This window comes from Marmota monax, unplaced genomic scaffold, assembly GCF_021218885.2.
Source record: "Marmota monax isolate L192 unplaced genomic scaffold, Marmota_monax_Labrador192_F-V1.1 WCK01_AAM20220418_F8-fsc00057, whole genome shotgun sequence".
Taxonomy (NCBI): Eukaryota; Metazoa; Chordata; class Mammalia; order Rodentia; family Sciuridae; genus Marmota; species Marmota monax.
In genome coordinates this window covers 10,716,512-10,860,690 of record NW_026693933.1, presented here as the reverse complement: position 1 = coordinate 10,860,690, position 144,179 = coordinate 10,716,512, and the positions used below count along the sequence as shown (strand labels likewise).

At 38.4% G+C, this 144,179-nt stretch overlaps 3 protein-coding genes and 1 pseudogene across 6 annotated transcripts; 3 read left to right on the top strand and 1 right to left on the bottom strand.

The window, feature by feature from the left end:
• Positions 1-20,091: 20,091 nt before the first annotated feature.
• On the bottom strand, positions 20,092-23,401 carry LOC124106044 (smad nuclear-interacting protein 1-like; annotated as a pseudogene).
• Positions 23,402-80,043: 56,642 nt separating this feature from the next.
• Positions 80,044-83,865, top strand: Npvf (neuropeptide VF precursor). The gene is made up of 3 exons (XM_046463595.2): positions 80,044-80,376; positions 81,826-82,232; positions 83,664-83,865. The coding sequence occupies exons 1-3, from the start codon at positions 80,239-80,241 to the stop codon at positions 83,713-83,715; spliced, it is 597 nt and encodes a 198-aa protein (XP_046319551.1). The 5' UTR covers positions 80,044-80,238; the 3' UTR covers positions 83,716-83,865.
• Positions 83,866-101,515: 17,650 nt separating this feature from the next.
• On the top strand, positions 101,516-136,102 carry Spmip4 (sperm microtubule inner protein 4). 2 transcript variants are annotated; one of them, XM_046463594.2, is made up of 10 exons: positions 101,516-101,980; positions 102,590-102,747; positions 109,677-109,853; positions 114,024-114,095; positions 116,173-116,202; positions 121,702-121,883; positions 124,889-124,938; positions 129,030-129,204; positions 129,484-129,575; positions 133,167-136,102. In XM_046463594.2, the coding sequence occupies exons 2-10, from the start codon at positions 102,614-102,616 to the stop codon at positions 133,989-133,991; spliced, it is 1,737 nt and encodes a 578-aa protein (XP_046319550.1). In that variant the 5' UTR covers positions 101,516-101,980; positions 102,590-102,613; the 3' UTR covers positions 133,992-136,102. The 2 variants fall into 2 exon arrangements, with proteins under 2 accessions (XP_046319550.1, XP_046319548.1); XM_046463592.2 differs by having other exon boundaries at positions 124,850-124,938.
• A 103-nt stretch (positions 136,103-136,205) lies between these two features.
• On the top strand, positions 136,206-138,411 carry LOC124106055 (cytochrome c, somatic). Of its 3 annotated transcripts, none has more exons than XM_046463597.2 (3): positions 136,206-136,353; positions 137,418-137,594; positions 137,693-138,411. In XM_046463597.2, the coding sequence occupies exons 2-3, from the start codon at positions 137,426-137,428 to the stop codon at positions 137,839-137,841; spliced, it is 318 nt and encodes a 105-aa protein (XP_046319553.1). In that variant the 5' UTR covers positions 136,206-136,353; positions 137,418-137,425; the 3' UTR covers positions 137,842-138,411. The 3 variants fall into 3 exon arrangements, with proteins under 3 accessions (XP_046319553.1, XP_046319554.1, XP_058441342.1); XM_046463598.2 differs by having other exon boundaries at positions 136,246-136,382; XM_058585359.1 differs by lacking the exon at positions 136,206-136,353 and adding an exon at positions 136,482-136,830.
• Positions 138,412-144,179: the final 5,768 nt, after the last annotated feature.

Below are 144,179 nucleotides of genomic sequence, written 5' to 3'. Positions count from 1 at the left end.
AAGTAAAGGATCCGTCAACTCTCAAATTCAGAGAGCAGCCTGGTTGGGACATTGGTCTCTGGCCATCACCCAAATACCACTAGGAGCCAGGAAACTCTGAGAAAAGGGTCCCATTGAGATTTGTATTAGAACCATAAAATGGGCTGGCAGGGTGTCTAAGTGATTGTCCATTGCCATTTCACAGCCAAACACAAGCACTTGGGAATTTAAACCTGTTATTCCTCACCCTTGGCAGGAGAACAAGGTGAACAAGAAGATGAAGGTGCTGACAGCTTTGTCTTTAGACAAATGCCAGAGCAAAATCAAAGTCAGGAAAAGAATCAAATGTATGTGAGTAATGTGACATTCCCACATCCTTCAGGCTGGTGACAGACGCTTCTCTTGAGAGGCCTGTTCCTTCCAGCATGCTGCCAAGATGAGCCTGGTCATGTGATCCCCTTCTGCAGGGCAGCTGTGCAAAAAAAGCATCACCTTTCCTAGGATTCTCATGCATTTTGACTGATGCTTATAGAGTAGTTAGAGAGTTGGCTAAACAAATCTTGGAAATGTCAGACTTCAATAAACTCCCATGTTCAATGGCTCAATTTTAGCTCAATATTTAGGCAGGAAGGAAAGCAGATGAACAAAGAAAGTCCTTGGTTTTGTATTGACATGTGCAAGTTTGATCACCATGGAAGGACCCACTACCAGATCACCCATCAATATAGGTCACAACAGAATTCTGTAGAACGTGTAACTATAAAGCAATGAAACTTGAACATAGTAGGCATGTTATAGCTTAGTGTATGAGAACTGTTGTCCTTCAAGATCACCATGAAAATGGGTCACTTATTCTAATACTGCACTGGATAAAAACAAAGGGATCATTTATGAAACAATATATTGCATTACAATAATGGAAAGTACAAATGCTGCCGTTATCAGATGTGCAACCTTGGAAAACATACTTGACCTTGGCAGTTTTCCATATCTTCACTGGCAAGATGTGGATGTTACTTTTGCCTGTATGAAATATGCCTGCATCTTTAATATCTAGGAAGTATTCCATGAATAGTGACTAATAGTTATCATTAATAATAATGCACAGGGAATCAGCCATTTAAAAGCTATGGAACCTCTTAAAGTTGAGGCAATTGCCTTAGTCTCGCTGCTCATTTAAAAAGTAAACCATAGCATTCAATAGGATTACTAGATAAATGAACATGAAGTATCTAGTGTTGTCCCAAGTATACATTTGGTACTCAATTACAGATTCTTTATAGCAATGATGTTACTTTGTTCTGGCTTTTTTTCCATCTCTAAACTATTAAATTCACTTTCATCCAGAAACCATGTATTTAAAACCCTATTATAATCAGTTTAAGACTTAAAATGAAACTCAAGTCCTAGTACAGATTAAGCTTGTAATTAGAAAGTAATGTTTGTATTGCATTTATGATGCAAGTTAAATCTTAGTAAAATGTTAGAAGAAACTGAATTATAATCCTGAGGGCCTAAAAACTATAGACTTCTTTTATTTATGATGAGGGTATAAAAGGAAAAAAGTTACCTTTCAGTTAGAAAGCAGGATGACCAGGAATTCGAGAGAATAAATTTGTCTTAATTAAAAGTCTGAATAAGAGTCTACTTGTGGCTAGAACAAGGATCAAAAGATATCTGGAGATCATCTTCAAAAGCTTTTAACACCAAGCTGGTATGCGATTTCAAGATTTAGTGTCTTCTACACTCCAGAATGTTTTAAGTCTAAGTTCAATTGATATTTACAGGAATAAACAGGTATCTACAGCCATTATGAGAATGAAGACTAACAAAGTCCATAGATTTACTAATCAGTGATAAATACTTCTAATTATCATGAAAGGTTTAATACATTTTTGTACTACTTAAAGTTAGTATAAGTGTTTTCTGTTAATTCTTCATTAAGAAAACTGGATAATTTGGCCACTAAAAGTTAAGTGAGAGCACATGAGAGGAAAGAGCCTTTTTGTTTTGTTTATAAATTCAAACACGTGACTTGGTGGTCAATGTAGGAAGGAGCACCATTGGGGGAATTATTCACATACCTCATCCTACCACCCCACCCAGAGATCCTGGCCACGTATCTGGGAGGCAGGGTGTGTAGGTTAAGAAAAACCACACAGGTGATTCTGATATATTCCTCTTCCCACCAGAGACATGCCAATTTTTAAAAAAAATTACCTGCCAAGTATTTCGTACATTTCCAAAGAATCAACATGTTCGTTGTTGTAGCAGACTATTATTCCAGGAAAGGCTGCAGAGATGCAATTGAGATGATGGTAATTGACTTATTCAACTGAACGTTGTCATTCTCTTGGTGGAAAAATGTTTTTAAGCAGAAGCACCTGCAAAGCACATGTTTGACCAAGAAGTTGGTCATTTGAACAAATACATGAGCAAGCTAAGACTAAATTTATAGCAAGCATCTCATTAGGAGAATGCTGTACGTTTCCCCCACTCCTTTCCTCAATGTTTATAGTCTCCAGGATACCAGAGCCCATTTTCAGAGTGTATTTTCAGGCCAAAAGCAGCAAACTTTTGAATTGCAATAGTTGATGAAACATTGAGATAGTTGATAGAGTATTAAGATCTACTAGCAGTTTTTCATGCAAAAGCCTTTCAGTTCTTTCATTTGCTCTATTATGCCAGTTTCTTGCTCTCTTCATTGCCTCAAGCTGTCTGCTCATTTCTGCATTGAAATATTTCTTCTGGGTGCCTGTGTGCCTGGTTTGGGAAATGTCGATACTTTGAGCTGTTGGATTTTGTAATAGTGAATTAAAATGAAATGTAATATAAAATCATTTACTTCTCAGGGTATGTAATTTTCTAACTAGGAAGGTTTGAGAGAGGGTGGTAAGTCTTATGGGAAATCAGAATTCTATCTTTGATTAAAGGTGGCTCATGCCTGTAATCCCAATGGCTTAGGAGTTGAGGCAGAAGAATTGCAGGTTCAAGGTCAGCCTCAGCAACTCAGTAAGACTATCTCCAAGACATAAAAACCTGAGGATGTTGCTCAGTGGTTGAGCACCCCTGGTTCAATTACTGGCACAAAAACTAAAGTTTGTCCAAATAGTTATAGTCCACAACTGACAGTCGATTCAGTGCCCCAGTATTCTTCTGATACACAAACCTGTTTGCTCTTTTGAGTCCATGTTTCCACTTTAGCCTATTAAAAAGAGTAAAGACTTTCCAAGGAAAAAAACAGAACCACTTTGGAAGATTACTGTGCTGAAGAATGTCCCAATTTTAACTTGATACCTAATGAGAAGCTTTGCTCAACATTTTAATAACACTTTGACCACTGGCTTCAGAAGAGTTAAATTGGCAGTTATCTATGGAATAGCAAAAACTGGTTGAACAGGTAAACTTCTAGCCATGGTTAGCACCTCATCATTCATTCCTTAAAGCTCAATGAGATTAAGTGTGGTTCTAATTGTTATAAAAATTACTTTAACAAGATTTATAGAAAAAATTCAGTATTGGTAAACTCCGATTGTCTGATGGCTAAAAACTATCAACCAAATGTTCAACCCTGCAGAAAGTTGTAGTTTCCCATTCTTAAAGCAAAATTCAGATAGGTAACAAACATGATGCGCAGAAGATCAAGCTTCGAAGACATTGCAGGAACATAGAACAATGTCATGCCCATGGATTTTTGATGTTAATGGTTTCCTCAAGTCTTCCACAGTCTGCATGAAATATGCTTCACACGTATACCAAGTTTTAAAAAACCATTTGCTGTTTGTAGCAAAGGTGCTAAAATTCTTGCTGGAACTTACGTTATCAGACTGGAGTTATAAATACAAATATTCTGAGTTCAGATAGTCCTATCACCAAGATGTCTCCATTGGAAATACAACTAAACCTAAAAGTCAGCTTGGACAAATGAAGAGTTAACTTTTTCTGTAATCCTTTTACATTTGCAAAGCCAGTCACAAAACATTCATACTTAAAGCAGTAACACCTAGTCTGCACAATATACCTTTGAGCATAAGCAGATGTCCAGGGCCATGATTCCAGTGTGCAGAGCACTGGACTCGGCTCTGGTCCTCTTGACCACACAACACAGCGGCAAACTCCTGAGAATCCTTAATAGCACAGACCTCCCCTTCAACTCCTTTGATTCTTCAATGTGATTGCACCTGTAATGCCCGTTCCTCCTGAGGATGCAGTGGTAAGAGAAAATTGTCAAAAGCTTTCCAAGTATTCACTATAAAGGATAGTAGAAGGTGTCAAAATGTTTTTACTTTGTTGGAACATCTTCTAATTATAGACTGTACATTTCTAACCTCACCTTTTTAAATTATCTTTAATTTTTACCCCACCCATCATGCAAAGGATTAGGAACTGGCAAGAAAAAAAAAAAAGTCTTCCAGAATGCTTGTCTAGGTCACACCAGGGGAATCCAATACAAATAGGTCTATGTAAATATGAGTCTTTGTTCTTGCCCTTATGTTTTCTCTGAACCAATAAAAGGTAGTGGAAATGGGTACCTAAAATTATTCAAGTATGATATTCAATAACTGCTAAAGAAAAGTGAGGACAGATTCCATGTGCTCCAGTAACAGCTTCCATGACCACTGCTCATGGAATGTTCCAAAGGCTTATGATTGCAAGAATGAGAAATTGATGCCATTGGTTCTGAAGGGAAGATGGACCTATACAGACTGTCGTTGTTATTACCCCTTTGCCCAACTTTTGCTTTAGCAAATAGCAGCATAAGGGAACCCAAGAGATAATGAACAGTTATATGATCTGATACTGCATCAAAAGATGCTTTAAAGATCTTTGATAATTTGAGCACAAGATGAAGACTACCCTCATAAACTAAACTTCCCTTTGACATTTCTATTATCACTAATTTTCATTAATGTACAGTAGATCTTGCTAAGCAATAAAAGCACCCAGGTTACAAGTTTAGTTTTATGCAACACTCCATATGGTAGATTCATAGTAAATTTCTACTGGGAATACAATCATAAACCACTATTTTCTGCTATAAAAAACCATTAAGGCACAGACATGCACAAACAAGGTAATCTGTAATAAATTTGGAAATGTTAAAATACAAGTGTAAATGTATTCAGCCCCATTGCAATGCATGTAATTTCCACAGCTTTATTAGAAATCTTGCCTTAGCAGTGGTTTGGCAATAGGTTGTAAATATAGTAGGAATGAGTCAGCATGCAAATCCCTTCTGCAAGAAAAAAAAATTGAAAATCTTTATAGCTCAAAGCCGTTTATTATTTTGCAGAAATAGTAATGCAAGTTTGTGTTTGGGACCTGCCGAGAGAATTCTCAAGACGGCTTGTTTATAGAAGAGCAATGGAATAAGACAATCTCCCCAAATTAAAATGTATAGTGAATGATTTTTGTAAGGTCATAGAAACAGTATTTCCCAAATAGTTATTTGACTGATGGACTTCTCTCTGCATATATTGAGCACATCTTATGCAACCCAATGTATTCCATTGGAAAAACAAACAGCATTAGCCTGGCAAGTCTTAATCCTGGAGGCATAAAGGAAATGAGATGGAGGTCCCAAAGGTAAAGAATGAGGACTAAGAACGGAAGTGCCAAGAACTACTGCAGAAGTAGTGGCATGAAGAGGTGTGGCAAAGAAGGCGGCCCCCTAGATCTGAAAAGCCTGAGGCCCACACTGGGGTTCTGAAGGTTTTTTCAGAAGGTCTTAAGTGTGGAAGGAAACTCAAAGGACAGAGGGAGCCAGAACATGGCTAGATTTGTGATTCAAGACCTATGGCCACCTTCGGAGACCAGTTTCTAGACCTGCTGGGAAACAAAAGTCAGCCTGCATGGAGCTAGGTAGTGAGTGGATAGATTACAGACATGCAACTTAACACTGATCTGCTTTTTCAGTGTTAATTGGCGAACTTTCTAACCAGCAAAAGAGACAAGTCCAAAGACACAAGATAGAGAAGGTATTCCCGATAGGATGAAGTTCAGGCAGGCTGCGCCCGGAGTAGGTGATCTCAAAGACACGGGTGGAGGCATTAGCTTTGCCCAAGAATGGAGTGTACTTAAGCAAAAATAAAGGCCAGGGTTAGTAAGGAGAAAATCTGCAGAACAGTTAAATTGGAAGTAAAGCCTGATCTTCAATGACTTCAGAAAACCAAGAAGCAAACAGCTTCTATTTTTCAAATGTCTGAACTCACTTTAAAAAAATGTATTCTAATTTCTTTGTGAACAAATATAGGACTTCCATGTATGTTATGAAGGAGCCAAAGAGTATACAAGATCCCAAACCACCTAGATACATGTGCATAACCTATGGCACACATGTACCCACCCGTGTACACTCACAGAACAAGCCCGTTCCAAAACTAGGTGGTTTTGTTGATTACACTGCTTAATACACACTGACAATTTTTCCCAAGTTTCTTTTCCTTTAGAGATTCGCTCTATAAAACTTCTGCCCATCTCAAGCAGATGTATGGGTCACACCCTTCATTATGTACTTAATGGAGTAGGAGTACCTGTCTGGTAACCAGAGTCAGGAAAGAGCCTATTTAGCTTCAAAAAAAAAAAAAAAAAAAAAAACCACACCCAACCATGAAAGGTCAAGTATTAAGTGATTGAAAAAGACAGGTAAAAGATTTCTCCAAGTGAAAGAATTCCTGTACCTTATCTGCTTACATGAAAAAAACTGACTGAAAATGGGCCAGGATGAGGATATTGTTTCATGATTTGGCAAGATATTATAATAGATGTGTTTTATTATATAAGGAAAATTCTTTTATATTAAGGGGAAGTTGGAGAGGAACATAATGTTATGAGAATACAAAAAGCTCCTTTAAATAAAAAAAAAAAAAACAGAAGGAAATAAGGCATTGAGATGGGTGGGCATAGAAAATTTATGGAAAGCAGAAGCCAAGAGTGTGAGCAAGAAGGTAGCCAGAACTTGGAGCTATTTTAAGAGTGAAAACCATGTGAAAAATGTCAAGTATAAGATTATTCTTATTTGACATTTTTATACAGCAGCAACTTATAAAAACATCAAACACTGACATAATCCTTCCTGTAGCATTTTAACACATCATTATATTGTTAACAATGTCAAATGTCTATAGCCATTCATGTGACTTTTTAATAGATGACATTTTTATGATTAGTTTTTAGGATAATCTGCATTCTCACATTTTTATGTTCAGCTATGGTCTTAAAATGTCAAGAGTGGGCAATAGCTATATCTACTATTCTTGGAGTCTTAGAGATCTTGAGAATATCAATATAAAATAAACCTTAATCTGATGGCTTATTTCCCTAACTTTTCTCCTTTTAGATATTAAAAAGCAGGAATTAGGTAAAGATGAGACTCTAGGTGAAAGCCAGAATAAGCCAGAAATTAAACCTGCTTTGGCCAGCATGAAAGGCATGTCACCCAGGGTCATGTTCCAATATGTAGTTTGTTAGTGTCATCCCTAATTGAGCAGGAGGGTCACAAAGTATCATTTTACTTTCAGGGACTAAGTTGTATCAAATGTACAGCCAAATTTCTCTGGTTATTCCTCTTAACTGTAGAGGACAAAGCAATTGAAGAATGTATCAAAGATCAGGCAGCCAGTCAGCTAGAGAAGGGAAATCAGAACTCAACTGACTAAAGAGTCTAATGTAGGAATTGGCAGACTTTTAGGAAGTGTCAAACTGTCAATGTTTTAGGTTTATAGACCATATCCTGACTTCAACAACGATGCTGCAAGTACAACATTCAGCATCAGTTGCATGTAATGGGTATGGCTGCATTCCTGTAAAACTTTATGAAGTACTAGACTGGGTTGATCACTAGAAGTGGGAAAACTATAGCTCATGGGACAAACCTAAACAAGCCGTCAAAGATGGCAGGTCAAACCTGAATACTAGTTTTATTCTTGATTCCATAACAGTGAGATCTTACCAGATGCTAAGTACCAGTCTAGACACTTTACACAAAATTCATTATTCATTCCGTAACTGCCATCATTATCTTCATATTACAGATGAGACTCAAGCTCAGAGAAGTTATATGGATTGCAGGTTACTTACTACCTGCTGTTCATTGCATGAGACAGACATAGAACACTAAACATACTTAGTCCTAAAAAGGCATAGAGTAATCTGTACCAATTTAGATTTAGATCTAATGAGATATCACTCCTAGAGATATACATCTTGAGTTGGTCCTTACAAACCTGTTCTGAGCAAACTCCTTCAAACCCGCTGTTATGTTTTAGATGCGGTTTCCCCCAAAAGCTCACGAGACAATGCAAGAAGGTTTGGAGAAAGAAAGTGCCTGGGTTATAGCTTTAGCCTCAATGAATTAATCCTTGATGGGATTAACTGAGGTGGTAGGGTGTGGCTGGAGATGGGAATTTGGGTGTGGTTTTTAAGTATATGTTTATATCTGGCCAATGGAGTTTCTCTGCTTCTTGATCACCATGATATTAACTGCTACCCTGTGTCACACACACTGCCATGATGTTCAGCCTCATCAAGCCCCAAGAAATAGGGCTAGACTTCTATGGACTAAGATCTCTGAAACCCTGAGCCCTCAAGCTTTCTCCAGTTGTGTTGGTCAGGTCCTTTTGTCACAGCGGCCAAAAAGCTAACACCCCCACCAACAGCACAATGGAGAACATGACCTTCTACATAATGGATTCTCCAGCCAGAGGATGCCCAGGCCCTTACATGCTCTCAGCAAACACCGGAAAAGGGCCTTTCACTTTTGGGCAGCAAGACGACATGTTTTAATGAGTTTAACATGAAAAACTGGGAAAGAATCTACCCTGGTACAGCTACCTACGGAAGTTCTCGCACCCACATTCCTCGTCACTCCACAGCTCCATGAAGAATGAACGAAAAACCTAACAGATGACTCAGATGTTCCTAGCAACTGTATGCTTGCATACACCACATGGAGCTCTCCGCATCCTCTGAAATCAAGAGTGATTTTTATCTTCATTTAATAAAGTAATGAGTCATTAAGATTTAGCAAATTGCCTAAGGGCATATCCTGAGGAGAGATTCAATCTTACTCAGCCTCAGGTTCTTTTCTGTTCCAAAAGGCTGCCTTTTAAACCATCACTTTGGTCACTGGAAGTTTCAAGAAGCCACAAAAATGGCACATTACACAGTTTTGCTCATCTTAAGTGATGACATGGGCACCCGAATACCAATTGACTGATAAATTTCAGGCAGACTATAGTAATGGAGGGAGCTGAGGGTGTCTTGGTAAGATTGAGCCCCAGGCATCAGAACTGACGGGACCCACCGTCAACCCTTTCTTCCTAGAAGTATACTCTAGAGACCTCGACTGCTTGTGTACAAGTCACATCCAAGTTGATGCTTGATTTGGGGGAGTCATCCATGGGGGCGGGGGGGGTCGGTCATCCACGGGGGGGGGGGGGTCCACACAGGCTCCTGTATCACTTCCCATCCCAGCACATCTCACTCTGCTACCTTCCCCAGCCACTCGCCTCACCCCAAACCCAAGGCAGAGAATGCAAAATGCCAATGCGAGATCTAAGTTTTATCAATTTAGTTCTTTCAAACATTGAGAGAAACCACTGGTTTAAACAAAGTTTAAAGGGACAAAACCTGTCACGATTTGTAAAATGTAAACTGAACACTCCTTTCTCCTTAAGGAGATGTGGGTACAACTTACATGCACACAGGCACCACTTTTTCTAGTTTCCTCGAAAAAAGTGTCTAGTTTATATGTAGGGCCTACAAATGACAGCCATGCTAGACAAGGATGCAGATGAGTGGTTGATATTCCAAAATTTTTGTCCCGATTTCCCCATCAGAATTAGCCACTCTAAATCAACCAGACATGAATCTGACGTTGAAACCAATAGGTCACGTTTGCAAATTCATCAGAAACAGAAGTGGATTCTTCTATTTGCTCCAAGTCCAAAAACCACCCTTCTACTGCTCTGACCACTATTTGCAGCTTTCCCTTAAAATATCCCATTGTCTTTGTAGACGAGAATTTTCCATCTGAGCAGGCATATAAACAATGGCCATTTTTCCTTTCCTTCCAGCAAGACCCAGAAAACTAGAACTAGCACTATTTATATCAAAGGAAACCTGAAAACTTATACCTAGAATTGGATAAGACTACTATGGAATCGCGTGTAGATAGTCAACCGATATTTTAAGTAGAGATGAAAGTCCCCCATTCTCTTAATAGCAAAGATCTCATTTCCTACTAGAACATAGATTTCAATCTCAATCCTATGAACTTTGACCTCTACTAACAGGAAGTCCAGGTTTTAGCCTTTCTGCTAGCGTAATAAGATTTCAGGTTGAATTCAATGTTCGGAAAGCTCAGACTGCAGAATTAGAGGGAAAAAAGTCACCTTAAAAGCACTAGGTGATTCTGAGCCTGGGGTTTTCCCTCCCCGTAGAACTCAGGCTTGGGTACATACACCATTTCTCTCAAGTATGCTCACTGCTGACCTGCCATCCCCAGGACACATTCGAGCCTCTTTTCTAGTAGAGATGGGTTTATAATCACAAGTTTTAGAGCTGAAGGAACTTCAGATCATCTCATTCATACATCTCGTTTGTGAAGCCTTCAAGGTCATACCTTGTGGACAAGCCACCCATGTCTTCTGATTGCAGTTCCCTTCCCCTCCTCCTTGTTGCTTTGGCAGCTAAGCCATCTGTATGCTCACAAGGCCTCCCTTATGACCTTGGCACTCACTTGCCAAGTGTTCCCATCCTCAGCAGTCTTTTGGCAAGTGTGCACCAAGGTCATCCAGGAGGCCTCCAAATTTGTTACACCAAGATAATCCATCACAGGATTGTTGTGAAAACAAAGAGGTAGTGGAGACAAAAGCAGTTATATTGAAGTCTACAGCGATTTACAAATGTTCCTTATTATCAGAGGTTCCATTTCTTCCTGAGAACTTCAAATATCAATTCCCAAAGCTACAGTTGAGTGCTGACCACATAGAATCTTGAAGTCTATCCCTCTGGCAACAGGCCTTGTACCCTCAAACATAAAGGCCAAGTATAGCCTTTGAAAAAAAGAAACACTGAAAGTTCACAGAAGTTTCTAAACAAATCATCTTAAAAAAAGGTTGGGAAAGGGTCTCAAGCCCTCTGCACAAGGCAGTGACGTAGTTATAATGATCCGCCTTGTTTTGGCCCAAGACACAACAGCTGAAGGGGATGCTGGCCTCTCCTGGGGCTTTGCCATCTGGAGACCTTCTCAGGTGGACAAGACCCTGGAAACCTGCTTCATCAGGCAAGGGAGAACATCTTAAAGGGACTTTAAGCCCCAAAGTACCCAGAGAGAACGCTTTAGGAAGCTTTTCTTACTGTTAGGGATTAAGAATTTCACTAGGATTTATTTTAAGATAATTCTGTCCTTCAAGAATAAAGTTGCACTTTCACGTTTTCCATTTACCCTCTGAGCTGACTTCCTGAAAGGGCCCCCCAGTCTCTGCATGGCCTCCTTGAAGGGACCCTTGCCTTTTCACATCCCTGATACTTCTGCAAGTTGGGAGAGCACAGCTTCCCAGTTTGAAGAAAGTGTTTAGCTAAACTTGTCCACGAAGGCAACAAGCCCTATCCCATTAGATTTTTTAAGAGGCCCTGTCACCACAGTCAAGGCATTGGGTACCACCAGCCATGGTGGAGAAAGACATGCGAATTCCACCAGCCAGGGAAGAAGATAGCGGTGATGGAGGCTGCTGGGTGCTATGTTACTGTCAGGTGGTTTAAAAGTGGGCTCCGAGTTTGAATCCGTTTCACTGCTTATTAGCTGTGTGACCTTAAACCAACTGTTTAACCTAAGCCCGAGTTTCCTAGCCTATAAACTGGGAATATAGTGTCTACATTACATAGTCAAGAATAAGAATGAATGTGCAACTTTAGAACATACAATAATGCTGCTGTTACACTTTTGGTATTAGTTTCCTGTGGCTGCTATAACAAGTTACCATGGGTGGATGGCTGAAAGCAACAGAAACTTATTCTGTAATGATTCTGGAGGACAGAAGTCAAAAAATTTGAGGTTGTTATCAGGGTTAGTTCTCACCAACGGGTTCCAAGGGCAAACCCATTCCATACCTCTTCTAGCTTCCGATGGTTGCCAGCAGGCCTTGGTGTTCCTTGGCTTGTAGCTGTATCTCTGACCTTTGCCTAGGTTTTCATCTGACCTTCACCTCTGCCGTCTCCTCCCCTTTTCTTATGGCATATATCTTTGGATTTAGGGTCCACCCTAGACTAATATGCATTTCTCTCAAGATCTGTGTCTACAAAGGTCATTTTTATAAATGCCACATTCTTAGGCTCCAGGAGGACATGCTTTGTGTGGGCCATGATTTGACTCAGTAAGCCCTGTCCTTAAAGAAGAAAAAGGTTAGGATACAGAAGTCTCAAGCCTATTTTCCTGTATAAGATAGAATATGGGTACATTCTTTCCCGTTTAGAGGCCTATCTAATCAGACTAAGGCTGTGATAAAAAGGTGGCCTTCATCGTGTGGCCCACTGGCTTGCAAACAGATCCAGGTGTCAAGAGGTGGAAACTAAAAGGGCTTCAGATAAAAACAGGAGATGGTCCAGGTAGCCCAGCTTCCTTGAAGAAACAGACCTGAGAAGCAATGTTCCTGTCCAAGGTGCATGCATGTGAAGTCCCCCCACTTCCCGTAGAGCCAGGCACCCGGACCAGGGCTCTCCCCTCTACCTCATCGACTCTCCTTCCCATCACCCTTTCACAGGCCCCAACAGTCATGAGATGAACTCCAGATCTTGTAAGTCCATAAGTAAGATATCCCGTTTCACACTTTCCCTATGCCCCCGAATTTAAAAGGGATTTAGGATGCATTACCAAAATATGGCACCTTTGCATTTGAGATAACCACAAACAGGAGGGTTCTCTGACCATCTCCCACCCTTCTCCTGTGATGGGGACTATAAAAGCTAGAATTTTCTAGACTTCCCCTGAAGTAGGTCACAGAGCCTCATGAGAGGTACCCACCCCTATACCCAGAGGAAAGGCATGTCCTTATCTTTGAAGGCACAGGGACATAGCAAGGCCTGTTTTGTTCAGGGTATTTTAAGTTCTCCCGACATCCAGTGTCACAAGATCATACCCTCTACATATCTGCTGAGTTCAAAGTTAGAATATACAAGTTTCCGTGTTTCTTTGGGTATTTCTAGTGACTTCTGTGTCAACTTATGTTAGATAAAGCATAAGAACTTAAGTTTTTAATCCTCTACAGTTTCTGGCAAACAGCTGAGACATCCCACTCCAGAGCCTACAGATGAGATTCTGGAACTACTATCAAAAAGCTGGCAAAGAATTCTTACCCAGGACTGCCGCAGTCTGGCTGGGCACAAATGCCGCAGTCTGGCTGGGCACACAATCACGAGCCACCACACAGCTTGTAGATTCAAACAGCAACTCTTTATTCCCGAACTCACACCAGCCGTCTACAATCACGTTCTGGGGAAATCCACGTTCTCTTCCCAAATCCTCCTTCTCTCCCAAATTCACCTCCACTGGGCTTCTGTCTCCCAAAATATACTGTCTGAATCCCGTGAGAACTCAAGGGGAACTCAGGCAGCAGGATACGCCCTATTCCCAGCAGGAATAATCTTAAACCTTAAACCTGGAACCTAAACTGGGAACGCCCTAAACACGATTATCTTAAAACCGGGAACACCCTAATCTGCCTTGGTCCTTGAGCAAGGTCACTTAACATTCAATGTCACTGCAACATGTCAGCAACATGGGGTACGCTGGCAAGGAAATTGTCATACCTACTTGGCTAATGGCTCCCAGCACAGGACCACTCTACAGATCTGCAGTGTCCCGTCAAGAGATAAAGGTATGGACTTCCCCTTGACAGTTCCTTTCCAAATTCTGAGGAGATTGTTAGGATTGTGAAGTCATGTAAACATGGCTTAGGGTATCCATTAGTTATTGATTCTTTTCCTCTTGGGGATAGCTACTACTTTTCTCACGAGAACCTGGCTTGAATTTCTACCTGTCAGTTTTGCAAATCTATGGCATTTTGGCTATTTACATCTTAATTTTATGAACCAAAGTTAGAAAAGCCAGGATGCCAATCTATTTGCTTTTCTATATTTTGGGGTTGTTATAGTTTGGATCTGGAATGTCCCCCTTAGGCTCGTATGTGGAAGGCCTGGTCCCCAATGTATTAACGTCCAGAAGCAGGACTTTTAGGAAGTGATTGGATCATGAGGGCTCTAACCTCAGTGTATTCATGGTTTGAATGGACTCTTGGGAGGTGATAGACACTGTAGGAGTTGGGACCTAGTTGAAGGGGGCAGGTACTTGAAGGCATACCCTTGGGACTATCTTGTCCCTGGCCCCTTCCTCTTTCTGCTTCTGGCTACCATGAGGTAAACCCCTTCGTTCAGTCACACCCTCCCCACCGTAATGTTCTGCCTCACCACAGGCCCATAGGGATGGGGTCAAATGAACTGAAACCTAAACCATGAGCCCAAGTCTCTCGTTTTTCCTCAGGAGTTTTGTTAATATGTTTTAGTTGTAAATGGACAATACCTTTATTTTTATGTATTGTGCTGAGATTCGAATCTAGTCCTTCACATGTGCCAGGCAAACACTACCACTGAGCCACAACCTCAGCCTTTCAAGTATTGAGAGTGACAAAGTTGACTGGTATGTGGACACAGAAATTTGGAAAATGCTTTCCGTACTTTAAGAGCAATAAGATCTTATAACTTCACCTCAATCTTTGGTCATACAGTCTTCTATTCTGAAGATTCATCTGAAATGTTTGGAATCCAAATACTCTTTTCTTGTTCTTTATAGTTGTAAATCCTAGAGATCAAGTTCCTAGGCTAAAGTCGTGGTACAGAACAGTGACAATGTTATCAAGGATAAGTTGAATTCAAAATTCTTTCGATTTGCCCAAAGTTTCAACTTGAGGAAGAAAGTCTAAAAGGGCAGAAGGAAACTTGTCAAAAACCGAGAATTCTGAATTTTGTTTATACTACTTCACTCCGTTTTGAATTAAGGATTTCCCCCCCAAACGAGAAAATTCTTTATAGCTCTTTACAACTTTCAAACTACTTTCAATATCAAGTCCCTTTTCTTCGAGAAACTAAGTCAGATTTTATCAGGCAATCTCACCATATGAATCCCAGTGTTGACAGCCTAGGAGAGGTAGTTGCTGGTCTCCAACCGTTACAAATGTTACCAGGAACATCAGCATCACAGGGAGCTTACTCAAAATGCAGAATTGCAGCTCTTGGCCCTATAGGAAACAATTTGATTAGGATCCTCAAGGAATTCATATGCACAGTTTAAGAGGTACTTCTGCCAGCAAAAAGGGTAACTTTATAAAATGGTTAGTCAAATGCTAATGCATACTTGATTTAGTTCTACCAACATTGCAAGTTGAGCTAAAATCTGACAAAATAGATGCTAAGCTATGTAAGCCAAATTCAAGTACCAGAAGAAATTTTCCAGGCCCCAAAAACCCCGAAGGAACTCAGCATGTGTGCTAATGCAGTAGAGTCCCTAATATGTTCCAGACTAAGGTATAGGCCCTCACAGCAAGGGACAACAATCAATACCCATGGGGGGGGGGGAGAGAAACAATCAGATGAGACCTTGGATCCAGGTGAGTGCAGAACTTGAACTCCCACATAAACCCTGCCTTCCCCCCCCCCCTTATACAAAAGACAGTTCAAGGAAGAATTCAAGAAGTCAGATCTAGGGAGTCCCAGGGCTTACTATGTGCCAGATACAGTCTCCAAGTAAAAACTGTTTCATAGTAATTGGTTTAAGACTCCAACATCTATGAATTCATACTGGACAAGTGAAGCCTCTGGGACACTGAAGCTGTAGCAAATAAGACCTCCCACAAACCAGAGCACACATGACATGCTAACCCAAGAATCCCAATTGAGAATGAGTCCAAGCAAAATTTAAAACCATGTGGGAATTATAAGGTCACATTATCAGGCAACACTAGTAAGTTAATATGCCTCAAAATATGTAGAACAATTTGAAAGACTGGTTTTATTGACTTCAAAGCAATTTACTAGCCAGGTAATATAATTTTCCCAGCCTAAGAAGACTGAGACTAAGGGGTAACTTACACATAAGTTTGGAGGGTTCCGAAGTTCTAGTTGGGTCCGAAGACTTAAAAATCCATTCCCACTGCCTTTAAAATTTTTTGTTCTAGTTTGTTATGTAATATGAACTGTAGTGCATTCTGTCATATGTAGAGCATGATTTCATATTTCTGCTTCTATACAAAGAATATTCACAATATTTGTGTCTTCATATGTGTACTTGGTGGAATGAGATGGCCATCACTACCCTATCTTTTTTTACCCCCTTGTCCCCAACCCCCTCGCCGTATCTAGAGTTCATCTACTCCTCCCATGCTTCCCCTCCCAACTCCATTATGAATCAGTATCCTCGTCAGAAAACACTTGGCATTTGTTTTTTTGGAATTGGCTTGCTTCAATCAGCATTATCTTCTCCAATTCCAACCATTTACCTGCAAACGCTGTGATTTTATTCTCTTACTGCTGAGTAATGTTCCATTGTGTATATATACACAAGTTTCCCTATCCATTCATCTACGAAGGGTATCTGGATTGTTCCACAGGTTAGCTATTGTGAACTGGGGTATGCTGTTTTTAAGTCCTTTGAGTATACACCGAGAAGCAGGATAGCTGGGTCCAATAGTGCTTCCATTCCCGAGTTTTCTGAGGAAGTCTCCATACTGCTTTCCAGAGTAGTTACACCAATTTGCATTTTTGTTCTAGTATTTAGAGGAAACGTTTAATTTTTTGCCATTTAGAATGTTGGCCTGGGGCTTAGCATAGATAGGAACAATTAACATTGTAAGAACTGTTCTCTAGTTTTAGTGTTTTGCACATTTTGTCAAATGCTTTTTCTGCATCTATTGATGGACCTAAAGAATCACATGGTCATATTGATGAATTATGTTTCCTTATGTTGAACCAGTCTTGCATCCCTGGGATGAACCCACTTGGATCATGGTGCACTTAATATATTTTGTATTTGATTTGCCAGAGTTGAGAATTTTTGCCATCTACATTCATTAGAGATATTGGTCTGAAGTTCTCTTTGATGCATCTTCATCTGTTTTTGGAATCAGGGTAATATTGGCCTCAAAAAAAGCACTTCCAAACTCATTCCATTTCATGAAATGATCTGAGTATTGGTACTAGTTCTTTAAAGATCTTGTAGAACTCTTCTATGTATCCATCTGGTCCCAGGCTTTTTCTCGGTTGATAAAGACACCAACAGAAGCCTATTTCATTGCTTTAGATCTGTTTAACTTGTATATACCCATCCTGATTCGGTTTGGGCTAATCATGACTAGAAGTTTGCCAATGCCTTTGATATTTTCTGTTTTATTGGAGTACACGTTTTCAGATAACTGGAAATTATCACAATAGACACTACAGAAATACAGAAGTTATTTCCTTTTTCATTGTGTATGTTAATAATTTGAGTTCTCTCCCCTCTTCATTAGCATGACTAAGGGTCTGTCAATTTTTTAAAGAACAAACTTTGTTTCAATTTCATTGATTTCAGTTCTGATCAGTTTCCCGTCTTCTGCTTTTGGTGTTCCCGCCCCCCCCCATTAAGTCGCCACCACTGACCTAACAGTATGGAATGTCCTTTTTAATCCCTTTTGATTAACTTTGGCTTGAAGTCTACTTTGATATGAGGATGGAACCCCTAAAAACAAGTGTTTGCCATTAAGACACTGGACACAATATACAAAAATGGTGAATTATTATCTACAATATAGTCAGAAGATTTGTAAGAGGGTTTACAGTTTCTGGAGGTGGACAAAAAACCAGGGGTAAGAAGAACGATATGCCGAGGAGGTAAGTGGTGAGGATAAAGTTGTCATCTTAGGAAGTGTGAAATAGAAATCTAAACAGAAGACTAGTAGAAGGGAGAGAAGTAATTTGGGGTAGACAAGTAGAAGATAGTGGAGTACATAAGACATTGAGAATAAGTAGAAATTGATGGGATTAAAGAAAAATACACACAGCACAGCTGTAATGTATTCAGATGTCCCAGTCCTCAAAAAATCCTAGTTCATGCAAACTACTTTGTTTCACATACATTGGGGATGGAAGGGTGGGAGAACAGAAGGAGAGGGGAAAAATCTTGAACAGGATTGTTTTGGTTAGAAATCGTATCTTTCCCGTTTCCCTTCTCATCCAATAGGTGGGGTCATCTGTTAACCATCACCGTGAGGGCAGAGATACCGGTTAACTAGGGTGTTACTATGCTGCATTAGCAGCTACTGGGGAGGGAAGGAGAGGTAGAAACTGAGTACCTGGCCAGCTGGAGTTCCAAAACTGAGTTGCTCCCCACTGAAGATGGTGAAGGTGGCCCAAGATGGAGGCACCTGCTTTCAGAAGTGGACTGTCAGGTCACATGGGGGGAGCCCAGCCATGGTGTTAGAGGTCAAATTCAGAGACAAGCTTGTGCAGTGTGTGGCTATTAGCCAACTTCAAAGCCCATGTGAAGTTCTCAGGTGCAGGCGGGCTGGCTACTGCACGTGGGGGACTATCCACTGCCGCAAGTCCCAAGATGGCAGCAGCCAGGGGAGCTCCACTGGAGTGGCCAGAGTTCCTGCATGTGGGAAGCTGCCGGCTGTCCTGCATGGGAGTGGCATTGGCGATTTCTGCTTGGGTGCTGATGGTGCCCGCCAGGGTACCCAATAGTTCTGCGTAGGTGAGTGGTTGAGAGACCTACTGATGCCGAGGCCTGGAGTCCTGGATGGGCATGATGGCCATGATTCCCACGTGGGAGCAAGAATACTGCTCACAAAGAAGTGGTATAATCACAACTTAAGTTCCAGGTCATGGAGAGACACCAAATGCTGCCTCCCTCAGGCCCGCCATCTTGAATCTCACCCCACTGCTTTTTCTACATTACATTATCTCTGCTTTTAATAAATATGACTCTTATCCAATAATTGGTTCAAGCTCTTTGGGGGAGGGGGAGAGCTATGTTTACAAGTTTGTTTTTTTGAGTCCCCAAAATACATAAACAAAAATCTTTTCAGATGCCAGGAGGCCTGTGTACATCATGTAGTATTACATTTACGTCACAAAACACTGTCTTATGAAAGTCATACACATGTTAAAGAGCTGTGTACTATGTATACACAAGTTAAGGAGACTTTTCCTACTTACATAGTCCTCTGGTAGAAAATCTGGAAACTGGACAGTCTCCTTGATTTCCAGCCTTGGATGTAGATACAACCTTTGAACAATTTTTTAAGGATGAAATGTGTTACACAGTATCCTTTAGACATTCATGTTAGACATGTTAGAATAAAGAATCCTACCATGTTAGCAGTGTTATTCAAAGATGAAGTTTTGAATCTTTATTCAAATGTTGACAGGATGATCAAAAAATTCACACATGTTCTGAAGAGAAAGTATTTCTCTTAACAGATCCACAATGCATTTCAGCCTCTTATGATATTAAATCATCATCCATCGGTAGTAGCCATGATCTTCCTGTGCAGTCATGAACTTAAACAGATGCTTTATGGCACCCATTTAAGTCACTAATGAGGTCATGTGGTAAATCCCCCCCCCTTTCCTTCCCCCAAAAAAGCCAAGTGCAAAAAAAATCAACTTCTATGACAAGATCAACCAGGTCAAAGTTTTGGAGGTCGTTTTGGTAACCAAAGCTTAAGGTTCTGTTTAGGGGTTTGCCCCAAGACCAACTCTGGTCCACAAAGCTTAAGTAAAAACTACAAAGAGAACAAGCCATGATTCATCTTCAAATAAGAATTTCCAAGGCAGCAGTTCTGAAAGCAACTAAGGCCAAAATGCTACGAAACACTTGTAATTGGTGACTCTTCTGAAAACAAATGCCAAATACAGGGCTGATGTGCCACAGGAAAGCGTTTCAAAACCTTAGTGTTCTTAAACTAAAATAAGCTGGTCAGCAACACAGGAAAGACTTAAGGCAACAGAGATCACCACAGTGCTCTTTGAGGCAAGTCTTCCAAGGAGGAAGAATGTCAGTGGTTTCAGTTCTTACGTTTGTTAGCTGTCAGATACTACTTCCTCCTCATTGTCATCCTCCTCTTCCTTTCTGTCTAGTTCAGAGGTATCTGATGACTCATGAAGCAAGACGTACTCTCTGCTGCTGAATCCAAACTTAAGCACATCCTTTCTTTCAGTTCACAGTATCTGCGGCTCAATACACTTGTTCAAGAAGGTTCCATTGCCTGAGCCAAGGTCAGTGGTGTAGGGCTTCACCCTTCATGCAATTGTGTGATCAGCAATGTGTGTATTCCACAAGCTGATATTGTTAAGACTGCATGCTGCTTTGAACAAGGATGATCTGCAGTGCTGCAGTGTTGACCCAAAAGGTTAAGTGCTTTGTCGATGTACATGACTGAAATACCATAGTTTTTAAGGATGTGGAGATGCCATCATTTTGGGGGGATATGAGCTTCTGGGGACTCACTATTTAATGACTACACCCGGGAAGGTGTTGGTGTCCAAGAAGTGCACCAGGAAGTTTGAAGCTTAGTTTTTTCTTAGCAGGCACCTATTTTTATTGCCACCAGGTGGAGGAATCGCCTCCTGAGCCTCATTAGCACTGCCACCGACTTCATTCTTCTGGCAATGCCCTGGTGCCTGGCATTATAAAACCCAGCTCTTCCTCAGCCTGCAGGTTTGGGCTGCCCACTCCAAGCCTTCTCATCAGAACTTCTCCTTTGGCAGGAATGACCCCGGTGTCTGTCTCATCACCGTTCCCAGCTCTAGCCGTGTTCCTGTTCTAGTTGTTCACGGTGATTCACTTCCCTGCTCCCTCTTCACCTCCTTCATTCCGAGTTTGGTTGAGTAAGAGGAGTTCCGTTGACGTCTTCTCCCTGAAGAGCAAGGACGAATTTAGCCCCCGAACTCCTGCTTCAGGGTGCCCACTCTCCCAGAAGCCCTCGCAGTGGAGAAGCTGAGCACATGATGATTCCCTCTACGGAAGGACCACAATTGGCCCAGCTCAGGAGGCGAGAGAGTTTTAAGTTTCAAAAGCAATCTGACTACTTCATAGTTAGACCTGGGCGCTCTACCGCCAAGTTACATCCCCAGCCCTTTATGTTTCATAATGAAAGCTTATCAGTTAGCACATAATGGCTGGCAGTTTTAAAGGCTTAGTAGATGTTGGCCACTTATTACTACAATGAATTTCAAATGTAGAAACAGAAATATGCATAAGTCAATAAAGCTATTTCTACTCTTGGTGGGGGGGAGCAAACTTTTGGGTTTATTCACCTCAAGGCTTTTTGTTGCCCTGTTAAAAATTGTACATGGAGATAACCCAAATGCATGGCAATAGCAAATTATTTAGTCGATTATTGAATGGAATGGTCATTAGTATACTATTTGAAAGCTATGGCAAATGAAAAAAAAAAAATTGTGACAGGGAATCAAGACTAGGGTCTTGCGCATACCCGGGGAAAGGAAAGGTGAAGAACCGGGAGACGGGCAAGCAAGAAATGAAAGGTGGAGATACACGAGAGTTTGTCAGAGATGACAAATAAAAGACATCCCTCCATAGTGGCAAGAGGCCTGGTTCAACTCTTGTAAAGCAAGAGCTGTTTTCATTTGGAAAAAAGAATATTTGGACTCAGTTTTTCATCCATACATAAAAGTGGATAGGAACATTTGAATATCAAGTTTCTTGAGAAAAGGACAAGAATTTTGAAGCAGTTGGACCAAGTGGGAAGCAAAAGGTATAGTTTTCTGAAAATCCTGAATTCAGACGAAAGGATTTGTGCCATGGCATTATCTTATGTTTCCCAAGATAGACATCAGGTCACCAGAATATAAGCAACATAAGCTTTTGCTTTCATTTCTGGAACAGTAGCATGGTATCCCTGAAAGGTTACTTTAAATAGCAGCTCTAACCCTCAAACCCTCACACACATTCTAAGGGAGTGGTGTAGAGCTCAGGCACTTCTGCAAAGCTGTAATTTCTTATTTCTTGTCCCGTCACTAAATTACAATTTAAATTCCATCATTCAAAACTGCCTGATCTTGAGCCAGATGCATATATCACAAAAGGCATTAAGATCTGACCTTTAATATCCCCCAAAAAGAAATGTCATGAGTCCATCACAGAATCATAACTCCCTCTTGAATTAGTACTAAGATTTGAACGTCAGAGGGGAACTCTGATTAAAAGAGAATCAGGACTTCTCCAGCAACTGAAAACTGAGTTCCAAGGGGGAAAAAATGACTCTTGCATTTCAAAACAAAAGCAATAGTGAGTAGACAGCAGTGTATCAAAGGATGCTATGTGCAAAAACTGAAGTTGCACAGTGATGTCCTAAGATGAGTGGAGACTTAATAGTAAACATTTTGATAGAGGCCCTAAAACCCCAGACAGTTATCCATTGGCTCCCTTACTGGGTAAGATTTACATCTAGTGGCTTCATCAGTTAAGATGCCACAGACTCTGCCAAGAGTGCTGTGGGACTTATTGTGAGCACATATTGCTCTTGGAATATTTCATTTTAGCTCAGTGAGTGGCTAGCCCTTTGTTAGTGGGGAGATAGTACCAAGACTGACAAGCAGGCAGCCTTTTCAGAGGTTTTCATTGTGTAGCACACCTTGAAACATTCCCCTCTTCCCTCAAGCATGCCTAGGAAAGTAGAAAGGAGGTATTCTAGATCTTTGTAGAAATGATTCAAGTGATAAAGGAAAAGCCCAGCATGGTGGCACACACCTATAACCCCAGCCACTTGGGAGGCTGGGGCAGGAGGATCAAAAGATCAAGGCCAGCAAGACCCTGTCTCAGAACTGGGCATATGGCTCAGTTGTAAAGCCTACTGGATTAACAAAAAACCCTAGTACAAAGAAAAGACTAGGAAGAGATCAGGATAAGGAATGTCCAGAAAAAGTTTCAAAAGCAATAACGCCAGAGGTACTTCAGGCTCCTGGAGTCCCATGGAAAGTTTGTTTAAAGCACATTGAGTCATCACCCCTGAAGACCTATCCTCAGCCTTAAGAATGAACTCTTCTGGAACTGAACGCATATTCCGTAACAACTTCAGGCCCCTTTATATGCAAATACCTCCATTGTCCAGCCCTTGGTCTCAGAATCATTGTCCAAAAATCCTCTGCTTCTGGGACAGCTTTCAGAAGTGAAAGTCTGTTTTCCCTATACATTGGCTCTGAGAGTATCCTGCATTTCCAGTGCCAGTGTCCGTGGACTACAGCATGTAATCTGGAAATGCAGCTCCAACCCTGTAATGGCTTTGAGGGAAGAAAGCAGATACTGAAAGCCAGTCCTCAGCAGGCTAGAAACATGTACAAAGACATCCACGCTCAAGCCATCAGCCATGACATAGGTAATGTGACCAGTATTTTTACTGCTGACAAAATACATTCCTAGAAAAACCAGTGAGGCTTTATCTGGCTCCCTGGTGAGACCTTCTGATAACACTCAGAATGCAAACACCCCTCACCATTGCTCTCTCCAAATCAAGGGACAATATGTATGTTGAGAGACCCGGAGGATAACATCTTACTTGAAGATTTAGAAGACAAGGAAGACGATTGGCTACATAAGGCAAGCTTTTTCAAGCAGTTCATGCACAGGACCATCTGATTCCCCCCCCCCTTTAAAAAAAAGGGGGGGGCAGAATTTAGTCAAGAGACTGGGAAAGCAAAACCCTTGAAGTATGAGGGCCCTATTCCTTCCCTTCTATCAGTCAGCTATGCTGGAAAGAAGGTTGGTACATGCAAGTATCCCAAACTTCACAGGCTGAAGATAGAGGAAGGCTGTGAAACTATTGGGTGCCAGAAGAAACTAACCACAGCCAACCTGGAGGAATCAGTTCAAGACAGACTCTTCTGCATCACAGTTCTTCCAGGCTGGAAGCTGAGCTCCTCTTAAGAAATTTACTTATGAATGAGGATAGAAGAGAACATCTTTCAAAATAACTCCAATGGACCAAGAAGTTATGAGAAGTGTGAAGCCTTTTGAATAAGTATTAAAACTGAATGAGTGTTATTGCTTTTATGCAATCTCATTTAACTAAACCAGGTTGGAAGGAGGGCATCTGTGAGACAATTCTGTGGAATGTCGACTGAAACCTCTACCTACATTCATACAAAAGCAGAATTGGTGGCATTCAAGTAAAAACCACAGCAGAATAGATTAACATTTGCTATGTCTTCATTTTATAGTTAAGGGTTCTGACTAATATATAACTTTGATATATGTTTGAGGCTTTTAAATAGTGTAGCTATTTCCAAACCTAGCCTATTGAGAAACACTTCTCCACAAGTGACCAATTAAATCAGGCTAAGTAAACTTCAACCTTTGCTATCTGCAGGTCACCTGGAGCTGGAGATAATTCCTGAAGTACTAATGCTGAGACCCCAGCCTCAGATATTGATTTAACTAATCTAGGATACTCCTCAGGTGACTGACGAGCAACCAGGGCTGAGAATCTGAGAACAGACACAGAAACTGGTATTTTTGAACTCTTGCACCAATACATTAAAAGAATCCTAATTGCCAATGTGACATGAGTAATGGATTGAGAAAGTTTCCTAAAGATGCAGAAATAGAAATAATGATCACTTTCTATCCCTATTCTTAATCAGAAAGATAGGAACTTTATGGAAACCATTTGATGTTCTGGTCAGTTCCCTGCCAGGAAAGCACCCTAGAGGAACTGAGGCACTAGTCTTCTGGAATCATTAGCAGATAAGCTCAGCATGCACATGCCCCTTTTGGATCCAGGTTTGAAAACGACCAGAAATATTGGTCTCATTGTTGTAGTAGAATTTGACAGTTAGTACAGAAAGCACGAGATTCCTCAGAAGGCATCATTCAAGGCCTAACTTTACAAGTTATGTTCCAAGCTCGGGTGTGCCAGTACTTGCATTGGGCAGCAGAGTCTTAAGTGGGAGGCTTAGGGTCACATCTGAAATAAAGATGTATTTGCATACCTACTACTGAGTTACTTCCTAAGTAGGGCAACTTGTGTTCTGATCTATTGATACATAATCCACCCCAAAATATATTGGCCTAAAAACAATCTCTTCTCGTAGAAGTTCTGTGAATTCCCTGGCTCGACTGGCTGGTTCTACTTTGGCTCTTACACATTTGTGGCTGGATCATGGTTAGAATCATTGGAAAGCTTGTGTATTGGGTTAAAAAGTGAACGAATTGTCATGAGATTACTTTGTGCATCTTGGATGTCCAGTCTGACGCACAAAGCAGGACACTCATCGAACCTACATAAAGCCTCTATATGGCTGAATTCCAAGAGACAACTAGATGCCAATCTGAAAGTCTGGACCCCCACCTTGGGCCCCCCTCAAACTGGCCATTGTCACTTCTACCTAATTCCATTAATCAAAGCAGTTGCAGAGTCTGCTCAGATTTGAGGATGTAAACTCTGTCTTGAATACATGTTCATAGCCATTTTTTAATCTCTACAACTTAAATACATGGTGAGAATAAGAAGTGTTAAGTTTTAAAGCTGTTTTAAGTTCTTTGATAGAAACTCCAACAAGTATAGAAGAGCCATAGCTATGCTATTCTTTGCTAGATCCATTGCTTGTAACCGTCTTTTCCAGCAGTCAGAATAAGTTTGCACTAAACATCTCTTGTATGTTCAGTCCAATTGGTAAAAGTATGCAACTGCAGACAGATGAGTAGTATCTAGGTTCACCGATTCTCCTGCCCAAGGCCACCCAAAAAGCCAAACCCACAGCCTGAGCCTTACGGCTACTCTGGAATTTCTGTGGGGTTTTTTTGGTTTTTTTAGTTTTTTGAGGAAAAAAAATTAAGTTCTCGGCGGACACAACATCTTTGTATGTGGTGCTGAGGATCGAACCCGGGCCGCACGCATGCCAGGCGAGCGCGCTACCGCTTGAGCCACATCCCCCAGCCCTACTCTGGAATTTTTCCATAAATTTGTGACTGCTGGAATTCTGCTAGTGTCAGTCCAATGGTCCATAATGAACCAGCACCCAACAGTTTCTGCATCACTAAGTGTTCGTGAGGCTCAGAAATCAGTATCTAATCACACTTAGCCAGAGCCCAATATTCTGTGCACTCAGCAGTGTGCAGTTTGGGTTACTGGGCAATTCAAAGTTAACATGAGAAGCCAAACACTCATTGGAATGAACTGCATTAGAAGTATTACCATTGTGGTGCAAATCACTGTTAATGACATTTTTTGAGTGCTCACTCATGAGACCTACTCTAGCAGGAATTTCAAGATACAAAGGAAATTTTTTAAACCTCAAACTAATGTTACTCTGCCACCCAGCCCAGCACAAGGAACACAATGGCTAGATTACTTTAAGATCTGTCAGATTTAAGATCTATCCAGAGTAATGGAATTATCAACTATACCCGCTGTTCTAGTGGGCAATTGCTACTCTTCAATGAGAGGCATATCGAGACCAAATAGGTCTTTTTAAATCTGTTACAGGTTCCAAGAATGGCCGAATTCCTACTGCCTTTCCACCCCACCCCACCCCCCACTAAGTTGCTTAATTCACATGCCTTCCATCCAAATCCCTGAGGAATGGTCTCCCGGCAGCAACAACCCTTTTCATAAGCTGACTTTCCAACCACTAAGAAACATTTACCGAACACTTCCTACAGGAGAGCGTCTCAAACGTTGACGTGTATCAAGTCACCCAGATATCACTAAAATGTAGATTCCAGTTCAGTAGGTCTCAGGTGGGTAATGTTGATGCCACTGTTCCTTGGACCACAGTTTAAGTAGCAAAGCTGGAGGTTCCTCAGGGGAAGGTTTTGCCTGCTTCAGGCAGTATTCAAAGGAAGATGGAACAAAGGTCCCTCCCAAGTGCCCCGCCTATAACCATCTCCTTCACGTGTAGTAAAGTCTCTCTGGGATTACAGGTGTGTACCACTGTCAGTACTATGCTTGTCTTTAGGCACCTGAGGATCCCTCTAATGGGGTGGGGGGATGCAACAGGTTCAATTGCTTGGTTATGCTAATACCTCCTAATAAGTTTGCTTCTTTTATGGTGCCTATAAGAGATGCAATTAGCTTCATACTTGTTGTTACTCAACCTTCTATAATCTTAGAGACTTTAGAAATCTTAGTAATGCCCCAAATTTTCTATGACCAAGTTTAAGACAGCCTTATTTACAAACATTAGCTAAAAACTGAATTTGAAAGATTTGAATCTTAGAATCTTTAGAGATAAAGACTTCAACTTTTTTTTGACAAAAGGTGGCATTTGCTTTTTCTATAATGCCTGGCCAATTGTTTTGCAATTGGCAGCAGTAAGATGGAAAGTTAGGACTAACCTTTCTCTAAAGGGTCTAGAAAAAGGTTTGGGTTCTTAGTGTAGTATGTACATTCATTCAAACTAATTGCTCAGATTATGGAAACAATTCACTTTTGCTTTGTATCGTCTCAAGTCTTTTGTAGTTCTTTCCTACATCACATGGGGTTAACCTGTGCCTTTCAGGTCTGTCCGACTGACTTTACCTCCTATTCCTTAATCTGTCCTTGTGTTTGAGAGAATTTAAATTCTTAAGATCATTATGCTTTAGCTTTTTTCCCCCCTTACATCTCCCTAACCCAACACCATTCTGTAAGGATGGCCCTAGCCCAAGCAGCTTCAAATAAGGCTGCAGTCCCACCAGGCACTAGCCTACAGAGCCCTCCAGTATTGTCAGGCATAGCCCGATGGACAAGTCACTTTCCACAATCCTGATAAAACTCAGTGAAGTCATTGTCATTTTCCTTCACCCTGAAGAGAGTCAGGTGTGAGATCAGGAAGGAAACCAAACCGTACATAAATTTCATATAGATGTTGGAGCAAGTGAATACACATTCAACCAGCTGACACTGATGCCCACCTATGCTAGGGAGCCTGATGAGGACCTGGACTGACATCCCAACTTTTATCTGCCCAATCCTCTGTCATCCTCAGCGCTCTAACTCTACAGCAGCCTCTTGACCCTGGATGGCAACGTCTCCCTACAACCGTCTCAACCAACTGTCAAGTACACCCCCAGGAGAAGCCTTTATTGGTTCAGGAACTGCTGTGGTCTGAGCGAGGGTGCATCTGCTGGACTTAAGCTTAAGTGCTAGATCTAAAGTCTTAAGCCTTATCATGCAGAGGGAGTGTAATAGGTCTGACATGATTAAGTGTGTTTGCAGTACTTAGAGTTAACTTAGCAATTGTTTGCTTTGAATTAGTTGTGTTTACTGCTTTTATCAGCCCAAATTATTGTTTGTAATGACCAGCTTTTAGGATTGTCATTCCTTAAGAACCCGTAGAGTGGAAGTGTATTGAGTGATTCAGTGAATCAAGCATTGATAAGGGCATAGCTCGTGGACATTATTTCTCTCCTCAACTGCAGATGTCACACCTTTTGCTCATCGTGACACATTCCCATCTTCATTTCAAGAATATGAAAGTTTTTGAAAACTTTTGCTGAAGGCCTAGGAGTTTCATTGCTATCCTAGAAGTTTAAAGGTATTACGCAGTTCTATCCTTGAAGATTCTATCAGGCATCCTCTAGTGTGTCCTGGACCCCTTGCCTTGTTGATCATTCTCCCCAATTCCTTTCAGACAGTTGATTTCACAGCAACTGGGCCCTTGGTTCTCCATTCCCAAACTATGCCAAGCTCAGTTTTGTGTTTCACAAGCCTATCGACATGCTCTCCAACAAAGAGCCAGCCTTCTTGGAAGGGAAATCATATCTCCTTGCAGACTCATGTAATTTGAGACAGCATTTTGTTAGAAGTGATCTCCCTTGACCTAGTAACTAAACTAGGAAAAGTAGGCATTTGTATGGCCATTTTAGCCTATAAAGATCACACAACTTAGTCACCTAATTAGTAGAGCCAGGACTGAAATGTTGGCTTCCTGACACCTGAGTCATTTTACTGCTGGGCAAGACCATGTGTGGCATTTTACAAGTTACCAATTGATGCCCAAATCGCATAAGTTACATAGTTTAAGTTATGTTACTTAAAAGGCTTTTTGTTGCAGTGCTAAATGGCAGTTCTAAACATGATTGCTTATGTTGAGCCCACAAAGCAGTGTTTTCTTCCTCAAATTCTGAGGCATGAATTCAACTTCGGAATGCCATCCAGGAGGCAGTGAGCAACAGAAAGTAGCTTTCCTACCGATTTTCAGAAGTTCACTGTTAGCAAGTATCTTGGATTCTGTATGGTCACAGCCGTGAAAAGCTGACCAAAATACAAGGACTTAGGAGGAGGAAGTTTATTTTGGCTCAGTTTAAGAGGTCATTTTGTAATGTTCTACCTCCATTGATTTGGACCCAAGGTGAAGCCGATTATCCTGGCAGTAGAGTGTGGTAGTGAAGTGTTGATCTATTCCATTAGTAGCAGCTGGAAGCAGAGAGGATAGAGAGATGAGGTCTCTGGGAAAGTGACCCCTTTCAGAGCACTCCCCTGTGAGCCACCTTCTTCATCTCTATACCACCTACCTTCCATTACAATCCAGCTAGTCCATCTAAACTAAGATGGATCAATTAGTTAACAGGTCTCATAACCTGAGAGCTTTTTCCTCCTGCATATTTCTGCAATTAATACAGGTGCCTTTGGAGGACACCTCATATCCAGACCATAACAGATGTAAGTAAGTAGAAGTCATAGGTACTACCCAAGCAACATGAAGCCATTAATTTTTTTCGGCATGGTACTGTGGTTTGAACCCACCCACCCCTCAAAGTTGTTTTGAGAGAGAGTATGCTATATTGCCCAAATTGGCCTTCAACTTGTGATCCTACTGCTTCCGCCTCTTGAGTAGCCAGGATTACAGGCATTTGCCACAGCACAAGGACAGTGTTCTAGGATTCTTCCCGGCACTGAATCCTTGTAAGTGATTTGAGAATCAAAGATCTGAGATTCATAGTACAGGCTACAGCTGGTAAGCACAGCCATTTTAGGCAATCAGCGTGCTAGTTTGGTGTACAGGCGCTTTACCCCAAAATTCACCTAGCCACTATAGTTCATAGAAAAAGGGGAGAAGCCTACATGAGAAAGTAGTACAGAGGCTGCCCTGCTTAGTAAGGCCACCATAGTTAGTGCTCAATCGTACTTGTTGGTTGACAAGTGGTTTGAGTCACTTTCTCCCCAATTTCTCTAGATTCATAATAGGAAAGCTACCCATGACACCCTAGGAGCGGAGCTGACGTGACGAGTTAGACCCGAAATTCTATTGACCGTCGACAATTTCCCAGGAAGTCCAAAAAAGCCAGCTTCTTGCAACACAAAGCGTGGCCACTATCTGAACAGACCCCAAAGATAAGCCTCCAGGTATCAAGTCGATAGCTGCTTTTTCAGTTATAGGTTGGTTTTGCCATTTTTTCTGGCAAAGTTCTGCTAAGCTATCCAGCCTCAGGATTGTCCCTTATCCTATAGCAAGCATGCAAGAATAAACTGCTTGGATCCTCTTTTACTAAAAGTCCAAGTCTTATAACTCTTGCCGCCTACCTACAAAAGCCCCATGGTTCATTGTATTCATTCACCCTCACCCCGAGATTAGTAAACAGATAACTACATTCCTAGTAGCCGTTCCAAGAGAGGAGCTCATGAAAAGCGGAGGTTTTCAGTAAAGATTAGAAAGTAGGATTACGAATGTGTATCCTTTAGCAGAGTGGAGAACAAAATAACACTGGGGTACAGCTAAAGGTTTAGCCAGCGTTCTCCAAAGAGAAAGAACAATCAGAATAGAGAGAGAAAAGATGGGAGCCTTTTCCAATATCTGAGAACAGGAAGAGAAGGAAGCCCCACCTCAGGGAGAGAAAAATGGACCTGCCTTTCCAGCCAGGGCCTTTTGTTTCATCCAGGCTCTCAGCTGATTGGATGGTGCCCGCCCACATTGCGAGAGGCCCTTCCCCATCCCGTGCACCAACTCAGGCACCATTCTCTTCACCCTCAGAGTCACCTGGGCAGCCCAATAATTCTAGTCAAAAGTAGAACCACCTGGGGTTCCTTTCAGCAGAGGAGAGAGAGGGGTTCCACGCCTACTAAAACACTAAGAGTAATTAAAGCAGTGATTCAGCATAAATTATGCTTTACCAGTTGAGTACCCATTAGCTCACTCAAGTTGACACCTGAAAATCAAACAGCAGTACTGGAAGGATGGTCATGTGACCCTTTTCTTCCAAACTGCCATTTTGCAACTGCATAAAAACTTCATTGATATGGGTTGGTATAAATATTGGCTGTGCAGCTGTATTTTGCCATCACCCCTTAAAAAGTGGACCATCTCCCGTCTAAATTGCATTTCTTCACATAATTGCTGCATCTTCACTACTATGATGTATCTTTAAAATTCAGATTTCTATAATTTTCATTTTGAATACAAATTAATATCCAGGCTCTCATCTGAGGGTTCCTGGTGGATTAGTGCAACACTTGTTATTGGCTCTTTTTTTTTCCTCCAATCAATTAAGCATTTAGATTGTTTCTCATCTTAATTGAATTTGCTTTTATTATTTTTTTCTGCTTCTCACTCTCCAGACAGCCCACATGCTCCCTTGAAGGTGTATCTGCCTTCCTAAATAAACTTCTGCCTACGTCTTTGGCTTGTGCTGCAATTCTTTTCTGTCACATATGCCAGAGTTGAGTTCTGGTCTTGAGCTGAGTTCCCTCCCTCTTCTGGGACTCCTTAGACCCTTCTCTAGAAACATCTCTTTTTCAGTGACATCATCAGGATGTTCTTTCTCTTAAATCTTTAATCCCTTTTTTTCCCCCATGAACTTCTTCCTTTTTTCTATGAAAGCCCAACAAACCCAATTCATTCTCAAGAATCAAAAGGCATTGACTTCTGTATTCTTTCTCCACCTAGTATGTTGCCCATTGGTTCCACACTCCTTCCTTTGCAGTGAATCTATTTGAAATCACCCCAATTTTCAAGGAGCCAGGAAACTATTTTCTATGCTAGTCCAGGGTAAGATATAAAGAAAAAAAAGGTTAATTTAGGCTCAGTGTTCTAGGGGTGCAAGGTCCAGGGGGGCCATCTAGTAATGGCCTTCTTGGTGGAGTATGAAGGTGGTATAAGACTGACCTCACATGCTGAAAGACAAGAGCGCTCATATGTATGTCTCTTCTGGTCTCTGTCTTCTTAGAAAGCCACCAGGATTCACCATGGAGATTCCAGCCTGACGAGTTTATCTAATCCCTATCAACTCCCAAAGGCCCACCTCTAAACACCATAGTTGGATTAAGTTTCTACTTTAATTCCAGTATTAGTCTTAGGGGGACAAACCATATTCAAATCATAGCACCAGTTATCAGAGATTTTGATGGTTGAAAAGAGACACATGGAAACATTTCATTTTCAGAGGCCAAGTGTTAGAAATGACTACTAGCACAGCAGCATGAAAAGTTACAGTAACCAATTTATAATTAATTATATTTAATAACTAGAAATATGGTCTGTTTTAAACAAGTCTTCTATGAAATTAATCAGAAGCTTTAATGGAAACCTTTTTTTTTGAAATTCATGATTTTCATGAATGTATTTTTTAAAATTTAGTTGGCATTTAAGCAAGTGGGTTGATTTTTTTTTTTTTTTTTTTTTTTCCAACCAAATACTATTTTATTTTCTTTGGCTTGTGGTTTTATTAATGTATGATTGACTATGTTAGACTATAAAAATAGTAGGACAGTTTTCCCCTTCAAGGGGCAAGACTGAACTGACAATTAAATACTTGTTTCATGTGCTAAGGTAAAGTGTGGTTGTAGGGGGGATGGCAGAGGGACAGGATGGAGTGGTGAAGGAGACAGCACAAAACCAGCTTTTGCAGCTTTCTTGACATGGGAAGTATGAAGTTTTGATTTTTTTTTTTTTTTTGTCCCAAAATAGCAGATAAGGAAATCTTTGGGCTTATCTCATCTTCTCCCACAATAACCAAGCTCTGAACCCACTCTTCTAACAAGCCTCAGGAATGAGGAATAAGCATTAACAGGACTGGTCAAAGCTGGAGCAGGTTTCAAAATGCTCTTAGCAAATAATCTCATTGTATCCTTACTACCCCAGAGAATCAGAAGAGGCAGGTAAGCAATCACCTTTTTCCTTTCCCTAATTTCCTAGTATCACAACATAGGTAATATTCCTCATCTTCATTCATGTATTCTAAAAACGTTTATTGTGTGCTTAGTGTAGAGCAGCACATGTTTGAGGTCAGTGGTTCTCATGGTCTCTAAATCAGCATAATCAGCAACAACACCTGGAGACTTGTTAGAAATGCAGTTTTAGCCCTAACTCACGCCTACTTAAGCAGAAACTCTAGGGGTGGACCCATTGGTCCATGTTTTAACAAGCACCCTGGGGTGGGATTCTGATAATGTTGAAGTTTGAAGTCACTGTTCTAGGCTTTGAGATAAAAACGCAAGTTCACATGCCTTGGCCTTAAAAGGTTCTTTGGGCCAGGCAAGTAAATATATCATTATAATATCATGAGCTGCAACCAGACTAACAAGAACATAGAGAGGAGAAGCAAAATGAGCTGAGCAGTAGCCTCCAGAGATCTCCTGCTGACTTAAAGCATGGTATTGCAAAGAACTGTGAAGGAAGGAGTAGAGCAAGCACAAGCTCCTCACCCAGGTATGGGCTCTCAGCAGCTGTCTCACCTCTCTGGTCCCAGTATGCTCACTCTACGAACAACAGCAACATCAGAAGTGCTAAGTTGGGATCTAGTTCAAACAGAAGATCCGAAAACTCCTTCTGTGTTCTATAACACTGTTCCCACTCCCCGAGGAGGTTTCCATCAACCCTGGAATCAAGTATTAAGGAAGACCTGAAAGAATGAATGAACTGTTATGGTTAATTTTCTCTTGGGAAAGGCAGTGTCAATCCTCTGGAGAGATGCAAGATGAGAGCTGGAATGTCCTTCACTTGTTCAACACCAGGCTCCTTATAACACTAACCACTTTGTACAGGTGAAATGCAGGGACCATTCCCATCTTTCTAACTGGGACTACAGGGAAAAGGGCCTTGCTATAGTTTGTCCATGTAGATATCCTGATGGAACTCGCCATGCAGACATAAGCACATTATTCCTTGATAATTGCTACCATATGATTAGTGCTTTTTCCATTTAGAAAATGACTCATCTTAAGCTCATCAACAATCTTGTGACCCAAACTTCTCTTTCGTTTCTTAAGAAAACTCCAAAAAGCCCGAAGGAGTAATTGTATGGTTTGAATTGTGCTCCCCACATACAAATTCATATACTGAAATCCAAACCCCCAATAGCTAAGAAAGTGACTTTACTTGGAAATAGGGTGGTTGCAGATGTAATTAGTCCAGGTGAGGTCATACTAGGATGTGACTTGTGCCTTATAAAATGGGGGAATCGGAACATAAACATGCACACAGGGAAAATGCTATGTGAGGATGAAGGCAGATATCGGGTGATTCTTCTACAAGCCAAGGAATCGAAGAATGCCAGCAAAACTCTAGAACCTAGGCAAGACAATTAAACCAATTATCTCCCACTGCCTCCAGAAGGCTCCAACCTGCCAACACTTTTTTTTCAGACTCCTAGCCTACAGAAGTAAGATAATAAATTCCTGTTATTTAGGCCAGTTTGTGGGAATTTGTTACTGCAACCCTAGCAAACTAATAGAAGGAGATTCACACTCTGAGAGGCACTGGAAACGAATGGCTTTGGTGACACTCCAATAGAGAGGACACAAAGAAAAGTATCTTCCCAACTCTGCCACAGACTACAGAAGCTTTGGCATCTCATGGGCTTCCTTTCATTAGCAGGGGGGCCCTGGGTGGTCCTAGAGAAATAGCAAAAACAACCAGCACAGTAAGGTACTTGGAGGATCCAGCACTCCCCAGAAAGATGGCAGGCAAGTAGGAGGAAGGAGTGAGAGCTGAGGATGCTACCTGCCTGGGAAGGCCTGTGACAACCCCCTTTCCCAGGGGAGCCCCAGGAACACATTGGGAGTCATTACTTAGCAGGAGGCACACTTCCCCCATTAACGAGAAGAGCAAAAAGTCACTGAAAGTACCAATTTCATCTGATCAACATTTTAATTAAGAAAATGACCCATAACTTTGAGTTCTCTACTGGGATTGCTCTGTTCATCTTGGGACAAGCAGTATGCTCTCACTCCCATATCATTAAGGTGGAGTTGTTAACCAGAATTACCTTGTGTCTGGAGAACACAGCAGTTTGGCAGGGTTGCAAAGGATGGGAGGAAATGTGTTCTGAAACATTAATGATTTCAGTCAGCTATTTTGACCACCAGTCAAGTATACCTTATACAACTATTTCAAGATGAAAAATGGGAAGTAAAATGAGGAAAGGAAGAAAGAAAAAGAATAAAACAAAATTATGATGTAAAAATGTTGAATTGGTTACTTCCAATTTTCTATGCACCTTAAATAAAATGTATGTTTTATTCCAAGACATGGTCTTGCTTAATAATGCAAGATCTTGTTCTTTTTAATGAACCTGTAAAAGTGGGGCTGTGCAGCAGAGTACCAGGAACATACAAAGGGATGAGTGGAGTTGAATAATATAACTATATATAATCACTTACTTTACATATGTGCATGATTCAGGGTCCTCCAAATCAGTTTGTAATCAGTCTCATGGGGAGTTTAAGAACACTGGCTACAATAGATACAAGGAGAATAGAGATCCTGCTGATTTAAAAAAAAAAAAAAAAGTATCTACAAATATTATTAAAAGCACTGCAATTAAGAATATATTTTATGTGGAATATATACATAATGGAATACTACTCAGCCTTAAAGAGGAATGAAATCATGGCATTTGAGGGTAAATGGATGGAGCTGGAGAATACCATGCTAAGCAAAATAAGCCAATCCCAGAAAACCAAAGGCCACATATTTTCTTTGATATGCAGAAGCTAATTCACAATAAGCGGGGGTGAAGCTAGGGAAGCATAGAAGTACTTTGAGTTAGAGGGAAGTGAAAAGAGTAGAGAGGGTATGGGGATAGAAAGCACAGAATGAATCAGACATTATTGTCTCATATACATATGATTGCACAACCAGTGTGATTCTACATCATGCAAAACCAGAAGAATGAGAAATTATATTCCATTTATGAATGCTTTGTTAAAATTCACTCTACTGTCATGTATAACTAATTAGAAAAAAACGTATTTAGTTGTATAGCTTTCAAAGGATATTTTAAATTAAGATGATTTAGAAATAATTACCAGAGATGTTTTCAAAATCTAGACTACTGTTAACAATTGTAAGTTCTGGGTAGTGAAAATATGATGTTATATTATTCTTTGCCCTTTTCTATGTTTTTAAAGAATATATTAAAACAAAATTTTCTAAAACAAAACCTCATTCTCGTAGGCAACAGCCACTCTTACTGTATAGATATAACATTTATTAGCATTGGAAGTTGGGGAAAATGTTTTGTTCTTTCTAAACTATTTCCTTATTCATCAACTGAGGTTTATTATGAGGATTAGAAACGATGTGTTTAACAGGTGATGATAGGAATTAAGCATCCCACAAACAGATTACTCTTAACCCTGAATCTCTCTGCTAACTTCCCCAATGTATAATCATCCAGCCCAGCCATGAATACTTCGAACTCTAATACAGTAATACCACTTTCTAGGACAGGCTGTTACATTTTTTAATTCCTCAATGTTAGAAAATTCATGAAATGTTCTCCTTGTTACTGTTGCTAATGTTCCTAGTTGAGATTAGAATATCCTTCTGCTCGGCCTTCTTTCAGCATTGAATGCAGCTCCCATGTTCTTGCTCTACAACATGGATGGACAAACATTCTCTGTAAAGGACCAGACAGTGAATATCTGCATCTTTATAAACCATATAATCTCTGTGCAATTACTCAATTCTGCATTGTAGCACAAAAGCAGCTATAGAAACATTGATAAATAGGCAGAGCTATGCTAAATCAAATGTTTTTTAACAAGAACAAAAAAAAAAGGTGGTTGGGGGGACAGGCCATAGAGACCAATAGACCATAATTTGCTGAGCTCTGTTTTAGATGATATTCTCCTACTAAAGAAGAACTCCTGTTGGCCTTCTTCAAGGGTTTCATCACACTGTTGTGTCTTCTGTCATACTTGCCACTGAACTACGTCTTTAAAATCATGGCATTGATGTGACTTCCTTTTTGAGTACAAAGAGAGAGAGAACCTCATTCATTGTACATGCAGCAGAGAGGAACATGTTGGGACATTGCAGAACAGATCCTTCCTGCCAGTTTCTGTACAGACACAACAGCAACCATCCTACATGAATCCATCCAGGGGCCACCATAACTGAGTTTAACACAGAGAAAAGTTCATGGGAGTTTTCTACAGAGTTACAGCAGATTTGGAGATCCCAAGGAGAAAACTTTGCTTTCATCTATGTTGTGTGTCATTTTGATCAGTTCAGCCACCTCTCCAAGGTGATAAGTAGTTTTTGGATAATCATTTTATTATGTTATATGTAGAGTCACAGTTGTTCTTTCCTTTGTTTATAGGTTATTTTCAACCTTATTCATAAGATGTTTGTAACATTAAGGTATTTACATTGGTAGCAATTAATTAGCTGCTAATGAGGCACAGAAAGTCATGCCATTTCTTTCAACTGTAGTTCATAATTGAATCCAACATTTTTTTCTTTACTCAGATTCAGGAATATCCTTAATTAAGATTTGCTGTAATTTCCTGCCTTGGCAATTCAGCTTCTGCAGTGTCACCACCCTATTATTAGCGTATGAGTGAAAAGAACACTGGATTGTGAGTCAAAAATGCAAATATTGTTCCCATTTCCATTACTTTTTAATTTAAGAGTTTAAATAAGCTAATTAAGTTCTCTACACCTTTATCTCTTCATGCATAAAATAGAGAAAATAATACTTTTCCTGTTTACCTCTCAAGGTTAATTCAATCGCCAAACAGGGAAATGGATTTGAAGGTTATTTCTAATCATATAATGTGTTATATTAGCTTGTGAATATCTTTCTTTATAAAAGGGAAAATCGAGCAGTAGACCAGTATTACCATGTAATCTTAAGTGTTCTGGAAAGAATCATAGTAAAATTATAATATTGGTCACCTCTGTGTAGTAGAATTATGAGTGAAATTTAGTTTGCTCTTTTCTGCTTATTTGTAATTTCTATGTTTTCTATAATAAGCAATTACATCTTGTATAATAATAATAATAAAATGTCAATTTTTAAAATAATGGTTTACTGAATTATAAAAACATGTTAATTCTATATGATTTGACAAATACAGAAGAGGATTTAAAATCACCTATATTAATATGCACTTACTGGAGGAATGCTCGCCCATAGAGGCGTTGCAGTAAGCATTCTCACGGGTTGAGTTCTTCCATTTCATGATTCTTGGTACTCGATGAGTTAATCAAAAAGCAGTTGAACAACCTACATGCATTAGGCAACCTTTTTGGTTTGTAAATCTCCATGGCAATATAAATAAAGAATTAAGTTCACCATGACCCATATAATTAGAGGCAAATCATGAAGAGCTATTTTGGCTGGCATTGCTAAAACTTCTATTGTGATGTTAATGAATCATAAACTAAAAGTGGTTGGAGTGCTAGGTGTTTAAAAAAATTGAAACAAATCTAAATCTATAAAAAATATATGGAAAAGCCAGAGTAAATAAGACTTTTTAATTCTCTTAAAGAGAAGTAAATAAAGGTGAACTTTGGAGAGGTCTGATTTTACATTCTGCACCAGAATTCTTTCAAAGTCTAATTTTTCTATCAGACAAAGTCCAGCTCTTTCCATCAGAGTCGCTCTAAATCAGCTTCTGAACACTAGCTAAAGGTAAAAGCACTAAGGCTCATGCAGAATATTAGAAGCTTACATATAGGACGAGCAAATTTCCTTCCCATCTTATGTTCCCACCAAATGGGAAACAGAATGAAATTAGTAATTGAGTTTCTTATTCAGCAAGTCTTTTCTATTCCTCCTAATCCCAAAGCTATGTATAAAAGCCCCCAGATAGACGAATTGCATAGAGATCATAAATGCAAATGGCATCTCAGAATGTTTTTTAACTTCTCTGCAGAAGGCTTTCTGCAGTGACTGAAGCTATTAACTAAAAGTAAATCCAGAGGGAGAATATATCTGCAAATTATATATCTGGTCACAAACTTGTATCTAAGATGTAAAAAGAATCCTACATTTCAATACCCAAAAGATAAGTGACCCAGTACTAAAATGGACAAAGATCTGAATAGACATTTCTCTAAATATTTACCAATGACCAGTAAGCACACAAACATGTTCAATATCACTGGCCATCAGGGAATACAAATCAAAACTACAATATGATACCACTTTAACCAGTAGGATGGCTAAAACAAAAACATGGAAAATAACATATTAGTAAGGATATGACATATTAGAACCCATATACCCTGCTGGAATATAAAATGGTGCAACCACTTTGAAAACCAGTCTGGTGGTGTCTCAAAAGGTTAAAATTAGAGTTAACACACGAACCAGTAATTCCACTCCTAGATTTTCATTTCTCTTTAGTGTATACCTATGTTCACACAAATTGTATAAGATGTTCAAAGCAGAATAACTCATTGTAGCCAAAAAGTACAATCAAGCCAAATGTCCATCAAGTCAAATAGATACTATGTTTATATGCTATACATTTTATCTATTATTAATCAAAAAGCAATGACATACTGATATATACTATAATACAGCAAACCTAAGAAATATCATGCAAAGTGAAAGAAGCTAGTCACAAAGTCATATTGTATGATTCTATTTATATAGTGTCCAGGATATGCAAATCTATACACATAAAATAGATAAGTAGTTGCCTAGGGTTGGGGAAGGGGTGTCTGTAGGAAAATAGTGGTGACTTCTGAGGGTGTATATTTCTTTTTTGGAGCAAATAACAATGTTCCACAACATTTGTAATGGTTGAATAACTGCATATACTAAAAATGACTGTCTTGTCCACTTTAGATGGGTGAAATATATGGTCTAAATTATCTCAATACAGCTAGTATAAAAATGATAGGTGGAGAGAGTGTGTGACAGCTTATCACTATGATTTAAATATCTGATAAGAACAACTTAGAGGAGGAAAGTTTTACTTTGGCTCATGGTTTCAAAGGTATAGTCCATGGTTGGCCAACTCTGTTGCTCTGGGCCAAGGTGAAGCATGACATCATGGAGGAAGAGTGTGGTAGAGGAAATGTGCTCAGCTCTTGGCAGTTGGGAAGCAGAAGGAGAGAAAGCGGCCAGGGACAGATTGTCCAAGGCCACATACCCGCAGTGACCTACTTCCTCCAGCCTTGCTCCACCTACCTACAGTTACCACTCAGTTGTCCATTCAAATTATTAATCCATCAAATGGATTAATCCACTCTCATCATTGCCTAAAAGCTCCACCTCTGAACTTTGTTGTCTTGGGGACCATGCTTTCAAAACATGAGCTTTTCAGGGCACATTTCGAGATCCAAACTATAACAGAGAAAGACAACCATAGAAAGACAGTATTACTTTGAGCAGGTTGCCAACTTCCAATTCTATAGATCCCAGAATTGGATTATGAGACTGCTAAGCCATTTGTAGTTAATGATATCTTTCTCTTCCTCTACCTTCACTGAAGTTGTCTATCTTAAAAAAAAAAAAAAAAAAGTAATGATTACTACAGACAGACATCTATGGACTAATTATTAAGAGACAGATATCATACAGAAATGGTCTAACTTCTTTGACCTCCCTTTCTGTTCCCTGTATTCAAGTTTCATCCCACTTACAATCTATGGAGTCTTTAGGACCCATTCACTGAGGTTCTGGTATCCTCTCTATCCCATTCCATTCTAGAGAATTTAAGATAACCCCATCCCTGTTCCCATGGAAATTGCAAACCTCTTTTTGAGAAATGTAAAATTATTTTGCTTATTCATGCAATGTTGTAAATCCAACATCTATGTTTATAAGGAAGCCACATTTATGATGTTTAAAATCTCCACAAAGACTAAAGTCAAGGTCCCAGGTAAGACTAGTTGAATACTGTGCTTTACCACATGTGGAAGATTTTCTGTTTCATCTCTCTGTGAAGAGATTTGAATTCCCTGTAACAAATTATTTTACTTCAGAATTTATCTTTACCTATCTGAAATATAAACCATTATGGTTATATGAACATCCGTGTCAAGATTTCTATCTATTGATAATAAATAATAAGAGCTCAGGAATTGCTTTGTACTGCTCATATAAGGCATTAATGAATTTATTGGCTTATTAAATTGTTATTGCTATTCATTTCTATCCTAAACCTTTAAGCCCTTTTGCTTTACAAAAGTATAAAAGTGCCAACATATCTTCTAGTTTTTGATATGGCTGTTTTTAAAACTGTTAACTCCCTGCTGAAGCATTTTACTATGAACTTTAACCCAAAGTGCTTCTGACATTTCTAAGCCTAACACGAGATACAGAGTTTTTTCTCCCACTTTCCAAAGCCTTTAGTTCCTCTTCACCACAGTCTCGTGCTGCAGACTCTTCTTGTTGATACAGCATGGAGAATTCCCTCCAATTTCTAACAAAGATATTTGCCAAAAATCTCTGGGCTTAGCCACTTTTTCCCAAAGGGCTCTCTAGGTCTGTGAAGAAAACAGTGATTTGGGCTGGAGAGCAGGGAGCACCCTTTTCCTGGAATCCCATAAATCTCAAACTAAAGCAGTGTAGGAACTCCAACATGCACCTCGCATCTCCCCACACCCAAGGCAGCTAGCTATAGGGAAGGAAAAGACAGGGTGTGAACTCACAATCCTTGCCTCTGTAAGCAACAAAGACAAGGGAGACAGAGGAAGAAAATATGGGCAGAGATCTTTCTGATAAACCTGGCCAGCTAATCATGTGGGTCAATTGGGTGAAAGAGAGAAAAGGGACAAGTCGCATCCATGAACTGACATCTTTTCTCAAATGGACTTCCCTGTGAGTAAGTACAGCCTAATTTGACATCCTGAAATCTGACCAAGCAGATTATTGTGCCTTTGAGAAAAGGAAGAGGAGTGGGTTATAAGCGAACTTTCTGTATCCTGGAGGTCCACAGCTTGGGATATTCAACTTCTGAAATTCAATGGACTAAGTGAATCCAATAAATTACCAACCTCCTTTGACTCCATTGATACTTCAACCACTGTTGTAGCCAGCTCTCTTGCCCCTCTGTATTTCCACCTGTTCTGCCCTAGAAACCCCAACCTTTGTCTTCCTGATACCCCAAACCGGCAGTTGAACAGTGCAGATCAGCAACTCGGTTACCTCATACAGGATTCTTTTACATTTTCCAGATAATAACTTTTTTTCTTTTCCACACGGATGTTTTTCCAAATCTCCAGCACTCTTATAGGATCGTCTCCTTCCTCTGTCCCTTTTCCCTATCAGATGTGCTTGACTCCCTCTCTACAGAAAAAAAAAATAGGTTTATAAAAGCAGGAAGTTGATAAAACGCTTGTATCTGAACCAACTGTATGTCTTTATTTACTGTCCCTTAGAGAAGGATGTTCCTTCTGTTCAAACTACTAAGCAACATGAGCAGAATCTACTCACGTTTTACTAATATTGTTAAAAATAAGTCTATATCTTGGTGTATATTTAACGTGCCTTTCTTTTACTACGAGGGAGTTTGAATATCTATTAAATAGTTATGTGTCTGTTATATCCTTTTCACCTATTCTCTCCATCTATTTTCTTTCATTCAACCTTTTTTTTTCATCTTGCTTCTTTAACTGATCCTCTGTTCTTTAGTATATTTTAGCAGTGTTTGTATTCCTTCCAATTTTGCCTTCATTTCTATAATGATTTGGCTTTTTAAAAATCTTCCTTTCTTGATCTCTTCCAGTTTACATTTTATCTACCCCTGGATATAACATCTCTTCCTGGGGCTCTTGAATATCTGTTTGAAGTTCGTTTCATATAAGCAATTGGTTATTATTTTAATCAATGCAATATACTTGGTTATAATAAACATTGCCTTAGAGCAGATGACTTTCTCATAAATATTCTTTGCCTAATGTCTTTCAGTTCTTTTTTTCCTTCTCCCTATGGTATATATTTATATGGATTCTCACAATTTGATTTTTCACTGTAGAAGTTTTTTTCCAGACCAACTGTTTGCAAGTATATGTTGGAAAGGACCAGTACCAAGGCCTACTCTGGGATTTTCTTATTATCTGGTTTTTGTGAGTGGTGACTATAGGCCATAGTGGCTCTTTCTCACAATAGCAACTTTTTCTCTCCTATTGCCATGGAAACAGTTCATTTCCTCTACATATCGCTTTTCTTTGTGACTTCTCATTTGACTCTACTTTCTTGGATTCTTAAAAGCAAATGTAATCCAGGAGCACCACTGCTTCCTATGTACTCCATTGCAATAAGAGTTTTGAGTTTTGTACCTCAGGAAGCACTCCCATTTTCCTTTACTGCCCTTTGGGGTCTATAGTTTCCATATCCCTTCTCCCCATTCTCAAATTCTCCCCCTTCTCTAGAATCATTGCTATAAGAATTCAGTTTCATCAAAGTGGAGTTTTTTTGGTTTCTGTGCTTTTGGCTTTTTTTAGTGATTTCTAGGAAAAACTAGGGAAATATCAAATATATGTGGTAACATTCACAAGTCTTCCTCTGACACCTTCTCCATGTATATTTTTGAACTCTTTAGTTTCATACATAAAATGGAAGTAAAACTAAAAAGTCTTTCATGCTGTATGCCATGTGATAGTCAGGTTTGCATTGCTGTAACCAAAATTCCTGGCAGGAACAATTTAGAGGATGGAAAGTTTATTTTGTTCAGAGGTTTAGTTCATGGTCTTCCAAGTCCATTGCTCTGGGTCTAATGTGAGGCAGCACATCATAAATGCTCCATTTATGATAGCCAGGAAGTAGAGAGAGGGAAAAGAGAAGGAAAGATAAACCCACCCAGTGAACACCCCCAGTGACCTCTATCTCTCCAGCCATGCCCCACCTGCCTATAGTTAACACCCAAATAGTCCATTCAAACTAGAATTAATTGATTAGGTTACAAATCTCACAATCCAATTATTTCACCTTTGAACATTCCTTCATTAATACAGAAGCTTTTGGAGGACATCTCATATCCAAACCATAACATGCCCTATGAACTACTCTTTCTTCTCATTCATCAAATATTTATTAAATGGATGAGATACTGTATTCAATGCTAGTATTATAAATGTTGATCAAGATTAACATCACCCCTGGTCCCTCTAAGCTTGAAATCTAGGAGAGAGAATCAAGAATTAAATAAGCAACATTAATAATCAAAATTCACTATCCCTACATTTCCACCATCCATTCACTTTTTGACTTTCTACAATCAAACTTCTGCACAGTGCTGATATTGTTTAAGCAAAGCCTCCAGAGCAATTTTCATTGACAAATCCAGTAGACAATCCACCAGTCTTCAGCACAGTTTTGTTCTTGATGGCATTTTTTCTTATTAAAATATATCCCAAATTTCTATGACCTCTTATGCTCCATTGCCATTGGCACCTGCCCTTGACTTTTCTGTCTACTGACAGTTCTTCCTGCTTCTCATTATGAGAATGTTGTCCAGAGCTTTGTTTTTGGCCCTATTCTTTTCCATTTTGTGTGTCTTCCCTGAATGACTTCATGTATTCCCATGGGTTAGTCTTCCTGTTTCAAACAACTCCCAAATCTATGTCTTAAGCTCACACTTCTCTATTGAGATCCAAATTCCTATATCAGCCACTTACCACACATCTATATCTGGATGTCCCTCCAGATAAGATAAATAGAAAACATCTCAAATTATTTCCCAGCCTAGTTTAGTACCTGTCCCACATACTACATTACCCAAACTAAAGCCAGGCACTTATTGTAAATCCTTGCTTTTTGATATGTTTTAAATATACTTTCTTGCCTCCCAGCCCACCTTGATAGTCCTAGTTCAAGTACTGTCATTCCAGGCCTGAATCACTGCTGTAGTGTCCTACTGTCTTTCTGTCTCATTAGTACCCCTTTCCAGGCAATATTTCTACTAGTGCTGGAGCAATTTCCCAAAATAGAAACCTAATCATGATGTATTCCTAAAAACCATTCAATGTTTCTCTTTTCCTTGGGATAAAATATAAACTCTTGAATAGTTTCAAAACTTTTCATGATATGGTCTCTGCTTACCACCTCACAATTTGTCCTGCTGCTTCTCTTTGTTGCCCTATACCCTGTGTTGTGCTGCACCAAATTATTCTCTCTGACTGACCCATAGTAGCTCAACCCCATGCCATCCAATCTACTCCTTCTTGGAATATACTTCCAGAAATATTCCTCTTCCTGGAATACATTTTATCCATGTTTCCACCTAAGGAATTCTTGCAAGAGTCAATTCTACAAGAGTCAACTTAGAAGCTGTCTTACTATTGAAACCCTGTCTGTTCCCAACCCATACAACATTTTCTACCAAGACATCCTGTTTGACACACCTAAGGGCATGTCATCATGTTTAAATTCAGTTTGGCCTTAAACTAACCTGAGAGCCTCTTTAGGGCAAAGGCACAGTCTTATTCATCATAGTACACCCTAAGGCCCTCCAAATGAGCCTAGTACCCAAATGCTTGTGAATGAACGAAGGAGTAATTGAATGAATGCATGATGGTAAGATCATGATGTGGAAAATAACACACACTCGTTAATAGAGAAAGGCATTTTGTAGCCTTGGTGGTATTGAAAGATGGGAAACAGTTCTTCTCTCTGGCTATTAAATGTTCTACATCAGCTCTTTTCTAAAGTGTTAAAAGTTAAATCAATTTCCAGGAAAACATGACTGCTGATGTAAAATATGTCATGAGGGGAGTATTTCCTCTCCTAATACTTTCCACACACATGAAAGGGAAGACATGTGTGAGGGTGTCATCTAGAAGCTCATACCCTTCTGTTTCTTCAGGCCCTTATTTGCAGAGTAGTAAATTACTATGTTGGCCAGGGATCAGTCCAGGCACAAATTTGGCAGTGCAGCAAGTTAGAACCTGCTGGGCCCAGTTCTGAGACTAAGTAGATGAGGGGGGCCCAAGAGGGACCAGGCCCATCTGGCCAGACATGAGAAACAGTGCCCTGGCTGGACAAGGGTCACCACTAGAGCAAGGACATATATGCCTACTATAAAAGGTACTGGATTCTGGGAATGCCCATGGTGAAGCAAAAAGAGGTCTCGGGCTACACCCTTAAGACATCCACAGGTGTTTGAGAAATATCGATAAGATTGGCATCCTATCCTGTGGTAGAACCCTCACCTGAGGGCAAAGGTATAATTCTGACAAAAGGCTATGGGCAGAATCAAGGCATAGACACAGGGGAGCAGGCAAAGAAGCAGCAGCATGTTTCCTTAAGAGACGAAATCCACACAGCAAGATAATGACTGTACAGTACTGATCCTAGAGTATTGGCATTTTTTTTTAATATTTAGCTTTTAGTTGTAGTTGGACACAGTACCTTTATTTTTATTTGTTTATTTTTATGGTGGTGTTGAGGATCAAACCCAGGTCCTCACATGCTAGGCGAGTGTGGATATAGAAGGCTGAGTGTGAATATAGAGGAGAGGAGGGCTGGCTATATGACTACACTAAGACCCCTTGAAGCCACCCAGCCACAGGATACTGGGAGTCATCCTCTGAGTACTCAAGGCCCCCTCTTCAGTAGAGGGGAGGAATTCTGAGACCAAAATTACCTGTGATTTGAGAAGTTGGCACAGCCTTGACGCTCCCTATGGGTTCAGTCTCCCCTGACACTAAACTGAAAATAGAATACTACTTACCCCTATTCCCTGCAGGATCACAAAGCAGTCCTGCATAATTAGCCTGAAGATATCCCCCTGCTGGTTTTTTTTTTTCTTTCCCCCACAAAAACAAGTGGAAAGCACTAGAAAGAAGAGTAGTTTTCTAGAGGTAAATGGCAAGGGAAGGTGGGGAATGTTTTATCTCATATGTAGATATGGCCTCTGTGTTCCCCAAGTAATTACTTTTGGTTTATTTTTTTCTAAAAATGCATTGAGATTTGAAGGTTAGTCAGAATGAACAATAAAATTAGGTAGTAAACACAGTCTCTCAGGGGAAGGAGCCAAATAAGAGAAAGCCGAAGTCTTGGCACCATGCTAGTTCCAAAAAACAGACTTTATAAGTTTTGTCAGCCCTTCTGTATCTATCAGACCTCCTCTACTAACACCAATTAACTACATAAGGAATCTCAAAGTTTGGGTCAAAGCCTTTGATTTTTTTCAGATGAGATTACATCAATGTTCAGAGAAAATTCCAGATGCCCCCATATTTCTTCATTATAAAACCTTCTCCTATGTCTGTATTCCAGGCAATTTTGGATCACATTTCTGCAAGGTACAAATTAATAGCTTTGATGAAAACTGTCAGAGATTTCACTTAAAAACATTATCAAATCAAGAAGGTGGTGGCCAAATTGGAGAGGATGTTTGATCCTCTCCCAAGTTTCCATGGCTACAAAGCAGAGACCAACAGTAAATCATTCTTTATAGTCAGTTCGCCTGTTTCTTAAGAATGCAAAAATCATTTGGGAAGGCATTTCTTTCTTTCTTTTCTTGCAAGGGCTTCATAATATTGGCACGCAGCTTGTGAAATAGAGGAAGAGAACTGAAACTACATCCGGAAATAATCATCTCCCAGTCACTGTAATGGATCATAAGTGTTAAAGGGGTTGAGGACTAAATTAGTGTGATGGTGTTTCATAAAAAGCTATGTAAATCTTAAATGGAGGTAATGCTCTTCCCATTATACTTAGAGATGAAGGGATGGAGGGCCCAGGACCTTGCTATAGAACAGTAGCTTTGCTTCATTTCTTCTTGTACCACCAAAGGTAACAATGTGAATAAAACTGTCGCCTAATATAACTCACATAAACTGAATTTAATTGCTAACGGCAGCACATTGAAAAGTATGAGACTAATAAAGTCAAACTGCCCACAACTATTCAATCCATTTGCTATCTATTTATTTATTTTTATATTATTTTGGGAGAGCAAATCTACATTTTCCTCCTCCCTTATTTAACCAATAGCTAATAGAAAGTTGTTATTACTTTTAGCCATGGAAATGGGATTCTTTAGAGGCCCAACTGCCACTTCAAAGAGAATTTTGTTTAATTTTTAAGAGATTCTGTTGTTTTTGAGTTTTTTTTTAAAGATAGAGAATTTCTTTATTTTTTAGTTTTCGGTGGACACAATATCTTTATTTTTTTATTTTTATGTGGTGCTAAGGATCAAACCCAGCGCCCTGTGCATGCCAAGCAAGCACGCTACCGCTTGAGCCACATCCCCAGCCCCAGAGATTCTGTTTTTAATTGGCTATTTAAAAACTCTGTTCTATATGGATCAAAAAAGGGCAAATGCTACCAGAAAGAAAATGGTATAGACAATGAAATTCTGTTTTCAGGAATAATCATATTTAACAACAGGGGTGGATTGGAAAAAAATAGCTCCCCCTTAATATCCTAGATCAGATGTCCCTCTGTTATCACTAGGCTAGCTGCATTATGCTCAGAAGTAATTAGTTGCTTGCAACGATTGCTTTTTAAGCACCATAGAACTAGCTGCAATAATTTGGTTATTTTCAACCACTCTCCAAATAACACTATTCCTCTAACACAAAGGCTCAGAGTTTGATTTTTTTTTTAACTGTCATACATATTCCCATGCACTCACATCTTGTGCTGAAAATATAACAGAACCAAAGACAAGAGAGCATGGGAAGAAATTAAGAAGAATGCTTTCCAACCTTTGGAAATTCCTAGAATAATGGATATATAATGTACATGCAATAACCCTACAGTAAAGTGGATACAGAACCAAGAGCCCCACATGAAAACTTTAATGATTCTACATTTTAAATAGTAAGAGGGCAAAGTGTTTGTTATGTGTAATATCTGTTTAATTGTAATTCTATATATTATGTTAAAATCTAAGTTTGAACAAAGTCCGATTTTTGTGTTTCCTTTAATCCCCCCAGGCATGTGCCCAAAGATGGGACTCTGGCTATTAAGGGGCCAGAAGGGCCATGGAGAGTGAGTGAGTGGGGTCATACTGAATCCTCAATGCACCAAGAGGATCACTTCACCCTGTAGGCATTGCAAGTTGTTGGTTATTTGGTAAGTAGCGTCTGCCCCCATGTGGTAGAAATGATAGGCTGCTCTTACATCCCAGGACACCCTTTGCCCTCTAGGTAAATAGTTTTTGTAGCACTTTCCACCACTATCCTAACTTTGAGCAGGCTTTTACTGCTTCTCTCCCCCCTGTCCCCCTCCCCCTTCTTCTCCCTCCTTTCATCTTTTTCTTTCTCTTTACTTTCCTTCCAGAGCCTTCCACAATACTGTTTAGTGGCACAAGGGCTGAAGCTGATGCAGACCCTCTATCTGGGGAAACGATTTAGACCCTAACTTAAAAGAGTTCAGACAATACAGTTTCAATAAATAGAAAATAATCATATTAAGAGACACTACCATGATATAAAGCCTAATAAATACTGAACTAGCAATCCAGAGGCCTAAATTTCACTGGCCTTGGCTGGGCCCCTGGAATATATGGATATGACATGTTGGTATGATGAGTAAGAACTCTGGACATAAGCACAACTCCATAGAGAAGCAGAAAGAAAAAATGAGTTCCCCTCCCTCCTCAAAGAAAGACAGGAAGAACACCTGTCTATAATTACCCTCAGCTCTTTGAGATGGACTTATGGCCCCATAAGCCCTCAAACATGTATATTCTAGGTAATCAAAAAAATGATGCTCATTATGCAGATGTCTTCTCAAGATAAAACTCCTTCTTGTGGCCTGATTCCCTCCAGCCCATTTTTTCCCAAGGCCATGCTGAAAACCACTTCATCCCTGAAATTCTTACCATAGCTTTTCCACACAGAAATCAAAGGTATAAGTCTTCACAGGTATCAAATTCCAAATATTACAAATTTAGGATCTCTCTCTCTCTCTCTCTCTCTCTCTCTCTCTCTCTCTCTCTCACACACACACACACACACACACACCATAGTCTCAACCTACTCAAGTTCTGTGCTCTCCTGCATTTCTGTCCTGGGTATTCCCCTAATGTCCATCTTTTTCTTTTTCTGTATTTTTGCATTTTCTGTTTCCCATCCCAGAATAGTCTAACTCAAAATCCTTAGTCTGTGGAGCTTACCAGTCTATAAGTCTTGTATTTTGCAAAACTAAAATTATACTAGAGTACAAAGCAAGACATCTCACCCAGGGAGATATAGTTGAGGGAAATTTCATACACATATAAAAGGCTCATATTGAGATACAATGCATATATTTTAATACAACTATAATTTACAGAGGCTGTTAATCTTCCAAAGCAGGAGGTGGGTACGGGTAGGGAGGGTAAATGTTCATCAACTACCAAGGAAGCATCCAAGTAGCTTATTGCCATTGCCAGAATTCTGAGATGGAATTATTGCCCCATAATTCAAAATTTGCCATCTCTGTCCATTCTCTAATGGACGAATTTACAGACTTCCAATACAGCTCTCTACACTAAAGCTCCCACACCCTTCCAATTACTCCATGCCCCCTACCTACCACGTGATTGGCCACATGTTACAATTTATTCAAGCCATGTCTTTGTTGGGGATATGCAGAAGGAAGCTTCCTGTTCACAATCCTAAGACCTTGCACCATAACATGGTGAGTAAACCTCTCTTCCCTAGCAGCAGGTAAAAGTGTCATAAATTAGATGCTGATTGCCTCCAGATCTGGCAACACTGCTTGCTTTCAGGGGCAATAATGCAAGATGCACAACATATGCACAGTAAAAGAAACAACTAAATACCATAATTTAAAGATTGCACCAAATGCCCAATTTTTATATTTGGAATGAAAATCTAGAATAGTATTGCTCTAAGGATAATCCATGAGTGCTCTGCATCAGAATTACCCAGCATGACTTGAAAATGCAGAGTACTAAGCTGCATCTCAGATCTATACAACCAGAACCCTGGAGGTAGAGTCTTGGAATATGGATGTGCAACAAATTATTGAAGTTATTGTTACCCATGCTAAATTTGAAAACCTCTTTCCAAAGTATTCACTCTTTTCCTTTATTGTGCTAAATATAGTATTAAAGATAAGGTCCAACTTAAACAAAATCATAGGAGAGCTAAAGGTGTCAAAACTGTGTTTTATGAACCCACCTCTGCTCTCGTGCCTACTGCAGCAAATCTCCAACCCATGGTCTTATGAATGTATCTTTGTCCCCATTCTGCCCCCTAGCCACTCTGGGAGGTCCAACCTGGATTTATCCTACCCATTTGAGCACTGTGAGCATCTAGACCTTCTCCTTCATCCTTCTATCCAACAAAACTGATCTATACCTGATTTTCTCATCATTTACTATTTATTAGGTGACAACCAATTTAATCTGATAATGAATCCACACTAAAGCATTAATGTAGATAATTTTTACACTTTGACTGAATTAAGGGACATGTTCTGGGACAGATGAGGAGAGTCTTGGGCTTCTCCATCACATCATTTAGGTCAAGCCCACCTTTACCATTTGCTAGCAACCCTCAAATTCTACACAATTTTGTTCCTAAAATTGTTTCTAATAATCCCAGAGTTGTCCACCAAAAGGTAAAGGTTAAAGGCACTTTAGGAACTGAAAAGTTATTGTTCTTCTCAATACCTGCCCTGGGTCACAGAAACCATGGCAACTTTTTTTCCCCCTGGTTTTACCCTCCTGGCAACAAGGAAAATTATTTTGATTATGGTCCTTCCAGCCACGTGTATATGGAAGACATCCTTTGAAACCATCCACAGCTCATTCTCTGTGTCCTTCTCCATCCTCACTTTGGCTTAGACTGGCCATGCCACATGGATATGGCCTATTGAGGATCACACAGGGATTCCTACCCCAGCGTTTTATAGAAAGCAACAGCTGGGGGTTGGGGGGATATCTCTCCCACGTGGCCGTGTTGGAATTAGATCTGAACCTTCTGACTCTTGGCACAGGACACCACACTGCCTGGAGGTCACTGTTTCCAAGGGTACTTTAAGATATCTCTGGTGCTGTTATGGCCCTTGTGGATACGCCCACCTTGCCTGCCCCTATCCCACAATGTCATCCATTCTCTTCATCTCCATACTTATCACCAAATTACCCTGTTAATAGTTCTTCCCAAAAGCCTCTTTTTTTTCTGCTGTTAAAAACATCTGTTTGCTGGGAATAATGGTACATGCCTGTAATCCCAGCAGTTTGAGAGACTGAGGCAGGAGGATTGAAAGTTCAAAGCCAGCCTCAGCAACTTAACTAGGCACTAAATGACTCAGTAAGACCCTGTCTTTAATTAAAATATAAAAAAGAACAGGGGGTATGGCTCAGTGGTTGAGCCCCCTAGGTTCAATGCCAAGAACAAAACACACACACACACACACACACACACACACCTGGTAGTTCACACACACAGTGGGCAAAACCCACACCCATGCTTTGTTTCCCCATATTCATGTAGACTAGTGCTTTCTCTAGCATTTGATGCCATGTTGCTGTTTGGTGGCCCACTTATTACTAAAAGCCTTCCTGAGGGCTGGGTGATCAGACTGTGATATAGTCTGTTCTGCACTAATCTAGGTTCTGATGTGGATGATGGGAGGAGATGGAAGGATGGGAACAGATCTTAAAAGTCAGGACCAATTTCTCCAGATAAGCTCTAAAATCCCACACTCAATTGGGGTTCTTATCCCTAAAATCCATATTTAAAAAAAGAAAGAAAGAAAGAAAGAAAAACCCTGAGCTCAAAACTCTTCCCATAAGGATATATCAGAACACTGAAATTAGGTTGTACGGATGGTCTTTGCTTGAGAATTCCTGACATACTGGGGTTTTTTAGCCTTAGAATTTCCTGAAATTCTCAAAATACTCACTGAAATATGAGGCATATGTTCTTTAGCATGAGCCAGTGAGAGAAATCTAAGGGCTGGACACTACTGTCAGATAATATGATGCACAATAACCTCAGTAGCCATGTGTAGCTAGCCTGGTGAATTTGAAAAACAAATCTGAGAACATTTGGTGGCTTGATTAATTTGCTTTGCCTATTGGCCATCTGTTGTTGTCTCCAGGCGCCTGGGATAGGAGACCTGCTCACTTCTGCTGACTTAGGCCAGCTGGAAACTCTCCTCTTATAGGGAGTGAAGGGTGGGGTCTGCGAAAGAACAAAGGTTCCTGGCCCCTGCTCCTCCAATCCCACCATGTGGCTGGGAAATCGGGTTTTATACAAGCAGCTCCTCCCATATGCTTCAAAACTGCTTCTACGTCCTCTACCTCTGTCTCAAACTTGTGTACAATCACAGGTTCACCTGTTTTCTATCTTCTCATGCAGAACTTGGAAAAAAATGAGGTTGCCTGGTGACAATTAGGCAACTGTTTCTTTGAAGTCAAATTATAGAACATCACATTTGAATTTTGTCCTTTTTTTAATGTCATTTTGTTCTTTTCATAGCAAAGCTTTTCATCAAATGCCTTATACAAACTTGGTGTGCTGAGTTCTGCTTTGCTTTCTGAACTAGGTAATGAAAGTATCATTCATCTTTGCCCTTTTCGTGCTCTCCCAACCCACATACTTAATTTGCCTCTTTCAATCCTCAACAGAAACAAAATGAGAGCTTTGTATATGAAGAACAGTGAACTAGATGGTAAGGATTCAAAAGGGAAAGCATAGTCCTTAGTCCTCAAGCAGCTTACATGCATAAGTAAATAAAACTATGCTACAAATATGATAGAGATTTACACAGATGTGTGGCAAAGATTTGCATCTGTCCACCGAACTGATGCCACTCTTTTTCCATGGCAATAGAGTTTTACTTGAGCATATCACCAGCTTCCACCCCATAGCATCTTTACCACCATATGTCCCTTCCTTGGCAACTAAGTGTGGTCATGTGACTCAATTCTCTCCATCAGTGCCGCAGTCTGGCTGGGCACCAAATCAGGAGGTCACGAGCCACTTGTAGGTTCAAACAGGAACTCCTTTATTGCCCGAACTCCACCAGCACTCCACGCGCACTCCCTGGGAACTCTCCCAGCCCTCCACCAGGCTCCGCAAGAACTCAACGGGAACTCAATGGAACCTCTGAGAACTCAAAAGTAGCAGGAGCCGCCCTATTGCCAGACATCATGGGTCTATATACAACTGAATACACAGCCTGTTTCAATCCAGCATCATCCAGTCACAGCAATTATACACAGCTTAACTTAATTATCATCATCTTAATGGTGTCACCTCTCAACCACTCCTTCTGGCAAAATGCCATGCGCCATCCTGACTCAGCTGTGGGTCTCAACACATCAGGAATACAAGTTAAAGGTGATATGTATTGCTTCCAAGTCCAGGCCTTAAAACATGTGCTCTACCACTTTCTTACCTCTTCTCATGAGCTAGAACATGACACATCTGCAGAGTAGCTTCAACCATGGAGAAGAGGACAGAGTCCTATGAAATAGAGAGAAACAAGACAGAAGAAGTCCTGAATGACTGCAAGAACAAATGGGCCACCTACCCATTCTGGACTGTTTGAGAATGAGAATAAAGTTCTTTGTTCCTTACCCCTGTGATTGCCAGACCTATTTGTTACAGCAGCTCAGCTTTTACTCTAATTAGCACAGCACTGTGCTCCACATTTGTAAGACTGGGAGCACTGTCTGAAATGAAGGTAAATGATATATATCTGAGATCACACACAAATAATCCCCATGGACCCTTGACTCATATTCACCAAACACTAATGTTTTTCTATATTTCTTTGGGAGGGGGAGGGTATACTAGGGAATAAACTCAGAGGCACTCGGCCATTGAGCCACATCCCCAGCCCTATTTTATAATTTATTTAGAGACAGGGACCCATTGAGTTGCTTAGAACCTTGCTTTTGCTAAGGCTGGCTTTAAACTCTCGATCCTTCTGCCTCAGCCTCCTGAGCCACTGGGATTACAGGCGTGGGCCACCATACTCAGTCCCTTATTTCTTAATCATCTGTCTATATATAAATATATTATGTGTGTATTTCCCCTTGAACTGTTTTTGAGAAAGTTACAGACATAAATACTTGAGTGTATATTTCTATCTAAAATGACACTCTTACAAAACCCTGGTAGTTATTAAATTCTAGGAAAAATAACATTGATAACCAGCTATTACATAATTTACAGGCCTTATTTAACTTTTCACCAGTTATCCTAATACTATCTTTTGTAGCAAAAGAAAGAAAAATTTGCATTACTCAAGAATTCAATCCAAGATCATCTGTCTCCTTCTCTTCAGGTTTGTCTTGTTTCCTCAAGATTCGATTTATTTATTTTTGCTGAAATCTCACAGAAGTAATGTGTTCTTATCACATTATATTTGATAGCAAACAATTCCATTTGTGCCATTACTGGTAATATTAACTTTGATTACAAGATTTCCTTTTGTGCTTTTTTTTCCCTGTGTAATAAAAGTGTTTTGTAAATAGAAAATGAAAGAAAGAAAAGAATTACTGCTTCTAAGCAATTTTGAAATCCTTCAGGACAAATTCCATTAGCTTCAAGATTTGGGAATTATCCCCTGGGTCTGAAGCTCTGCCCTTGGTATCATTGTATTTTTTTTTCCTTGAATGGTATCACATATTTGCAGGTACATATTTTTATTAGCCCACCTCCTGCCTGTAGAATTATGGGAATCCTAAAACTTTTCTTTATCTCATTCTACTTCTGTCCTTTTCAGTACAGTCTGGAAGTGCTTGTGATCACACACAATTCCCAAAACCCTTGTGATTCTCTTATGTGTGTCATAGAGATTAATGACAAAAAGGTCATTCTCAGATGTTTCCAAGATAACCCCTTCTCTATTCCTGGCTTCTGCTTAGATGGCTTAAAGTGTCCATAAGTCATTTCTAATCTCATCAAAGAACTCTAATTAAATAATAATAATTAGAAGGATCAAAAGGCTAGATATTTTAAAGTACTGACAAAAAAATTATCCAGCCACACCCTTGGCATTGTCTCCAGGGCACTCTTTCTTGACAATTGATCTCCTAATTTTAGTGTCTTTTGCAGTGAAAATTGGCTGAGAATTTCTCAAATCACTGGGTCCTGATTTATTTTTCTTAATACTTTTTCCTTCCATCCATTTCCTTTCCTATATTCTTAGAAGCAGTGGAAAGAAAAAAAATCTAGCATTTTCACCTTTTTGCTTTCATCACTAAGCAAGCAAGAATCGCCTTCTTCCAGTTGCCAGTTACATGTTCCTCATTTCCTCTCTGCTCTTCTCAGAGGTGTTTTTAGCATCCATTTTTTTTTTAACCAAAAGTCTGTTTATGACATTTAGGTATTTTCTAAAATAATACAGTTTTTATTTACCATGCTTCTCAATTTCCTCTGAGCCATCATAGGCAAAATCTTCAGTATAAAATTTATTTAGTCTTCCCAAGGTTCTCTAGGCCTAATCTATCATGTGCCTCAAAATTCTTCTAGCCTCTACTTACTACCCATTCCAAAGCCACATTCACATTTTGGTGTAATTGTTACATCACAACCCCATTTTTGCGTAGTACTGTGATAGTACTGTAATCTATTAGTTTCCTATTACTGCTGTAATAAATTGTTGCAAACTTAGCATCTTAAAGCAACACAAACTTTTATCATATAAGGGCCTACATCTAAAATGGGTCAAAAGGGTCTTCAGGAGTGTCCTGCTTTGGGAAGCTGTCATGTCGTCTTCCAGCTCCAGAGGCCTCCTGTATTCCTTGGCTTATGATCTATTCCTCATCCTCAGATTATTTTCTCTCCTCTCTGAATTCGGCTTCTATCCTTACACCTGTGCTCTCATTTCTGACTTTCCTGCCTTCCTTTTATAAGGACCCTACAATTACATTGGGCATAACCAGCTAATCCAGGAACACCTCCCACATCAATATCCTTAATTTAATCACATCTTCAAAGCAATTTTTATTCTGTAAAGTAACATATTCACAGGTTCTGGGGACTAGGATGTAGACATTTTGAGGTGGCTATTATTCCTTCTACCACCCAGCATGTGTTCTAAAGTCAGTCTGTGTCGTGTGGGGGCTCTGACTTGGGAAACAGATTTGGGGTTTGGCAGGTGGAAGAAGATACAAAATAGATAGTAGACATGCTTTATTCAGTGGTGGCCACAGCAACTAGCCAGCCCCCAGCCAGTTCATTTTAGTCCTCCCCTTAGCCTATTTCCTTTAGTTCCTTTTTATATGCAGGCCAAACAAAGAAAGCACACTACCAACAGGTTACATAGAGGGGTCCATGCTCATAAGTCAATGTTTATGACCTTGAGTCTAAGTTTCTGATCTTGACTAACCATAACATAGCCAGTTCCCAGCCCTGACAACACGTTAAATACATAACATAGGCTCCCTCACCAATACTTCTGGCAGGCTAACTACAGCCATTTTGAGGCCTGCCCCAACAGTATGTAATCCATAATGACCCACCCAAAAGTGGTTAAAAGGGCTGGGGTTGTGGCTCAGCACTAGAGTGCTTGCCTAGCACGTTGAGGTGCTGGGTTTGATCCTTAGCACCACATAATAATAAATAAAATAAAGGTATTGTGTCCAACTACAACTAAAAAATTTAAGAGTTAAAATAATTCATTGGTCCTTAGTGTCAATATCAATTATTATAGAGGACAATCGGTGGGTCAAAAAGCAGCTCCCATCCTAATTGGTAAGACATTGAATGTCCATTCTACTCCACATACAAACATATAACCTGAAAGGGTCCCAGTTACTCTGGTTTGAGACTTGTTAAACTTGATTTGGATCACAATTATGAATTTACTTTAAAAATAAATCCATGTCACTGAGTATTACAGCCTCAGTCTCCATTCACTGTACATCCTAGTGCTACTCAGGCGTCAGGAGAGGCATATGGTTTTGCACCATTCAGATTGAAATAATGTTGTGCTGGGCTGTGTGTTGGTCAACACTGATGGCATCAGAAACTGCAGAATCATTCAGGACCAATCGGGCTGATCTGGATTTTCTGTTAAGGAAAAGAAAGATATATTATGTTCATGAATTGTCACAGTAGAATCCTAAACAAACAAACAAAAAAGTCTATATAACTTGGTCCTCCTTATGTCCAGATCACCTTCCAGGAATGGCAAGAAGAATAAAAACTCTTGACAACCATGTTGAGTGATCAGACTGCCTTATTAAAATGTGTAGACCAGGAAAAGGTAAGAGACAGAGCTTCAGAAATCCTTCTGACCTGATTTTTGAGACTCCCATTCCAGCACTCGGCAATACTGCAGAGGGTAAGGAACATTGAATGTCCTTTAAATTCTTTGACTATGAGCCCATTGTTGGATGGTCTTTGCAAATGATGCAGAACGTCTAACACATGACACAATTTCATTTTAAGGGCCACAGTGGTGGGACTGGAGTTGGCTGATTGGATGGAATTGTAATACCATAACCCAAAAGAAATGTCAAAGCCATGAAGCAACAATGGGAGTCTCAAAAGGGACTCAAAGCTGTGACAGTCAATTTGCTAGGAACAGACAGAGGTAATGTCCCATGCAATGTGACCTACTTCACCACAGAACAAACAGACCAAATCTTGGCAGAATTGTGACTCCTGTGCAGTATATGGTATGCAGTCTGCATTAGAAACACACAGTTCTTTACTGTGCCCAGTCTGTGATGCTGGATATGTTACCCCTTTGACGAGGTACCAAAACCAAGTGGCAGTGACAGCAATCTGAGCCATTGCAGGCTCCATGAAAAGCTCAGTGCTAGTTGGTCTGATTAGAGAACAGGCCATTATGGCTGGCACAGTCACAAATGATCCAGACGGTCTGATTGGCAGATACAATTTATTTGCATGGTTTATGGCCCCAGAGAGGGGTGCCTTTAATCTGCCAGTCTTAGACGTCTAAATGGAAAATCAAGGAGCTAGGCCATTAGTAACAGGCCAAAAGTCAGAAGTCTTGAGAATATTGTCATAGACAAGGGTTTTGGCCTTCACCCTTTATGCTGCCTGTCCATAGTCATCCAAATTTTTCATTGCAGTTGGATGGTTGCTGCCACCTGGTGGACACCATCAGCTGTCGCCTTAGCCGTCCATCCCCAAACTAGGCCGTGTTAGAGATGAACCCAAGGTCCCCTAAGTCAGCAGCTGTTTCAGGTAGTGGAGTGAAGGATATTTTCTCCCCCGAAGAGATCACTGTCACTTTTTCGTGTAGAAATTAGTGGCATCTGAGATGCCACTACAGTTGCTCTTTTCCATTTGACAAGAGAGGCTGTTTAAACCTTCCCACCTTATTTTGTCAATCCAAGTTAATCTGTCCCAAAATAAGAGTAACCAACCTGAGAGTCGGAGGCTCCCATTGCCAAGACTCAGTCTCAATAGGAGCTTAGTAACATGCTAATAGCTGCCTTTAAGGAACATCAGAAAAGTAGAGCCATCATAATGAAACTAGTCTTCTCCTAGACTCTGGGTGGTCATTATCACCTAAACATATGCTAAGATTTCCATTCTTCACTCTTGAGTATTTTTTTTTTCTGTTTGACCTACTGGACAAGAAAAATCGCTCTGACATGTATGGGCATTCACAGCACAAGTCTGTAAAACACTATAACCCATAACACACTCAGCAGTGCAATCCAAAACAGCACATTGGATTGGGCCAGAAGTCTCACTCGGTAAGCCACATTAGCTTCCCACCCCCATTACCAGCAGTGTCCAAATCCCTTGAATTCAAGCACCAAGTAATCTAACCTGAGTGTATATCAGGGTTTGTGGCAACAGTCTGTGCTCTACTGGCTGAGAGGACAGAGGTTAAATGCTAGCAAGAGAGACCACACTACAGTGGGCTGGTAGGCAGGCCAAAGGAAACTTAGCCCTGAGCCTTTTTCAAACTCTCACCCCAAAGCCAGTGACTGAGCACCAGTACTGCTTCCTCCCTTATATGCTCCTGATGTCCAGTAGAGACCAGGGACTAGGGATACTTTTTTCCCTGCCTCTGTATACACCATAGCTATAGTTCCACCATGCTCTTCTGAGGGCCCTTGGAGACCGCTGTGCATAGCACTCCATTCTCTCAAAGACCTAGTCCAGCTGTGCAAGGGCCAGGTGCGTGAATGCAGAGCCTCTGCACTGGTAGGCCAGGCTCTTTGCTTACTTTTCCTTGTTTTCAGTTTATCTACACCAATGTTTTTGGTTGATGAAAACTCTATATAAAGTAGCGAAGTCTTCATCGCTAATACAAATTGCTTGACTTTGTGCACTCCTGGCTCAGCAGACGTAGACACGTGTCTTACAGTGGGAGCTATGGAGCTTGCTTGCCCACTGTCCTGATAACATTCCCTCCTCTGCCCACCAAGCAAAGAAAAAGACACAATCAAGCACCATATTGCTGCTTTGTTTAGTTTGACTTTTTGCAGCTTAACTTCTGGGCATTAATTTAAGTCAATTAACAGATAGGAAAGTGAGAAACTCTCTCCCCTCCCACTACCTTCTATACTCATAACCCTCCCCCACCCCCAGCCACTACTTGGGCAAGAATATTAGCTACCAGATTCCAGGGAGTTTTCTCACCTCTTGGAATCTGATTTATGGAACTCTTTCCCTTCTTCCAGAAAGCCATGTCTCCATCATCATGACATCCTTGCTACCCAAACTGTCACAGCTGCAATTTGAGTTTATCCTACCTTTATAAACTATTGGGTTAGTCCATTACTGTTTAATGGATGGTTGCTGAAGACAGAGTTGATCACTCACAGCATAACAAGTATATAGCATATGCAGTATTTTAGTCAGCTTTTTTGCTACTGTGACTCAAAGACCTGACAAGAAAAATTTTAGAGGAGGAAAAGTTTGAGGGCTCACAGTTTCAGAGGTCTCATTCCCTAGACAGCAGGCTCCATTCCTCAGGACTCAAGATAAGGCAGAACATCATGGCAGAAGAGTGTGGCAGAGGGGAGCAGCTCACATGATGAACAGGAAGCAGAGAGATCTCCACTCACCAGATATAAAATATATACCCCAAAGGCACAAGCCCCAATATCCACCTCCTCCAGCCATACCCTACCCACCTTCAGTTACCACTCAGTTAATTCCCATTAGGGGATTAATTCACTGATTGGGTTTAGGCTCTCATAACCCCATCATTTCACCACTGAATGTCCTTGCATTGTCTCTCTCAATGTCTTTTGGTGAACACCTAATATCTAACCCATAACATGCAGCATGTTGCTTGGTAGAAGAAAAACACAACTTCAAGAATCCACCACTTTTATAGTGAGCAGTAAACAAGACTGCTCTTTGACCCAGAGGGAGTCATGATCTCAAAGTGCTCACTGAAAATAAAGCGCTGAGAAATATCCTGGGCAAATAGAGGTCAGGACACATTCTTGACATACCCAGCACCACACATAAAAGCATAAGAGATCTATGAAGGAGTTTCTCCTAATAATAACCAGCCCTCTGGGAGGGGGGAAAATAATTTTCAAAGGTCTACATGGTAGCATTTTCCAAATTCCTGGTTTAAAAAATCTCACCATGGCTGACTTCAAGTTATTACTGTAATATCACTCAGAGCTGGGGAAAAACTAAACATGCGCTAAACTTGACCAGCCATTAATAACTCTTGCTTGAATCAATATTATTATGATTGTTGCCATTGACTTTTAAATGCATATCTGAATCCTTTGTTTATATGATTACAAATACTAAGCCAGTTTTCGAAATGTACCTCTGCATATCTTTCCAAGCACATATTATCATCTTTTTGTAGTTTGATTCCTTGTGAATACAAGAGCATTCCTTCTTTGAGGATCCTAAAGCAATTCTGAACTTTGGAGGGGAAACCTGGGTTATAGTCATAGATAAGAGAACTCAGAAAAGTAAAATGTTAAGAACCAGGATGTGACAGATAAACCTCTAGCTAGTAGGCAATCTCCCTCTTTTCTTTCTTTCTGCATCTTTAGTAAATGATTAAACCAGTGTTTGTAAATTTCTGAGTCTATGGTTATTTTCCACATTATCTGGGTTTTGATTTTCTTAACAGTATTTATCAATCTCTTAAATTTCCTACATTTTGTTTATGGTTTTTGTGGGCTTTTAACTCATCCATTAACTGTTTTCATTGTCTTTAGAATGAAAAAAAAAAAAAAAAGAATCCTGTCTATCTTGTTTACCACTTTATCCCTAACACCCAGACTAGTGCCTAGCATGTGAAAGATACCCAATAAAAATAGTATAAATAAATGAACTTTGATTCCTGATTTAGTACAATTCCACCTCATTATGTTGCCTTAGCATTCAGATGCTTTTTAGAAGGTGAGCATGGCAGATGGCAATCAAGGTGGCAGATAGAAGCTTTAAAGTTGCCTTCTTATAATTAAAACTCAATTGAGTTTCAAGTTAGCTTATATCCCAGTGCTGCTACTCATACTATGTGAAATCAAACAAATCACTAAACCATTCCATGCCTCAGTCTCTCCCAATTAAAATTCTTAAGGATCTCTGAAAGAAGGGCTTCAGTTTTCATTGTCTTCTTTGGGAACATGCAGCACTGGATATATACCAAGCACAGTCTCTGTCTCATTCTGATGACGTCCTTCTTTCGAGGGTCACAGGGGAGTAGAGATTAATATCTGTAGTTTTGTGTTTCTGTCACCCACTAGAGGTATTCCAAAATTCTGAAGATTCTTGGAAGGCAATTTCTCATCTTCTCTTTCATGAGGATTTAAACTATTACTCTGATAAGTTTCCTAAACTCCATTTTCCCCACCTACAAAAATGGGGCTAATAACACCCACATTACAGAGATTTGATTACAATTAAGTTATACAAACTTAAATGAGTGGTTCTCAAAGTGGAATCAGTGGACCAGAAATCCTGGTATCCCTGCCAGCTGGTAAGCAGTGCAAATTCTATTGAAGCAGAGATTCTGAAGTTGCCACCCCAACCCTGCCCAATCCCAAATGTGATGGGGACCAAAGTTTGAGAACCACTGACAGATAAAATCATCTGATGCTTGGTTGGCCTTCAAAAGTTTTTCACTTTTTCACTCACATGCATTAGTCACCCAAACCAATCCCTCCCAGCTAAGCTGCAGAATTACCTATCCTCATCCCATTTGGCAGATGTGAAAAATAGGTGGGAGGCAGAGGCAGATTCTCTGTGAATGCTGGCTCTGATAGCTATTGCTCTTCTCTACCATTGTCACAACATGTCTCAATGTTACCTCCATATTTATATTTTTATTATCTTTTCAATTGTCAGAATTGGCTCAATAGACCATTTTATGTGTAATATGTGTAACTAGCTGGTTGCCTATAAGGCTGAATTCTAAGAAGGCCAGTAATGCTGGGGGTTAGTAGCTTCAGAGTCATTCAGTCCTGGACTAACATTATGCAGATAGTATTGGATGAATTAGTCTTTGTGAAGTCTGACTTTTCAAGTGAAAAATGAAGCTAACAAGAATAAAATCTTCTCATATTGTCTCCTATAGGCCAGGTGCCCTGTTAGGTATTCTATATTTGGTATACAGGGCAGGTCTTGGTCTTTTTATAACCCTTTTATGGGAACTAGCCAGGATGCCACAAGAACTCCATTAGTTCCTCCCAAGGGTAGAAAATCCAGTGACCTAATCACCTAGCACTAAGCTCTACCTATTAAAGTTTCCACCACCTTCCCAAATCACCAAATTGGGGACCAACTGTCCAATACACAAACTCTTGGGGAAAACGATCAAATCATATTCAAACCACAGCAGTATACAATGAGTAATTAAAGCCAAAACAATGATCTTTTTTCTTTAAGCATATTTAAATACTTCTAATGTTTTCAAAATTATTTTGACATCCAGAACACATCATATCTTTTTCATTGTAATTAAATAATAGCATAGACATTGGGAGGAAAACAGGATTTAGTTAATAACTAGATTTTCAACACAATATGTCAGAGTGCCTCAGATCCATTAAGTACACAATATCAGTTGGAAAATAGGGTTAATTTTGCTGCAGCTTTAAAGAAAATGGAAATAATTTCTAAATGGTAGTGTGTCTATACCTTGATGGTAGGAGATTCTTAGTTCATACTTAATTGAAAAGGCAAGTCACTGTTGAATTTTGAAAATCCTGTAAGAGTTTTTAAAGTAATTTAATGTAGCATTTTATGGTTGCTTTTGTAGTTTCAAATTCGCGATGGATATCTGGGGATGTATGTGCCTTCAGATCCCTTAGATTTAATCAGACTTCTCACTTGCTTGCTTGCATAATGGTTTATGGTACCTTTGATGATTTGCAGCCAACCTAGCACTTTTAATAATTTACTGTAAAAGCATTTAATTTTTAATGGACAAGAATGGGTTAGAGGTAACTTCTGTGTTATAAGTGCTCTCCTGAAGAGTGGGAAAAAGAAACAGTATATTTAAATTCCAAACATTATTGAAAAGCCTGCGCCTTTTATTACCCAAATCAAATGCATAATTGAAAAACATACCTAACCCAAAATTATTGTTCATGCTTTATTTAATCATAAGATAGCATCATGAATGCCAAGCTATCATGAGAACATTTTTTTCAAATTCTCATTTTTTCCTTACCCTTCATACTGTTTTCAATCTTCTGTCTGACTAGAAAAAGAACATACCTTTTCTTCTTTTTTTTTTTAACTAAGAAAATCCCAATGAAAGAATGGTTTGTAATGTCTGGTCCATAAAAGAATTATTTTATATTCATTTTCCTTCAAAGGTTTTCTAAGATCTCCATATAATGTGCATACCTAGGAATGATTTCACAAGCAGTCTTAAAAATATCAGTTTCCATGTGGAAAGAAAAATGGGAAGATGCCAGGATAAATATTTTTTTTAAGACTTGATGGAGGACAAAACATATCTTGCCTTCAGAGGCACATAAAACAAAAAATGTTGCAATCACTAAATAATCCCTTTCTCAGATATACCATGTGTAAAAATAAGAATGGCTTCACAGATGATTCCCCAGAAAATAGTTCTAACACTCTGCTGCTCTGGAAACTCTTCTACTTGTCTAACATTCCACAGCTGACTGTCCCCAAGCTTACCCTGAAATGGGCTACAGGGAAAACTCTGATGGTCAAGACTCCAAGTCTGTGAGCTCTGTTGCTGGAACACCTTTGGAATTCAGACGTCAGAGCAGTTGTTTGAGAATGTGAAACTCATTCTCTTTGTTTTGGCTTTCGAATAGTGTTAAGTCTAAACCCTGTTCCAGAGGTTTGGCTCCCAGGAACTCTTAGGCACTTAGCCAAGGAGTTTGTGCCCTGTCAAAATTACCCCATCTACAGATGAAAGTTTGAGGCTCCAAGTGCATTTCCAGGCTTGGTTTCCTGGAATGAACCTGCAGGTGCAAGATTGAGCTGGTTAACAAGGCCTCTATCGACTGTCATGGTCTTCTGGCTTTCTGGTAGGAGTTATCTGTAACAATTCTTTTCTCTATTAACCAGATTTTCATCTCTACCCCAGCTAATGAACAGAAACTTCCAAGTCAAGTCAATTTTCCCTCAGATTTGAGGAAGGGGGAATTGCTCAAGAGCACCTGAGTTGGGTGACCTACCTTTACCAATCGCAGTCGCATATATTTTTCTTTCCTTCGGGTCTCTTCTTTATCTCATAATACCAGTACAAACTTTGGGAAGCAGATAGCCCACCAATATTTGCATGAAGAAATTATAAGCTAGATAAGTTGCCCAAGGTTATACAGAGGGTGGAAACTAGAAATGTAAACTCCCTGATTTTTAAATCAAGTGCTTTTCCCATTATATCATCTGGTCTCACTCTCTTCGTCTGTCCCTTTCTTCCACTCCTCCCTCCCCTCCCCAACTACTTTCCATTTAGGGGGTTTGTTTTTGTTCATTTGATTGTTTTAGACCTTCCCAAGGTGCCAGGGTTAACCATGAGCGGTACTAAAAAGAATTAGATGGAGGGAGCAGGTGTTCCTGTCCCCAAGTGAATAAATCTTTCTGGCTTAACCCTTTTTGTCAATCTTCCTCTTCCAATCAGGGGTCCTACCTCAAAAAAAAGAGTTGGCTTTGCCCTGCCTGACTTGCCAGCCTAGTCTTCAAAACAGAAACATAATTAAATTTCTTGAGCATACTAATTTCTCTTAATGTTCTATACCAGGCTGTGGGTTTGTGAACCATCTTCAACAGAACAGGAAAATGCAAAAAAGATGTTATAAATGTAGCTTTCTAGCCAAGCCTCCGTCTTGCTTAGGAATGCTTACATTATCCCAAGGTTATGGCAACCAAACACAAAGTGATACACCAGTGTTAACATTGGTATTACAGACCAGGAGGGAGACAGCTATCTTTATACAGTACATCTTTAAAAATATTTTTTAAATGAAGGAAAAGAGAGGGAAGGAGGAAATAAAATATGCTCAAAGCTTGATAAATATTAAACTAAAACCTGGAATCTACCAGGAAAAAGCTTTAAAAATTAAAAAGGCTAAAAGCTTACAAACTTCCAGAATTAAAAGGTCTGACTCTGTTATGCTATGTTTTAATGAAACATAAAAAGGTCCATAAATTTCAGGTTCTTCTATAGCAGTTAAGAAACAAGGTAAATTCTGAATTATGGACTGATAGTATAGATAAGAAAAATGTTTATGTTATGAATGGGTACTGGAATGTTTTATATGTACCATTCATGTCTATACAAGGGGAAAACAGTCTGAATAACAATCTTGTATTTTTTCACAGAATAATTGATTAAACACTTCACATCAGAGTTGATCTCAATTCAATCAACTGTATGGAAATTAGTCAGTATAACATTAAAAAGTACTTAACTCAAAAGGGTTCATTCATTTATCACACATAAATACACCAGAAAGATAATTTTTCTGCCAAAGCCCCCAGACTCTACTTATTGACTTACTCGTTCATTCCACAGGTATTTGTTGATTTTTCAACAAGATGGGCACTTTGTAGGGCACTGGCAATAAAAAAAAGCACACCCTTTAAAAGAAAGGAGATTGAACATGAGAAGTGGAAAAGAAAAATAATCCAGCTCATGATCTGAACATTATCAAAGATTTGCCAAAAGGAAAAAAAAAAAAAAAACCTATGGGGGTAAGAGATAAGAGGAGTATTCATTCTAGGGCAAGTGGAACAAGTTTCAAAGAGAAAGTAACATCTGAGCCACGACTTCAAAGGTGACAGGGGTTCACTACAGTTTCTAATGAAAATCAAACCCCAAAACTAAAAAAGGAAGAGGCAAGTTTAGGAATACCTTCCTTAGAACAGCATTTCCCAATTACTTATAGACCTTACTTGGTAGAGTGGAAAGGACTTTATGGTGAAGAGAAAGTTTAAGAAATGTGAATTCTAAATTAAACGGTTTCCTTTACAGCAGGACTTCTCAGCACCTTTACATCTCACAAAATTTATGTCCATCAAATACATGAAATGATACACCCAAGGTTACATTGGATATTCCACAGACATATACCTGCAGTGAAGAGGAGCTAATGGGAGTAGAAATCTAGAGAAGAGAAACGTATTATGCAGTAATTCCTGGGTTTAAGGCTCTTTTCTTTTTCTTTGTTTTATTGGTGTATTATAATTACACACAATAGTGGGAAAGCTCCCTTTTCTTGATACAAGTTGATGGTCTACTTTTCCAAGTATACACCTTATGTCTGTATTTTGGTATGTATTCATAGAATTACTCTCATGCATGTTTTAGACTAAGATAAAAAAAAAAAAAGTGGTCATGTACTCCACTAATTCTGGAGTCTCTCTCTCTCTCAAAAAAAAGTAGAATTTGGTTTCAACATACCATATATACAAACAGAGGTTTGATAAATTGTGGTATAAAGGTATATTAAGAATTGTAATGCAAAAAAAAATTATGAATGTAAAGCACTCCACTATTGTCATGTGTGTAAGAAATAAGAATAGCTTGCTACTTTTTTTATTAACATGTATTATTGTTAATATCAGCACTGATATCATTCTCATTCCAAAATGGTTGTGGTTGTCTTATAGGATTCTAGAGTATATGCCACCCTTCTTTCTGGCTTTCAGTGTTATAGGAAGATTGGAAAACCTAGAGGAAAATGACTGAACAATGAACCTGAATGTAATTGGTAGTTATAGGCTAGATAACTATACTAAACAGAAATTACTTTCATTCTTTGTATAATGATCAGCAAATAGATTAACAATTTCATTCTTCCCTTTATACCCACTTCATGTATGTGGAATATTATGTGTTGAGTTACACTTTTTTATTTGTTAAAGTTCAATATGAGTATATTTTAAGAATTACTAAATATTAATAAAAGTTAAGAAGGGAAATGCAGATGGCCTGGATTACATAGTGAAAGATGAATGACTCGGCCACTGTTCCTATGAGCAGAACTCCAGAAATTACAGATAAAGGAAGGCTTCACACCTGCTATAGGACCCTATTTAAAACATGTACTAGCTGGATAATAGTCTGGAAAAGAACGATTCAATTAATGAAGGGAGATTTAGATCTATGACTTACATTCTCATGATGAATCCTCTATTAATATTAAAATTCTATCCATCATATTGAAAATTTCCCTGAAGAGTTTTTAACATGTCCCTGGTAGCTACCTTAATGTGTAAATCACTGCCATCCCGAGAGGCCAGTGTGGAATCTCTGTTTATAACCTTTTGTCCATTATGCTTTTTCATTTTAGAAAACAGAAAGCCATCATCTCCTTAGATTGGAAGTGTGCACATCGAACTCGCCAACACTCTCCGTCAGCTGTTCAGCATTATTTCCCCTTTTCCCTTTTGTTTGCTCATAGTAAAATTAGCAGCACTAAGAAGTCTACTCTCGTAGGCTTAGGAAACTTGGCTCAAGCTGTTAGTACAAGCAATAAATGCTGGCCAGCTTCTATTTTGTATCCTGTAAAATGTTGGATACCGTAGCTCAGATTCTTTGGTCCGTGGCCACAGTCTGCAAATGTCACATTTCATCAAAATCACTTCAGCAACTGTTGTTCACAGGCAAGTCCAGAGAGAGGGGAGAGAGTGATGCAATGGGATCACATGGGACAGGAGGTCAAGTCTCTGGGTACTAATTTACCATGCAGTAAGAATAATGCTGCCCCTGGTTCTCTAGTGCGACAATCTGGAGCCCTCCAAATTTAACACTTTTGAGATTTGGGGGGATGGAGAAAGAATAACAAGCTAAGAATCATTTAATAGTTTTCTTTCTGGCACAAAACCTACCAGCCTTCCAAATGATTCTCCCCTCCCTTCCAGCCTGCGTTGCACTTCCTCTTCCTCCCACCCACCCATGCGCTGATTCATTAACTCTGCAAAATTGCAGTAGCACCAACTGGTAACCGACGTTGACTAGGAGCTTCCTGGGCTGAGGACTCGGCCATCCATGCTGAACATTTATTCACATTTTCTCCAGATGGGCAGTTGAGAAACTTGTCTGGGCCACTGAATAGAGAGCACATGGCCACAGAGTGCTGCACTTCACCTCCTAGCTCTGTTCTGTTCCAGAATGTGGCTGACCCACATCACCTTCCCCCATTCCAGCTCTTCACAACTGACACCTCAGAAGGCTTCCCAGAGTGAGCATGTGTGTCCTTTGCTTGAGCACCCTCCTGAGGGAGAGGGTAAACACAACTCGGAGCACCCCAACTTCCTTTGTTAGTCTGTTGTCCAAGAAGGGTGTGGGACAAAATGGCCCCCACCTCTTAGATGGAGAGCAACTACTGCTAGCAATGCAAGGGGGAAATTACCTGATAGATTTTTTTTTCATTCAAAAACTTTATAAATTTTTAAATCTCACTTTTTCAAAATGAGCCATAAATGGGTCAAATGATACCGAATAGTAAAATGGATGTGATATGAATTCTTTATCATTATGGAAATGGTAGCTTCCTTATTGGTCACATGAGTCACGTAATGTGTAATTCCCCGTCTTGGGTCATTAATAATGGATACACAGTTATCAAATTGTTCTAATGAACACTTCTAAAATACTTTCTGTCACTGGAAGCAAATATTTTATTGTAGACAGATATGCTTGCAGGGCTGAACTAGAATGCCCCATTATTACTACTTCTAAATTTAGTGTCAATACTGTCAAAAAAGGACAGAGCTATGAAGCTAATTATCAAAGGAATATACTTACATTTGGAATTAAACACAAGAGTCTTATTTTTACTAACTCCACATAAATATTCCTTAGTGATCTCCACAAAGTTTGTCATAAATAAAGAAAGGAAATTTTGTATTGTATTTCCGAGGAAGACAACCCAAGTATTGGTGGAAAATTTCAAAATCTGTCAACTTTGTAGAAAACTTTCTTGCTCAAAAATCAGTGAAGCTCTCTACTCTATTTCATAGAAATTACTTGACCTTAGTAAACTCAGTGAGAAGAAATGGGGCAAGCAAAATGCAAGTATTGCCATTGCAAAATAAAGGGTGTGAAAATAAAGGGAAAGAGGCCCAACTTGAAAAGAGTTTATGATCATTTAGGGACTGAACCATCTGGTCTTGAAATCCTCAGGACAGTGCTTCCTATCTGGTGTGAGCATAATGCTGGAAACGGGAGCACCTTCAAATGCCAGAGAGGAACACCTGAGCCAAGCCTTTCACCTGCCAGGGGAGAAGGGGAACTCACAGGCTTTCACCATTGGCACTGCTTTTGATGGATATATGGAGAAATAGCTGGGAATTTTGCCCTCAGCTGCCCCACGGGAAGAAAGAATTTGTTTTGTTTGGGGTTTTATTTTTTAACCATCAAAACCCCACATCAGCTACAAAAATATCACACAAGAACACCTGCTTGCAAAAACAAAGACCCAGAAGGCACAGCTTGAAAGTATGGTTTATGGCTATCACCCTCTTAGGATGGAGAGCTCCTCAGCATCTTTACAGAGAAATACCTGCACTGTCACAAAATGGCTAAGTCACCCTCTGATTGCAGGTCAGAATGGGGGTTTTCATCAGGCAGGGAAACAGTTTCCCTCTGTACAGGAAATAATTGAAGTCAGGAAAAGAAGAGTCCAGATTATCCCTTGCACTCTATTGGACACCTTTTGTTATTGTCTTCCTAGTAGTGCCACTCATCCCATCTCCTCTCCCAGCTTTACAGCAGAATCTTCTCTGTTAGTGGGACAGCCCCCAGCCACAAGTTGGTTCAGGGTGGGGCACCTTATATACACTGAGGCAATTAGAGTGCCTCCCTCATACTTTGAATCTGGAATTGAGAAAGATAAGGCAGTTTTTCAACTCAGAAGGTGCTGACAAATGGATAGAGAAGTTTAAAAATCTAGATAGTGGTAGGAGAGGATGGTAAAACAGATGCAGAGTAAAGAAAGGAGAATCTAAGAGAAGTCTTGTCAGTGATTTTGAGTCCTTGGCTACAGATTTTCTGGCCCAAAATCCCATTCATAATACATCACAGGATCCTTATAATAAATACCTGATTTTACTTGAACATATTAGAAACTTCAGTAACATGTAACCAAGGAGTCCTGAGTAACATACCAAGTAAAGGAGAGGTTCATTTTGCAGCTGTGTCAATAGGAAAGTTTCAACTTCCAAAGCATTTACATGAATGGAAAATTGCTTAATAGGCAGGGAGGTCCAGCATGAACCCACTGTGATTTCTCCCCTATTTTATCTCTCCCCAAGTCCTGTTTAGCCTGTATATTAGGTCTCCCCTGGATTCTGGGGCTCCTTCTTCCTTGATATTTTTATCCAGTTAAGGTTAGATTAGGATATATAAAGTAATTTTGAGGTGGTAAATATAAATAAGCAAATCGGCCTCAAGAGCTATTCTACAGCTCTTGACCTAGAGATTAGAGAAGGAGGCATAGGGAGTGATCACTAAATAGCCACATCACTTCTCCATGGTAGATCATTGTCTGTTCCTATCAATATCTGTTCCTATCAATAAATCAGAGCTGGAGCAGCTCTAAAAGGGCTGATCAGCCAAAGTCCACCATTCTAAGATACTCTGGGTCATTTATGTCTGTGTTTATAATAGACTATTGTCCCTTGAGCTTAAATGCCTGATTGTGCCTCTAAATTTGCTCTAAAACCTTTACCAACTTTACCTATTTTCTTTTTATTATAGACTCTCAAAGGGGAAATATCTGATCTCTTAAATTCACCAATTTAAAACCTGGTAAGATTTAAAACCCAATATAGAATTAAATCCATTAGGTATTTAATGAGGATAACATTAACATTTATTTAGCTCATTTAACCTCAATTAGTATAGAAACTTTCAGTCTATAATTTGCCTTTTAGAATCAAAAGATTGCCAGAAAATCTTCTTTAATTAAATTTATGCCCAAAGTCACTGTAGGTTTCAAAGTGTATTTTTAAGTGCACCTTCAAAGACAATAGTGACAATCTGGCTGAGGGGTTTTGTGCTTTCTTGCTTGGAATTGGTTGAGTTTTATTTGTCATGGAATTGGTTGAGTGTAACCAACAGAATTGCTATGCTGTGATTCCTGGCTGCATCATGTACATACCTCTTTGAGGCTCCAACCAAACCAGTGTTGAGGGAAAGGTTAAACCCCTCCTCAATCCTGAAGTCCAGTCCTTATGACCCAAGTGATAGAGGCACCTGCTGAGTCTCAGATACAAACAGGAGCTAACAGTCAAAGCCAGAGAGGCAGGTGGTATTGCCAAAGTCAAAGGACTGGAAACAGGAAGAAGGTCACATGGCTGTTGTGTTGAGGCAAGAGTGGTCAGAGGTGGGCCAGGTCCTACTCAGAACCTAGGCAAGTACGTTGCTGCTGGGCACCATTGCAGAAGCTGTTACCTGCAACATACAGGAGCACAGGCAGGAATAACATGACTTCCTATTAAAAATAAAAAATGAACAACCACCTATTCATGGGTATATTCCAATTAGCCCCCCTTCTGTAGTTACAAAAGAGCATCTGGGAAGTAGGCCTTAGTCATCATGTGCATTCTGGTTACATATTTGCCTTCATGCCTATGTTTGAGAAGGGAAACCAGGTGTCCTTGCAAACATCCTCCACAAGCTACATCAGTAGGTTCCAGCAACAAATTTCCTCCCTAAGGGAAGTGTAGCTAAGCCAGTGGAAATGAGTACCTAAGGATTAGGTTGGGGCCTGCCTAAGCTCTTCAAAGTCTTATATTTTCTTTTATATTAAATTATTATTTGAAAAGCACATTCTACATCTTAGAATTCTTCTTAACCCAATAAAACAAAAACCCAAAAAATAAGCCATTACCTCATTCTGAATAACTAGATGGCTGCTGACTTATTTTAAAAATATCAAAACCAAAATGGGCCCAAAACAGAAAAAACTCCCAGTAAAGGTCTTGGTTTCCATTTCCTACATTTGTATAAAAGCTATGGGTCGTTTTAACTAAACATCTGGTCTTTGTCCCTCATGTACAAAATTCTAAGTTTTCTGGACTCTTTGGCAAGAGGTACCATAACCCCCTGCCAGGCCAGTAAAAGTCACACATTCTTCCTGAGAGGGAAAAAATGTCAATAAAATGAAACATTAAAAAACGTAAAAGCTCAAATTGGAAAGCTGTTGCTAGAGAGGCTGCCTCCTCCTCAGTCTTGGACAATTGCTTTTTTAAAAAATTATTTTTATATATAACAGCAGAATGCATTACAATTCTTATGAAAAATTGTGCTCTATACGTTTAATATCTCTAGTTGTATGCAAAGTATATTCCATACCAATTCATGTCTTCATACACGTACTTTGGGTAGTAATGACCATCACATTCCACCATCACTTCTAACCCCATGCCCCCTACGAATTTCTTATATATATTCAACAATCAGAATTACCTGAAGGACTAACTGGAGATGGAGTGGTAAGTCATGCCTAGTACAAATATTTTAGGAAGTTCAAAATTAAACTAATAACATAATTTAAATTGTGAAAAAGCCTAGTAGTTCTCTGTTTAAACCTTTTTTATTTATTTATTTATTTTTATTATTGTTCAAAACATTACAAAGCTCTTGACATATCAGGGCAATTGCTTTTTAAAAGTTTTTGAACATTAGGGCTGGGGATGTGGCTCAAGCGGTAACGCGCTCACCTGGCATGAGCTGGGCGCTGGGTTCGATCCTCAGCACCACATAAAAATAAAATAAAGATGTTGTGTCTGCCGAAAACTGAAAAATAAATATTAAAAAAATTCTCTTTAAAAAAAAATAAGTTTTTAAACATTACTTATCATTTGGAAGATCTAATGCTGATACAGATGGTTAATATATTGCTCTAAAATATGTCCATTTAATATACAGGCCTTGCAGTTGAGTCAACCTTCTAGAATAAATCATGTGAATTAATTTTTATAAATATTTAATGTTTATTCTTGTACAAATTTGTTCTTTAAGTTACCGTTTTAGTCAGCTTTTTTGCTGCTGTGACTAAAAGACCTGACAAGAACAATTTTAGAGGAGGAAAAGTTTATTTGTGGGCTCACAGTTTTAGAGGTCTCAATCCATAAAGCGGCTCCATTCCCCAGGCCTCGAGGTAAGACAGAACATCATGGCAGAAGAGTGAGGGAGAGGGAAGGGGCTCACAAGATGATCAAGAAGCAGAGAGAGAGAGAGAGAGAGAGAGAGAGAGACTTCACTTTTCCAGGTACAAAATATATACCCCAGGGGCCTGGGGTTGTGGCTTAGCGGTAGAGTGCTTGCCTTGCATGTGCAAGGCCCCAGGTTTGGTCCTCAGCCCCACATAAAAATAAATAAATAGAATAATGGTATTGTGCCCAACTACAGCTAAAAAATAAATATTTATGTATATACCCAAAAGGCATGCCCCAAAGCCCACCTCCTTCAGCCACACCCTACCTGCCTTCAGTTACCACTCAGATAATCTCCATCAGGGGATTAATTCACTGATTGGGTTAAGGCTGTCATGACCCAATCGTTTTACCTCTGAATTTTCTTGCCTTGTCTCACATGTGAGCTTTAGAGGGACACCTAATATCCAAACCATACCAGTTACTTTGACTAGAGTTGAATTTCTACTGAATTTCTGCAGACAAAGAGGGATACTCTTTGTCTCACATTCACATCAGCACCTTTCCAGGGCCTGTCATTGTAATTTGTCATGGTAAAAAAGCATAGAAGTGAATATGATCCTGCCATCAAAATATGACAAGCTCATTATAACAAGCCCTTCATAAATCTTGGAAGCAAAGGCACTACTCTACATTCTTTAAATAATTTATGCTATTTGCATGCATTGTTTTTATTTGGAAGAAAGGCAGGTATTTCTTTCTGCCACACTTACTATATAATTCATTTCAGCATTAATACCTCCACCCACCTTTTAACTAATTTCAGGCCTTTTTTTAAAAAACAAATGGTTGTAAAATACTTTGCAAACATGAAATGGAAAAATAAAACTCTAATGACCATAAATTCTTCCACACAACACAACAATTGAATTATGCTTAGATGGAAAGGAAGAAATAAGCATTGTTAAAAGGCTGGAAGTAAATTTCTAGGCTGAGGGTGAGAAGAGCTCTATAACCAGGTTCCCTGGGCTATGAAACTAACCACCTGTTTCATGGACCCCACCATGGCCTCTGGAAGCATCATGGATCTATGTGGGGAGCGAGCTGCCCCTTAGACACAAAGATTTAAACAGAAACTTGCAGCCCACGGCAAAAAACAATCTCTTATTTTAAGTATTTCACTAGAAGTGCAAATAGACTAGAGCTTTACAAAATCTTAAATTCAAACTCAAATCACGTTGGTTTCTGATTGGTAGAAATGATTTGAGCCCCTTGCTTACACAAGGCACAGAAAAAAATAAGCAATCTGGAACACTTTTCTGTCCCAAAGTTTGCCTAGGAGACTCTGGGGCATCATCCAGAGTCGTTCTTGGAGTTGTGCAGACCCTTTTTACACCCTTCCTGGTGTCTGGGCACAATCGATGCCCATAACACAGCAAGACCCAGAAGAATAAACTCAATGTACTAAGCTGCATGTTAACTGAGAATATACCTAGACTCACATTCTACCTACGATAGCTGAATGCTCATATATGGCTCTCAGTCTGGGAAAGTCTTAAAAGTGAAGCCCCAACATGATAATGTTAAGACATTCTAATTTCAGAACAAGCCACAAGCTTAAGCTCTAATAAGGTATAACTTACAGTAAAGACAAAAAACTCTTGAATGGCCCAAATGGAAGAAATAACTAACAACCAACTTCAGTTTAATTTCTATTCACAATATAAATGAAAAATGTACTCATTCATTCAGAAATAAAATATCCTAAGCATTCTTGCAATAGGAAATGGAAGTACCACTGCAATCTGCACAAACAAGTTCCTGCCCTCAGAGTTTATCGAGCAGTGAAGGGAACAGGACAAGGCAGAGTGACAAGAAGCATGATCAGTGAAGAAAACAGAGCTAGCAGAGCTGCAAGCCCAGGAGAGACTTTGTACAGCATGTGATGCCTCAGCTGAGACTCCAACACTGGATATGTGTAAGGACAGAGACAAGTGGACAGATGTTCCATGTGCAGAAATATCACAGGCAGGGGGCTGGTGGCAAGAAAAATCACGTGCGTCTGAAAGAACAGAAGGAAGTTTGTAATAGAGAATTGGTAGAGTTGGTGCCAGAGAAATAAGCAGAGGTCAGGTCAAAAGAGCTGTGGGGAAGGAATTGGAGAAGACCAAGAAAAGGGTCTAGAGAAGAGAAAATGATGGATTAGTTAATTGCCCCAGGGATGAAGAAAAGTGAGCATATATAAAGGTACTTAGAAGTCAAGAGATTAGACTTGATTGGGCACATTAGAATAATCACTAGTGTTCAGACTTCTTGGGTTCAAGTCCTTACTCTGCCACTTATAAGAAAAGTGACTTAATTTCCTTTTCTGAATCTGTTTCCCGCCTGTAGAGTAGGAACAAAAATAATACCTGCTCGTGGGATTATTATGAAAGATAAATAATGGCTATTTTTTAATGTAATAACTCAAAACTAGAAACAACACAATTGTTTAATGAGATGTGGGAGAAGGGAGAGGAAATAGTCAAGGATCTCACAAAGGACATTGGTTTGGATAAATGAATGGAGGATAGTAACCACGGCTGTTACCTTTTTTTTTTTTTTTTTTTAAGAGAGAGGAGAGAGTGTGTTTTTAATATTTTTTTTTCAGCAGACACAACATCTTTGTATGTGGTGCGGAGGATCGAACCCAGGCCACACACATGCCAGGCGAGCGCGCTACCACTTGAGCCACATCCCCAGCCCCTGTTATCTATTTCTTGCCTCTCAGCTCCAAATCTACCCTTCAATGCATGCTTTGAGATCATGGAGATGACCCTGTGAGCATTCCTCCTTTGCAGCTGGAGCAGTTTCATACTTTATTAGTAAAAGGCACTGGAGGGACACTGCAACAGAAGACTTCTCATGGTTAAAATGTGTTTTTATTTGCTTCTTTGGGCTCCTATACCTGGCTGCCAGCAGTGCACAAGGGGGACATGAAAGGTGCTCACCCCCATCAAATTTCAACAATAGATTCCTAGAATTCTCAGATACCCCAGAATCTTACTGCCCAGTCTTTCACCTATAAGTTGTTTCCTGCTGTGGACAAACTCTGGCCTGGGGCAACCCACCATACTTTTGCCATCCATACTTTTTCCAATATTGATTGAATTCTGACCAGTTTGTTCTTTCCTTGTATACTTATCCCACCCCCATTCCTAGTGTATTCTTTACCCCTTTAGAGTTAATCTCCTGTTATAATTTGAAATTGCATTAATCATTCCTTGATCAAATTACTATGTTTTTTCTGCATCCTAATTAGACCCTGACTTATGCAGTACTAGTCATTGAAGAAACAGAGGAGAAAGAAAAGGTACTGAAAAGATAAGTTCATTATATCCAAAACGCAATTTGACATGCTTTGGGACATCCAAAAAGCACTGTCTGATAAGAAACTGAGTACTGGGGGGACTAAAGCTCAGAAGTGTTCAAACTTAGATGCAAGCCTTAAGTTTTCTAAAATTTTAGCAAATAAAGCATGTATTTAAATACCAAAGTAAGGGAGATGGATTTTTAAAAATGTTTCGCATGCTCATACATCAATTCAAGAAGCCCCAAACCAACTGTGTGTGTGTGTGTGTGTGTGTGTGTACTTGCACAATTCACCCATGGTTTATGGTGCTTTCATACTGTGTATGTTGGTAAGGTTATTCTATGTCTGCTAACATTTTCAAAGCAAAATGAAGATATGATTAAAAACAGCCAAGCCCTATATTAATGAGATCATTTTAAATGTAGTTCAAACTTGGAAGCCTAACCTGGTAAGGCAGGAAAGCAATTAGTTATATGGGCTACTTTGGATGTTGATTAGAATCAGAAAAACTCTAACAGATGTGCCAATACCCTAAGTAGCAAAAACCTGGTGGAGTGCTTAAGTTCCATGTTATTTAAAAAGGACAACTAGATACAAACAATTTTGAAAGTGACCTAGGCTGACGCCTTCTGTTTCTTTCCTGGGTGTGAACATGGTGCAAGGGGACAAGTTTTGTTGACCATCCATTTGTCAAAAGTTTGGATCTACTGACCACAAAAAAAAGAAAAAGAAAGAAGTTCCATCAGCAGTTTGCAAAAGAACAATTTGAAAGAGAAGTATATTAAATCCTCAGGGAAATTAAACCCAAATAATCCAATAACAGCATTACAAAATTAACACTAGACTATGAATTGAATTAATTGCCTCCTACTGTGGGGATTTTGGGCAATCACAGATCAAAACAAATGAAGCCCATGAACTCAAATGTCCTAAGAGAGGACATAGGCAAGTGTGAGGCTCAGGCATCACAAGAGTTTACCCACCATGTTTTCCAACTTTCTGGCTTATTCTGGAGATCTTCAATATAGAAAAGGGGCTTCATTTCTGCCACCTCACACCTCAAAGTGTGTACACAGGGGTGGTGGGAGAGGTTAGAGGTGGTACACTTGACACTACAGAAAGACTGTATGTTTTTGTTAATTCACCTCCAGAAGGGACCTCTAGAAGTACCTGAGTGTTGGAAATCCATGAAAGGCCATTTCCCTTGTGAGAGTTGAAGGGACCAAGGGGACCTAGTAATAGCTTCTATGAAACCAAAACAGTCTAGTGATAAGGCGGGGCTTTAAAAATACCAGTCAGCTGCTCCAAGAGAGACTCACGGTGGTATTTCAGTAAATACACATTTATTTCTGTAAATTCTCATTTAATGCCATGATGTCATCATGGCTGTGGTAAAAGGAGATTACCTAAATAATATAGGCCCTGGGAGAACAAATTTAGCATGTGTGTGACTTACCCAACCTGTGCTAGAATTCTTTAGGACTTTGAACAGGAAGGTAGGATGAGGTATCTTGATAAAAATAAAATCCTGGTGATTTATGCAGTTTTACCAAATAAGCCCCACAGGGCCAATCCTAAGGGCCTTGACTACCTGCATCTTCTCCTGAGATGACCAGTTTGTCAAAATGCCTAATGAATATTTGTTCTTCTGCTCATCCTTCACAATACAGCTGACATTTACTCTTGAAGCTTTTTAATAACCAAACAGCATTTTACAAAAAGAATTAAGTCAAGGCATTTTATTGGGGTATTGTGTGACTTATAATTCTTTTCACATTCTCAATTGTTTGACATCTGAAAATACTATGCCTAATTCTTTTGTGTGAATTTTTAAAAAATGTATCTAGCATGTATTGAATTCTTCTTATTTCTATTCCTCAAAAAATGACGTAAACACCAGAAACAAAATACTTTTTATTTAAGCTTACAGAAATGAAGCATCCTGTTTATTTGGAATCTCAATTACTATTGCCCTGATCTTACCTAATTAGTAAAGTTTTCATAATGAGGAAAACTATTTTCAAAGTTAATGAATTTGCAAGCACAAACATTGCTGTCTCCCCAGAATGAATTACACATTCCTTACATGCATATTTTAGTTACACACGCTAATTAATATTAGTGTTTAAAACATGTGGGATTAGCTTCACTCTTACAGGAAACTTTCCTTTGTTTTTAGACAGTATAAAAACACCACAATTTCTCTTCTTGTAGACACTGCACTTATTAACTTAATTTTAGATTTGGACAAAATGGAAATCATTTCCTCAAAACGATTCATTTTATTGACTTTAGCCACTTCAAGCTGGTTAACATCAAACATCTTTTGTGAAGATGAATTATTGATGCCCAATCTTCACAGCAAAGAAAATTACAACAAATATTTTGAGGTAAGTTTTTAAGTCTATAATATGACCAGCAGGATATATATAATATTTGTCTTGAGTCTTATAGCTTTGTAAATAACAAGTTAGTTTGGGCTGAGGTCTTTTTGGTCAAACTTCAGCCTTCCTAAGATAGTATACTGATGTAACTTGTATTATTCAGCAAACAGCTTGGTCCCTCTCTCTCCTCTCTCTCCTCTCTCTCCTCTCTCTCCTCTCTCTCCTCTCTCTCCTCTCTCTCCTCTCTCTCCTCTCTCTCCTCTCTCTCCTCTCTCTCCTCTCTCTCCTCTCTCTTCTCTCTTTCTCTCTTTTGGTACTGGGGACTGAACCCAGGACCTTGTACACGCCAGGCAGGTGCTCTGCCACTGGACTATACCCACAACCCCCACAGCCTGGCTCTGTAATGACAAATACTTAGACTCTGATACTTTGCGGGCTTAAAGTACATTAGTACATTTTCAATTGACTCAGAGTTTACATTTGTAATAAATAGTTGTAGAAATAAAGATCTGGATACTTTTCAGCTGGCCATTGTCTTAAACTGCAAATGAACATACAACATTTATAATCTCTTATAAGCTGGTAAAGTTTGTAGTAAAACAGTAAAATGTTTACCTCTAGATGGTAGAAATTCAAGTTATTTTCTTCTTTGTTTTTATATATTTTCCAAATTTGCTGAAATTAGTATGGAGTATTCATTTTACACAGGTTACAATTAGAAAACAATCATTTAAAATTTTTCATATGGACAAACTTTCATGGTAAAATTAAATCTAATTGAACAGTCACTGTATTTTAAGTGGTTCCTATAAAGTTTGTATATTTGTAGTGCTATGAACCACCAACCAATTGATTTATTACTAAAAATGTAATTAATATTCTAATTAAAATATAGTTGGTTTCTCAAGACATGTTTGTAGGGTGAAATACTGAGTGCAAAGTGGGGAAAAAGTCAATGGGGTCTCCTACATCATAGCCCAAAACTTAGGTAGTGTCTCAGTTCCCATGCACCATGCTTCCATGTACCACCTGGCCTTTAAAAGGGAGCAAAACACCAGACAGTGAAAGGGATAAGAGGTTTCTCTAAAGTCAAAACACAAAACATTTCATAAACAACATGAATCAAAACACTGAAAGACAATAATGGCTGTAAAATAAACTTTTGCTGCATTTCAATACTCCTTATGTTCCTGCCACTCAAACATATTGTTTTATTCACTATATATATTTTATTAATATATTATAGTTGTCTTACAATAGTCTAGGGATACAGGAAGTAGATAGCTTCAAAAAGCTTAATACAGATTATTTATTTTAAAAATTCTGCACATAAAAACACAAATTTTGTTTATAGATTTAACAATTCATCATATTAAAGTCTGGATTTAAATTTGGAATTTAAATCTATTATTTATCACAATAATGAATTATTTTAATGATCATTTCTAATTATAGCCTAGGGAAGCCCCAAAAGGGGAAAAGGAAAAAAGTCCCAATTTTCAAGAGTTAAAAGATTGGGGACCAAAAAACGTCATGAAGATGAGCACACCCTCAGTCAATAAAATGCCACACTCGGCAGCCAACCTGCCTTTGAGATTCGGGAGGACCATGAAAGAAGAAAGGAGCCCTGGAGGGACAGCCAACCTGCCTTTGAGATTTGGAAGAAATATGAAAACCAGCATATCCAGACACATTCCCACCCTACCCCAAAGGTTTGGAAGAACGACAACAGCCCAAAGTGTCACCAAGACACTGAGCGATTTGTTCCAACAATCCATGCATTCACTCTGTGCCAGTGAGTTCCTGTACTCCAATACCTGCCAGAGCCAAGAAAACCAGAATCCTGATCAAAAACAACCAAGGTAAATATCAGAGAACCAGCCAAAGTGCATGGACAGTTATATAGAACTGGCTGGTTCAGAAAGGACCCATGAGTTTTCAAAATAAGTTTACAAGAAAGTAAATTTCTGAGAGGGGAAAAAGGTTGAAGACACAGGAAAATAAATGCCTATAAACAATTATAGAAGACCTGGTATAATAAGCATGGCTACAGGAACAAAGTAAGGAGATGGCTTCCCTAATCAATCTCACTACACTATAAGTCACACACTAAGTCCATGCAAGATTGGGGATAGAAGCCTATGACATTTTGTCTGACACTTGCCCTTTCTAACAAAATGTCCCACACAGGAGAGTTGGGCTCAGATTTAAAGGACACCATCTCAAATAACCCAAATAACTTAGATTTAAAGTTATTTTAATCAAAGTTTTTTTTTTCTGGATCTCATTTTATAAATAAATCCTGTTACTAATAAGTATCTATTGTCTACTATGTATAAATCAGAGAATAAGTTACTACAAATCGTTTTTAAAGTTGATTTTTTTTTAAACATATTTCTACTAGAAAAAATTATTTTTTTTATAAAAAGTAGATTGCAATGCTTTTATTAAGGCCTGAAGGAAGGAAGGTAGCAAGCTATGTCGTAAGAGAGACCTTCTCAGAACACTTTTGATGTATTGTTTCCATGGTACTTATCCCCATCTGACTTATCATGTGTTTAGGGTCCATAACCTTTAACAGAATTTCAGTTCCATAAATCCCATAATTTTTGTCTACTGCCATATTCCCAGTGCGTACCTCTGTCTGCCACACAGGAAGCCCCTGGTATTCAATAGCATAAATGAAATGATAGAGAGGCACTTAGAGGATCCTACAGAGGATGTTTGGGGTGGGGGCAGAGGTGGAGGGGGATATCCAGGGACATTTCTTGAGTCGTGCTTGAAAAAGGAGGTCTACCGTGAACATTCAGAGACTGGCAGGAGAGAGGTCATTTTCAGGCAAAAGGATGAGTGTGAGCAAAGGTTCTAGCTAAATCAAGGTGAGCTGAGAAGAGCTGAGGTTCAGTCTGGTAAGAGCAAGGAATATGTGATGAGGAGCAGAGTGCAGAGTGTCATGCAGAGCAAAGACAAGGACCTGAGCCATTATTCATCAGGAAATGGGGAACCACCGCCATGTTGGCTGAGGTCCTGGGATATTATACAGGGGTGGGACGGGCTACGAACCAGATGTGTGCAAATAGGGTGGTAGGAAAGGAGAAAATGGAGACAATGGTAAGTTCTTGAACCCGAGTGCTCATCGCAAACTCAGCCTGCATCTGTGTCTCACTCATTTCAAGCACAACACAATTCAACTGAAGCATAATTAGGCAATTAGGATTATGGGTCTATTTTTATAAGCTTTTATGTTCTAGTACTCTGATGGTTAAGAACACTTTATACTGCTCACATTTTAGGAGACTGGTATTCAAGAACATAGACGATGTGGAAGTGAAACAAGAAAAATAAGAAATCTGGAGCCTGTCCCTAAAGATGATACGAAGCTACAGCCTGTAATATCTGCAAACAGCTCTATGATGAAGACAATAAGAGCAGTGGAACCACTTTGATGGTTTATGTATTGTTGATGGCAGTTTTTCCTTGTCCAGTACAAGTTATCTTGGAAGTTATTAAAAAAAAAAACTTTAAAGGATATTTGTAATGTAAAGTTGAAATAATTTTGTCTGAATAAAAACAGCATTCTAAATACTTAAGAATTCTGTTTTTCCCTCCCTTTCTTTCCCCATTACCAAACTGAAGCCACATCACTCACTACCCTATATGAAAATCATGGGCACAGTTATACTTCATATTTGTCAGGTTACTCTTTTCTTAATGATGATAATTAAATAATTTGACATAATTTGACATAATAACATGGTTTACAAGTAAATGAACAAGGATAACAAACCAATTATAAACATGTTTTTAAACACTGACTTTTCCCCATATCACTGTTATCAGATTTTCACTGTACAGTGAAAATCTGATAAACCGAATTTAAAATCTGAAATCTTTCTGTGTAATATTACAAAATGAAGGAACTCTTAGATTTTAGGAAGTTGCCTTTTTCCTTGCATCTTCCTAAAATCTATCAGTTACCTCTTTTAGTGTCTCCTCTATATCCAGAAGTTTACCTCTGCTATTTATCTTTTCATTTAACATTTTTTTTCACAGAAAAAAAAATCTGGCCATTCTTCAACTAAGTTTATCCATCCAATTTACCACACACAAATGCATTGTGATCAACTTTAGCCCTAAGAATATGAAGTCCTCAATCAGACATAATTGGTTTATTGAACAGTTCAACTCCATTGGGGGCACACAGGAAATGGTTTTGTTTTTCTCCCACTGTGTCCCCAGCTGAGCCATGTGAATCTCCCACTCCTGCTGGGTAGAGATCCCTTAATGATACCCTGGACAGATTCCATAACTTCCTCGGCCACTTCTTGATATTAAAAAACTCTGTCAAGTCCATTTGAAGATGCCAACTTCATATCCAAGGCAGGCTCCCCCCCCCCCGCCCCCCGCCATCATTGGCTGGGCCAGGAGCCCAAAGGACCTCAAGTGGGAAAGGGACAAGCTCTGCTCTTTCTCTCAGTCTCCCTTCTCTCCTCAGAGGTGGGGTGGTGGGAGAAGAAATGGCGGGCTTCTGAAAAACAATCTCCCCTCCTTTCTTCTTCAAGGTGTACAGGTGGTCAAGGAGGGAGGGATGCAGAGTTGAGAGTAGCTGTCTCATCCTTTATATAGAAAGTTGCTATTTCTACAAGTGAATTCTTCAGGAAAACTTATAGGGGACTTCGCACTGCCCAGGTCACTGAACTGATGGGCCTGGGTGCTATTTGATTGCTTTCCACTACCCTTATTTCATCTGCACTCCCCATATCCTTTTATTACCAGAAAGAGGCTCAAAGCAGCTGTTTTGCCAGTAGCCACTTAACGCAAAGAAAAAGCAGACAACCCAGATATGCCAAGGGCAGAACTGCTTTACAGCTGCCCTACGACTACTCCACTGCTTTCCCATTGTCTTCAACCCTCTTTGCCCTGTTTAAGAGGAGCAGACTAGTAAGTCTACTGCCTAAGCAAACAGAAATAGTATGTTCAAGTGAGAGACATGACCCCACTCTCTGTGAGTGCAGAGAGCTGTTATAGCAGCAGAAACTCCATTTTTTTGCTACTATAACAAGATACATGAAGTTGGATACTTTATAAAGAGAGAAAAGAGGTTTATTTAACTCAGAACTTTGGAGATTCAAGAGCATGGTGCTGCCATCTGTTCAGGTCTAGTGAGGGCCTCATAACAGATGGCATTGCAATTGTGGGAGTACATATAAGAATGTCAAGCAGTGTATGCAGAAGAATTCAGGAGAGGTGCCAGGCTCCCTTTTAACAACTCATTCTTACAGGAACTTATCTAGTCCCATGAGACTTCATTAGTCCTTTCCAAAGGCCACGTCCTTGTGTCCTAATTATCTCCTACTAGGACCCACTCTTAAAATCCCACCATCTCAACACTGTCACATTGGAACCAAGCTTCTGGCACATGAACCTTTGGGGCTGCACCTAAACAATATCCAAACCATAGCACTTGGCATCCAGGAAAAGAGGCATATAGCAGCCCACCCCTGCTCCAGGTCAAACTCTCAAAACTAGACATCTAGGAGCAGCACAGGCCAAGGCAGGACTGCTGTGGTTCTGCCTTCTGTTTGCAAACCACAAAGGAGTGTCTGGCTCCTGCTATCCATGGTTTTATTTATACCCTCAGATAATCAGAGCTCTATACCTCCAGATCTAGTCCCTAGTCACCCATTCTGAGCAATAGAGAAAAATATCAGGCAATATCCTGTCATGCAAATAAACAAAAGGCCAACTGGTCTCTCTATAAGACAGGGAAATTTCTTGTCATAGAACATGAGTTCTTTACTTAAACCCCTGAATTTATGAAAACTGTTAGATAAGGGGAAGTTGATGTCTAGTTGTTCATCTGTTTGTCTTACTCTTTCTGGCCCAGACCAGTTCCTTTACCAGTTTCCATAAGAAACCCATTCCCATAAGTGTATGGGGAGTTTATGATTTGGCTGAGGGTTTGCAGAATCATGAAGACAGGATCACATACAGCGTTTCACTACAAAAATTTTCCACTAGAAACTTGTCCTAAGTCTCTTGGTAACAGGACCACTAGCAGTGACCTCTCCTCTTCTTACCTTTGTTGCTCACCTCATGGTAGCCTCATGGGCCTGTGACCCATGCAGTCACATAGGGTCCTATGCTTGAAGCTATGGTTTGGAAATGGCTTGAGTGTGTCCCCCAAAGAGTCATGTGTTGGAGGCTTGATCCTCAGAGTGGCAGTGTAGAGATGTGAGACCTTTAAGAAGTAGAGCCTATAAACTATGGAAGCAACCTAGACACCTTCAACAGATGAATGGATAAAGACAATGTGGTACATATACACAATGGAATACTACTCAGCCTTAAAGAAGAATGAAATTATGGCATTTGCAGGTAAATGGATGGAACTAGAGGATATCATGCTAAGTGAAATAAGCCAATCCAAAAAAAAAAAAAAAAAAAAAGGCCAAATACTTTCTCTGATAAGCAGATGCTGATCCAGAGTAGGGCAGGGATAGAGGGAAGAATGAAGGAATTTTGGTTTGTGTAGAGGGGAGTGAGGGGAGAGATGGGGTTGTGGGGATGGGAAGGATAGTAGAAAGAGATAGACACTATTATGTTATACCCATGTATGATTATACTACTGGAGTGACTCTGAACCATGTACAGCCAGAGGAATGAGTTGTGCTCCACTTGTGTACAATATGTCAAAATTCATTCTATTGTAAAATAAATAAATAAATAAAAGAAGTGGAGCCTAGTGGGGCTGTCTGGAGCCAAGGTCACTAGGGGTGCCATCCTGCAAAGGGATTAAGGCAGCTCTTCTGGGTCCCCTAAGTTAGTTTTCATGAGAGCAGATTGTTATAAAGGACTCAGCCAGATCTCCTGTTCGCTCTTTGGCTTCCTATGATGTGATCTCTCACTGCTACACAAGCTCCCACCACTGTTATGTCATCCACCATGGGGTCCTCATCAGAACCAAGCTGATGCCCCATGCCATGCTCTTAACCCTCAGAACTGTGACCTACATAAACCTCTTTTCTTCATAAGGTATCCAGCCCCAGATATTTGTTATAGTGACAGAAAATGGAAAATCAGTGCTGAGGAATGAGATCATTACTATAACTATAGATGAAAATGGGGAAGCAGTTTGGAATCAGGTGATAGGCAGACAAAGGTTGGGAGAGTTTGGAGGGGCAGGGTAGAAAAAGGTTAGAATTCTGCCAGTGGAGAGTTATGGATGATTCTGGTGAGGGCTCATAAGATGAGGAAACTCCGAAACAAGTCTCAGATGACAATGAGGAATCTGTTGGAAATTAGACTAAAGGCCACCTTTCTTACACTGTGATAAAGAACTTGGATACATTTCACGCATGCCCAAAGGCTGTTTAAGTGAAGCCAAAATTTTAAGTGATGAACTAGTTTATTTGGTAGAAAGTTCAAAACAACAAAACATTCATCTGTGGCATGAGTGCCACCAGTCACCTTTGGTCAAATTTATCATGAGACTCAGGAACAAAAAGAAGCAGAGGGAAAAGATTTAGAAAACCTATGGCCTGACCAGGATAGAATGAAGAAAAAGCGCATGCTAAAGACATTAGCTCAGATAAAGGGAGTCTGGTACTTTTTAATCACAACAATTGTACAAAGGCCTCAAGGGCATCTCAGAAATCTTTGAAGCCACCCCTCCCATCACCGGCCCAGTATGCTCCTCTGTACTGGGTCCCAGTCTCTATTTAACATTTTTGGCCTTCATTTCTTTCAACCACATGGATCACATTTATGCATCATAGGAAAGGATAAGGAACACAGTAATCCCTGACACCTGGGCAGAGTGAGGGGCATTCACAGCAAAGTAACAACTCTCTACAAAGAAATCTCTGCACAAACCCAATTCCTATCCTTTCATCGGCTCCAAATGAGTGAGGCAATTGATGATTAACAGAACCAGTTTCCCACCAATTGAGGAATTATAGACTTCAAAAAGTCTACAATTGGTGATTTTTTTTTAAACTTAATGTCTATTAGACTTTGTGGTGTCTGGGGTTAAACTTCAAAAAAATTACATTATTTACAACAAAGATGGATTTGAGAGGGATGCTCATAGCTTCTAAAATTATTTTTTTCTGAAGCATTACATTTTTCTGGGGAGAAATTTCATAGGTCTCAGATTCTCAAAGAAGTCTGTGATCCCATAAAGTTTAAGAATTATGGCAAAGGAAGATTATTTCTAGAATGATTTTAAGTTAATATTTAATTCAATTTTAGATGAATATTGCCATCTGCCTGGCCATTTAAGTGCTGAGAAGATAATGCCAGAACAATCACAATCCCTCTAGTGATTCAGCCTGAACTTCCTCGAAATACTAGCTTCTTCACAGTACATAAAGTGGAAGTGGTAACAGTGCTCTTCTCCCAGACATGCTTTCCCAGGCACAGATCCCCAAATATTCCGCTCTATACTCCTTCTCTTCTCTGCTAATGCTTCCTTCCCCAAAGGAAATCCCACTTGGATTGGTCCTACCCTAAAACTCAGCGAGTCCATGAAAGGGAGCAGAGGGAAGGGGTGTCAGGGGAGAGCTAGGGATCAAACAGGCCTGATACAGTAACAAATTTCATAAAAGGCGACTTTCATGTGATTTCAGTTCCACATTTCATATATCAGACTGTGACAATGACCTTGAGAAATACAAAAATGAAAAAAATGTACTGATTCTGAGAAATTTCTCATTGAGAAAAATGAAAGGTCAATGTTCACCTAACTGTGACCAACAAAATGAAATAGGCGAGAAAGGTGGGAGCGCTGGCCTCCGCTTCACCCACTCGCGTGTTTGCTCTTCCTTCTTCCTAAAGGTCGTCCTGCAGACATCACCTACAATCTTCCAGTGGAAGTTGTCAGATTATTTAAGGGACATACAAAACCATATGTTCTTTCCTGAAAACGCATGTGTTTCTGTTCTGTGCTTCTGTTCTTGTTAATTCCTTTAGCTCCAAGGCTCCTTTTCTACCATTCAAAATCCTTTGAGACACAGGTCAAATTTGGATGCAGTTGCATGTAACAAAAAAAAACTAAATAATAATGTTTCAACCAAGAGGGACTTTTTCTTTTCTTCCTCACATTAAAAACTTCTGGCAAGAAGCGGTTCTGAGATGGTGTAAGAATTACACATAGTCATCAGGGAGCCATTCTCCTGCCATCTTTCTGGGCCACTATCCTGAGCCCCCACCAGGCTATCACGTTCTTTTTCAGGTAGCAAAAACAAAGGAAACTTTAAAGGTTTTTTTTGATTATTTGTTTGCTTGTTGTTTTTGTTTTTAAGTGCTATCCAGCTATTTTCTCTTTAATAAACTGGCTACCCCAATCTGTAAATGACACTGGGAAATTCAGTTCCTGCCTTGGGCAGATTGCTTCAACCACTCTTACTATTTAATAAATAAATAAATAAAGGCATGGCTATTGGGTACATAACTAGACAGGTTTGCTCAACTTCTACAAGCTCACTTTCTTTTTATATAAAAGATATAATGTACTTTAATTTTTTCCCTTCACTAGACAATAGTGGCATTGGCATTTGAGGCTGGATAAGTTTTTGTTTGTGGGGAACTACCTGACATGTCAGATGATGATTAGCAGCATCTATAGCCTCTATCTGCTAGATGCCAATAGGATCTCTCTATAATTGTGACAAACAAAACTGTCTCCAGAAGTTGTCAAAGTGGTCCCTTATTAGGAACCACTGCACTGACTATCCTAATCATCTTCATATCCTCTCTCCAGCTTAATAATAATAGCAACTACTTATTGTTATGATAATTGTCTGTTTTAACATTTAATGCTATTTTAAACTCTTATTTTTAAAAGCAGGAATTGAGTTTATCAAGAGTTGTCTAAATCAGAGCAAACAACAGGTTCTACTGAGGTTTGCCTGACTTCAAAGTTCATGTTCTTCTTCCTCTACCCACTGCCCTGACCACCAGCACAACCTGCCCTCTGGCCCTCTAATACATTAAGCATTCAGGAAACATCAGCTGGATAAAGATTAGATCAGAAAAATGAACACACTGGGGTCCAGGAAAAAATCCTCAATGTTTTTAAACACAACAGATTTTAGAAGGAAGGAGGAAAGAAAGATAAAAATTTCTGGAGAGCTTTAACATAGTCATTCCTTAAGGTATCTATCTTCAGAGCAGGTAAGGAGGTGACTACCTTATCAGTAATGAGTGATCATAAAGGATAAGGGAGTCAGAATAAATGCTGCACTATTTAGACTGTCAAGAAGCATCTAGTGATTTTTCTCCTATAGCAAAGTGTTATTGTTCGATGGTGAAATTCAACTCTCCCATTTCTGCTCCAGTGGCAGCTCTGAACCAGTCCAGAGAGCCACAGGAAATGCAGTCATTGGCAAGGGATGGGGGAAAGGTGGACAGGAGGTATGCGCATGCCTGGACAGGTCTTGCATTCCCTGGGCAATCTGTAGTCTGTTACAGATCTCATTTGGAAATTGGGACAAAGCACTAAAGAAGAAAGTATGCCTGGGCCCACCAGCATGAAGTGCAGTAAGTAGCCTCTCCCTCCCTCTCACCTACATGGACAATGGAGCTAAATGCTTAATGGAAAATACAATATGGTACACCTAGGAGTCAGGATGATATTAGGAAAATCCTACCTGGTGGGAAATGTGTCCCTTTTTATTATATACAATGTTTATTGAACGTACTATTTATTTTGTGACCCTGAGTTCCTAAAATTTATTGGATGAGGCATATCTTATTCAGTGTTGTTAGAAATATTTAAAAATCAGGGAAATTTCACTTGATCTGTTCAAAATATTTTTATTGTGATTATATATATATATATATATATATATATATATATATATATAAAACACAAAATTTACCACTTTAATAACCATTTAGCTTAAAATTCAGAGGCATTAAGTACATTTCACTTGACTTTTTACATAACTTGGCACTATTAATTATACTCACATTAATACTTACATAACTACCCCAAAAATTTTAGCATTATTTGGCTATTAAAAAAATTCCTATGAGAACAATAAGGTTAATGATTTTTAGAGATGCCCTTTCTCACAGATTTTTCTATCATTTAGAAGTGTCAAGTTTTTCTCACCAAAACATTAAATATTATCTATATTCTCTTTAAGTATGTCTCAAAGGGGGTATTGATACTAACCAATTTTTTCCTGCACTCTTTTATCACCTCACCAGATCAGATATACTGGATTCATCTGGAACCAGAACTAGTACTTCTTTGGAAATACCTAGGAGGACAAATGTTTCTGTCAGCAGTTAGATATGGTGAGAAATTTATCTCAAAATAGTAATATAAATGAAGAGTTTGAGTTTAATTTTCCTAGGAAATAAAAAATGGCCAACAATTATTCATATGCTATTTTATATCACTTTTCTTTGAACTGAAGAGCTCCTCATATTCTTCCTAATGACTTATTTTTACTTTATGTCTCATCTGTTTCCCTCATCTTTTTATATTACAGCTAATAAAATCTAGAAATTTTGCAATTAATGTCTTAGAATATCTAATAATAATTAGTCAAAAAGATTCCCAAAGATAATAAAAACAGCTGCTCAACGAATATCATGGCATTTTTCCTCTCATGATATGGAATGAATGTAATACATATAATCCTATGTGTAGCTTAGAAAATGGAAAGAATTATTACCCATACTCTCATCCTAAACATAGGAATTAATTATAAAAAGTGCCAAACAGGAAAAGCATTATTAGAGCAGGAGTCAAATTAAATTATAACCAGATTAATGTCAAATTGAGACTCTTTGAAAGAGAAATATTATTTTAATCCTGAAGAAAATTTATCATAAAATCTATTCACTTTTTGCCAGATTTCTAAGCATTGGTGTATTATAGTTAATAAAACATAAAACTATTGTTTCTCTTTCTTTAAAAAATGCAACAAAAGTGATTAGCTACAGCAATGCACCAACATAATTGTCACACTGCTTTTAAAATACCATATAGCTTGTCCCTTGTAACTTAAAGCACTAAAATATAACCAATGCTGCAAAATTACTTTTAACCACAAGAGGGCAGAAAATGTGACATGTCTATACATAACTAATTTTAAATTCTTAGGCCAAAACAATAACCTGCACCAAACCCCACTACAGCAAAGTCTTTAAGAGGTTCTTGTTTTATTCTGTACAACACACTGTATACTCAGGGCTCAGTTAACAACTTTAAACATTTTTAACATTTTTAAACTAATATACAATTACCTCAATTCAACAGTTTATAAAAGGCAAAAAATAAACATCATTTTTTATATCTTGAGTCTAGCTATGAACTAAGGACCATTTGTTTGTACCATTAGTCCATCCTCAAAGAAAGACAGAGTACTTAAAACCCAGTACCCTTTGAGAATAAGCAAGATTCTTTTTATGTTATAATATCTGCAATGAGAGACAAAAGTGATATTTATTCTAAAATTGAAATAGTCACTGACTTCACAAAGTTGTCCAATGCTAAAATATTTAAATTGGCATCTTTAATTTCTGTATGTTCTTTTATTAGCACAAGCCAACAGTAGATCTAATTGAGGTAAACATGTTTTTAGTTTTGTCTTAATTTATCTTTGTGACCTAATTAACTTGTTTCCCTTCCAATGAATCCATTTGCATTTCAGTAAGTGACGAATTACTTTCTTTGATTAGAAACCACAACCTCTTCACTTTTTCACTCTCATTAATTAAAACACATCATGGTAAATTAAGCCATTTGGGTTTCAGTCTCGGTGGGTGACATTTTAACTACTGCCCCTTCAACCTCCTCTCTCTGTCAATCTTGGTCATGTCCTACATCACAGAATAGCTAGAGGGCAATGGTGGCAGGCTGATGGAGGAATGGATCCAGCAGGGAGCCAAGGTTATATATCACTGAAGTAGGTGACTACTTGGATGCATGAGGCTCTCACTTGCCAATCAAACCTGATATGACTTACCTTGCATGACTTTGCCCATGACACTAAATCATTTCTGAAGTCTTGTTTCTCTCCTAAGCAAATCTGTTCTCCCCAGTTCTCAGGTCTGTGTGCAATGTTCACTCTGACACTAATAAATACAGTGCACTGGTACAAAAAAGCTGGGGATAGGACAGGGTAAGGTTGTTTATTCTTGAGGACTAATGAAAGCAATGCACTTCAAAAAAAAAAAAAAAAAAAAAAAGCAGGGCTTTTAGGCTAACATCAGCCATAGAATGGTGTTCAAGGATGAGTAGTCATCCTGGTTTTCCAGGCACAGTTCCAATTTGTACTAGTCTGTTGGGGCTGCCATGACAAAATACTATAAACTGGGTGAATTAAATAATAGAAATTTATCTTCACACAGTTCTGGAAACAGGAAGTCTGAGATCAGGATGCCAGGATGGTCAAGTTCTGGTGAGGACTCTCTTCCTGCCTTGTGGACAGCTGCCTTCCCACTCTATGTTCACATGTCCATTCCTCAGTATATGTACATGGAGAGACAGATGTCTCCCTCTCCTCTCTCCCCTCTCTTCCTCCCCCCATCCCTTGTGACTTCTTCCCCTTCTTCAATAGATTTAGGGCCCCATCTATTTAACCGAATTACTTCCCAAAGACCCTGTCTCCAGATAATAGTCACATTGCACATTAGAAATTAGGACTTCAACATATGAAGTTAGCAGGGAGGAATAACAGTTCATAACACAATTTATACCTATTATCCCAGACATGACCCTTTTTCACTCTCAAAAGTGTCTGGTTGGGTGAAAAAACACCATCCTATGTCCCAACCTCATTTTTTTCCAATTTCTTTTCCCCTTAACAACTATTTTCAACTTGTCTAGGATTTCTTCTATTAGGCTCCAAATGTCTAAAAAACATTATTATACTACTTACATCAGCTATAAATTGAGTGTGAATACTAATTTAGAAACTACATGAAAAAAATCATTAAGAAAATAGAAAGGGTACCTAAAAGGTAAACAAGGTAAGATGTCTAAAGATTTATTTCTCTGAAAAAGAATTTTCCTACCTCTCAACACTATGGAATTTCATGCTCATCCGAATTCACAACAAAGTCTACAAGTAGGCGTTGAGCTTTTTGCGTTCTTTATATACCCTAGAGATTAGTGCTCTATCTGATGTGTGAGGGGTAAAAATTTGCTCCCAAGATCTAGACTCTCTATTTACCTCACAGATTGTTTCTTTTGCTGAGAAGAAACTTTTTAGTTTGAATCCATCCCATTTATTGATTCTTGATTTTAATTCTTACACCAAAGGAGTCTTATTAAGGAAGTTGGGGCCTAATTCCACATGATGGAGATTAGGGCCTACTTTTTCTTCTATTAGACACAGGGTATCTGGTTTTATTCCTAGGTTCTTGATCCATTTTTGAGTTGAGTTTTTGGAATGGTGAGAGATAGGGGTTTAATTTCATTTTGTTGCATATGGATTTCCAGTTTTCCCAGCACCATTTGTTGAAGAGGCTATCTTTTCTCCATGCATGTTTTTGGTGCCTTTGTCTAACATGAAATAATTATAATCTTCTGAGTCTCTGTGTCCTCATCTACCAGTCTGTTTTAGTGCCAATACCATGCTGTTTTTGTTACTATTGTTCTGTAGTATAGTTTAAGGTCTGCTACAGTGATGCCACCTGCTTCACTCTTCCTTCTAAGGACTGAGTTAGCTATTCTGTGTCTCTTATTTTTCCAGATGAATATCATGACTGCTTTTTCTATTTCTATGAGGAATTTCATTGGGATTTTGATTGGAATTGCTTTCCAATCAATAAATGGACCAAGGACCTGAACAGACATTTCTCAGAGGATATACAATCAATCAACAAATACATGAAAAAATGTTCATGATTGCTAGCAATTAGAGAACTGCAAATCAAAACTACTCTAAGGTTTCATCTCACTCCAGTCAGAATGGCAGCTATTATGAAGACAAACAACAATAAGTATTGGTGAGGATGTGGGGGAAAAGGTACACTTATACACTGCTGGTGGGACTGCAAATTGGTGCAGCCAATATGGAAAGCAGTATGGATATTTCTTGGAAAATCAGGAATGGAACCACCATTTGACCCAGCTATCCCTCTCCTTGGTATACCCAAAGGATTTAAAAACAGCATACTACAGGGACACAGCCACATCAATGTTGCAGGTAAATGGAGGGAGTTGGAGGAGATTGTGCTTTATATGTGTAATAAGAATTGCAATGCATTCCACTGTCATATATAAATACAGAAAATTAATTTTAAAAAGTATACAAGTAGAAAGAATTTCATAGTTGAGACACAGTACCTAGATATCCCTTCAAAGTAGGAGATCTCCCTTCAAAGTAGGATTTGCTATCCAAGTGGTCAACTCCAGCAGAGATTGCCTCTACCCCTGGCCCACCTTAAGCCTTCCTAGATGCTTTCCTGCATTTAATACCTGATCAAGGCAGGGGTATAAAGGTCATTTCCACCCAACTGGAATGGCTCTGACAGGCCATATGTGCTGCAGAGCTCCCCAGAGGTGAGCTGAGGTTTTTTGTTTGTTTGTTTGTTTGTTTGTTTAATTTTAAATTTTTTCTTTAGTTTTAGGTGGACACAATATCTTTATTTAACATTTATGTGGTGCTGATGATTGAACCCAATGCCTCGTGCATGGTAGGAAAGCGCTCTACCACTGAGCCACAAATCCCAGCCCGAGCTGAGATTTTGTTAGGACTCCATCACAGATGGACTTCTCAGTCCTAGTTCTGCTTCCTTTCCTTCCTCTATAGGTGCTGATCTTCAATAAATATCTTTATCTCAAACTCTGTCTTAACATCTGCTTCCAGAAATGTGCACCAAGCAGAAAATACAGTTTAAATTTCAAAGGCTACAAAAATGAATATGATAAAGCATCTCCCTCCCGGATCCACTCAATTCCAGTTACCAGTTCCCCTGGCCAAAGTCAACCAATGTGTACAGGTTCTTGTGCATATTTCCAGAAAATTTCTATGGGTATGTAAGAAATTGTGTGTATGCATTATTATAAGAAAATATATAATTTTCTTTCGCTTGTTATCCAAATGGTAGCATACTCTACAAGTATTCTATATCTTGATTTTTTTTTTGCCCTCAAAAAAATGTGGAGGTTCCAATCATTACATTAAAAAAAAATCTTCAAATCCAAAATCTATGGGATGTAGCGAAAGCTCTTTTATGAGGAAAGTTTATAGTAATAAATGCCTATGTTAAAAAGTAGAAAGACCCCAAATAAATAATCTAATATTATGCTGCAATGAACAAAAAAAGAACAAACTTAAACCAAAATTAGCAGAATAAAGGAAATAATAAAAATCAGAAAAGAAATAAATCAAATCCAGAAAAGACAAAGAAACCGAGTTGTTTAAAAAAAATAAATAAACAAAATTGACAACTCTTAGCTAGACTAACATTAAAGAGAGAAAGAGAAGACCAAAATAAATAAAATCAAAAATAAAAAAGGAAAAATTAAAACAGATGACTCAGGAAAAAACAAAGGATCAAAAGGGACCAACAAATTGAATAACCTAGAGGAAATGCATTAATTTCTAGAAAAATACAACCTACCAAGATTGAGTTAGAAAGAAATAGACTGAACACACCAATAACAAATATAGAAATTGAAAAAGTACTTTTAAAAATCTCTCAATAAAGTAGGACCAGATGGCTTCATAGCTTAATTCTGCAAAGCATTCAAAGAAGAACTAATATGAATACTTGTTTCAACTCTTCCAAAAAATAGTTTGAGGGAATACTTCCAAACACATTTTATGAGACCAGGATCACGCTGATATTTAAGCCAAAGATACCACAAGAAAAGAAAACTATAGGCCAATTTCTTTGAGGATTTTTGGATCAATATTTATCAATGAAACATTAGCAAAACAAATCCAGCAGCACATGCAAAAGAATATATATTATAACTAAGTGAGATACATCCGTGACATGAAAGGCTGATTTGTCATATCCAAATCAATGTGATGTATCACAGTAATAAAATGAAAGGTAAAGCCACGTGATCATCTCAAATTCAAGTCAGAAAAAGCATCCAACAAAGTCTCATTTTCTTATTTAATAAAAACTCTCAACAGTCTATAGAAGAAAAGTTCCTTGATAAAATAAGGCCATTTGTGAAAAACCTACAGTGAAGTCAATGGGACAAAATTGGAAGCTTTTCCACTAAGATCTTGTACAAACCAAGAAAACCCACTTCTATTCAACAAAGTACTGGAAGTACTAGGAAGAACAGCAAAAAAAAAAAAAAAAACGTAACTAAATGGGAAAGGAAGACTCTCTCCTTGTAGCTGACATAATTCTATATGTAAAATTCTTCAAAGATTACACACACACACACACACACACAAATACAAGCTATGAAAACTAATAAATGGATTCAGTGAAGTTGCAAGCTAAAAGATGAACATAAAAACATCAGTAGTATTTTTACACACAAATAATGGCCTAATTGGTAAAGAAATCAAGAAAGCAATCTCATTTATCATAGCACCAAAAATAATTAACTCTCTAGGACCAAGTTTAACCAAAGCAGCAAAAGATCTATATACAGAAAAGACAATGAAAAAGTGGGCAAAAGATCTGAATAGACATAACATTGAAGACACAAAAATGGCCAGCACATAGATGAAAAGATGCTTCACATCATTAATTATCATAGAAGTGCAAATCAAAACCACTATATGATGCCACCTCACTCCCACTAGGATGACTTTTATTAAAAAGTCAAAGATGAAATTGAAGGGGTTGCTCAGTGGTAAAGCATTTGCAAGGCCCTGGGTTGATCCTCAGCACTGAAAAAAGTTAAATTAGAAAATCAAAGATAGCAAATGTTGGCAAAAGTGTGAAGAAAACTGTTAGTGGAAATGTAAATCAGTAGAGCCATTTTTGAAAAACGGTATGAAAGTTTCTAAAGAAATTAAAAATATAACTACCCTATGACCCAGAAGCCCTCCTCTGAGCATATACCCAAAGGAAATAAAATCACTACATCTCAAAGAATATCTGCACTCCCATGTTCATTGCTTCACCATTCACAGTAGCAAAGATTATACAATATTTTTCATAGAAATAGAAAAATCAATCATAAAATTCACATGGAAACATAAAAGAGCCCTAGTAGCCAAAACAATTCTTAGAAAGATAAACAAAGTTAGAAGTACCACACTTCCTGATTTAATATTATATTGCAAAGCTGTAGAATCATTGCCACACTACACACAATGGAATATTATTCAGTACTAACAAATAATGTGATATTGTCATTTGCTAAAATGGATGTTACACTGAATGAAACAAGCTAACCACAGAAAAAAATATATATTTCATGATATCACTTATATGAGGTGTCTGACCTCATATCTGTGTGAATTCAGGAATATTCAGAGGTGCAATGATTTGATTATGAAAGCTGTAACCTAATCAGTCCATCTTAGTTTTGCGTGTACTAACTGGGTAGTGACTATAGGCAGGTAAGCTGTGGCTGAAGGAGGTGGGTCAGCGGAAGCATGCCCTGCAAGGGTTCATTTTCCCTGCATCTCTTTCCTCTGGCCCTCTGCCTCCTGGCTGCCAGGAGTTGAATAGCACTTTTCACCATGCCCTTTACCATGATATTCTGCCTAACCTTAGACCCAGAGTTGGTTGACCATGGAATGAGCCTCTGAAACCATGAGCCAAAGTAAACTTTTCCTTCTCTAAGTTGTTCTTGTCAGGAGTTTGTGTTAGTCAGATGTTTGTCACTGTAAACAACGAGATCATGAAGGTGGTTCTTAAAAACATGAGTGTGTTTTTAAGATGAGGAAGGGTCCTGAACTAGCACCTTTGCTCTGTCTCGCCATGCAATGCGCTCAGTCATGTTTTGATGCAGCAAGAAGGCCCTACTAGATGCTGAGTAGATGCATAATGCTCTTGAACTTCCCAGCCTCCAGAATGGTGAGTTAAATAAACTCCTATTCTTTTAAAATTATCCAGTCTGTGGTATTCAGTTACAGCAATAGAAAATGGACTAAGGCAGTTACTCAAGGGGAAAATTTGAATATTAGAACATCATTTAACTCATTTGTAGTTTAATTTTAAAGACAGCAGAATTGTATGTATGTGCATGTGTGTGTATTTTAATTGTCCTACTAGTAAGTAGATATATACACTGGAATCAATAAGGTTTAAAGTCTTGCACTTTAAAAATGTGTATTTTTTTAATCATGGAGAGGTTTTCCAATACATCTTATAGGCAAGTAACAGATCCAAATGTTTTCATTTTTTAAATATTTTTATCTGCCAAGGAGTGATCCTCAAATTTTTATTTAATTCATTTTCAAATACCACTTTGTTAAAGGTCTCTGTAACAGACTTAAAAGAAAGGTTATAAACTAATTCAAGCTTTACATTATTATATTCTTTCTGCATATTCTTTAAATGAAGAGGAAAGGTCTAGGCATAAGTTGGAATTTTTGTCAACCCAGACACAGTATTAGAGACATATACTTTTTTCATTCCCAGATTTCATCTTCCCTGGATTACTAGGAAATGATAAAGTGAAAGAAATCAAAATGTCAGAAGCAGAAGGAAGGTAAACTGAGGTGATCTACTGACCCCACTGGCCATGATTTACCTAAGAAGTCAGTCACTTTGAGTATCCATGAGTCGAAGACCACTTTGTGTTGTTGGGAATCACCTTCACATAATCTGCTGGCTGAGGCAAATGAGTTAAATCTCAAATGCTAGAAATACAGTATATTGGTCAAACACAATAGATTCAATCTTGACCATCCCTGAGAAACTTTCAGATGAAGAAGCATTTCCAAAGAGAACAATTGTGTAAAAAGATTCTGACAATCTTTCTTACTTATCAATGAATTTTTCAAATAAAACTTATAAGAATATATCAAGAGCTATGTAATGTTTTGAACAGCCAACAATAAAAAAAAAAAAACTTATAAGAAATAATTACATTTTCCTACCCCTTAGGCTCATTTGAACTAAAATAAAATTTCAAACATACAACCTGGTAAATAGCACTATATATCCTGCTCATTCAACCTGGGGTTACCAAAACCTTCCTGGTGTCATCATCAAGACAGCTCTGATTCGCCTATTATACTGTTATTTTCTCCCAGGAAGACTCAGGCCAAGATGAAATGGGACTAAGGTGCAGCACAGAGAAAAGGAGGAATATGGAAAGCACTGGAAGGCTGGAAGGCTGGAAGGCTGGGAGTGTGAAATGGGCTAGGCTGAGAGGGAATTTAATTGGAGATCCTGAGCCCAAGAGCAACAAAATGACAAAAGGCTAGGATGGCCTTTTATAAGAAATTGAAAAAAAATGGGTAAATGGATCAAAAGCCAACTTCACTTTATCCACCACTCTATCTCCAGCATGTCCTACTCTTCCAGGCTTAGAGCAGCAACTACAGGCAGGTGGGGAGAGGGCCAGGAGTACACAATTATCTGTCTGCCTATACCAATGCACCTTCCTTCCCCCATGTCGGCTAACATTTCCTAAGAAGGCAGAACACAAACAGAATACCTGTGGGTTGATGAAGAAGTATAAACAGGCGGAGAATAGCAAAGCACCTGTTACACCTCCCTTCTTAGGGGGGTCAATTTTGCAGCACTTTCTGAGTTCCTGCAGGCTGTTTTAGCTTTTCATTATGTAAAGGTAACCCTCCCACATCCTGTTACTTCAGAGATGGTGGGGGTCTGTACTCAACTATCATCACAAACTCAAGACCCTGGTTGGTGTAGAAACGTCGTTCGCATTAGTTTCTTTGGGGACTGGAGGAGACCTGGGATAATCGAGGTGGGTGGGGCTAAGCCGTAGGGGACAGCGTAGATAAAGGACTACATCTGTAGGCCGACCTGCCCATTTGCCAGTCATCGTCATCGTCCACCAGCGAAAGAAGAGCAAAGAATCGGGACGCTATCCCCAGGGGCTCCGCTTGCAGAACCCAGGAACCCAGGAGCTCACCAGGACGCCCCCTGCTACCCTCCCCGGGACCTGCTTTCTTCCTTCGCCCAGACCTAGAGAGCAAACGCCCCAGGCAGAGGCGTTATAATAGCCACCCTTGGACTGCACAGCGCTCGAAACAGAAAACGATTCTCCGGCAGCGGCCACCAGAGGGCACCTGCGGGCGACGCCCTGGGCGGAACCCTGCGAAAAGAAAAATCGTGAGAGGCGGGGCCAGGGGCTGGAGCGGCGGAAAAGCCCTTCGCTGCTCTCGGCAGTGCGTCTCGCCCTCTCTTCTCACTTCCGGTCCCACTTCCCTTCCAGACTGGCTTTCTCTGAGACCGCAAAGAGCTGCCCTCTGCTCCCCGCCCGGCACGCTGAAGCCCCCCCGCCCCTCAAGGATGCATTACCTAGTGCCGCGGTCACCGTCACCGTCACAGGCACCCTCAACCCCACCCCCAGCCCGTCCCCGGTCCCTCTCTCTCCCTCACCCGCACCTGTTCGCAAGCTCCCGGGGATCCCAGGTGCGGGCAACCGGGAAATTCCACGCCCCGCGGAGACCCGCCAGCTCTGGGGAGGGGAAAGGGGGACGCGCAATCCAGTGACGCTCCCGGGCAAATATCCCAGGTGCGTTTGAACCCCTCAGCAGGCTCGGCCACTGCTCCCAGGACCCGCGGCCCTGGCCAGTGCACCCTGTTGGTTCCCCCCAAGTTGAAGGGAGGGATACGCGGGTACCCGACCAGTCTGGGAACCCGGAATCCCATATGGAGTCCCATTCATGCTGTACAACTGGGTTCCCGCCTTTTTGCAATGGGATTCTTGTCCAGAATCTGCGAATCTTCTAGGAGGACAGTTCTTGGTTTTGTTAGAATGAGAAGTTTCCCTGATTTTTAGAAAGACCACGGGGGTAAAATTCAGCTGAGTGTTCTTGAATAGTTATGATTAAATTTGAAGCAACAACTGAATTTTAGTCGGTTGGGTGCGAAGTAGCAGATTTGTATGGACCTACAGGCCTGCAGTGTAGTATGCAGACTCTTAGAAACATCTTCCACTTTGTGGATTTGTTTTAGTTGAAATTCATTTCCACAGAACTTAAATTGCTATTTCTTACTGATTTTACATCAGAGGATCCACAGACTTTCCTGGATTGCAGCCACGGGTTAAAGGGCTTGGTGGTACAAAACATTTTTCCGGCCCAGTTTCCCAGACCAAATTTGTCCTCTTTTTCTCTTCTAGATTGTGCCTTTTTAGCCAAGAAGTATGGAGGTGATTCATGGCAGGCCCTACTGTTGCAGGGAGTTAGAAAGAGCTGACATTCTCTCAGACACTTTGTTCTCTAATGAACTACACACTCCGCTACTATCAACCACTCGCCCAACTGCCTCAGAAGACAGGTAAAACAAAAATTAGAAGCAACAACTTTAAAAATGGTTTCAATATATTAGTGTATTTTTTATGAAAAAATAAAAAGTAAACATTTGTTCTGGGGCTCTTGTGTTTATCACATCATAGGGAAGGGAAAACATGACCATGTAGTGTCCCTATTTGTTAGGAACTTGGCGAAAGTAAGTTGATGTGTAATTTGATTCAGACATCAAATTCTTCACTACATTCTAGAACTCTAGAGTGGTCACTTCCATCATTTAAAAATTAATTTTAGTCAAGATTTTTTGTTTTATGAAAAGTGTTTGTGGTAGTTCACTTTCATCCTCTAACACCATCTGCTCAAAAATACTCCCAGGATTTGTTGCTCATAGTTACTGTATGAATATTTGCTTTACAAAATTTCCTATAACATATTACTCATTATGATTAAAATCTAACATATGGAGTGATTACTGTGTGTCAGCACTGTACTAAGTGCTTTATGTGCAGTAATTCTTTTAATCCTCATGATAACCTTATGAGATGCAAACTATTATCCCCATTTTACATATGAACAGATACAGACAAGTAATTTACCAAGAACTTAGTGTCTGCTTTTCCTATATCTGGTTTATTTGAATTATTTTGAGGGAGGGAAAAAAAATCTCAAAACACTAGGTGAATAGCCTGTGTAGTCATGTTCCCGTTTTGTGATTCAGACTCTTCGAAACATCTTCAACTTTGTGGATTTGTTTCAGTTGAAATTTTTAATTGGCCAGATTTCTTAGTTAAGAATTATTTTTAGAAACTCAGACAGAAAATCACCTACCTTCAGTTTGAAAATTTCCAAAATAAGACATCACTACCATGAAAGTAGTTCATTACATTTTTGTTGTTGTTTGTTGTTTTATTTTTTAGTTGTAGTTGGACACAATACTTTTATTTTATTTATTAATTTTTATGTGATGCTGAGGATCAAACCCAGGGCCTCGCACATGCTAGGTGAGAACTCTACCACAACCCCAGCCTGCATTACATTTTTTAATGTTCTTGATCATTAGATAATTCTTTCTAATGAGAACATTTTTTTTTCCTTGTAATTTCTACCTGATGATTCTGGTTCTTCCCTCTGAAGCCATGAAAATAATAAAACTCAGCATCCCCATGCTAGCAGCCCTTGAAGAGTTTGAAGACTCTTTTGGCCCCTCTATAGGTTCTTGTTGCCAGATGCAACAGCATTCTCCCAGATTTTGCTCTGCTTGCATTGAGGCTTTCACCATCTTGATCAGACTTCATGGATCTATTCCAGTTTACGGATATACTATTTACATTCATCAAGAAAAAGAAAGGTTTTTCTTTTAATTACAAAGGTAATGTGCTCTTTACACATAATTTGGAAACCGAAAAAAAATCCAGAGAAAACAAATTCTCCATTTATCCAACAGAAAAAATATGAATTAAAGAACAAGGAAGAAAACTTGTATACATCTTTTATCCAGAAACAGTAATCACTGAAATTTATAACTCAATGTTTCTTCTTAATTTTTTTTAAATGTAAAGATCATATTCAACAAAATTTTTTGTAAACTGATACTATTAATGAAAAGGAATATTTTTATTTGGAGAGGAAAGGGCTCTGTTCACTTCTATTCTGCATCAGACCTTGCTGCTCCTATTCTACTGCTGTAATATGATTCATAAGAGTAGCTTTCAGCTCAAAATTCCAGCTTTTTTCCACTCCAAGGATCATCAGATTAGAGAGAGCTTCCCTTGAGTCAGAGGAAACCTGTAGCAGATCATATTTGACCTGGGGATAGGCAGTTATCCCTGACAAAAATAGCAATGTATATTTGGCCAAAAAGAGATGGGTAAAAATTTAGGCTAATTCACTGTGCCTTCAAAAAGCATTCATTTGGCAGGTACAGTGGTGCATGCCTATAATTCCAGTGACTTGGGATGCTGAGATAGTAGTATCACAATTTGAAGGCCAGTCTCAGTGACTTAGTGAGGCCCTGAGCAACCTGGTGAGACCCTGTCTCAAATTTTTAAAAAATAGAAAGGGGTTGGGGATATGGCTCAGTGGTTAAGTACCCTTGGGTTCAATCCCCAGTACCAAAAACAAAAGCAAAAGCACTCATCAGTAGCTTTTCACTGAAATATTGATTCCTTTACCTAAGTGGTCTGTGGTTGGGCGATGTTTGACTCCAAAATCCCTTAACTAGTGTAAGATTCAAAAGGAACACATTTGAGAAAATACTGCCTTTCATTAACTGTAAAATTAAATACACATCTGATCAGCTAGTTAAAAACTGCCATAAAAGATTATTTGAAACAATACTTAGATATCAAGGATATGCTTGGCTCCTAATAACTGAAACTTACTTTCCCTTTTCATGTGAATTCTTTCCTTTCACAGTCCCCTGATTGAGAAAGCCAGGATGATCATGTGTTCTCAGAACCTATCTTAACTCCCTCTTAAAAAGCAGTCAGATAGTTTATATAAGATTCACTTTTCCCTAAATGTTATTCTTCTGAACTTCTCTGGAAAGTATCGTCATGGTAACAGTAGCACCTCCTCCCTATCATTGCTGAGGCTTGCTTCTTCAGAACAAATTCTGGGTCTATGACTCCCAATGCAAACCATAGGGCTTTTGTAAGTGAAACAAAACAAAACAAATCAAAAAGCTCCTGGTTTTTAGGGACTGTCCATCCTAATGATAAGGGCGAACCTGAATCACAGCATACATCAGCTCTCAGCAGCTCAATTTCCTAAACACAGGTCAACTTTTTAACCCTTTTAAAATATGAATTATTTTGAAATAACTTGGCAATTTTAATAGTGATGTAAAATGGTTCTCAAATAAGCCACCTCATTTCCTTTTTTGTACAAGACAACACCATCTAGCTCTGCATTGTTACCTAGGACTGGTTTTCGACAAAGGTATATCAAAATCACCTGAGGTGGGGGCTAGGGTTGTGGCTCAATGGTAGAATGCCTGCCTAGCACATGCGAGAAGCTGAGTTAAATCCTCAGCACCACATAAAAATAAATAAATAAAATAAAGGTATTATGTCCAACTACAACTAAAAAAAAAATTTTAAAAAATCTCATCTGAGGATCTTTCTGAAAATACTCATCACCAGGCTCCATCTGTATGTAGTCTGACTTACTAGGTCTTACAGCAAGGAAGTCTATATTTTTTTAAAAGTTTTTAGTTCATTTTGTGAATAACTGGGCTAGCAGAAAACACTGGAAACAGAAATAAAACCAAGATTCTATTTGGATTATGTTTCTGGCTTACCCACGATCAAGAGCAAGTTAATAATCTTTATACCCAGTACTTCAATTACTTTACTTGTATATTTTATAACAATTATTGTAGTCACTATTTCATACACCCTCACTTGATCTCTTTTAAGAATATTAAGTACATAAACAGGTAGTGTATTATTTTGTATTTCTTTTATTGAAAATTTAACAGCGGCAGTGACAGCTACTCAAAATCATCACAGATTCCTATTTCCTTTTTCCATTCACCTGACTTCTTACCTCTTGCAAGTTATCAAATTCATTAGGCAAACAAACATTACTTAAAGAAGTATCTTGATATTTGCTTAGTATATTTCATTATTGATTCCCATTTTGCTTCTGAATTTACTTCATTGCTTTCTGATTCTTTAATATTTTTTTTATCATTAGCATTCTGCTAACTAAAAAGGAATATGTTATATTTGTTGTTTTCCTTTAATCCTGCCTCCCAATAATTTGTAACTAAATTTAGCCCTTTTGATACGGGATATGGTACTTAAAATTCTATAAAATAACTTCAAATGAGACACTGGTTCATCCACAGAAAATGCATCTTTCCTCAAAATAAGTATGATACTTAATTTCCATCGGCTATAGATTGCAGCATCTGTAATTTGATCATTATCCTTTTTGTTATGGAGATGTGTTTTGTTAAACTTTTAAATTATTTTCATCTGAAAACCTCATATTTTAACTTGGTTCCTCCTATATAGTACTTTAAGCATTATAGGGTGGGAGGCCATAAGACCCTAAAATAAAAGAGAAACATGACTAATTTTGCACTGTCCTTTATTTTTAAATGGCTATTTGCAATTTACCACCTTTAGGTGGATGCCAGCTCACATGATTGATTAACATTTTCTACTGGCTTATCCTCTGGGACAGAGTAATATATGGGGGTCAAATGTTGAGAAATGGACTCATTTATGATTTAAATGTAACTTTTACAGAGCTAAATATTAAAGCTTAGTTTGTCATTAATCACATGTATTTAAATATTTTTCACTTGTCATGTCCTCCAAACCATGACTGTTGATCACAGTCAGACCTCAAAGGCCCTATCAGCTCTCTGACAGCTGAATACCAGCATCCCTCTACAGCACCCAAAATCGATAGTCACCAAGACTCTCCTTGACTAACTAGTAGCAGGGGTTGATAAACTTTTTCTTTAAATAATCAGATATTTTAGAATTTACTATCTCTGGCACAACTACTCCATTCTACCATAACAATGCAAAAGCAGCTAAACACTGTAGACAATGCATAAAAGAATGGCTGTGGCTGCATTCAGATAAAATAATTATTTACAAAAAAAAGGTAGTGGGTTGGATTTAACCTATAGGCCATAGTTGGCCAACCTTTGGTCTAATGACTTCATAAGACAGTATAATCCTGAGTGTTACTTCTTCATTCCATTCAGTACTTTTAATAGAGGGATTACATTAAGCCAAGCACTGTACTGGCACAAAGAAAAACATGGCACAGTTTTGACTCTGAGCTCCCCTTTCGTGTCTCTGACTGGCTCTCCATTGCTCTTATAGTATAGTCCAATATTGCCCTTTTTTCCTCTCGTGCTTCACCTCTCACCATAGCTCTTCTCTACTGTGTCCTAATATCCTGAACTTTACATTAGCTCTATTAACATAGTCCAAAATTCAACCCTAGTTTCACAGCCCTTCAGATCTGAGTGATTCTGCTGAAAGCCTTGGGGAACACCTCAAACTTTATTCAAATTCCTAGGATGAGAATGGGGTGGCACTTTAGAATCTTGTCCCATCTGAATTTGGGTTCCTGGTTTCACTTACACTGATCCTATTCAGCAACCTATTGACCCAGGGGCAAAACTTAATTCAGTTTTCTCAAAAATCATTCCTCAGTTTTCTCCGAAGATCTCATCCAAACAGAGCATTTGTGAGCCTGGTAAACTTCACTGAACTGTTGAGGAACAAGTAGATCTTTTATAATATTTGTACTATTACTTTACAGTACTCTCCATTTGAAAAAAAAAAATAAGATGATCTCTAGACAAGACAATGAGGAATTCTTTTCCACAAATGGTGCTGGAACATTGGATTTCGACATGCAAAAGAATAAATTGATTCCTTATCTCATACCATATATAAAGATTAACTTGTCATCAATCAAAACTCTAAGAAGAAAACAGGGATAAATCATCTTGGATTTGACAATATATTCTTAGCTGTTACGCCCAAATCAAGCAAAAGGAAACAAATTGAACTGCATGATAATTAAAAACTTTTGTGTTTCCATGATACTATCAAGTAAGCAAAAAGAAATGTATATCACAGAACAGGAGAAAATATTTGCATGTCATATCTAACAGAGACCTGTATCTATGATATATAAAGAACTCTTACAACTCAAAAATAAAGCAAATAACTTGATTTAGAAATACAAAGGATCCGATAAACTTTTCTCCAAAGAAGATATACAAATGGCCAATAGTAACATGAAAAAATTTCAAATATCATTAGTCATTTGGAAAATGCAAATCAAAACCAAAATAACACTTCATACCTATTATTAAATGGGCTATAATAAAAATTATCTTTTTAAACACAATAACAACTGTTGGCAAGAATGTGGGGAAATTGACTCTCATATAATACTGGTGGAAATTTAAAAATGGAGAAACTGCAATAGAAAACAGTTTGACAGTTCCTTAACAAATTAAACTCAGAATTTCAATATAACTCAGACATTTAGCTTCTTCATATACTCCATGAAAGTTAAAAACAAGTATTCAAACAAAAACTTGGACATGCGTATTCACAGTGGCATTGTTCCCAACAGTCAATTATCCGACAACTGATGAACAGCTAAACAAAATGTGGTATATCCATATATTGGAATGTTATGTGGCTATTAAAAAGAACAAAGTACAGACACATGCTACAACATGGATGAACCTTGAAACCATTATATTAAGCACATCAGAGGCCAGGTGCAATGGCACACATCTGTAATCCCAGCAATTTGGGAGGCTGAGGCAGGAGGATTGCAAATTCAAAGCCAGCCTCAGCAACTTAGTGAGGCCCTCAGAAGAAGAAAGAGGGCTGTAGATGTGGCTCAGTGGTTAAGTACCCCTGAGTTCAATTCAAAGTACCAAAAAAAGAAAAAAAGCCCATCAGAAAAGACTACATATTATATAATTCAATATATATAATTCAATTTATATGAAATGTCCAAAATAGGCAAACCTATAGAGCAAGAAACTAGATTAGTAGTTGCTTAGGGCTGGAAGGATAAAAGAGGTATAGTGGATGAAGACTTAAGAGTACAGATTTTTTTTTTAGATGAGAATATTCTAAAATTGTACATATCTATCTGTAAATAAACCAAAAATCATTGAATTATATATCCAAAGTTGATTAATTCTATAGCATGTGAGTCATTTCTCAATATTATTTTAGATAAATATACTACCACTGTTTGGTGGCAGGGAGATAATCTGTAGGAATCAGGAATTTAACCTCAGTTCTTGGGTAGTCCCATGATGCCTAAATACCCAGAAAGTATCATAATATACCCAGTACTGAGAATTCTCTGTTCTATCTAAAAATACTTATGAAGAAATGGAAATTTTAATTGTTGCTGAACAATTTCAAGTCTCTTTTATTCTAACAGGTATCAGGAATTAAGGGAGTCACTCCACCAATGTAAGCTTCCATGGGGTGCTGAAAGGGAATATGGTGGGATTATACCGATTTCGCTGCCTGATGAACACAGGCCGAAATATGAGCCTCCTTGTGTCATGGGCAAAGGACATCAGCATTATGGATTTGGTGGAGAAACCTGGCCAAGGTAACTAAACTTGCTGCTATTCACATAAAGATTGTTATTATCCATTTTCTCTATTTCTACTCAATCTTTTGTAAACTTAAATATGCCTCCAAACTAATTTCTTTTACTATGAATAAAAAGACACAGATAGTAAAATTAATTATGATTTCTAATCATGAAATCATAAAAAGCCTGTTTATTAAATATTTTAATGTCCTTAGAGATGATAAAGTATTCTAAAAAATTCTGATTAACTTATTCCCTTACTTATCTTATTAAGTGAGAATATGAGAGAAAAATGGATATTAAACATGTTTTTTGTCTGAACAAAGAATTAGCCTAATTTGTGCAGATGTTCTTGGTTTTTGGAACTTTTGATTTGTAATTTTTTCACCAATCTTTGTAGTCATTAAAATTCTCTGTCAAATGTTTTCAAAAGTATTTATGTATTTCAATAATAACATAAATTTTTAAAGTCACTTTCAGCAACTCTATTCACAGAAGTTAAAACTGAAGACAGAGCAAAAAAATTTGAGCAGGAAATTAAATTTCAAATTGAATATTTATTAAAGATTACTTAATTTTAATTATGAAATTCAGAGAATAATCCATCAAACCATGGCACAAAGACTACTTTCTTCTTTTTTATCTAACAATACTGATTACCTGGTTTACTAACAGTCTAGCTAGTTTTTTTTGTTCTATAACAAGCAAAAGAAGTAAAACAGATAAGACAAGCCATAGCTAGAGAGAGAAACATTAAAAATAGGGACATATGTGGCTGATAATCTTATCAAGACCTCAGTAAATCAGTAAAAAGCTGACAGACAAAAAGGCCCAACAGAGAGAGAGAGAGAGAGAGAGATTGATCCTTGTCCTCACTGGGGACAAAAACCCAGACATGCCCTCAGTGATGCATCTCCTCCAGCCACACTTTACTTGCCTGTAATTACTACCCAGTTAATCTCTCTCAGGTGATTAACGTGTTGATTAGATTAAGACTCTCATAACCCAATAATTTCACCTCTAAATTTTCTTACATTGTCTCACACATGACCTTTTGGGGCACCTAATATCTACACCATAAAACTCATCATTTATTCATTTATCTATTCAGTAATTTAAGTATAGAAAGTATTGTTTTACAGACCTGGGGGTTATAACTCTTTATGGAATTTAAGCTATTGTCCTCCAAAATTTGAATATTAAACAATATGCAGTAGTATAAAGAATTAGAAATATTTGGATAGAATTTCAGTGTGTAAAAAGAAGGCCAAAGATTAAGTGAAAGGTTTGTGTTGGTCTTGCTGAATGCAGCCCCAAGACACTAAGAAAAGAAATACTTGTTTCACTTAGAATGCCTGTTACCCCTGACTCACAAATGTAGGTTAATGTCTTTCATTCTTTTCATGCCTCTTTATGTCAAATATTATCATTTTAGCATATTCCTCTCTTAAAAATATATTTAGGACAAATTTCTGTCTTCATATATAGGGCTAATTGCTTGGCAAACAACTACAGAATAGGATTTACCTTGTTTCCTAACAAGGAATAACTGCTATTACCATATTTTTCTTTCTCCCTTAAAAAAAGCCTTTTATACAAAAATAGCAATGTTTTACAGCTCTCTTTATGGGTGAAGCCTCAATTTTTAAACCTTTAAAAAAAAAAAAAAGGTTTTCTCTAGCAACCACACCCTACCACCTCCTTTGGTAGAAGGTTTTGTGAGAAACAGGATCACTCCTTTGCCTTACCAACTCTTTGTCCTGTGCCTTTGGAAATGAAAAGTACCTAGTCCTTTGGAAAAGGTCCAGGAGGTGAGACATCCTAAAGTATGTCATCTGGGGTTAAGAAATTTTTTTAAAAAAAGCATTACTTACTAAATAAAATGTAATTACCTGTGTTTCTATACACATGTTCCAATACAATGTCCATATAATGCCACATGGGGCATTGCTGCCCCTTCTGAGTCTTCCTGACATAAAAGTATCAAAGTAAAACTCCTTTAAAGGAACTTTAGTAATATTTACTTACCTATAATATGCAAGTTTCAGAAATTCCAAGTAAGATCAGTCATCACCCAATTCAGCATCAATTCACTGAAGGAACAAAATCACAAAGTAATGAAAATGTATAACTTAGTGTTCACTTTCATAAACATTGATTTAAGTTTGGTAAAGTAGTAAAATTGTTCATTTTAGAAAAGGAAATTCTTCCTTTAAGCTACTGGTTAAAAGCTCTTAAAATAGATCTGCAGTGCTCTGTGAACTAAAGGATACTCTGAATTTCCTGACAACTTTGATTTTTCTAGTTTAATAATAATACTGAAAGATATTATGAATGATTTCATAAAGCAAAATTTCTCCTTAATAAAATTTGTACTTGTTTACTCTTTTATCAGGAGCCAGTCACCAATGAAAGTCAAACAACCTCTGCCATTCAATTTAATAAGTGGCATATATTGCAAAGTGTTTAGCACCTTTGGCTCTTGACCTGGAAATACTAGTTGCATCCTAAATTCATTGTGACAACCAAAATAAACCACCCCATATATTCCCATACTCTCCTGGAAATGTTGGAGCCCAAAGGGAAACAGTATGATTGTTTGAGACTCATTATACCTAACCCAACTCCTATATTCCAAATGCATATTAAGACAAGGTGAGCCTAAAAACCCCTGCAATTCTCTAGTTTGAAGAGATTAAAAGAGTAGGTTATCCTGTTAGTAAGGGAAAAAATCTTGAGAGAGACAAAGAGGCTCATGGTGAATGGGAAAATCATTATTCTACATTATTATTCTATTGCAAATCAAAAATTTCTGCAATATCTGAATCGATTCAGTGCTCACCAGCATTCCTTTCTTTTTTTCATCTTGAAAGGATAGTCATAGGTACTGGCACTGAGGTACATGAAAGGTGCAGTACCTTCCCTACATTTTGCAGTTTCCCACATTTGGAACATCCCCTTGCCCAAGTAAGATCCAGAAATCCACTTCCCAGCCTCCCTAGCCTCCAGGGTGCAGATGTATACACAAAAATTCTACTGATCACCCACATCTGCAGTGGATACTGATTTGCAGGTGACCAGTACCGACTCACTATAAAAATACAGAGTGAGCATTCAAAAGATATGGGGCAACCACAATGACAGGTGAGTACTACAATATGTCTGAAAATATTACAGGTGAGGCCAGCCTCTTCCCTCCCTCCTAGAGCGAACCACAGTTACCAATTTGGTGTGTCTCCTTCCATACCTTCTGTTACCTGTTTACATAGTTATGCATGTGCCCACTGAAATTTTATGGTGTTATTTTGTTTATATGTGAAATCATTTGATATGTAGTGTTAAGCAAGTTGATGTTTTTTTTCTTTACAATCTAGAGAGAGTCCTTTGTCAATAAACACAGATTTACTTTATTATTTTTAATTTTCTCATAATGTTCCACAATGTTTCACAGGTTATTTGACCACTCACATAGTTCTTTGATCCTTGCACAAATGTTTCCGTAGGGCATATCTTCAGTGAAAGTTCTGGGTCATAATATAAAATATTCAAAATATGAATTTTTTAATTTAGTAGATGTTCTAGATATCAATCCCTTCTATGTTATTTTTATTTCTTCCAATTTTTGTTTTATTTAAGCTCTTTGTAGTGTCCATTGTCTTATCAATGTGCTTTTGGCTTTTGAAATAAACATCTTATTTAAAAGGCCCTCTTTACCAGCTTAAAAAAAAAAAACATATTCCTATACATTTTCTTTCTTTCTTTTTTAAAATTTTTAATTGTAGTTGGACACAATGCCTTCATATTATTTGTTTACTTTTATGTGGTGCTGAGGATCGAACCCAGTGCCTCACACATGCTAGATAAGCATTCTGCCACTGAGTTACAGCCCCAGCCCTTTCTTTTTTAATATTTGTTTAGATTTATCCTCAATTCTTTAGATTTTTAATCTATCTGAAATTATCTTTTTGAATAATGTAGAGATGTATTATTTTCCAAATGGGTAGTGAATTTTTCCTGTACTGTTTATTGAAAAATATATACTTTTCAAATAATTTAAAATGCCATCTTTTCATATATTGTTTCTATATATTCATGATTGTATTAATCTACTTATCTTTTATAGTCTCCCCATTATACTGTGTTAATTTAAAAAGAGATTCAATTTAATATTTTCTTTCTTTTCAGAAAACTTCCTATTGAACAATACTATTATTTGACACGGAACCAAAAAAGTGACGTCTATGGAAATGATTCCTTGTAAGTTAGAGGTCCCCCTTCCCCTTACATGGGATCAAATAGTAATTTAAGTGGAAATTAGTTATATGAGAAACAAAAAAGCCCCCACATGGGAACTTTTAGAGAATTCTTCCTTTTTATTAAAATAGTGATCATTAACATTAGAAATTTTTAAAAAGCAGCAGCAGATAAACCAAAAGAAAGGGTTTGTAGCATTTAAACCAGTAAACAAAGAGTAAGAAATAAATGATAGCAATGTTCAAAGAGATTCCTACACGTCATCTTGATTCATGTTCTTACCTTGACCTATTTATTCAATATAATAAAAATCTGTTATATTTCTATTTCATTAAAAATTTTACAGAAAATGCCACAATGGCCCTCAACAAATTTTGAACTGAAACTTCATAATAAGAGAGGATTGTTATGGTTATCTATAAGTAACTCTTTTAAAAATTACTAAGTATCTCTTTTGGATAAGAAATACTAATTTAGCCTGCGCTTAAAGGTATTATGCTCTAGTATATTAAATTATTTTTACTCTTTTAAAAAAATGGTTTTTCATATATATTACTAAGTCATGCATTTTTATTTTTTGTAAAATAAGAATAAAATATTGACACTACTGAAATGACAATGAAAATATTTTTTTATCTTTATTAAGATTTGTTGGTTGTTTTTAAATTAAGGTGATACAGTATAAAATTTAGCCACTAGAGGGAGCCAAAAAGATAAAATTAGCATTTGCTTATCTCTTTGGGTTTAGTTAACTTTGCAAAGGAGATATGGAGTATGGCAATAGGATTGAATAGCTGGTTGGATCAAGCAAGTGGTGTCTCTGAGCATTTCATTTTACTTTAATTTTATCTTTAAATTTTGAATTTTTAAAAAAAGATTTTTTAAAAAAAATTCTTATTTTTTTTTCATTTTGAATCAAATCAATTTTAATCATATATTTATCAACATCACAGCAAAATTTGTCACATGAGAGCAATTTTAGATGCCAAGTTAATATTTAATATATAGTAGTAAATTTTAACTCTATATACCTTGGATTCATCGTTCATCCCCGTCTCCAACCCAACAATATAACTGGAAGAGAGGAAATCACTTTTCTTTTTAGTTCCACACCCACATACTTAAGAGTCCAAATAAAGACATAAACATTTAGGATTCATGAGAATTGTGTATTTATAACATATGCTAGAGTAACAAAGTTCTATGACTTATATGTCACTTAGTAGTGAATATGTAGAAACATCTAAAAATTGCTCAAGTGTATTCAGTTTTATCAACTTTTACTATCAAATTTATGGCATTCTGTTCATTTTTCATGTCTGAAATCTTTCAGAGTCTTATTTGCATAGGATAAAACTAATAGCTGAAATCATATAAGTGGGTAACTATCCCTCTCTAGTAAACTTTTCCCCAAGGCTATAGTATTATTTCTTGGAAAGCAGTGTTTCAAATAATTAAATGCACAACCTTGTAATGAACTAATTTGGAAAGGCAAACCTCCAGGAACTTTGTCAGTTTTGTTCTATCCTTTCATAGCAACATTTACTATCATGAGAGATCAGCAACTCTGGGCAAAGGGACAAAGTATATACCTATTATCTACTTATCTTCCCAACAAGGCCACATTTGTGTCACTTCAGGTCATGTAATTGCACCACATATGTGATGTCAGGCTTCTTCAGGGCTCTTTGGCTACTACATGATTATGAGAGTGAAGGTCAGTAGGAACCAGAGCTCTCTTATCATTAGAAGCTATCCATCAGCCCCTGTATTCCTGTGAATAAGAAATGCAAAAGGGGTAGGGGTAAGCAAGACTGAAGACTTACTTCATATATTGCCATATGAAGTAAGAATATGTGGAATGGAAAAATTTATCAGTAGATAACTGAGATATGAAAATATATCGCTCTATCCTGTCAATATGCACAGTTCCAGAAAGTTAATAAAAATATTATCGTGGTGACAATGTAGTTTGAAAATGGGGTATATCCTTAGTCTTCAGCAATTTTCAAATAATAATAATACAAGCCTTTAAAGGCCCTTAATTTAAATTATGAATTATTTTCTGTTTTTATTCTAGGTTGCCCAAACCATCTAATTCAACAATAAGGTAAGTATAAAACATATTTTCCTTCCTTGTTATAATCAGAAAAAAACTATTGGCATTTCATACCACTTAGACAGGTGAGAGAAGTGAGACTTTTGATGAAAACTATTTTTTAACAAATGGAAGGAAAGGCTGGTTCAAGTCCAAGGTAACATTATTTTGATTTCTTCCCAATTATATTCCCTACTCCCCCTTGCCCTTGCTGTTTGGTGGTACTGAGGATTGAAGTCATGTACTAGGCAAGGACTCTACACTGAGCTCCTTCTCCAACCCACTGCCAATCTCGTTTTTTAAATAAACTTTTTATTTTATTTTAGTATAGTTTTAGAATATAGAATTATAAGGATGTTAGTATAGGGAGTTCTTCCCACATATCCTACCCCCGGTTTCCCCTACTATTGCCATATTAATGTGGCACATTTGTCACAATAATGAACCAGTATCAATGCATTAGTTTAACTGAAGTGTGTACTTTATTCGGATTTCCTCAGTTTTTACCTACTGTCCTTTTTCTGTTTCAGGATCCTATTTTAGGATTCCACATTACATTTCATCTTCATGTCTCCTTAGGTGTCTTTTTTGTAGTAACACTTTCCTAGATTTTCCTTGACCTTGACTATTTTGAGAATTATAGGTCAGATATTTTGTAGAATGCTCCAAAATGGACTTTTAACTCATGTTTTTCTATGATTAGACTGGAGCAATGTGTTTTGGGGAGGAGGACCATGGAGGTAAAGCACCATTTTCATCACTTTCTATGAAGGGTGCATACTGTATACCTGATATATCTCCGCTGATGTTGACCTTGATCACCTGGCTGAGGGAGTGTTTTTTGAGGCTTCCTTACTGTACAGTTAGTCTTTTTTTTCCCTCCTTTCCACACTGTTCCCTTAAAAAGAAACTCACTGTGCACAGAAGACATCTGGAATCAGGCTCTACCTTCCAAGAACAAAGTACCTACTTAAATTTTTGGTGTTCTTCTGCATGGTTATTCTTTTCCATTTATTTACTGAACCACTTATTTTCAGTATGGACTTGGGGATATTTTATTTTTTGGTACTTAGCAAGTAATCCAGTACCCCCTTATTTTATTATTCAAATTGGGCATAAGAAGCTCTTCTAATTCTCTTCTGTATTCTTTTGACATTTCCGTCATCCTTGTGGAGGTTTGGAGGATGGTTTTTCTTTCTTTTTAGCATTTCCTTACTTTCTGGCACTATAAGATACTTCTGGATCATCTTGTATATTTCCTGCTCCACTCCTGGATGAGCCAAAACTCCAAGGAACCCTTGTTCTTTTTATTGGCAACTGGTACAAGAAACCATTTGCAGCCTTTCTTTTTTTTTTTTTTTTTTCCACATTTTTTATTCATTCATCATATTTGTACATAATGATGGGATTTGTTGTTACATATTCATACATGCATACAATATAATTTAACCAACATCGGTCCCCAACACTTTACCCATCCTTCCTCACCTCTACCCTGCCCCATCCCTTTCCTCTACTGATCTCCCTTTGATTTTCATGAGATTCCCCCCACCTTTCTTTTCGTTTTTTTCTCTCTAGCTTCCACATATGAGAGAAAACATACAACCCTTGACTTCTGGGCTTGATTTATTTTGCTTAACATAATCATCTCTAGTTCTATTTATTTTCCTGCAAATGACATAATATCATTTTTCTGTATGGCTGAATAAAACTCCATTGTGTGCAGGTACCACATTTTCTTTATCCATTCATCAACTAGCTTCCATAGTTTGAGTATTGTGAATTATGCTGGAATAAATATGAGTATGCATTATCACACAGTAGGATAACTTTAATTCTTTAGGGTAAATAGTGAGGACTGGTATAGCTGGGTCATATGGTGGTTCCATGCCCAGTCTTTTGAGGAACCTCCATATTGATTTCCATAGTGGTTGTACTAATTTACAATTCCACCAACAGTGTAAAAGTGTTTCTTTTCCTCTCCAGCATTTATTATTATTTGTATTCTTCATGACTGCCATATTAACTAGTGTGAGATGAAATCTCAGAAGTTTTGATTTGTATTTCCCTAATTTCTAATGATGCTGAACATTTTTTCATATGTTTATTGGCCATTTGTCTTTCTTCTTTTGAGATGTGTCTGTTCAATTCATTTGCCCATTTATTTATTGGGTTATTTCATTTTTGTGTAAAGTTTTTTGAGTACTTTATCTAGTACTATATATAGTCTATATAGACTAAGTATATATATAGTACTACATATATATGGTCTATATATAAAGTACTCAAAAAAAAAAAAAAACTTTACACAATACTAATCCTCTGTCAGAAGAGTAGCTAGCAAAGATTTTTCTCCCATTCTGTATATCCTCTGTTCATATTCCTAATTGTCTCCTTTGCTGTACCAGGAGCGTTTTTAAATCAGTGCCATTCAGTTTATTAACTCTTGGCATTATTTCCTGAGCTTTAGAGGTCCTGTTGAGGAAGTTGTTGCCTGTGCCTATATGCTAAGTTTTCTTCTAAGAGTTACATATTTCCTGGTCTAATTCCTAGGTCTTTGATCCATTTTGAGTTGATTTTTGTACAGAGTGAGAGATAAGGTTCTAGTTTTATTCTTCTGCATACGGATAACCAGTTGTCTCAGCACCATTTGTTAAAAAGGCTGTCTTTTCTCCAGTATGTTTTGGGCACTTTTGTCAAGCAAGAATCAAATAACTACAGATGTGCGTCAGTTTGTCTCTGTGTCGTCTATTCTGTACCTTTGGTCTATATGTCTATTTTTATGATACCATACATTTTCATTACAATAGCTCTTAGTATAATTTGAGGTCTGGTATTGTGATGCCTCCTGCTTCATTTTTCTTGCTAAGCACTGCTTTGGCTATTCTAGGTCTGTTATTTTTCCAAATGAATTTCATAACTGCTTTTCTAGTTCTGTGAAGAATGTCATTGGTATTTTGATGGGAATTCCATTGAATCTGTACATTGCCTTTGACAGTAGTATGGCCATCTTAATAATATTAATTCTGCCTATCTATGAATATGGGAGTTCTCTCCATTTTCTGAGGTCTTTAGTTTCTTTCTTCGATGTTCTGTAGTTTTCATTGTAGAGGTCTTTCACCTCCTTGGTTAGATTTGTTCCTAGATACTTTACTTTTTAAGCTATTGTGAATGGAATTATTTTCCTGATTTCTTTCTCAGCAAATTCATTATTCATTGTTAATATATAGGAAAGCTACTGATTTTTGTATGTTGATTTTTGTAATCTGCTCCTTTGCCAAATTTGTTTAATTATCTTTAGGAGGCTTTTGATGAAGTTTTATTGATCTTCTAGGTATAGAATCCAGAAATGGTGATAATGTGACTTCTTCCTTTCCCATTTTTATCCCTTTTATTTCCTTTCCTTGCCTAATTGTTCTGGCTAGGATTTCTAGAACTATATTAAATAGGAGTGGTGAGAGCGGACAATCTTGTCTTATTCCAGATTTTAAATGAAATGCTTTCAGTTTTTCCCCATTTACTAAGATGTTGGCTTTGGGTTTTTCATAAATAGTTTTATACAATGTTGAGGTAGGTTTCTTCTATGCTTTTATCATGAATGAGTGCTGAGTTTTGTCGAAGGCCTTCTCTGCAGCTATTGAGATGACCAAGTGATTTCTGTCTTAATTCTATTTATGTGTGAATTACATTTATTGATTTGCATGTGTTAAGCCATCCTTTCATCTCTGTAATAAAACCAAATTGGCTGTGTGATGTACAGTCATCTTAGTAAGTTGTTGAACATGATTACTAAAGTATTTTTGCTTCTATGTTCATCAGGGATATTGGTCTGTAGTTTACTTTCCTTGATGTGTCCTTATCTGGTTTTGGTATGAGTATGATACAAAAGCCCTTACCAATCTTAACTGAAAATATTAAACTGATATTGTAAAATTGTGTTTGAGCAAAGAACTACTGAAAAAGCTATTAAAATCAAGGTCTAGCTGGGCACAGTGACACATGCCTGTAATCCCAGCAGCTTGGGAAGCTGAGGCATGAAGATCGTGAGTTCAAAACCAGCTTCAGCAACTTAGCAAGGCCCTTAGCAACTCATAAGACCTTGCCTCTAAATAAAACTAAATATAAAAAAGAACTAGGAATTTAGCTCAGTGTTGAAGCATCCCTGGGTTAAATCCCCAGTACTAAGCAAAAAAAAAAAAAAAAAAAAAAGAATAGAAATCAAGATTTAGGTTTTGAGGGGCTTTGTTTTGTTTTTGTTTTTTAAACAACTATGTGAAGAAACCTTGTTTTGGACTTTACTAGTTTTGTTCATAAGAAGTATGAAAAGAAAAGTCCTTTTAGCTGGGCTATAATTATTGGATTCAAGATTTTATTTGTAGCTTGATAAGCTTCAAAGTGGGAGGCTAGAAGTCCAAGAGTAAGATGTTGGGGCAGGATTGGTTCCTTCTTGGAGCTCTGAAAAAGAACCTGCTCCCTGCTTGGCACCTGGCTTCTGGTGGTTTGCTGGAGTCCTTGGTGTTCCTTGGCTTACAGATGTGTCACCCTAATCTCTCCCTTCATCTTCACATAGCATTCTTGTGTGCTCATCTGAGTCCAAGTTTCCCTTTTCATAAGGACACTAGGCTCACTGGATTAAGAACCCATTCTTCAGTATGATCCCCCTCTTAACTCATTATGTGAACAACAACCCTATTTCCAAATTAGAACCTACTATAATGCCTTTGGGATTAGCACTTCAACATATGGATTTCGAGGAGAGATGCAATTCAACCCATAACATTGGTCTTTCTACAAAATTTTTCTACAAAATAACATTTTTCTATTCTGTAACCTTCCTGATCTCAATTTTCTTCTGGTTTAGACAGTGGTTTTTGTTGTTGTTGTTTTTATTTTCCCTTAACCTCTGTCAGTACTCCAAATAATAGGAAAATTATCACTGTGGCCTTTTTCTTTTTTTCCTTCAGTGATCTATTTTTGGCTTTTTTATTTCAAAACAGTTTGTGTACATAAACGGGCAATATATTTTGTTGATCCATTACTTAAAGAAACAGATCCCTGGGTTGAAAGTTCAATCCAAGATGAGTGTATTACTGAACTAAATATCCAAAATTATTTCATAAAATAAAGTACATGGATCTTTTAAAACAGGAAACAGAAATTAAAAGCAACTAGAAATTCTTCCTACATCATCTGAAAACTAAAAATATCCATATATTGCTTATATTATTACCCAGTCATGGAGATTATTCATGATAAAGAATTAAGTATGGTTTATTTTTAAAAATGAAATTTAGTTTTGTCTAGAAAAATTAAGAAAATTTCATAGGTCTTGGAAGATTGTCTACAGACTGCCAACTCCATGATTATAGGAACTTTATCTGGGTTACTGTCATCCTCAAGGATTAGAACACTATAAGCCATAACAAAGAGTCCCAATAAATATTTGATGATTAATTTTTTCATCGCACTTCTTTTTCTTCTGTTTTTTTTTATTTGCTCAATAAATCTTAGCGAAATCTGCTTACCATATCCAATTGATCACCCTTACCATACACACATCTCTCGTGGAGCCATGTTCCCGACCTTTACGTCACCTAAGGAGCTCTACAATGGTATTAAAGCCTGCACTCACCAGCCATTTGCTCCCACGGTGCCAACCAAGACCTATGATTCAACGATTTTGAAGACAAGAGGTAAAATGTGACTTAAAATTAAAACTATTGATTCTGATTATTATTGGAATTTATTCAATAATAAAATTAAAGAAAGCAAGACGCATGAAGGACTCAAAACACAGACATGTGACCCCTCAGTAGATTAGAAAAGTTTTACCCAACTGTGGATGTACCACACAATCATCAGGGACTCACTGCAGACCATTAAACCAGACTCTACAGGTGCTTCTGATTCTTTTACTTCACACATTCCTCCCATTGTAGAATCAGAAACCAGAAATATAGAATTGGTTGTCTTCATTCTATATATGTTTTGTTTTCATTTCCTTCCTGTTCTTGTGGTTTAGCTTTAAAAAATTCCATCCTAGCCAGGCACAGTGGCGCACACTTGTAATCAAGCAGCTCCAGAGGCTGAGGCAGGAGGATTGAGAGTTCAAAACCAGCCTCAGTAAAAGCGAGACACTAAGCAACTCAGTGAGACCCTGTCTCTAAATGCAGTACAATATAGGGCTGAGGATGTAGCTCAGTGGTTGAGTGCCCCTGAGTTCAATCCCCAGTAGCAAAGAAAAAAAAAAAATTCTGTCCTAGCTTAGATGATGAGCATAAGGGGCAAGGCAGAAGCAGTGATTAAATTGAAAGCTTAACATTTGAACTAAGACTCAGACACTAATTTAGTCACATTCTCTTGACACCCTGGAGCATCTTTATGGATGTATTTTATTAGAGAGGACAGTAATCCTCTGCACCCATCCTAGAGTCTCACCCACCCTAGACTCCTCAGTCTTTGCTGAGGAGATATACACATGCATGAAAGCAGATGACACCTCTGAATGTCTGAAAGATGCTAAAGAGAGGATAATTGAAGGTAACAGAAAAGGCATGTAGTAGGAAAAAATAAATACTTGTTGAGTTAATAATTTATGCTGTGGAGTAGATAAAACTCAAGAATTGTCCTATAACATTAATTGTCTTCTGTACATGAATATATTTGTACCAAAGTGCAAGGATCATCAATAACAACCTCAGCACCTTGTTAGCAGACAGGTATGTTTTGGGTTTTGAAAAAGTGTGTAGCAGAAGACTTAAGAGCAGACTTTTCTTTTCCCTCCATACTAAGGGTTGAACCCAGAACCTTACACATGCTAGGCAAGTACTCTACCACTGAACTACACTCCCAGTCCAGAGGCAAGGACTCTGGAGTCAGAGTATAGGCATAAAATTCTGCCCTTACCATTTACTGTGGACTATAGTGGTGTTTCTTAACTTCCGTCTTCACTTCTCAATCTCTAAAATGGGAGTATTAGTGCCAACTTCATAGATAACAAAGATAAGTGTTAATAGTTTGTTTGCTTTCATATAGTGACTCCAGTGTGTGTTCACCATGATGAAATTTTACATTACCTCTCAGACCAGTCAGTATTGATAAGAGGCAGTGCAAACTGATTCTTCAAGAACATTTGTCTGGTGCTGAGGCTATGCTTAGTTATATTGGGAGAGTGAGATGAGTGAGTGCTGTGCAAAGAAATCCAAGATATGTATCTAAACAACTGAAAGTTTATAATTGTGTTAGGGAAACTATCAAAATTAATTCATTATTTTCAGTCCTGAATTAGATAATTTCTGAAATTATATTTAGTACATAGTTAGCTAGAAGTCACAGAAATATGTGTTGAACTCATAAAAACACCTTTTAGGGACTAAAGAAACAAGGTGCCTTCTTCATTTTCTGCTCTTCCAAGCTTCTACCTCTTTCTGACCAGTCACTCACTCTTAGGGACTTTAAGATGAATCTGTTAATAAGTATAAAAAGATCTTTCCATGAACTAGTACTCTATTGGGTTTCTAATCTTCCACTTATTTTAACCTTTTATTAGAAATAAATAGTATGTAGGGTAAGAGTACATGCTCTAGAATCAGATTGCCTGAGTTTGAATTCCATCTACTAGTGCTATGAACTTGCATACATTTCTTATTCTCTCTGTGCCTCAGTTTCTTTATTCACTGACATGGGAATAATAGTATCTTTCTCATAATAATTTTATGAGAAATGCATGTGATGGTATATTAAAAACAGTACAGTGGCTGGTGCTTTGGAAGTGTTCAATAAATGCCAGCCTTTGTTCTTGTTATATATTAGAATGGAGCTGGGAATGGTGGTGCATGTCTATAACTCCAGCTATTCAGGAAGATGAGGCAAGAGGATCACAAGGTCATGGCCAGCCTGGGCAAATTAGACCCTGTCTCAAAATAATATGGGCTGGGGATGTAGCTCAGTGATAGACTGCTTGCCTAGCATGTACAAGGCCCTGGGCTCAATCCCCAGTACCATAAGGAAAAAATAATAATAATGGGTATTCAGAATATTCTTTAGCTTGAAATTTAAAATGAGAACAGAGGCAGCCATGCTGTGTTTGGTAATGCTCATTAAATACAAAACAAGACCTAAGAAGCTGTATTCTTTAAAATGTTCTCTTTTACTACCTTTTTGGTAAGCAAGTACAATTCCATTAAAAAAAATAATAAAAACCTTTATATATTTGGGTAAAGAAGAGCCAAAACAGATAGTAAAGAAATGTATCTGTTGAGCCTCCAGACACCAGAAAGAAGATCCAGGAAGATTTATTATGTACCTAAGGATTTTGCTTGTTAAGTATAAGTGCCCTCTATCACTGCTGAGAACACTAAGATTAGAGACTCATTCTCACTCTGGTCCACATGCTGCCCATATAAAGGCTCAAGAATTAAAGGGTAGGCTGCATCTTGAAAGTTATAAGAAGGGGCTAAGAGTGTAGCCCTTAGTATATGCAAGGCCTTGAGTTCAATCCCCAGCACCAATATTTTTTAAAGTTATACTGTATAGCTATAATATACACCAGAATTCATCTCTAATCTATATTGTTTCTATCTATTTCCTCCATAAACCCATTTGTTAAAAGGCTGTTCTTAATTATTCAGGATAACAGTGCTTTTCTTGAAAATTTCAGGTAATCCTTACAGATATGAACTGCTTGATTTTCCCACAGATTCAAAGAAGAAATCATTGACGTGGCCAGGTCAGGATGTGTATTATGATGTAAGTTATCTTTCAAAATGTGTGTTTTAAGAGAAAGTACAATATATTTTTACCCAATAGTTTCTAAAACTCAAAAAGACAGATTGTTTTATTTTCTATTTAGGTAAAACTTTTGAGATTTTTGACTATGGTTCACATTTTTCAATTTTATTAGCTGATTTCACATACTTTGGTTAGTTAATGGAACATTTCCACAGTTATAAAACAAAAAAGTTCCCCTCAGAAAGATGGTAGGGAAGAACTGTTTCACAGCCTTAATCCTGTTTTTAAATTCTTATAGTTCATAATGTATCAAGTTATTACAAATATGCATAGAGTAAATGAGAGACTTTCAGAAAGATTTATGAGCTGTCGTTGTCCCCATCATTATTAGTGCATTTATATTAAGTCTAAAACAAAATAAAACTAAAACAAGAGCTACCATTTATTGAGAAATTGCTATACATTAAGTAATTTAGACGTACTTTAATTCTTATAAAAATCTCATAAGATTAATATTATCAAGTCCATTTTATAGATAAGGAAACTGAGGCTCAGAGAGTTTGAGATGAGGTCATGATCACAGAAGTCAGGTTTGTAAGACTCTAATCTATGCTGTTAACTTCTGTTCCTTAACTGGCTTCACCCACATCCATTAGATAATTCCTCTGAGAAAGTAACCCATAGCAAGAATGCTTGTTCAAAGACTTGTAACTCATATTTGTGAGCTAATAGTCTTCTCTCTCCTCCTATTTCATCCTATGCCCCAAGGGAAGAGAAAAGACACAAATAACCTGATAAACAGGTCCTAACACGTGTCACCTAGCTGCAAAAGAGAAAACTCTAGAAACTGTACTTTAGTATTTTTTCCATCCAAGCCAATAAAAAAATATGTATAATGTATTAGTAGAGTGTGAATTTTAAAGAGGCTCAGCTCATGGCTCTACCTTATCAGCTCTGTGACCTGGGTAATATATTTAATCCTTTAGTACCTCAATTTCCTAACAGATAAAATAGGAATGATAATAAAACTGTTGTCCTGAGAATGAAATTCATATAAAAGTACCTAGCACCATATTAATACTAGCTCATAATAAATTTTAACTGCTATCAGCATTATTATTCCAATGATTATAAAACTTGGTTGACCTAGCAACATTAAGAAACAGATAACTTTGGAAAGAAGAATGTTCTAAATAATAAGATGGCTTATAATAAATAAGATGGCTTAACCTTTTAAAATTTTAAAATTTAAGTACTAATTTAAGGGCTTAATTTTTATTTAATGCTTTTATTAGTGCATTATGATTATATGTAATAGTAATAGTTACATTATGATTATATGTAACCCTACTATTACATATAATCATAATGCACTAATGAGTTACTATCCTCATTTCTGGGGTATTTGTCTTTCCAGAGAGTCCCCATAATCCAAACTCATTCTCAGCTGGACATAATGAATTTGGTGAGCATGCATGCACCTCCTTTGGAAAGTCTCATCTTATCAAATCATGAGATGTCCACAAGTGTACCTCTCCATTCCCCCCCACCACTCTAGGCTCTACATCTCACCTGCTCAGCCCCAGCAACATCCATGGTATCCAGAATGAAAAAAAACATGGCACCCTCACTGTGTCCCCATCAACCATGCTCCCCATCTTATATCTTGCACCTCCATATTTCCACCATTCCATCTCAGGCAGTACTCTTCCCTAACTGCATGGTTTTCTGTTATTTTAATGGTGATATGTGGAGTTTTGGAGATGACACAAAGACATTGGAACCTTGTACATAGTTTTGCATCTAATACTTAATAAACATTTAATGAATAACTAAGTTAAAAGCTACATATATTTCACAGGCTATGCTAGAAATGTAACCACAGTTTGTATAGTTATATTCCTCTAATTCATATTCAAATTCATATCCTCTAATTCCATATTCAAAACAATTAACTCCTTTTTATAGACTGGAAAGCCTAGAAACTCAAATGTCAGGAATTGGAATTCCTTCCTTGTATTTACCTCCATATCAGAAAAAAAACTCTGCCCTCAGATTGGTGTACTTAACCAATGAATACCTATTGTGTGAATGACTGCTACCAGCTCCTCTCTCATTACCCTCTCTGAATAAAATCACCTTCACATTTTAAATATTGACCAGCTCCTCACCCTCATGTGTTTCCTGGCTCTTAAACTATGACCAAAACACTATAGGCTGAAGTTCACATTTCCCATTTTCTTTTTTGAGCCCTAGACTACATGTCAATAGATCACTGCTATTATTTCAACCAGTATAAGACATAAGATTAATCTAGCCCCTGAGAACAATTTTGGAAAAATTTCCTTCTTATTTGCAAGTAAGCTAGCACTGCAAATAATGAAAAAGATAAAGAGAACAAAGAAGGCATTCTTTAACCCTGAAAAAACAAAGTCACATTTTGGTTAAAGGTTTAATAGAGGTAGGCATTTCATAATTCTTGAGGCAACTTTCCCGTGAGTATTCTACTATGTAAAATGGGGATCACTTCAACCTTACAGAGTTGTAGCAGCAGCAACACGTTTAGGATCTAGAAAGTTAGAGAGCTCCACACCTCAGGGGGCCTGACTCTGGCCCTTCTCTAGCTGTGCATTTCCCTAGGAAACAGGGAGTCTATATGGGGCCAAGAGGATATATGTCCAGGGGAGCCCATGCTTCTCTGACCCACTCCAGAACATGTTCTTGAACCACAAAATTCCCTGACCAAATGGCTTTGAACCCAGTCCCAGGTCCTCCTGAGGACTCTTCCTCCCAAGGAGGAAGGACTAATCCTCCCAAGGGTTAACAGTGTTCCTGAGCTAGTATATTCATCAAAACCAAAGGGGTAACCAGAGATGGCTGTTGACTGGAAGTAGGAATGATTGGAGGATGGAGCCAGTAGAAAAGAGCAGTGAGGGATGCTGAGGCCAGAGGCAGTAGTTGGCTCTTCCTGAGTCGCCATTTAGTGGTCTAAATTAGAACCTGGATTTCCAGGTTGTTATAAAGGTATTCTGTCTGAGCAAAAGAATGAAACATATTTTATTATTGGCTTACTTGCTGACTTAAACTATTTAGACAAATGGAATATGGGCTTCCAATTGTACTTCAGCTCCAGGTTCTGCAAATGTTAAAGGAAGGCTTGGCTGTAGGACAATGAGTGGCATAATGTTCAAGAAATGCTGGTTCCACACTGTCACCGCCATCTATACCTCTGCTCCTACTGTTTCAATTCTAAATTGTCATTCAACGTTCAGTTTTTGTGGTATGACAGAAGGGCTCCTCCTTCCCATTCCACTCCCGACCCTGCTTCTTGATTCAGCTGGAATCGATCTCTCCCTTCTCTGAACTTCAAAATCATTTTGTTTTAATTTCTTTTATAGCAAAGAGCTACTTACACTCATTTGTTTTCATACCTTATATCCTTTACTAGCCAATATACTCATGGATGGCTGGATTTATTTCTGACCTGTCCTTATTTCCTGCCACTATTGTGTACACATAGGTGCTCAATAAATATTAATTAACAAAGTGTCATCAATCTAAGAAAAGATGAATTTCTAAGTAACCAGAAAGACTGCAATGAAACTCATTCAATCATGTTTACATGTATACCTCTTTTAAAAAATACAAAAACTCATGTGTCTGAAGAATGAAAATTGTATTTGCATTTGAGTGACGTAACCTTCTCAAAAAGTCATAAAAGTTATCTTATGGTTCATGTCAGGCAGGGAAAGAAAAATAGAAGCACACAATTTTGGCTAGTCTCAGCCAAAAGAGTACCTTAGAACCTTTTGTATCTCTAACAGATTTCATTGGCTGTAGAATATCCAGGAGCATTTCTCTAATATAAGTTCTCAGAAGCTTTTAGAAAAGACCTTATCATTTTGTTACTTAAAAAAAAACCTCTCAATTATGGTGAATATAAGGAAAAAGCCACCATACCTAGCTTGAGAATTAATAATTAATGAATTTTTTAAAAGCATCTAGCTTCATCCTAGAATTTCCTTTGTCCCTTTCCTGCAGAAATAGTGAATCCATCCTTACTCTACTAGATGACAATAACAGCAATAATCTTTATGTTCATATTCTAGATTCCTAAATGTGCAGAGAAAAATAAGCCAACATTCTACCCAAAACCACCTAAAACTTTCGCTCCCAACACTTCTTTAAATACATGGGATGTTCTTAAGTCCATAAAAGAAGCCAACATACGAAGAAATCTTGAAAGGTCCCATTGGATCTCTTCATACAATCATGATTTTACAGGTATGAGTCACATTAATACAAGTAAAAAGTGAGAACAAAATTGGGATATTCAACAAATGCTATTACACATTTTCATCTTCTTATATTTCCTATTTCTCAATATAAGCACTAATATTAATTAAGAGGGGTGATAAGTTTCTCTTAACGGGTAGCTGGGAGAGGTAGGACTGGTTTCCATTTGATTGGTTCTAATTATATTATTAAGGAGATGGGATATATCTATGTAGGGTAATTTAATTATTTACTCTACCAAAATAATAAGATAGTGTTTCCACTAAGGTCTGGGACCCATGAACCCCCTTGAACTGGATGATTACCACGAAAAGGAGGTAGCAGAATTAACTGGACAGAAAGGATTTGACCCACAGCCTGTAAGTAATTGCAATCAACTCTGTTATTTAAAGGGAGAATATCCAGTGTTGATATCCTTCCTGCTTTGCCCACTTTTATATCTGTCATGAGTACTGGTGCCCAACCTAGCAAGGAGAAAATTTAATTTTAGAAGTTAATTCTGAACTGTTTGGAACTGATTTGAACATCCTTTTGTACTCTTTGGAAAAACAAAGTTTCTTTTCTTCTTAGCAGTGCTATTTTTTAACAGATTTTCTGCTATGCTACTATTGGCTTAAAAAAGAATAGAGCCTAGCTAGTAATTCAATGAGATTCTTAATAAATTGGATCTTTGCATATTTGTATATCTTGTACATCATCATTGCTTTTAAAGAGATTAAAAACTTCTTCGTGATATTCACAATAATTGAGAGTTGGCTGAATTACAATAAAAAACCAATAAATTCTCTGCATATATCAATAGAGAGACTTCTTAGTTGATTATGTGAAATGGCCTGGAAGAAATGATCAAGCCCTTTCATAACAGAAGGTATAATCTGTTGACTTTATTACATAAATAAAGTGAAATTACTTATTAGTATGCATATATGTGGTTTTATTTTAGAACTTAATTTTTCCCCTCTGGCTACAAATTTTAAAAACAAAATGTTATCAAACATGTCAACTATGGAAGACACATAAAAGATGACTATTAGATTATTTCAGTATGAACTCTAGACTGAGATGCACATATTCAAGTTACATTAGCTTCAGCATTTACCACAGTGATGTAAAATCATAACACCAGAAATAGGTCTGTACACTTTTTTATCATTCACCAAATGGCTTTCAATTGTCTTGATTTTTCTCTTGTGATGTGGATTCTCTGTGGCTAGAAAATATACATATACTCTGACACTATCAGGTGTGTTCAACAACTGTCCATATTTCCACATGACCCTGTAGGGATTAGCCCCTCAACAAGCAACTTTATCATTTTTACAGAGAAACACTTGTACACAAAGGATGTTTGTGAAGTATATTGAGCACAAAATGTGCAGATAAATCATAACAAGATAAAATATACATAAAATCATTTGAAGTTTAAAACAGTTTCAGTGAAAATTGCTGGCTTATGACTGAAATGTAAACAATAGACTCTGGGAAAGCTTGTTTTAGATACAGATATGAACTTTTTTGTATAGAATAAAATATGGGTAATAAAAACTGCTTGTGCATAAGGGATACTGTCAGTTTCATATAAGCCCTATCCTGCTTTTAATGACAAATTTAACAAAGCATGCAGAGCTGGAATTTTTCCTTTCTTCATAGTATATTTACTCAAGCTGGGTACAGTGGCACAAGCCTGTAATCCCAACAGCTCGGGAGGCTGAGGCAGGAATACTGTGAGTTCAAAGCCAGCCTCAGCAAAAGGTGAGGCGCTAAGCAACTCAGTGAGACCCTATCTCCAAAGAAAAATACAAAATAGGGCTGGGAATGTGGCTCAGTGGTCAAGTGCTCCTGTGTTCAATCCCCCTGTCCCCCTAAAATACCACAGTATATTTACTCAAAGTTGATCAGCTAAAAGTTAAAAAAAAAAAAAAAAAAAAAGTTAGTGACCCAGTATGACAATTCCTCCAACTATAAGCATATTTGTTTCAAAAGCCCATTCTTTAAGTCCAAGCTACAGTTATTATTTTCTCAGCATTCTCATTCTATTCTCTCTCCTATCAATTCCATCATCATACATAAAGTCTTTATTTTTTAAAATATTTTTTTAGTTGTACATGGACACACTATCTTTATTTTTATGTGGTATTGAGGATCAAACCCAGTGCCTCACTCATGTGAGGCAAGTGCTCTACCACTGAGCTACAACCCCAGCCCCACAGTCTTTATTTTTTTCATTATATTACTATAAAATTTTTTCAAACATACAGAAAAGTTTAATAATTTTAGTTAATATCCATATACTTACTATGTAAATTCTATCATTAATACTTTAGTATACTTGTTCTATCACAATTTAATTTACCCACCTTTCCATACCTCTAGCCATCCAGCAATATACTTTATTATTTTTAACATGCTTTTACAGACATTAGTATACTTTACAGATATTAGTATACTTTACCCCTAAACATTTGACAGGCATATCATTAACCAGATTTCAGCATTTGTTTGCAGTTTTTTTCTTTGAAAGTGAAATATATGTTAGTTGAAATTGCACCAATCTAGATTGTACTTTTACTGAGTTATGACAAATGCATATACCTTTGTAATCCAAACTCCTATCATAATATAGAAAACTATCATCATTCCAGAAAATTCCTTCATGTCCTTCCCAGTCAACTCTTCCTTCTTCCTGCCACCCAACACATCTCTATTAATGTCACTTAGAATATACTCCCTACTTTTGAAGTTACTAGTCATGACTGAGTTCATAATATTTATAACACATCTCAAAAAGAATCATAGACTTAACACATTTTAAAAAAATGACTGAGTTCATAATATTTACAACACATCTCAAAAAGAATCATAGACTTTTTAACACATTTCAAAAATAAGCACAGATAGACTGGGGTGTACAGTAACAAAGCATGGATAAGATGCTGGGTTCAAACCCCAAGCATCAATAAATAAATAAGCAAGCACAATCATAACACCTCAGACCAGTGCTTCTCAAAGCACAACAGAGATGCTTGTTAAAAATGCAGATTCGTGGGCTGGGTGTTTAGCTCAATAGTAGAGCAAGTGCTTAACATGTCTAAGGCCCTAAGTTCAATCCCCAGCACTTCCTCCGCAAAAAATTCAGATTCCTAAGTCCCATTGTAGACCTTCTGAATTACAATTTTAAAAGGTCCAGGTTAGGAATTTTATTTTCTGCCATCTTTGAAGGTAATTCTTGCATGGGCTCTTTCTCGTCCAGCGAGGAGGTCCACGGAACAGGGTAGAGGAGAGTATAGCTGCAGAGTCGCTATTCAAGACCTCCAGAGACCAAGCAGAAAGCAGGTCTGATTTTATTGTGCAGTTACCATGTATATGTACTCAGGCAGTAGCTAAGCAGATTACAGGCTGCCACCAGTGCAATTTCTGCTAACTGTTCTTGCAGCGACCAGTCGAGGAATGAGCCATAGAGCAAGCACAGGGAGTGCAATACGTGGCCTTGTGCCCAGGGCTGTGCTATGGGGTAAGCAGCCTGCCGCTCACAGGCCTAGCACAAGGAGAGTGGCCTGTCACTCAGATGCCCTTAAAGTATGCCATGTATGCAGTACTCCAGGCACTTGTCCCCACAGTTTTATTTAGAGACAGGATCTCACTTAGATACTTAGTGCCTCACTGTTGCTGAGGCTGGCTTTGAACTCGCTATCCTCCTGCCTTAGCCTCGGGAGCCACTAGGATTACAGGTGTGTGCAACTGCGGCTTCAATGCCATTTTTTCTTGAGGAAAAAGGAAAAAGAAGTTTTATTCCTTTGCAGATATCTTTAAATATATCTTAAAATTTTTTGCAATGTGCACTCCTACACCTATCTCACTTTTACACAATAGAAATTGGAATGAGTGTTCACCTGCCACTTATTAATATTTATCAAGCAATTAATTTTCTTCTTTCTCTTCCATCACTACAGCAAGAAAAATTCCACTCTATTTTAAAACCCTCCAGACCCTTGGAAGGGCGAATCGCCCGACTTACTCAGAATCGACATCCTCTGGAGGCTATTATCCAGCAAAGTCCAAGTTCCTGTCCAGATTGTACCCCTAATGTTTTGTGTACTTTTCATACCTTTATACCCAGTTCTGTAGAAATGATGGCACTGAGTGATAATATACCAGCTGGCGTGACCCATAAAAACCAGAATATTGAAGAGAAGATCAAGGAAGAACAAAGCTTACTATCTAACTACTCACTCAAACCTCCTTACTCAACAAAGGATCTGACTAGCATTTATGACATAAAACCATTTCCAAAAATCACAGATACTAAAAAGACAGAAGATTTGTACTGGAGACAGCTGTCATCAAAACCCCGACCTATATCTTACTGTAAATCAAGCGAATACATTCCCTATGAATGCTCTAAATCTAACCTACACAATCCATATAATATATGTAGAAACCGGGTTAGCTTTGCTAAACCTAGTCTTTTACAAACCAAACCAGACATGGAAATAATCAATTTAGAACGTAAATATTTAGGTAAGCCAGAAGAACAGCTGGGCTTGAACATGGAACAAAACGAAGAAATAAGATCTATTCTGGGTTGGATTCCTAAAGCTGGAGTGGCCAAGCCTCAGACCAACCTTCTGGATCTTAAGAACTCTTTCTCAAAAACTGGTGCACAAAAACGTTTCTATAAATCAATTCTAGACGACCATAAAGACCTTAGGGATAAGGTGAATTCAGGGATGAAACACCAGTTCTATGGCCATAATTCCTATGATTTCTATAATTGAGGTATTCCTTCTTCCCTTCAAAACCCAGCCTCTTGCAAGAAAAAAAAATATTACAGAAATTCCTTCATTTTGCTGGCATATGTTTCTAGAGTAAGCCATAATGACCTCATTAAGGAGGTTTATGTTTTCAGGAATTTAAGTTAGGACCTAGTCAGAGGAACCAAGAAAAGGTGATGTTTGATATCTTGAAAAGTTTGAGTAATTTGGCAATAAAACATTACTACCAGAAAAATGTATACTCCAGCCTCATCTTCAAATTATACTCTAAAGAAGTTTTCCAAAATTTCATGAAAAGCAATGTGTACAACAAAGTTTACATTATCGTTTTACAGAAAGTACAAATTTGAAAAAACTCAAATTCTCAAGAATTGAGACATGATTATACAATCTGATGTACCTTAATAAAATAAATGTGAATCCTGTCCTTTTATGTAAATATTTGCACAAAATACTTTTTCCAGTTCCACCAGAGGAACTGGTATCTACGGCAGTTGTAGCTTTATAAAATGTATTTCCTAAGTCTTAAAAGTTGAAATTACTCCTTGATCAATGGACTGCAGAATGGATGTTATGTAAGCCAGCATAAAAACATTACCCTTATTGTACATCTCCATCAGAGCTCTTAGGTAAGCAGGTACATTGTTAATAAGGAGTAATTTTTTGAAAGAAAAAAATTTTTGAACAATTAAGTCTCAGTGGGCTTAAAATATTGACTAAACCATCTTGTAAACACATGCTGTCATCCAGGCTTTGCTCTTCCTCTCAGAGAGCACAGTTGATTTAGTATAATTCTAAAGGACTCTAGGATTTTTGGAATAGCAAATGAGTATATGCTTCAACTTAAAATCACCAGCTGTATTTTCTCTCCTACCAAAAGAGTTGTCCTGTCTTGAAGCTTTGAAGCCAGGCATTGATTTCTCCCATCTAAAATCCTAGATAGCCTCACCTTCCAATGTAAGAATGTTTCATCTACTCTGGAAAGCAGTTGTTTATTGTAGACAGCTTAATCAAGTAGTTTACTAGAAGTTCTAAATGACTTGCTTCTACATCAGCACTTGCTATTTCACTTTGCAATTTTATTTTATGAAGATGGCTCATTTCCTTAAACCTCATGAACCAACTTCTGTCAGTTTCAAATTTTCTTCTGCACCTTTCTCATCTCTCTTATCCTTAACAAAATCGTAAAGAGAATTAGGGCCTTCATCCGGATTAGGTTTTGGCTTAAGGGAATGTTATGGCTGGTTTGATCTTCTATCCAGACCACTACAACTTTCTCCACATCCGCAATAAGATAAAAAACCATTTGGCTAAATCAAAGTAGAAGTAGATAGAATTCAGGAAATTAATCAGAAACTGGGGGCTGAATTTGAGGGACGAAGAAGTCAAAACGTGACGTCCCAGTGACAGAAATGCATGTCAGGAAAGGGAGCTAGGTTTGAAGTGTAACTCGAAGCAGTGATAATAAATAAAACCTGCATTTCTAATATGACCAGAAGGGATGCAATCCTTTAGACTTTCCAGAACACTCTAAATCACCTGAAATCGTGTTTCTTTCTAAATGCTTGCCTGCACACCCGTCTGTACAGAGACGCGAAGGGAAGGAGGAGACTTTAGAAGAAAAAGAAGCGGCAGGCATGGGGCCAGAGCGATCACCTGCAACTGCAGTACCTTCCCCAGTCTTGGGAGTGAAGGCAAAAAAAGAAAATGGTCACAAGCTCCTGTCAAATAACTCCTGGTTCCTTGTTCATGGTATCCATCGAGGTGCTGCTGGCACCAGCGGTGGAAATACGACCCAGCCTGGGTAAAGGTCGCCAGCTGACCGGATGGTAGACCTTTAAGTGTGTCAAAGTTAGGGCGACTCCCTCTGGACGGAGATCGAACGATCCCCTCAAAGATATTACAACCTTGCTCTGGAGAATTGATACCTTAAGCTGTTTAATTTCCTCAAGCCAAAAGTCTCCGCTCCACCCTCCACGCCAGCACACGCAGGCGCGCAGAGGCTGGGAGTGACGTCAGCCCCTCCCGGCACCGCCTCGAAGTCAAACATCCAAGGCCTGTCGTAAGAGCCGGGCAGGAGAGGCCTGGAGAAAAAGGGCATCCACGCGACACATCCTACCCTGCTAGCTGGTAAGCGCGCGCACGTTGCTGCCTGACCCTGGACGCCATAGCCAATGAGGCTCCGTAACGTCACCGCGTATGAGCCGGCTAGGCCTCACGTCAGGCCGCGGGGAGATGGAGCGAGTGCGGTTGCACTGACACCGGTACATAGGCGCAGACCGGCGTGTCCTTGGGGTAGAGAGTGGGACGTCCGGCTTCTGATCGGGATCCTTCTTTGCTTCTTTGCGCTAGCCACGAAAGAACGGTGAGCACGAGGCGTAGAAACTGCAGCAGGTGGGAGAAAAAGCTGTGAGAGGCGCGCACAAGCGTGGGAGCACGCGGGCGGACGCGAAGCCGATGCCAGGGTCTCGGAGTGGAGCTAGCGCGGGGTCGGCTGGGCTGGGACTGGGCAACCAACACCGGATGTCTTGAGATGGAGCAGAACCGTAACTAGGTAGAAGTCTGGACCCGGTGGAGAATTGGAGGCGGTTTGGATGCCGATTCGACAAAGATGCGGTCCCCGGGTTGCCATTGCCCAGGGCCTGTGGAAGTGATCGGCAACAATTCCTCCCGGAGGGCAGGAGCGTTGGCAACGCTTCAGGTTCTCCTTCAGAGAGCCAAAGCTGCCGCTCTTATGCCAAGGAGTCAATTTTTTTTACCCCTGGGCCATGTGTCATTCCTCCTGTTAAGCGTTCGGACATCTCAAAAGGATGTTGCACCAGTCTCCTTGAAACTGATCTGAGTGAGTGACCTCGTGGTCACCCTGGTGGAGGTGGGAATATCCCTGTCCCAGCCTTTCCCTGTCCTCTCAAACCACAGCAGTGCAAGTGAAGTGAGTTAAGCTAGACGTGGTAAGGCAGAAAGAGCTGAGGACCCCCCCCCCCCGCCAATACCTTTTAAAAATTAACGGGTTTTGCCTTATCTTCAAAGAGAAGTGCCTGTAAGCTGTAGCACAAATAAGTAATTGGGTCTTTGTAAAGTTCGGATTTTAGTGGTTTCAGTTTAATGCAGTTCAGTTCAGCTTCCGATTTGTGACTTTTTGACCTTGACCTCATCTTTTGAAACTGAATTTTGAGCTAGGTTCCCACTTCTCTTATTTGGGTTTAACCTTCTGTCTCATACATACAAATATATATTTTAAGGAGATTCTCCTATATAGTAGTTGTTTTGCTACTGAAGAGTTTTGCAAATGTACTAAGTAAAGCAAAATGGGTCCTGGTACTTAGTGTCATAGATTAGCAGTTGAGTGGAGTGATCATTGGTTTCCACCGTATTATTCCTTAGGGAAAACAATTTTCTGTATTACTGTTGGGTCTTCCATTTTTTTAGAATTAAAAATGGGTGATGTTGAGAAAGGCAAGAAGATTTTTGTTCAGAAGTGTGCCCAATGCCACACTGTGGAAAAGGGAGGCAAGCACAAGACTGGGCCAAATCTCCATGGACTGTTTGGGCGGAAGACAGGTCAGGCTGCTGGATTCTCTTATACAGATGCCAACAAGAACAAAGGTAAGAGAAGGACTGTTGTTAAATAACAGCACAAATTGCATGAATGTACTCTTATTTGGAGTATCAATTATTTAACCAATGCATCCCTTTTTGTTTAGGCATCACCTGGGGAGAGGATACACTGATGGAGTATTTGGAGAATCCCAAAAAGTACATCCCTGGAACAAAAATGATCTTCGCTGGCATTAAGAAGAAGGGAGAAAGGGCAGACCTAATAGCTTACCTCAAAAAAGCCACTAATGAGTAATAGCTACTGCCTTATTTATTACCAAACAGAAATGTCTCTTGGCTTTTTTATGTGCACCATAATTTAATTGATGTGATACACCAGAAATCCAGATCATGAATGACTGACAAAATTATTTTTGTTGGACAATCCTGATTTAAGTAAAACTTACTTGTAGTTAAATTAATATTTTGGTTATATTCCCATTCTATCACTGTTTCCCCTTTTTAAAGTTGTGGTTGGACTTAATTAGTAATGTTCGGTATTTCACAAAAATGGTGAATGACATCTGAAAACTGGTTTTATATTTAGTTTTATAGAACTGATTATGTGAATATGTTTAAAATATGGGGGAAATCCCTTCGCTCTCTCAGAACCAAGCATGATTCACATTTGTTTCAATTTCTGTTCATTAGCCTATTAAAGGTTGAAGATAAGGAAGCAGTGTCTACTTTATATTTTTGTTGACCATGCCAATTTAATTAGAATTCCCTGTATCTAAAATGCTGTTCTTTCCTTATGGAAAGGCATTTTTAGTGTGGTTTATGTATGATATTAAATAAAGAATATTTAACACTTCTCAAATTTAAAGCTGATCTATAAGTTCAGATGCTTTTTAAGTCCGCATAATACAGTAACAAGTTAGACTTTACTTTTTAATTCTTTATTTTCTAAGACTTAAGTTATCATTCAGGATTGTTTTTAAACAACTATTCAGAAACAATACTATGGAACATCTAGGTGGTTGGTAGTGGTGCTTTTTGCCAACTTATTAGATGGAAAGATTAAGGTAAAAGAGATATACCCATCCATAAAATTTGTAAAATACGTTATCATAAGATTTAAGATAATTAAAAACAATCACAGATCATGATTTTTTTGATTGTGCTTGATTTAATGACTAATGCCAAAACTATAATGGTTAAAAAGTACATAACCCTGCATGTCAGTGCAGCAGTGATTGCTAGTTAAGTACTTTCTTAACTTGGTCCTCTAGGACAACCTGAACTAAAAACATATTGCTAATTCATTCCTAGAGTTTCCTTGACTAGAAAGTAAATTGCCAAACATGAATAGAGGAGTGCTTCTGGTCATGGTTTTGACAGTGAATGATAGTGAATAATTAACACATATTATTTTGTACACAATCTGCCATACATACTTAAGAGTAGTCCTTGGAAATTAAAGATGGTGAACTTAAAGCCATAAAAAAACACAAGGGAAATAAATCTATGCAGGTAGAGATTAGAATCATGATTTTGTGGAACACTGAGGAACCTGAGAAAGAGGGTCTCATCTGATTTCAAAGGCATTAGGAATGATTAAATAGGCCTCTAAAGCTTGACAAAGTACTTTGTAAGTTTGAATCTTTATTCATAGAAGAAATGCAAGTAAGTCGCTTTGAAAAAATGGAGAAACAATTTTGGGAAGTCTTGAGAGACAGTATAGCATTTAGCTTACAAAGGACAGTTAATAGACCTTTCATCTTGGTCGGTTTTACAAATTCAGAAATTATTTAATCCAGAAGTAAAGCTAGTGATTTAGCCATTATCAAATTGACAAATGCTGGTTAATTCATATAAAGGTGTACCTTTCTTGAGAGCTTAAAGTATTCTTATTTCTGTTTTCAGTTAAGACCTACATTGACGCAGATGGGTACCTGCCATGTTCTAGGCCAGTTAAAGTCAACTAAAACACCCTAAAGATTTAGAGTGTAAATGATAAAGTAATTAAAGCTAAAAGAAATATATTTCTCAGGAAAAAAAAAAAAGAAACTGGGGCAAAAACCTAGAACTCTTAATTGCATATCTAGTTCATTGTAGGTGGCTAGGTTAGTGGTATCAAAAGTGAAAGCCAGATATATTTAAGGAGTATTTCTTCCAAGTGCTACCCACACTCTGGCTTTTGTCTAGAACTAATAACAGCATGTGGTTATCAACCCCTTGAAATATGGGGGGGGGGGAGGTGTGACTGTAGAAGTGAATTTTTAATTTTATCCAAATAATTAATTTTCCACAGCCACAAATAGCTAGTGACCACTGTAATGAAAGTGCTTCTCCTTTAATCTAGGATTCTTGCAAATACATTATAATGCCCCTCTGAACACTGATTCCAGTACCTTATTCTTTAAACTTACTATGCTCACCTCTATGAACTTACCATGGTTTACCTATTCTATTCATTGGCTGGCAATTCATTTTAGATAGGTGGCTCTTTTCTTTTTTTTCAGTTGTTCATGGACCTTTATATTATTTATTTATATGTGGTGCTGAGAATTGAACCCAGTGCCTCACACATGTGAGGTAGACATTTTAATTTTTATTGTTGGTTCAAAACATTACATAGTTCTTGACATATCATATTTCACACTTTGATTCAAGTGGGTTATGAACTCCCATTTTTACCCCGTATACAGATTGCAGAATCATATCGGTTACACATCCACTGATTTACATATTGTCATACTAGTGTCTGTTGTATTCTGCTGCCTTTCCTATCCTCTACTATCACCCCTCCCCTCCCATCTTCTCTCTCTACCCCATCTACTGTAATTCATTTCTCCCCCTTGTTTTTTTTTTTCCCCTTCCCCCTCACTTCCTCTTGTATGTAATTTTGTATAACCATGAGGGTTTCCTTCCATTTCCATGCAATTTCCCTTCTCTCTCCCTTTCCCTCCCACCTCTCATCCCTGTTTAATGTTAATCTTCTTCTCATGCTCTTCCTCCCTACTCTGTTCTTAGTTACTCTCCTTATATCAAAGACTGTTAAGAATATGAAGAAATCCATGTTGGCTGTCTAGGAAGATGGCTTTACAGGCATCTGGCCCTCCACAGTTGACTAGTCTTGGCTATTTCCTATTGGTCAAACCTCAGACAAAAGTAAACTAAAACCAATTCTTTTTAGGCTATTTGGCTGCCCTTTGTCATACCAGAATATCTTGGAAGACAGAATGTTGAACATGGAATGAGAGCTAAGGTCTTAAATTTTTTTAACTTGTACATGGACACAATATCGTTATTTTATTTATTTATGTGGTGCTGAGGATCCAACCCAGTGCCCCACGCATGCAAGGCAAGCACCCTACTACTGAACCCCAACCCCATCCCATACAACTGCCCTTTTATGTATCCATTCTTTCCCAGTTTTCTTGTGGTTATTTTAGACATTCAGTGTTTCTCCCCTACACCTTTCTAATGACAATTGGCCTTGCCTCTCATTTCAGATATGAATTCTCAGCTTCCTGACTGCAAGGAAGTTTTGGGTCACCCCCCACCCTCCACTTTGAGCAATAATGATCTACATTCAGTGATGGTTCAGAAAGTTCAATTACATGACAACAGTAGATACAGATGTCACATACTCCAGAATGGTCACTCTAATACCCATTCTTCCCCTGCCTCGATCTCCTATGGGAAGTTGGAAGAGCTCTCCACTTGCTTTCTTCTCAGTGCAGGAGCTTTGCATGGTGGTCCACACTTCAATACAAATTATGCTGTCTGCGTAATTCTGGAAGCTATCCTTTTTCTATTCACCTTAAGTGTAATGAAATTATAATTTGAAGACAGCAGGTGAAATTTATAGATTTTCCCAAGTTACCTGTACGGAGTTGGCTATATTTTATTGTCAGTAAGATGAAAACTATTTACACTTTGTACTGGTGGATGTTGGAGGAAGATGGCCCAAGGGTCTGAGTCCTCTGCTGGCACTGCTTAACAGAATCTGAGGCATGTTAAACTTTCTGCACCTTAGTTTCCTTATCTGTAGATTAACACTAACATCAGTCCTTAAGGTTGTTTCGACAAATAGGAGAATATATTTGGCATATACAATAAACAATCAAATGTTAGCTATTTTTTAACTAAATGGGCTGGACAATTTGATAAATTGTTTGACAGTTGGACAAATTGCATGGAGGGACGAAGACACTCACTTAGATGATTCTTCCACGTAGAGTGAACAGAAAGTTCAGTGGGAGAGAAGTGCCTACAATTAGAGATTTATATCCATGACACAGGCACTAATTCTAGTAATTCACCTGTCAAGTGATATTTCATTCCCTATTAGGGACCTGGACTAAGAATCAGTGAACTCTAACCTCCACCAAATCCATTTCCTTCAAGAGCTTTTTCTGGGGGGATCTGAGACTTGTAGTAGCCAAACGTTAAAATGGGTGTCTAATTTTCATATATTCTCATCTTCTAAGTGTGTCTAGTTTTTCTAGCAACCTGACAGTTTTTAATATCCTATTTACTGGAAAAAATGCAAGCTTTACCCCACTTCTCCTAAACTTTAAAGGTAAATATAAACAAAAAAGGAGACAAATCAAGACAGGTGTCTGTACATCAGAGGCATCTCACAATGGAAAGAACTTGAAGGCTTCCTTGCAGCATCCACACTCCTCTCACAGGAAGGTTTATTGGGAGGTTCAGTCCAGGTCATGGGAGGGTGTAACCTAAAGTGCCCTTACCTGTGAACAACTAGTTCTTTATCCTGGCCTGTCACAGTGCATTGCTAACTTGTTTTGAGCAACATTCAATCGTATATTTTTAGTAACTGTTGACCCTGGAACCTCAACACCTCAGTAATTCTAGAATGGACCACACATTTTCTGTATCAGTCACTTGGCTCCAGAAAAGTAAGCTTCCCAGTTGTTTCAGAGTTTTGCTTGTCTGTTTAGCATTCCTTTTGGGTCTCATGATTTATGGAATGATAAATGTCACTTAATGCTGAAAAGAAATAATTCTTGGATGGGCATATATGTAAGATGAAAGGAAAAAAAATACTATGTTAGCCAGACACTGCTGAGCTCACAGGTCAGAGAGGTTAAGGGAAGGGATCTGGGAGAGGAATTTTAGCTTGTGAGTTTCTTGAAGCAGCCTGGTTTAAGATAATAAAAGAGTCAGTGCTTAGTGGGAAGTGACAGGAAGGGCCTGCCCATTTAACCTCCTCCCAACCCAGTATCTTGCAAAATAAGTTAAGGAGGGTTTTTTAATACTGTAACTCAAGGTCAAGTAAAGACTGAGATATTCTTTCACCAAACAAAATGTAGAGTGTACCTGCCAGGGTCTTTTAGTAGATACCCTATCTAAAAATTCTGGTGGTTTTCTTTCTAGTCTCCATCCTTTAAAAGTTGATTAGGCAGGATAGCACCAAGGCCTACCTATCTTAAATACTAGAGAACACAAGACAGGGCGTGGTGATTTTTCTAATGGATCCTGTATGTTGAAGCAATTGCCCCTTCTGCCCAAGCTGGTTCTGCAGCAGAATGTCATGAAAGCAGAGATCTTACAGCCTTCTACATGGCAAATACCATAACTTTGAGTTCACAGGAAATAGGGGTGTAGCCTTCAGGACAGTCACAACCTTCCCATCATTTCCTCCTCCCCTATTTCATTGATCATTCATTCTCAGTCTCCATCATAAGCTTCTTTTTTGGGTTCGTTCCTGCAGACTGCCATTTGCCTACTCAATACCCATTCTCCCCTTCAATTTTAGTAACAGTACCTTGATCTTTTTCAGAGAGATAATGGACCTGTAACAGACTACACTGTCCAGCTTTCCTAGGTGTGGTCAGCATATGAAATAGAGTCAGTCATGTGGGACTTCTGCAATATCTTTTTTAAAGAATCTGACTTAAGGGCTGGGGATATAGTTCAGTTGGTAGAGTGCTTCCTCGCATGCACAAGGCCCTGGGAACAATCCCCACCACCACAATCATCATCATCATCATCATCTGACTTAGCCAGAAGGACTTCCCTTTTTTGCCCTTTGTTTTGCCTCTATTTCCTGCCTAGACCCTGGGCAGATAGCTGAGCTCCTCGCGCAGCCATCTTGGATGGAAGGCATTACTGAAGAAGGTAGCCATGCATCTGAGCACGGAAGGGCAGAAAGATCTAGGATGTGAGTTCTGTGGCGAAGCTGCCATACTAGCCCAGTTTAGTAAACATTCTTTTCATTTAAATCAGTGTATAAAAGATGCAGCTGATTTGTGTTAATCCTAATACACCTACCCCTTATGGAATAGTACTCCCTAAAGTTACACCTGTTATATGTTTTTAGTTCTCATTTGCTATAGGTACACCCATAAATTAAGCACACCTTGGCCAGTAACTGCATATCTATATCTATATATCAAATCTCTCTTGAGCTTAAGAACCATACATTCAACTGACTTTTAAATAACTTTATTTGATCCCCCATAGATACTGTGATAGGTTGAAAAGGGTCCCCCAAATATGTCCATTCCCTAATCCCTGGAATCTTCAAAGGGTACTTTGTCTGACAAAAGAGACTTTATGAATGTAATCAAGTTAAGGATCTTGAGAAGGGAAGTTTACTTGGTTTATTTTGGAGGGTGT

Excerpts from the sequence above, each read along its gene's own strand:
- Npvf (XM_046463595.2), top strand. The coding sequence starts at position 80,239 with ATGGAAATCATTTCCTCAAAACGATTCATTTTATTGACTTTAGCCACT. Across the intron at positions 80,377-81,825 it reads ATTACAACAAATATTTTGAG|CCTAGGGAAGCCCCAAAAGG; the intron begins GTAAGTTTTTAA and ends TTCTAATTATAG. Across the intron at positions 82,233-83,663 it reads CCTGATCAAAAACAACCAAG|GAGACTGGTATTCAAGAACA; the intron begins GTAAATATCAGA and ends CTCACATTTTAG.
- Spmip4 (XM_046463592.2), top strand. The coding sequence starts at position 102,614 with ATGGAGGTGATTCATGGCAGGCCCTACTGTTGCAGGGAGTTAGAAAGA. Across the intron at positions 102,748-109,676 it reads CCAACTGCCTCAGAAGACAG|GTATCAGGAATTAAGGGAGT; the intron begins GTAAAACAAAAA and ends TTATTCTAACAG. Across the intron at positions 116,203-121,701 it reads CCATCTAATTCAACAATAAG|CGAAATCTGCTTACCATATC; the intron begins GTAAGTATAAAA and ends AATAAATCTTAG.
- LOC124106055 (XM_046463597.2), top strand. The coding sequence starts at position 137,426 with ATGGGTGATGTTGAGAAAGGCAAGAAGATTTTTGTTCAGAAGTGTGCC. Across the intron at positions 137,595-137,692 it reads AGATGCCAACAAGAACAAAG|GCATCACCTGGGGAGAGGAT; the intron begins GTAAGAGAAGGA and ends CTTTTTGTTTAG.